We start from the raw sequence: 144,179 nt of genomic DNA, 5'->3' as shown, positions 1-144,179 counted from the left end.
AATGACTCAGAACCTCCAAGGGAGAATCGTTCAGTTTTCAATTAAAATACCGTATTTTCCGGCGTATAAGACGACTTTTTAACACATGAAAATCTTCTCAAAAGTCGGGGGTCGTCTTATACGCCGGGTGTCGTTCTCCTGTAACCAGGCAGACCAGCCCGAAAGGCTGCAACTGAGCTGGGATCGCCAGAACCATGGCTCTGACGGTCCCAGCTCTGACGGTCGATCCCAGCTCTGACGATCCCAGCTGAGTTCCCTGCAACTCAGCTGGGATCGCCAGAAACCATGTAAAAGGAAAAAAGTTTTTTCCCTTTTACTCTGACAATCCCAGCTCTGACGATCCCAGCTGAGTTCCCTGCAATTCAGCTGGGATCGCCAGAACCATGGCTCTGAAGGTCCCAGCTCTGACGGTCGATCCCATCCCAGCTGAGTTCCCTGCAACTCAGCTGGGATTGCCAGAAACCATGTAAAAGGAAAAAAGTCTTTTCCCTTTTACTCTGACGATCCCAGTTCTGACGATCCCAGCTGAGTTCCCTGCAACTCAGCTGGGATGGCCAGAGCCATGTAAAAGATAAAAAAGTTTTCCCCCTCCAGCTTGCTTACCTCAGCTGCTAGTCCCAACGCTTGCCTTGCTTCGCTTGCCTGAATCTATTCCATCAGCAATCAGCAATCAAGCAAGCAGGGAGTTGTGGACTTCAACTCCCAGAATTCCTCAGCCAGCAAAGCAAAGCTGGCTGAGGAATTCTGGGAGTTGAAGTCTACAAGTCTTAAAGTTGCCAAGGTTAGAGACCCCTGTTCTATTGGGTAAGTTTTTTTCCCCTTTGGGAGCTTTAAAAAAAATAGTCAATTGGGTTTTTTTTAGTTGTTCTTTTTTAGACCTAGCCATTTAAAGTTTAGGAAGTTTTAAATTTAGCTTTCATATAAAAATAAAAATAAAATAAAATAAAATAATATTTGTGCAGCTTTCTGAGATTTAGTGTGTTTCTGTAGTGTTTCACTGTAACTACACAAACACACAAAATCTCACAAAGCTGTATGTGGAATTTTGTGTGTGTAAAGTGTGAAAGTTGGTTTTTTGGACTTTTTGTGGCTGTGTGAGGTTCCTGCTTGTTGCAGGGGCCATTTTGGGTCTAGCACAGCTGCTTTTACATTGTGGGTGAGCCAGTTGTGTTGTGTGTGTGTGTTTAGAGTGTGAAAGTTTTTTTGGGGGGCTTTTTGTGGCTGTGTGAGGTTCCTGCTTGTTGCAGGGGCCATTTTGGGTCTAGCACAGCTGCTTTTACATTGTGGGTGAGCCAGTTGATGTTTTTTAATTTTTATTTGGTGTGCATTGGAAGAGGGGTAGTCTTATATGACGAGTATAGCCCAAACCCTATATTTTAACAGGAAAAGTTGGGGGTCGTCTTATACGCCCAGTCGTCTTATACGCCGGAAAATACGGTAATTCTATTCTTCATTTTAAACTAGTCTCAGTACATGGCACTTTAGAAAGTTAATAACTGAAAATGTCAGGGTACTTGTCTTTGCTAGATTACTAATCATCTGGTATTTAGTAAAATTGCTTTAATGAGTTCTAGATTAATTTTTACATTACTCCTTCTTTTCTGTCTTCTTCCTCTTACTGTACTAGAAAGCTATGATCTGTTCTGGATGCTCACCTGCATTTTTATAGAAGGAAAAAATCTTTAGTATTAACAACTGAAATATAAATGTTTGCTAGTTTGATATAATTTTCATCATTTAAGAAGCCCAAATAAAAATGAATAATTTTGATGTTTCACTGTAACAAATATTATTTCATATTTAATAATACAACCCATAAGCACACACTTTTGCAAAAGCACTGGCGTGCAAGGCTATGTGCATAACAGTCATTAGCTTTATTTTCAAATAAAGTTACAATACAAACATACTATTTTCTACAAGTGAAATTGAATCTTTCACTTGAAAAATATTTAACTACAAGAGCATATAAAAGGCAATATAATATTGAAAAAGGATAGGAGGAAAAAATAACCTATGATTAATCTACATCTATTTCTTCAAGATGCCATCAGCAGTATGCTCTTCTATTATTTAGTCAGTCTGCAATTTTAATAAATGCCTGGAAATTCAGATCTGCTTCTGTGTGCAGTTTTTCTAATGTACCGTTTTGATCCTGAAATTTCTTCTGTCAAAATACTTCTATACTCAGCTTTTCCTATGCACACATTTTGCATGCAAAATTTTGAGGATGAAAATTGTATTACAAAATTTGGAGAAAGGCACAGTAGAAAGGAGGACTCCCCATACACAAATTATACAATGCAAATTAATTACCAAAGAAAAATATAAATTAACTTGGTTAAATTAAAAATGAGGAGCAAATAAACAAATGCCATTTTTTTCTGGGTGTTCTGCCTGAGAACTATTACAAAACTATTAGAAAAGTGCAAGTTAGTAAACATTGCATAATGAGAAAGGAATAAAACCTGGATAGTTCTTTGGTATATTTCTTTAATAATAATTTACAAAGATGTAAAAAAAAAATAGAGAAACATTAAATAAGAAATAGAAAAAGATTATAAAAGTGTTAAGGAAATAGTGAACAAAAAAGCAAGCAAGAAAGTGATATATAAAGAAGTGACTTCCAATTTTCTTCACAGGAGACAGTTCTTGAGTATTGATTGCCACTCTTCACCCCAGCAAAAAACCAAAGCCTAACAAACTTTATAAAAATATTGGGGCGGGGACATCAATTGACTAAATTACTGAGTTTGATTGGAAATTTTGGATAACAACAAAACTCAGGATACAGAAGTTTAACCAAGTGGTGTCACATGCAGTTTGTATGTGACAATTTATTTTGTCTAATTTAAAATACTTCTATTATGCAGCCTAAGAACTGATTTGTTTACCCTACAGTAATTAACTAATAATAATATGCTGATTCATATTCTAAAATTCCATTTAGGCTAAGACACTAACATTATTGTTTTGCTTCTCAGCATGCATCAATAAGTTTTCAGTGACACATACATGAAGGTGACACAAATATCAATGAAGAATTACTTCATTTTGATAGCATCTCCGGCGCGGGCTCCTAATATTGAATGAAAACTGATGAGGGAGATATTACCACCAAAATCTTTATATCTAAAAACCTTCATATCAAAAAGAAGAGCATATTATTGGGGTAGGGAGTGCTCATAATCATTATCTGCAAATATTAATGCAACAATTAATGCAAATAATTCCATCAAATTGGATGATTTTTGGAAATGCAAATAGAAAATTGAAAGCTTCTTAGGTAGGATGATATAAATGATTTCAATATTCCCTATGATAAATGATGCCCTGAATTGGTGGTATAAAAATGTACATAAATAATATTCAACATTTTCTCCAAGAATGCAAAAGTCTGTAAGACTGCATATGACTTCAAAAGCCTTGACAACTACTGCCAGAAATAACCAGACATTATGCCTCAACTCTAGGTTTTAATGTGATCGAGAAGAAAACACCTGAAGTCTGAAGAGATTAAATGTTTAAATAACTTCAAATGGTTCCCCCCCCCACTTCCTTTATCCACTACTTTTTGTAGTATGGATTTAAGCATTTCATTCAGCTAAGTGTAACTCCAGGCTAGAAAAATGTTTTTTTCCCATCTTATTTATCCAGTTAAAAGTTAAAATAAGGTTGTTATGTACATGTCCACATAATTTCTTCTCAGTTACAATATTAAGAGTCATCTTGTAGCTTCATATCAATCAATATTTAGCTCAAATTGTTATCACACTGCTAGCACAAACAATGAAGGAAGTGAATTGTGGAACCCATCACACTAACTAAGGGGAATCTTTACAATGTATAGCTACGGTAGAACTGCCTACCTGTGACAAAATAGGGTGAAAATATGGCATTCCAGAGGAGTAATAGACTATGCAGACCATATTATGAGAGAAAGAGGGTAAAGACAGCCCTCTTTAACAGTTCACAGAAAATATTGTAGATGCAGATAGTAGAGTCCTCAGTCTGGCAAGATTTTGTCTGTAGGTGTGAAACAATAACGATCTCAGCTTGGAAGAGTTGTCATGTGTCATTCTTGGTTTTGGGCCTAACATCTCATTAACATTTGCAGTGAATCAGAAAAATGGAAGAATGACAAGCCTATAACTAGACACAGCCATTAAGGATTCTTTACTTCTTCTGTCAGTTCTGTTCCTTCTATCTCTGCCACTTTCTTTTTCTTCAACATCCCAACACACTATTTTTCCTGGTAGTGTAATACAGAGCATTAATTAAACTTGAAGATGAAGTATTACTCTGCACTGCTTGCTGGCTGGCAACTTACTGATTGTAGGGTAATACGTATCACACAGTGAAGCTGACGGTGCATAACAGCTCTGGAATCCTCATTTCTCAGGCTGCAGACTTATAAATACATACATTATGTATAAGAAATGGCACAATATTTGGGGCACAATAAACATTGTACTTTTAAATGTATCTAAATATAAACTGGCTAGTTATTCTCCACTTTTTGATTGATTTGCAAAAGTCAAATAAATATATTTACCATGGAAGCTGTTTCAGAATCAAACAACATGAATTTAACTGGAATTGTTATGTTCTATATACAAGTAACGAAACTCAAGGTAACTGACTCTGTCAGGGCTTTGTTTCCTTTGTCTGATCTTAGAATTGTTCAAAAATATAATTTTATTTTGTTATGCTGAGTATTTGTACATCAGGAGGGATCTTAGAGGCAGGGTCCCATCTTGGAAGAATGAGCAAAATAGGTTACCAAAAGAACACAAGCTAGCTTTCCATACTTTATTGCAAGTGAGCAAATGTCAAAGTCACTTTAGTCTGGGGGTGAAAGGATCAGGCTAGAAACTGGCTGATCATGAGTTATAGTCCTGCCTTAAGCATAAAAGCTAGCTGGTGGCTTTGGCCAGTTACTCTATCTCAACCAAGCCCACCTTATAGGGTTGTTGTTGTTGTGGGGAAAATAGGATCTCCATGTATAATATGTCAATACATTACAAGAACCTAGGTTCTTAGGAACAACTCAGTTAGAGAACAGCTTACATCCTGCAGGGGTAACTCTAATATCATCAAATATCCACATCTACCTGTCCTTGGAAAGGACTCGCTAGGTACACAAAAATGCCAAATCTAGTCTGAACATTTGATAGACTGTGCAACAAACAATAACAACAACAACAATAATAAACAACATAGGCACATACCACATAACACCCCAGACTTAAAATTATAGATAAGAAAGACAAAAAAAGTCCAGATGGTGGATGTGGCAGTACCTGGAGACAGCAGAATGGAAGAGGAAGAACTGGAGAAGATAAGAAAATACAAAAATCTACAAGTAGAAATAGAATGATTGTGGAAAAAGCAAGCAAAGGCTGTACCAATAGTATTTCCTTCCACCACTACCTTGGTGCAATCCCAAAACAGCTGAAGCACCACTTGTACACTATTACAGGAAAGGACTATCACAGGAGCAAAGTGAAGAATGTCTTTCCCATAAACAATATATAGAAACCTGTATCAAATTGGTCATCCCCAGAGCAACAAAGACCATGCTAGATGGAGTTTCTGGGCATCTGATGACAAGTGGGCTACTGGATTTAGGACTGTTGGTTGAAAGTCTATAGAGATTCTCAATCATCCAGGTCATGGTTGTCCCAAAGGTGCTTTTTCAGGAGGCAACTGAACTTTCTTGTTTTTTCTTTTGAAGATGTTTTGATTCTCATCTAATAAGCTTCTTCAGCTCTTCTATTTTCCACTATCCTGTCAGAGCTGAGCAACCAGGACCAGAGCAACCAGGGCCAGCTGGAAGAAAAGTTGTTTACCCATTGCAAATATAAAAAGACTGAAAACAAAGAAATCATGATTTGCTGTTACAAATAAAATCAAATAAAAATTTAAAAAAAAACTATTACTGTGGCAAAAGAAAGCAAAGATGATACCAATAGTAATTATGCTGCTGTCAGGTTTTCCCCCCCTTTTCTTCCTTGTCCTGAAGGAATCCTGAAATAGTTGCAATAAACAGATGCAATGGTTAGCTAACAAGACAAGATGGCAGCTGGGGGAAAAAAGAAGCAGAAGTATTTATAGTAAGGTGATCTTCTCTACTTAAGCGACCTTCTCCTTGCTTCCATCCAAAGCAGCTAGTTTCCCCTATCCCAAGACCAAGCCACAGAAGCAGTTATATACTCTACAAAACAAATGGACATCATAGGAAAACTTTGTCTTTCATTATAAGGTAGTAGGGAAGCACTTTCTATCTATCTCATCCCATCTTTGGATCTCTGAAGAAGCAATATTCAGGCATATCAATCACCCCACCAATGAATGAAATCATAACTTAAGCTTACTTTGGCTATTTCAAATCTGGCAAATAAGGCTTTATCCCTTCACCATCTGATTAAAGTGTACACATTTTCAAAAGCAGAATTAACAAAACAGTTTTAGACGATGCGGTACAGTACTTGGAAAGGCATGCAAACACTAAGTAAACATTTACTAAGAGCCCAGCTGTTAGGAAATTTAATGCTACTTTCCCCTCAATTTTTCATTCAGCCTACAAACTGCTCCGGTTGGGGCTAACCAGCCTCCTAGCATTCATGCCGTTCACACAGAGAGATTTATTTGTTCTTCCACCAAGATCATCGCCTTTATGCCCAGAGATACAGTATAATCCCTGCTTCCAAGGTGTGCACAGGCTGCTGTTTTTAGTGAGATTTCCCAGGAGTCAAAGAAAAATTATTGTCCGGAAGCATTGTCTTCAAATGACAAGATGGATAGAGTCTTCCTTATCATTTATTGCCACATTGTAGTACTACCACATAGGTTCACGCATAGGCATTTGTTATTAAATAATTCAGAGAGTTTCTCTGTAAACCTCAATGAGAACTCAGTTCCAACTTCAATTCAAACTGATACTTTCAGATTACATGCCAAGGAAACTTAAAACTTGAGAAGTTTGGAACCAGCCAAAGATAATTTTTTTTTTTAATTTGATTTATATGCCGCCCTTCTCCAGAGACTCAGAGCGGCTTACAATGTGCTAAGCAATAGCCTTCATCCTTTTGTATATTTATACAAAGTCAGCTTATTGCCCCCACAACTGGGTCCTCAATTTACCTACCTTAGAAAGGATGGAAGGCTGAGTCAATCTTGAGCCTGGCGAGATTCGAACCTGCAGTAATTGCAGGCAGCTGGTCTTAATAACAGGGTGCTTTAGACCACTGTCCTACCAAGGCTCCTAATTGATTATGATCTTCCTCTTTCAGGAGTATGCGATGTGCTCCCATCACACAAAACCTCCCTACTCAAGAAGCATCTCCTAAAGTTGCTGCGGTTTTCCTTACATTTAACCAGAAGGACCAATGTGAAAGTTGTTGGAGAATCTAGTTCAATAATTCCAGAGAAGCTTTATAAACCACAAAGAAGGGGAAAAAAACCATGATATTACAACAACTAAATTCAAAAGACTGATATTTTTAAACTTCTCCAAAACATAAACTAGCCCACGATTTTTTTCCCATCGATGCCAATAGTGTTTATGTCAGCATGAGTCTTATGATGCTGCAATTTGCTTGGACTTATCCTGTCAAGAGAATTCCATTTTCCTGCTAAGTCAATACAATTAGATTACTACCGAGACTTCATTACAGCCACAGGCAGGACAGTCACTGAGGTATACAATTTTCACCCTATGATGCCAGAATTGCTAGCACTTATTGGAACAATTGTCCATAAAAGGACAATAAATGCATCTCTCTTAAGTATTGTTTTCCAATACTTTTATAGCACTTAAAGGCAAAAGGAGTTAAATAGGAGAAACAACTGCAAATTAGATACTGCTATTAGTATTACCACTTAGTGAGAACATTTACTGAAGCCCTGTATTTAACATATTTAATTGTAATGCATTCCATATAATCACATTCATGGCATGCACTCAGGAGAAACATATTCTTAAAGTTTGAATCAGAACTAAAGTGCTGGTTATATAAATACTTCCTGTTGCAATAGAGCAAGGCAGTATCTGTGAAAATAAATTCAGTGCATCTTGCCTAGTACAAGTACTACTGTGGATACAACTATAATTTTTGTATAGGTTTTTGGTTTTAGAAATTTAATTAATCAATTGCATTTTGGCACATTGAAAATAACCAAGCAAGCTGTGTGTGTGTGTGTGTGTGTGTGTGTGTGTGTGTGTGTGTATTAAATACCACTTCTTGTAGGTACAAGCATTTATTTGTATTTATAAAATTAATAAACTGTACAAAATTAAATACAGAGAAAACACAGAGGAGGATACTATTAGGAATATTGAGACTCTTAATGTCATCATGCAATTGGAATAACAATGAAAACCAACAAAGAAAGCATACCATATAGAGTTGCTTAGACAACCACCAGATTTCTAATAAGGACTTATATTATTATTTAGAACGTTACGAAAAAGGCAGCTTAGCTTAGCTTTTCTTTTCTTTTTTTTCTTTACCAGTCGAGTGCTGTGGTGCAGTTGTACATGAGTTACTTACAACCACTCCTCCCACTTACAATTGTCACAGGATCCCCATGGTCATGTGACCAAAATTCAGTTGCTTGGCAACCAGGATGTATTTACAATGGTTGCAGCATCCTGGGGTTATGTGGTTGCCATTTGAGATCTTCCCAGGCAGCTTCTAACAAGCAAAGTCTATGGGGGAAGCTGCATTCACTTAATGACCAAATTATTCATTTAACAATTCCACTGATTCATTTATCAGCTGCGGCAAAAAAAAAAAGGTTATAAAATCAGGCACAATTCACTTCAATCATCTTGCTTAGCAACAGAAATTCTGATCCCAGTTGTGGTCATAAGTCGAAAACTACTTGTATAGAGTTCCTTACACAGCTGTTGTTTTAATATAAGGAGTGTGTGCTTCTATATTTCAGTTTCCAAAAGACAAATCTTTGTTACAAACCAAAATCCATGAGCATCACTATAAATAGATCCAGATTACATACCTTTAGAAAGAAATGTATAACAAAAAGGATGGACTTGTTTGGTTGTCCTTTGCTGTCCTTTCCTATTTTGGCCATTTGAATTCTAAAAAGAGTCAAGCTGTTTCTAAAACTAGCTTTTGAAAATCTGAAATGCATACTGCTCTTTGAGATTTGGAATTTCTGCATCAAAAACTATCATCTTATTCAAAGTTTGTGCAGATGACTTTGTCCAACATTCTATTTTAGAATGGAAATTATTAAACTAAACTCTTCATTCGCCTTCATTTTTTAAATCATGCAGAAGTTATAACTAGCCAATTTGGCCTTTACTTTATCCTTTCACTTGGCAACTGTGATTCTCTTCTGTTTGATGAATTCTTGCTCACTGGAATGATCCCCCACCCACCCATTGTAGTAAGTACAATTGTCTTTCCTTTATGGAACTAGCACCACAGAGTTAAAAGGAGTCACTTAGGTTACTGAACCCAATGCCCTGCTTGGAAGAGAAATCCATTTTAAAGCATCCACAACAGCCTTCATCTGTAGCCTTCATCTGAACATGTTAAATGAAGAAGAACCACCAACTGTCCAAGTAGTTAGTTCCACAATCAATTTATTAGGAAGTATGTCTGACATTCAGATGGAATCTGTCTTCCTGTAAGCTAACTCAATTGTTTATGCCTCGACTCAAGAATGAGTCCCAGGTTCTTCTGCACGACATCCTTTCAGATATGTCTATGGAGATTCTCAATCATCCAGGTCATGGCTGTCCCAAAGATACTTTTTCAAGAGGCAACTGGACATTCTGAAGAGCTGAAGAAGCTTCTCGGATAAGTAAAATGTCTTCAAAGAAAAAATAAGAAATTCCAGTTGCCTCTTTAAAAAAGCAACTTTGGGACATCTTTTTGGATATTTAACAAATACCATCATATTCCTTTTATGAGATATTTTTTCATGTGGTATAGTACATTTCTCAGTCATTCTTTATATAGCTTAGCTTTAATGGTCTGGTCATTTCATTATTTTTCCCTTTAACCTGTTACAAATTCTTTGAATATTTCTTTGGTGGAATCCCCTGAACTGAACACAATATTTAAGGAGGAGTCTGACAATACCAGAATAGAGTGCAGTGATTATTTCCTGTAATTTGGAAATCATATGCAACCTAAACATATTGTTCATATTTAGTTGGCAATCTACACTTATTCCAAGTTTTATCAAACCTGGTATCCCCCATGCTCTACCTATGTCTTTGATTTTCATTTCTTAAGTGAAAAATTTGGCCCTTGTTACATTTCATTCTGTTACTTGTGAACCATTGTTTCTATCTATCATGGTAACTTTAAATGTTTTAGGAATTCTGAGAGTTAATCCTCACAGGGTTCTAAAAAACAAAACAAAAACACCCTGATAACAGAGTTGGTCATTGCCAAAGTAGGAGACAAATAGAAACCTGCTCGAAACTGAGGTCAACCAGTCATTTGCACAGCTTGAGTGGAAGGAAGATGGATAAAAATATGAATGTTCATTTCACTATAACTATGACTTGCATTTGATCCTCAGCAGTTGCTAAAATTATTTTGTAATAGCTTTTTGGTTTTTCTAAATAAAATCTATTTATAATAAGTTGTTGGATGGATTCCTCTCTGCCTGTTTACTGTTTTATTTTGAATGTACAGTATCTAGAAAAGCTCTTTTTGTATTTTGTATCTGTCTCTAATCTGAATTTATTCTGTTTTTCCATTTCTATTTTTGTTTATTTTGTTTTCCAGCTCTATAGTTTCAGGCAGGGTATTCTCTTCCTCTCTGACTTGGTCCTCTTTCCATTTCCTGAAATTTTCTTCAGTTTGTTTTTCAGATATTTACTGGACACACTGGTGGCTTTTGCTGTTCCATTTTCATTTTTTCATTAGAATTATTTCTAACTGATGTTTATACGCTTCATTCTTTGTAAACTTTCACCTCTTGAGATACTTTTTCCATAAATGTATCTTGACATGGGTTCCTGACTTAATCTACATCTTCAAATTCCAAAATACTTTTCTAACTAAATTTCCTTTAAAATTAATTCCAGTATTACACTGACAGTTTCTATCATGAAACTTTCACTTTTTCATTTAAGGGCTTATTTGTACTGCCCAGATAACTTTGTTGCAACAGCAATAGTTTTTGAATAGCGGAAATGGGCATCACTCTCTATTAATTTCACATTAAAATGTTTTTCTGTTTCATTTCTGAAATACATTTTCTCACTTTCCTAGCATTTCTGTTTGTTTTGGATAGTATAATTCTTGCAGGGTAGCCCCGAGATCATTGTATATTCTTGTCCAAAGAATAGTAGACTATCAAGTCTCTTCAGCTAGACTGAGTGAAAAGACTGAAGAGCAGGGGGCGTGGCCAGACCAACAGAAAAATTTTGAACACTCAGTCTCTAGCAAAGAAGGAAGTGATTACCCATGCGTGGATTGTCGGAGCAGCGAGACTGGAAAAATTGTCTGCTTCTATCAAACATGCAGTTTTGAGACATATATACATGGAACAGTGAAGGAAGATAAGGATATTTTCCTAGACAGCAAAATCAATCTGGTGAAAAACGGAGTACAGAGGACACAGCTAGATTGTACTCACACCCGCAGGTCATTGTTTAATTGATACAACTGGGTAAATGTTTATCATAGGTTTTTTTAAAAAAAAAATTGCTGGAGCTATCTTTACATAAATATTGTAACAATGTTTATAGCAGAAGGTTGCTGGTCCAAACTGTCTGAAATATGTTTTTAAATTACTAGTTTTCTTCCCCTGAATTTCCTTCCGTTTCCATTTCCCTTTCCCTTTCCCTTTCCCTTCCTCTTCCCCTTCCCCTTCCCCAGCCTACCATATTCTACCCTACATAGGTACACAGCAGTGGTGGGTTGCTACCAGTTCACCCCGAATTGGGCGAACCGGTAGCAGTGGCGGCAGGCTCTGCAGAAGCGTCATCCATGCACACCCACAAGCGAAGCAGTAGTGACGGGTTTTGAACAGTTACTTACACGGAATGTAAGCCTGGAGCCATGTAAATGAATATTTCCCTTATTTGTAAGTATAACTTTGTGTGTGTGTGTGAGGGGGGAGGGAGAGGGGAAGGGAGGGGGAGGGAGGGAGGGAGAGAGACGGAGATGGAGATGGAGACGGAGATGGAGACAGACTGAGACTGATAGGGAGAATCTTAGAAAAATACTTATTTTAGATCTTACTGTACCTTCTCAACTGACAGTTCCAATTGAGAAAACAAATTCATTCCTATTCCTCTTCTCCTCACTGATTCTACCAAGTGGAATAACTTTCTATCCTTCAAGCAATTCCCCAACTGCCATTGCTAGACCATTTCATTGCAGAAGCTTAAAGAGTTTTCAAATGATTAAAACTTGGTGTTAAGGAAGACACCCCCTGTGTGTGCTATTAAATAAAAACATATTTATTTTTCTATTCCATTCATCCATTATGTTCTTTTCTAATAATATCTCTTTGATGGTTTACTTTCTGAGAATATATTAATTTAAACATGGATCACAAATCAAATATATCCAATCTGCGACTGTACGTGTGTGTATCTTGAAGTTGTACTTGTCTATGTCTATATGGAGGAAGGGGCTGTTACAAACTTGTAAGCATGTCCTCTGAAAAAGGAGACTGCCAATTGACAATGCTATATTATTTTTTAAGGATATTGACATTTCTGGAGGAGAAACGGCTCTCAGCCATATCTAAATCTTGATAAATTGCCTGTTGAAAGAAATAAATGAACACATTTCTGATGAAATGATTTCTCCATCAAAGAACTTGACAGTTTTACTGAGTTATGAGTAATATCTCTTCACATACTTTCATTGCTGACTGTGGTTATGTTGATTAAAATGTTCATCCAAAATATTTATTCAGAGTAGCCAATAATTCTACACATTGAAACATAAAATATTGATGCTTTAGCTTGTAATCTTAAATAACGTATGAGGTCTGCAGAAACCTAATTCATATCTGCATGTTTAAGGCATTTTCTATAGTTTACACTGGTATGCCTTATGTTCTTTCTATTGATTTTCAAGATAGTACATCTCTGTATGTCAATGCAATTGATTTAGTACGATTTGTGTATTAAAGATTTTGGTTTGTACAAATTATTACATAAATACCATGGTTACTCAATACGGTTAACTATAATAATAAATGCCATTATTAGCTCCAATACTATATTACTATATACCATATACTATATTACTATACTATATACAATACTATATAAATACTCCAAATAAAATAAATTTAATAAAAAAAATTAAATACAATGAAGATCATATGATTATTTACTTATCAACTTCTATGTGGTCAAATCAAACTGGATAAAATTTAAAAGCTGGTCATTTAAAAAAGATATTTACAATGCATATACATTTCTTATTTACCAAATTATGATTGTTTATGGATGTGAATTATTATTATGGTTTGTTGCACAATAAGCCAAATGCTTAGACTAGAGTTGGCATTTTTATCCATTTATTGAGTCTTTCCCAAGGACCTGGGATAGTCAGATGTTGTTTGATGGTGTTAAAAGTATCACCGCAGGATATATAAACTGTTCCAAGTAAAACTGCCTTTTGAAATTGACTGATGGTGGTTTTGTCAATGCTGATGGTTTTCAAGCGGTTTTATTAAGGTCACATGTTTGTACTGAATTTGGCCTTTTTATCCAGTTGTTGAGTATTTCCCATGGATTTGGATTTTGCCAGTAGAGAATTATACTAGCAGATTAACTTTAGCAGAAATATTTGCTAGTTGCTTATAGAAACTCTGTTTTGCTGCCCAAAAAATGTTTCAGAGAAGCCAATGAATCTGAATGTTACAATATATAAAAATGTAGCAACAATTCTAATCATAGGGAGCTAATCACAATTGCATGAATTATTCTTATCTTACATTCCTATCTCTTATTATTCACTTTCCCTTGCTTCTTTATTATATTAAAAATTACAGTATCAACTGAGTGAGCTGTAGAAACTGCATCCAAAGTTTGGAAAAGATATATAGACAGTCATGGACCAGTGATACCCTCCAGTCTTTACAGTTAGTCTCAAGCATTTTCCAAAATAGCTGATGAGACTAGCAGCTGAATCTACCCCCATATTTCACTGAACTTCCTTTCAGTTACACTATGCCTCCTCCCATCTCTCTCTTATACATCCTCCCTCCAATTTCTGTTCTTTTCAAGACTGCAATTGCCATTTCCTAATGGCATATATAGCCCTCAGAATATGAAATGGTGTATCATATGCATATTATCTGGACATTCTAGATTAATTTGACATTTGATGTCTCAGATTAGTTCACTACATGAAAAAAGAAATAAACATGTTGAAAGTAGAAATAAATAGTGACCAATTCCCTCTGCTGATATGAAGATGCAATTGGCTTGCTTTGCAGTAAACAAAGGATGCTGATCTCATTTTCTTTTAATGCTGTTACAATTTGCTAAACAAACTCTAACTAAAAGAAAAACAACAACAATACAGCTGTTCCAAAAAAAAACCACCTCCAGATATTTGCTCTCGCTGTTATCAGTTACTCCTTTTAGACTGTTATCCCTAAATCTTTCTGAATTCAATACAGCTTATTTCCATGTAGATGTTGTATAGGAGTACAGTGTTAGTCCCATAATTTTACATAACTGGAGTGAAAGTCAGAAGCAATAAACTGTTTCCACTGATGGTAAATTATCATTAGACATTTATTGTAAACTCCAACTCAAGTAATATTTCAGACTAAAATAATTTGAGAGTCAGTTTGCTATAGAGTTTAAGGTAGCTGGTTAGAAACCGGCAGTGTGAGTTCTAGTCTTGCCTTAGGCAAGAAGCCAATTGGGTGACCCAGGGCCAGTCACTCATGACAATTACTTTATGACAATCCACACCAGAAAATCTTATCAAGAAAAATGTAGGGACTCAAGGCAGTCCCCCAAAGGAACACATGCAAAAATAATTACCTCAGCATGCTGAGGTGTGCTAAATCACTTAGGTAATATTATTGCTTTCTGCCTTTATTGCAACAGTTGAAATGAAAGCAAAGCAATACAAAATGGCAGAACTAAATGGCTTTTTAAATTTGAATTTTATGATTTTAAATAGAATAGTAAAAACAAATACAAATTGTGCAAAAAAGAAAAAGAAAAAATAGAAAAAGTAAAGAAGTAGAATTAAAAGAAGACAGAAGTATGTAAATAAGTGACTTCCAGTCTTCATCACAAGAAATAAAAACAAATTTGATAATTTATCACCGCTATAAAGTTACAAACAATGCCTTCTCTTCTCATAACCCATTCTTTTTATATGCAGAACCATACATCATCAACTTTTCAGTCCTTCTGACAGCAAAAAAAAATCATAAAGGGTCACCAGGATTGCCTAAAACACATCTTGTTTTAAGTTTAATTTTTATTTTCATTAGAACAATACCTGTAAAAATTAAACCTCTCACTTAATTAAAAACTCATCAACCAATGTGTATAATTCACAACCCATCAACCAAAGTAAAAGCAAAGGAAATTAAGTCATTCATATTTAGCTAGTTCACATATCTATGCATTTTATTTATTTATTGAATATGCTGAAATACTTCTTATGCCCTTTTATGTTTCATTTGTGACAAGCAATATTTGTGAAATACAGTAAAACCACCTAATCTATGCATTCTGAACTAAAGTAAAAGATTAAATGTAGGTATCATTAGATTTTGTATATATAGGGTATATGTCACCAGAGAAATTATCTAGAAGGTGTAAAGGCATTTCAAATTTATATTGGAAATCTGAACATCAAGAAAGGACATTTTATTGTTTGGTAGATGTGTAAAAAAGCTATAAAATTCTGGACTCAAATACAAACTGATTCATACGATTAATATACAATTGAGACAAGAAGTTTTTATTTTGAGACTGATGGACAAATAGTTGGAACAAAGTCAGGGAACTTTGTACATGAGATCTGAAATGAGATTATTGCCTTCACAGAAAGAATCGACACTATCCAGAAATGGAGGAATGATTGGTGAAATGATGGAATTTGCTGAGGGGGCTAAACTGACTACTTGGATTAGAGAATACCTATGGTTATTCCTGACTGGAAACTCTAATGGGCTTTTTATATAAATCAGAAAAAAATGAACAAGATTTATGTTTTTGATAATTGAACAGGATAGATTGTAGAAATATGAAAATTATGCTGTAACCATAGAGTAAGAAATAAATTTAAAACTGTGCATTGGAAGTTACTACTTCTTTTTGCTTTCTTTTCTACTTTTACTTTCCCCTCCTTTTCATGCACTTTTAGCTTTCTTTTCTTTTTTTATTTCTTTTTCTTACTTTATATTAACTTGGATTAATTTTCCTTTTTAATTTTCCTTAATAAAATTATATTTATAAAATGATTTTGCACATCTATGAATATTGCAATATGTGCTTTGAGATTATGTTTGGGAACTGTGCTTGATAAAAGATTAAGCAAAGTGCATTATCATCAAATAGATATCACATATATTTATTTGAAAACAGATTTTTAGCAGTTGTTTAAATTAAGTATAAAGCAGAATCAAAGTAGATAGATTGTCCATTTCTACTCTTATGACATTATACTACATAGAAGAACAATATTACTATCAATGGAACTATTGAATACAAAGTCAGTGTAAGAGATGACCAAGCTGAGTCTGAAGGAGGGGACAAACGGGTCATCAGTTTTGAGTCGCTTCACACTCACAAGTGATTTAAGTCCAACCCACCTTGAATTCCACTGACTCTTATCTACTGTAAATTTGCTTTGACCATTAATAGTTCAAATTCTTGTAGAGAGCATTAGCATGCAATAAATCTATATTCATTTGAACTGCCTGGACTTCTGATTTCTTGTGCTTGACAGACACAATTTCAAGGTGCAAAATTTATTTCAACTCCTAGAACTACGAAATCCCATACCTCTACAGAGCTCAAATGTATCAGTGCCAATGTTTCAGTTTCTTTCTCCTCCGCTAATCCTTCTATTTTGTTTTCACATCCTCTTGAAGCTTTTTTATTCTCTTTACAAAAAAATTGCCAAATTATTAAAAGTGGTTAATGGAACAGACACATAAACAGAATGTTTTGGCATCTTCAAGCTGCTCTGCCTGAAATGTAGTGCAGCATTCAATATGGCAATCACAGATTTTTTTTCTTGGGCTGAATCTTCCATAGCGTTGCATTAGTTGAACATGGCAGCAAGTTGATCCTATTAAGGTATCTGATTTATATAACCAAACATTTTATCTTATTGGCATTATTATTAGCTCAGGTGGGAAAAATTCTTGAGACAATTTAAAAAGTCTCCCTCCATGCTAAATTTTGCTTCCTATTTCCATTTCCCCCAGTTTTCCCTTACATAATGCATGTTATACATCTTATACTACCATTGCTCCCTTCGTAAGTAGTTTTCTCTTTGAAGACCTGCACAACAAAATTATCAGACATAAAAATAACAACAATAATAATAATCAATTGTATTCTGCCTACATTTTTAGCAAAGCCATAGCACTTAGACTTACGTAACGCTTCATAGTGCATTAAAGCACTCTCTAAGAGTTTTATAAAGGTCAGCATATTTTCTCCAACAATCTGAGTCCTCATTTTACGAACCTTAGGAGGATGGAAGGCTGAGTCAAGCTTGAGACGATCTGGATCGAACTCCTGGAAGTGGGCAGAGTTAGCCTGCAATACTGCATTCCAACCACTGTGCCACCACTGCTTTTATTCAGATAGTTTAAGTTATTTTATCAATACTTATCCAAAATGAGAAAAATAAATAAATAAATAAATAAATACATACATACATACATACATACATACATACATATACATACATACATACATACCCTGCCATTCTGAGGGGCTTGGATAAAAATCAGCTGTTGCTTCTACTAGCAAGGAACAATACTTTCAACATCATATGGTGGATTTTTTCAGGGACCAATTTAAATGCATCTGAAGACACTCTTCTAAATCAAACATGCTATGAATTTACATAAAAGAAAGTTTTCTGTAGAGAGTCAGTTGCACTCATAGTTGGCACTAGTTAAGCAGTCAACTCCCACAAGTGCTCAATGTTTCATCTTTTATCTCAGGGCTTTTCACCAAGCAGAGTAAAGTTTGAATAAAAAGCTTCAAAGATAAAATTGGAAACCAGAACTAGCAGAAGCACTGCATTGGTATAAAGAGAAGTAGGCAAAGATAGTCAAAAATATTGCCATTTTTAAGCTCATGGAAAAAATTCTAAAGACATCTTTCATCTATTTAGATGATTTTTTTTTTGCTTCACAGAGTTTAGCTCACATCCTTAACTAAACTTTCCTTCATAAAGATTGTCTGCTTCTTAATGTTGCATAATTGATGGAGTCACTGAGAAAAGAAAGATAGTTGAAGATTGGAAGATAAGCAAGTGGAGTAAGGTTCTTATATTTTGATAGTGATTATGCTGGATCTGAAAGGTCCAGGTGAGAATAAAAATAAAATTATACTGTAGCACACAGTGGTGTCCACCTGGAAGTCAGAAATGACAAGCTGTTAGGCACACCATGTGAGGGTGAAATCAAGGGGAGGAGGCTTTCTATAATATTCATTTTTTCAAGCATAGGTTCATTTCATCTTGTTTCTGCAAGAAATTATGAATGATTTGCTTTAAAATCCATTTTGGTTTTTATGCATAGAATTTCTCAGTTCTAGACTTCTTCTTTTCTCTAATGTATGTCCTTCATGAAAATGTTTCTAATGAATGATAAAACTATTTCACAGAATTTGGAGAATTCCAAAATCCAAAGGATAAATTACATCCCAGGTCACATATAAATCTGAGTAACATCAACTGGCTCAGATCTATTACAATATCCCTTTTCCTTGGTAGGCAACCAAAGCAGCATTCAACTGAATCTGATATACAGAATTTTTAGAACAGGATTCCAAATCAATGTTACAGAAAATCTTAAGCAATAAAAATATATTCTTTGACAGCAAGTTCCAACAGATAAACAACTATGTAAAGCTTAAAATATATTAACCTTCTGGAAAGCTTAATATGCCTTTTTCTGTAAAATTCCATAACTCTCTACAATTAAAAAAAAGTAGAAAACCTCAGCTTTTCTCAGTCTAAGGTTATTACCTTGTCAGCAGCCATAATGTCTGTGGAAGTTGAATAAGACAGGGTGCTTTCCTAAGGAGGGGAAGGAATTCTGCATCCTTGTTACAAGATCATCAGTAGAAAAACATTAAAAAGGGCTATGAAATCTGGGCTGCAAAATTCCTAGTGACATTAGATGGTAGCAAAGACATTCAGGGAACTGTAAATCTAAACTGGTCTCTAGTTCAGTTTTGAAGAAAAACAGATATGAATTCCATGAATTAACAAATTATTCCTATTCTTTATAATTTTCTACAACTCTAGTGCTCAGGCTTTTTCTTTGTCTCTATTAGGTGTAATGCAGATTAAATGGATTTTGATCTTTGAATTTGATCTTTACTTAGGCTAAATTTTTAGTCCTCTTTAGCTCATTGGAGAGGGAACTATTGTTTCTATGCAAACCATAAATTCTGACTCCCTCTCCTTTTTGTGATCATGGTGAGAAACCAGCTCCAAAACCTATAGAGAATCATATCAGTTTACTTTGGTCAAAGAAAAAAAAATACCTTAGTATAATTGCATATTACAGAAGAAAGAATTTGTGTAGTTGCAATTCCCCTGACAATATTCTGTGCAGCACAGTTCAGAAAAAAAAATACTATACCTTAAATGCTAAAAATATTCTGGCATCAGCACTGAGAAAAGATGGGCTTTTTAATGTCATTCTATGGCTTCCTTTCTCATTCAACACAATCTTGCTGTTTTGAGATGGTACAGAAACAGGCTGTGCTACTAGTACAAAGCACAACTGTGCCTGCTACTCTTTTAAAATAATTCAGACTAATAGTCATTTATTATTGTCTTTCTAAGAATAGACAGGCAGATGCTAATAAACCTGATCGCAAGAATAGAAAGCCATTCTGGCAGTCTCTTTCTGCAAACGTCAAAATGCCTGAATCTGTAAATCAAATCTGCAAATATGATCTTCTTCCCAAAGGAGATTTTCAACATTTGTATTCAAGCCCTGCTGTGTTTTGTCCTCAGAGAAGCTTGATACCTCTCCTAAATAGGAATCAAAACTGATTTTCGTTGATGCTGTTTGAAGCTGTATGCCATCTACTCATTTTCTATGACTAGGCAACTCGCTACCCCCAAAATCAACCAGACTCTAATCTACCTTCCCATGCTTAAATGTTAACATGCTTACTGGCACTGGACTGAATCCATGGCTATAGCATAAATACTTCAGGGTTAGCTTCAGGAACTTGCAGGCAAAAGCCAAAAGAGAACCATCATTGCTGTTGTTTGGTGCATTGAGAATTGAATGAAATATTGAATAGCTATATTTGTCACATGGGCCAATGAACTTGTTCCAAATTGCTTTTTAAACCTGCCCTTATTCCAAAGCATTGTGAGGGACCGAAGAGATCTATTTTGCCCTGATATAACTGAAACTTCCTAACCATGGATATTTTGACAGATGTTTAAAACAAATAAAACCAAATCAAACTCATCTCTTGTGACTTCATGGACATATCCATGTAGTTCTTGGCTGCTTGCCACAACTTTCAACAAAGTAAAAGGAGTAAGTATGTCAGGTCCTGGTTTATTCCAAAATTCAGACAAGCATCCTGTTACTTGTGATATAAGCAAAAGCAGAAATATACACTCATTACTGTATACACAGAGATACACTCAAATAGGAAATGTTTAGTTATTTCTTTACTTACGGACCAGATGAAAATAATGCAGCCAGTTCTGTTCCTTTCTTAATCTAAATCATTGATGAGCATCCAGCAGCCTCATGTATGGTTGTGTGAGGTCCCTACAGAGTCCTTGTGGAATCTCACAAATCTCTCTTTGTTGCACTGGTGGATTTTTTTTTTTTTTTTTTTTATGAAAAGGAAAATTCCATTTTATGGCTTACAGACTAGTGTTTTTTATTTACTCCTGGATTCCCACACTACACTAAACCGTAACTGTGTTTGTTCTTATTTAAGATTTAACACATTATGTGAATTCCATATCACTGAGTAAAACATGATAAAACAAATCATGGATGGTGTGACGTGTAAACCCAAACACTGAATTCCCACTGAACCTTAAATGAAAATGAATTTGGGAAGTGACTAAAGAAGGAATGACTATTGGGAAGCACAAGAGTTTTTTACATAATAAAAAAGAAGTAAAAATAATTTATTTTTAATAAATAATGGAAAATAAATAAATAAATGGTTAAATAAATAGCAATGAAATAAAAAAAGAAAACTTAGAATAAACCTTGAGCTCCTTCTCTAGTTTTCTGGAAAGAAGAAACCACTGTACCATGTTCAAATGACATGGTAACATACTGTAGAAACAAAACCACAGAGAGAAACAATTTCCAGATGTGCTGCTCAAACAATGTGTTAGGGCAGGTTGGAGTTAAAACATAGTTGCTGTAAGTAATCTAAATGTACACATATGAAAAATTATTCAGCATGAACAACTTCTATAATTTATTTTCACATATTTAACAGAAAAGCTATTTGCTGAACTTGAAAGCCTCACTATAGACTGTAATATTTCTAGAATAATAGGCAAACCCTAATAAACAATAACATGGGAGCAAGGTAAATTTAAATCTCATTGTACAGCATAAGCTTTGGGCCATTTAGATTGTCCAGCAGAACAATAGTATGGAAACTTTTTGTGAGCCATCCAATCCAGTTCCCTTATCCAGGGAAATTCCAGGAAATAAATTATATTCAGGCAATGTCCTTAATTTCCACAATTCCTAAAGAGTAAAGTATCATTATGTATAGAAATCCATTCAATTCCACACATATTATAATTTGTGGTTATATTCTTATATTTGCTGTTCAATGAGCATTGCATATGGATTAGCAAAATGGATTAACATGGACCTTGCCAGGTGCAGAACACAGGAATCAAGTTGACTATATTATTAACCCAAGAAAGTGGAAGAACTCAGTTATAACAACAAAGATGTTATAAGAGATTATTGTAGAGCAACTTTAAAATCTAAAGAAGAAGAAAGCCAGTTCCCACAGTTCCCATATGATCTTTAGCATCTTTAGCTTACAATTTTCAAGGAGAGCATTAGCTATCCCTTAAAGCCCCAAATCTCATTGGTATGAACCCAGAAAAACTTAAATGAAATCAAAGCTGTTATTAAGGATGAATGTGAAAAGAGACTGATAAAGACCAAGAAACAGAAGAAAGCAAATTAGATTTCAGAAGAGATGGAGGATTTCCAAAAAAGAAAAGCCAAAACCAAGCAAACATCTCAGGAAAGAACTTCAGAGTGCTATTGGAATAGGCAAGAAATAATATTACAGTAGCATTTGTAAATATACTGCAGATTGAAACAGACATGGAAAAACAAAGAATGTCTTCCAAAACATCTCCAAATTTAGAAGAATGAAATTGGTATGCTAAAGCTTGCCAATTGACAGATAGTAACTGATTCAAAGATCCAATAAAGATAAAAGGAGTTACTGAAATAATACACTGGAGATGTCAACATCCAAAATTCCTCAGAAAATATTCTCTATTTATAAGATCCTCTGGTATTACTAGATAAAACTAAACCAGTCATTACTAAGTTGGAAAGCTAGAAGAATTGCTGGATCACCTACTGAAATATGGCAAGCAACGGAAAAAGAGTATATCATTCTAACCAAATTATGTCAGGAAATCTGGAGAACAACACAGTGGCTAACATTAGAAGATGTTAGTCTACATAAAAATACAAAGAAAGGGAATTTAAGATTGTACAAACTATTGCATAATTCTCTTAATTTCATATACAAGCAAAATACTCTTTAGGATTAAACGATATATATTTGAGTCCTGGATGGAAAAGGAGATGCCAGATGATCAAAGTGGCCTTAGGAAAAAAATATGTTATTGATGCATTCAGCATAATTGCAAAAAGCTAGAAAGAACATTGATACTCTTGAAGAATCCTTAGAATACCATAGATAGAAAGGAAGAAATGGGTCACTGAACAAATCAACCTAGAATTGTCAGTCGAGGCACAAATGCTTAAATTATCAAATGTTAAACATGTTATGCGAAGGCTATCTATCTGCAATGTCTATAATGCTAGAAAAAATGACAGGATAAAGAAGAGAGTGATCAGAAATAAAGTGGATGGATTTAGTAATGGCTTAAATTTGCAAATCAATTTATTAACAGAATACTGATTTATTCAATTCAGTTATACATCAAAACTCAGAAGAAAAAATAGAAGAAAAACCATGTTTTCTTCTTGTTGCTTTTGTTGTTGTTTAAGAGCCAACTAAAAGGAAAGGAGTAGACAGAAAGAGGATATTTTTAATTGAAGTGCAAAGTATTTCTCTTCTTGATCCTAAATAGAACCAAAGCAGAATTTGACAATTGCCAGATAGTACTGATCAGTAGAAATAAAACAGGTCCATACATCTTGGGAAGTCCACTAAGAGAAGTGCAATGTCCAAATAACTCAGTGGTGCAGCTGACTAGCCTCGGTGGTGCAGCGGACTAAGTGCTGTTGAGTGCTAGCACTTAGCTGCCAGCTGCCTGCAATTAGTGCGAGTTCAAATCTCACCAGGCTCAAGGTTTACTCAGCCTTCCATCCTTTCGAGGTAGGTAAATTGAGGACCTGGATTGTGGGGGCAATAAGCCAGCTTTGTATAGAACAACACCACTTGAGGGCGAAAGCCCTAATAAGCAGGTATATACATAAAAGTATGCAGGCTATTGCTATAATGCATTGTAAGCCACCCTGAGTCTACGGAGAAGGGCGGCATATAAATTGGACTAATAAATAAAATAAATAAAGAAATCTCTGTAGAAGAGGCAGTATAATGAGACTTGAGGTAGGGATTCAACTGAGTCTGATGCACTAGGACAAAATTGGACATTATAAGGGAGTCTTCTGAATTTTATTTCCAAGACATCAGTAAATAGAGAAATCCAACAGGCCATGGTGAGGTATGTGGAACCTTTTATATTTATGTACAGTTGTATAGTTCAGATAGCTCACTGTTTACACAAAAGGCAGAACTGGAAATGTGTTTCAGTAAGGAGGTGGAGCTAATTTGCCATTCTATACCAAGGTAAGTGAGTTATCATTTTGACTGCCTGATTATAGGTTAGCCTAAGGAGGACTTTCCAAAATAATCCCAATGAAAGGAGTTTGTTTTCCACCAATAGTCAGTGGTGGGATTCAAGTAGTTTAACAACCAGTTCTCTGCCCTAATGATTTCTTTCAATAACCAGTTTGCAAAACTGCTCAGAAAGTTAACAACCGATTCTCCTGAAGTGGTGCGAACTGGCTGAATCCCACCACTGCCAATACTCTCTAGAGTATGATGGGGTTACCACCTAGTCAGTGATGGGTTGCCCCCAGTTCGGACCAGTTTGCAAGAACTGGTAGTAAAACTGGCAGGAGGCCCCGCCCCGGATGTCATCATCCGTGATCTGCGCATGCACAGAAGCTTCTGAGTGTGAGTGAGCGAAGCGCGCACGCGCGCCCATTGCAAACCAGTGGTAAAGTAAGTAGAACCCACCCCTACACCTAGTTCATGTAGAATCAGGCCAGCTGAATAAAACATTTTTAGACAAAAAAAAAAAAAAACAGAAAAGCTTACTTCATAATTGAATTTATTTTGGTTTCCAAGACCTGGAATATCTTCTTTAGACTGAACTGTCTCTAAAGGGACATAGTTACAATATAGTTCAGCTTGGAAATTATACACTAACTGGAGTATTAGAATATAGATTTATGGCCCTGGGATGAAGAAAGTAAATTAGTTTGATTGAAAGTGTCTATAGCAGTGGCAGGTGCCATAATGTGTTTTGTACAATGAATTAGATTGAACTTTAACACAAGGGCTACATGGAAATAAGGATGTTAGAAGAATATATACATGCATACAATGTACTGTATGTACTGTATGTATATGAATGAATAGATCAGAGTTTCTCAACCTTGGAAGCTTGAAGATGGGTGGACTTCCCTCCCAGACTCCCCCAGCCAGCGCTGCTGGCTGGGGGACTCTGGGAATTGAAGTCCACCCATCTTCAAGCTACCAAGGTTGAGAAACACTGGAATAGATGGATAGTTGCCTAGATAGATGGATAGTATATAGATAGATAGATGAGTAGTGGGTTGCTACTGGTTCGCCCCAGATCGGGCGAACTGGTAGTGGCAGTGGCGGGAGGCTCTGCCTACCCGCCTGGACGTTTCTGCACACATGCAGAAATGTCGTGTGTGCACCCACGAGCAAACCGGTAGCAGCCGAAATTGAAACCCACTACTGAGATAGACACATACAGATGATACACATGTATATATAAATATCTGAATAACATGCAGCAAATATATGAAAACAGTAATGTATTGTGAAACTGCAGAAACAGATTTTCCTGTTGAAGCAGTGATTCCTAAAACATATATCCACAGCGGTCCTCATTTCCATAATTAACTGCTGGTACCTTTGTATTCACTGTTCATTTCCTTTACTTTCCTGCCTCATCCACTTTTTTCAGTGTGCATCATTAAAATGAAAATTTAGAGCTTATAAATTAATGACAATAATTCCAAAGTCTCTAATGATGCTCTTGATCACTAAGCCATCAGACCTTCCAGAGTACCAGAATTAAGGCGGATCAGTTCTACAGAAGGCTTACATAAAATGCTAGTGCTCTGTTTAGTGTCACTTAAACAAGAAGTTTAGATGACTTTCCATTTTCCTATTACACAATGCAGATTGTTTAGGATTAGTTACCTTATTTTGCCTTATGTTTAAATGGCGTAAACGGGTTGAGAACTGTTTTTATCATTTGTCCTTTATATACCTGCATTTTCCATTTTATTCATTTCTTTCATAAATGCCATTGTTTTCCTGAATAAAAAACTGCAATAAGGACCATGGATGAAGCCAAGCACATGTAAACTAGGCAAACTATAGAATGGAAGCAAAAGATGCTGTTTTCAAATGCACATGGCTATAAGAAAACATACATATTGCAATTCAAGCCAGTTATAGCAGCAAGGGAAAAATTGTAGCTTTTTATTTGAATTTCTGGATAATTTTTTATGTTTCTCCAGAGCAAGTTGGTTCACACTTTGGTTAAATTTTGTTGCACATCAACCATTATGTTTTTTTTCTTGGAAAGCAGCCCGAAATCCTTGCTTACTTGCAGTCTTTTTTTTTCAAAATTCGTAATCTGAATATCCCAGTTTGAGTATACACTTACATTCAATATTCCATATGTTTTCCTCCTGTTCTCTTGGTACATTATCAAAATTCTCTCCTCTATTTCATCATAATTCAATTCTTATTCACCTCAGGACAATTTTTCTTTTGTATCTGAGAATGTGCAAAGCCTTCCTTTGAACATATACTTTCTAAAAGATTACTTTTATAGATCAGAATATACTTGGATATTAATATGGTATCTCAACAACACACAGGTTTCTAGGATATTGTGTTGAATTTAATATGCATCTTCATTTATTTTTTTCCCAATTTCCTACAATTTAATGACAGGATTATTTCATGACCAGTTGATTATTGGCTGCACTAACTTAAACAAAGTAGAACACTGCAAATAATTGGTAGGTTTTATTTTGGGATCTGCTCCAGATCAAAAGAACCATCTCAATATTGGTCATTGCTTTTAGTAGGACAATTTTATTCAAACTATGCTCAGAATTAGAATCTAAATGTGTCAAATTTTGTACAATGACAACTACTTGCTTGAAATCAATTGCTAAGTAACAATCTCCTCATCCATCCAGCAATACTTAATTGTTCAGAATTTTGTAAAGAAAATAACCAAAGTCTGAAAATGTAGCTTAACTTTTAGCTGCTGAGTAAAATTGATTATTTCCGTGGAAGTCAGAAATCTTTATTTCTAACAAGTTAGAAGATAATGATGGTCTTAAAATACTATGTGCATTATACTGCAACATAGCATGCTATTTACTACTTATTTTGGATAAGTAATTCTATCTAAATTAGAATTCTGATGGCTCTGGTGTACAACTGCATATCCATTATAATAAAAACTGCTAACTACTGCCTATGGCTACTGCTTGTGCCATCTGTCTCTCTTAATGAATAGAATGAGTTCATCCTAATGTCACATACACTAATATTAATTGTGCAAGCATGTCAACAAAGATTATGAAGAAATCAGTTATCCTTTATATTATTTTAAGAAATGTTAATTATGTTTCTGAAGTTTAATAGATATTTCAAAAACAAATCATTATTTTCTTTTGCTTAATAATTATCTACTATTGATTATGTGCCATCAAGTCAGTGTTGACTCTTAGCAACTGCATAGATTTTTTTCTAGGATGAATAGTCCCTCACAATCTTTGAACTTTTTAACAGTACACTCATCACCATTAAACTACTGATCATCTTCTTCTCTTGCCCTCCACCTTTCCCAACATTAGAACCTTCTTTAAGAGAACTGGGTCTTCAAACAACGTATCCGAAATAATTTAAACCTGGTCATCTATGATTTGAGAGACATCCTTGGATTGATGATCCATTTTTTTCATGACTGTCCATGGTATTCCAGGGTGTTCACATTTCTACTGTACACTATTTCAGTACACTCCTTCCTTCTTCGTTTTATCTAATTTAAATAAATTGTAACTCATTGGCATCCCTTAACATATCACAACTAGCCTCATGGTGTGACCAGAACAATCTGGAACTGAACACACTCAAAACCGTAGAAATTGTGGTGGACTTTAGGAGAAACCCTTCCATCCTATCACCTCTTACAATACTAGACAACACAGTATCAACAGTACAGACCTTCAAATTTCTAGGTTCTACCATATCTCAAGACCTAAAATGGACACCTAACATCAAAAACATCATCAAGAAAAGCACAACAAAGAATGTTCTTTCTGCGCCAACTCAGAAAGCTCAAACTGCCCAAGGAGCTGCTGATCCAGTTCTACAGAGGAATTATTTAGTCTGTCATCTGCACCTCTATAACTGTCTGGTTTGGTTCTGCAACCCAACAAGACAGACACAGACTTCAGAGGATAATTAGAACTGCAGAAAAAACAATTACTACCAACCTGCCTTCCATGGAGGACCTGTATACTGTGTTAGGATATGGTTTGAGCCTAACAAGTTGTCCAGGCAATATATGTGTTCTGTAACTTTAATATGAATATGTATTGTGTGACTTTAAGGTTTTACTGCTGATTCATTGTAATGCTGAGTCATACTGTAATTAGATAATCACTGGTTGTGAATGTATTTAAGAAAGGTACTGTAATGTATTCAGTTGATGATAAGCTACCATAGTGTGTGGAGTTGCAATCATTGTGCTATCATCGGTTGGATGGATCTGCTACCATCGTGGTTTGTGAACCAGAGTGAGTTTTTATTCTAACCAACTACAGTTTCTGTGGTAAGAAGATTTTTGTATCACTGGACTGATTTAACTGGCAAAGACTTGGATTGGTTTAAAGACTATGAGATTGTTTTTTCACTATAAAGTAAATAAACCAGTTTGCACATCTCTTATTCATTGCTCTCAGCAACGTTTCTCTGTGCTCTACACTCTGCTGGTTGGTAACACAACAACAATATCCCTAACATACTGCACAAGTCAAAAAGAGGGCTATGAAAATATTTACAGACCCCTTGCATCCTGGATAATAAACTGTTTCAACTCCTATCCTCAAAACAATGCTATAAAGCACTGCATACCAGAACAACTAAAAAGAAGAACAGTTTTTTCCCAAATGCCATAACGTTTTGCCAAATGCCATCTGCTAAATGACTAATTCCCTCAACGCTGTCAAACTAGTTACTAAGTCTGCATTATTATTAATCTTCTCATCGTCCCTATCACCCATCTCCTCCCACTTATGACTGTATGACCATAACCTTGTTGCTGGTATCCTTAAGATTTATATTGACTGTTTCCTAGTACAATTTGATTGCTTATTTGTTATCATACTTCTTACTTTCATGTTCTCACTGTAATCCTCTCTTTTCCAAATTTGATTCTTTTTGGCATAGCAACATCAGTAATTAGATATTCCAAAGGCTTTAACCTAGACATATAAACACCAAAAGTTTTTAGTACTCCAAAAGTTCAATAGCTGTTCCTAAATAGCATGTTGAGTGCCATCTGACCTGAAGGTCCCATTATCTGCCACTACATCATCAGTCATTTTATGTTTTCTATTCTCATGTTTTTTTTTTAAATGAAAATACATAAGTTTACTATTGCCTGCTCCTTTCCCTCTCTTCAAGTTTAATTCACAGTTTTATCAATTTGTTAGAGAAAGAGTTTAAAATATTGATAATTGAGATCATTGCCTTTGGAAAGGTAATCAGGGTACCAGGTTTCCTTATAGAGAAGGGATGTCAAACTCACGTTGTCATGGAGGTGTCATGTGATATATAGGGACTTTCCCCCCTTCCCTACTGGGTGTGGGCGTGGTTAGTGCGTGATGCAGGTTGGGAGTTTGACAGCCCTGTCATAATCACATGAAATACACATGTCCCTTAGCTGCTATTTTAGAACATAAATATTTGACTTCCAGGATCACCTGATCTCCACAATCAGAACCTCAATTGCAGCACTAATGGGCTGAGCTTGAAGTGCTGTCAACTTTCTCATCAAAGTTGTCTTTCTTTCTGAATTTCCAGTAATTGAGAGAAAGAAAAAAAGCCTAATATGTCAGAAAACATGCTACAATATTAGTACTAAGGTTTAGAAAGCAGTTATTAGTGAAGGGGACAGGAAGGTGCAACAGCCAAATCTATTACTTTCTTCTAAATAAATAAATAACTTTATTGTCATTGTACGTGTATACACAGTATACCCATACAACAAAATTCACTTAACACCCAAAGACCAGGTCCAACACACATAACAATCCCCAAACTCACTCCCACCCACCACAATTCTCCACCCCTAAACTACCCAAACATCCACACAACAGACCAAGTAATACTGTCTAACAGCTCACTGTTGGACAGTGAGCTTGTTGAGTGCAATTATAGCTCTGGGATAAAAACTATCCAGAAAATGTGTGGTCCGAGTTTTAATTTGTGTGTATCTTCTGCCAGAAGGCAACAGTCCAAAAAGATTGTAAGCAGGATGGGAAGAGTCTCTGAGAATGTTATGCAACTTGCTCAAACAGTGAGATTTGAAGATGTCATCCAGGGCTGGTAGCTGGAATCCGATGATATTCTCGGCAGTTTTAGTGATTCTCTGTAAAGCTTTTTTTGTCCCCTACAGAGCTGCTCCCATATCATGCAAGAATGCCATATGTCAGGACACTCTCAATGGTGCTGCGATAGTAGGACAGAAGTAGATGCTGAGATAGATTTATCTTCGTGAGCATTCTCAGGAATTACAGCCTCTTCTGTGCCTTCTTCACAAGCATGTTAGCATTCAAAGCCCATGAGAGGTCCTCCGAGATATAAATGCCCAGAAATTTAAAACTACCAACCCTCTCCACCTCCTCACCATTTATGTACAATGGTAGATGTACATCTCTCTTCCTCCTGAAGTCTATTATAAATTCTTTAGTTTTTGTGGTGTTAAGTGTGAGATTATTTTCATTAAACCACAATGTCAGGCCTCGTACTTCCTTCCTGTAAACAGACTCATTGTTCCTATTAATGAGCCCCACCACTGTTGTGTCATCCGCAAATTTAATAATTGCGTTGGTGTTATACAATGGGGTGCAGTCATGTATGTACAACGAATAAAAGAAAGGGCTTAGCACACAACCCTGGGGGACTCCTGTGCTTAGTATCAGAGTAGAGGAATGGTGAGATCCCATCCTTACTGACTGTGGCCTACCTGTCAGAAAATCCCTTATCCACAAGCAAATCCTCTGATTTATACCCAAATTGGACATTTTAAAAAACAACCTGTTGGGTAAAATGGTGTTAAAGGCAGAGCTATAATCCACAAATAACAGCCTCGCATGTCCCCTGTTGTTCCAAGTGATTCAATACAGTATGGACAACAAGAGACATAGCATCATCAGTTGATCTATTACCCCTATATGCAAATTAGAATTGGTCCAAAGTAGATGGAAGACTAGCCTTAATATAGTTCAACACCAGCCTACTATATTTGAATACTGTACTCTGTATTTTTCAATTTCTTCCTGTATCAAAAAATTGGAAAGTTCATTGAGTCCAAGCCTTTCCAAAATTCTCAAAAAAAAAAAAACCCAAAAACCCATCAACAACCCAAAAGACAAAGAAGACAGAAATACGTCCATGTTCCAGAAATCTAGCAAAAGAGTTGTGAACTTTTTTTTAAAGTCTCATCTCTACAAGCAATGAAGTTTATTACTCTATACCATAGGAAAATGGCATGCAATGCCAGCCTATAAAAGATTTATTTTCAAAACAAATCAAATTAAAATAATCACTGCTTGTTCCATCCTATTTTTTATGCTTAGTATTTCAAATCATCCAACTAAGGAGTGAATTCCAAGTCTTCAAAGCCTTATGTTTTATTGAATAAATATGCTATTACACAGTGGTGGGATTCAAATAATTTAACAACCAATTCTCTGCCCTAATGATTTCTTCCAACAACCAGTTCACCAAACTGCTCAGAAAGTTAACAACCGGTTCTCCCAAAGTGGTACGAACTGGCTGAATCCCACCAGTGCTATTACTGCTACTTCCAGATATAAATCCATCACAGCAAAATCTTCTGATTTAACAATGTACCAAAAGGGGAAAAGAAGTTTGGAAGACCTGTCAATATCACTTTGAGACCGAAAACATACCTGATACATCCTACAGCACGTATGTTCCAATTCAACTTTTCTAATCAGTCTAATAAACTCAACTAAGCATATTGAGCATAATTCACTACATCTTTCCTTTTGCAATCTAACCAATACTTCAAGAAACACCTGTCAAATTTAACAGAAGTCTTTCAAAGCAATTAGAGGCAGATTCACCTGTCCATTAGTCTATCTACTAAATCCTGCAGTTGACTTTTCTCCATGAAACAAATGAATCTTACCATGCCTTGCCCCACTCCCATATTCCACAGAATAAAATGACTCCTGTGTTGTTAGGAGGACTTGCCAAGGCAATCAAGAAAATTTCAAAGAGCACTCACTTGAATCACAGTCCAGTTGTTTGCTGCAGAATGGATCCAATGCATACCAAACACAATGCATTTGGTATTTAGCCCAGTGCTGCTTTAAAGAAATAGGCTTTTGGTATGCCAGCTTGCAATGCTTGTAATGATTATTTACTGCAGCTGTTGCTGAAGGATAACAAAAGTGTTGTGTGAGCTAGAAAGGGCAGTCAATGCCATTTCTAGCCCCTGTATTGAAATGAATAATCAGACCAGCACCAACATCCTCCCATATACAACAAGGGCTACTGAGTGTAGCTGCAAGAGCAATAACTTTTCTCCCTTGGCAACAGATGGCATACTTGGCTTTGATCCTTCTTGCAAGTGTAAAATAAATCAGAATCTTGTTACAGTAAGAATGTGTTCTATCCCTCACAGCTTTCATGTATTCTCTTTATTAATTTTAATGCAATCATGATTAGATAAGGACATATGCTACCTTTCTAATGCTAAAAGGCACAATTCTGGCATACAAAAGAACCTTGATTCTGGATATATATATCTTGTAAATACTATCATTATTCAAGGCTTTTAATAGTAGTTAACAAGTCACAGGTGAAAGAAGCAAAAGCATAGAAAGAAACCAGCGTTTTCCATCAAGGTGGCAGTGTTTAGGGATGAAAATGGCATCCAAGCTTTTTTCAACAAATCAGCATCCTTTCATTGTAAAGTTTACACCTAAATTCCTGGAAAACCAGCAATGCCAAAACTCTGTAAAATCAATGAACTTAAGTGCACTTAATCATTCACCGGATCAGAGATTAGCAAAAGCAATAGGAGGTAGATGTAGAGTTCTTCATCACAACAATCGCTATCCTGCCAAATCAAGTGCTATCATTATTTATAGCATACAGGAGACATTAAGCAAAGAGATTAGTGGATTCTCCTGGCTTTGTTTCCCTCCTGCCCATTGAACTTTCTCAGCTGGAAGGAAAGCATTCATCAGTCACACCCTTTAATGTGGGCTGGAGCTGGGGAAATTTTTTTTTATAGATGGCTAGAATAACAAGTCTAGTCATTTATATCTACTTTCGCCCAGATGCATACAAAGTCATCTGACTATCCACTAACATTCCTTTAGACATGGGATTAGCCCTAGTACAGGGCTGTCAAACTCGCAGCCCATGGGCCGGATGCATCATGTGTTGGCCATGCCCACATGCAGTTTAGGAAAGGGGGGAAAAAGTCATGATATGTCATGTGATGCCACTGTGACGACACAAGTTTGACATTCCTACCCTAATATATACCAGAGAAGAGTGGTTGCGGAGCATGCTCATGCTGTGAGCACAAGATAAAAATAGAAGATAGAAGAAATTTTTGGAAGAAGAAGAAGAAAAAGAACTGAGGAAGATAACATCGAGATGTCATAGGGAAGGGATGACTAATATATTAAATGTTTGTTTATCTTAAAAAAAATTAAAAAATTCTTAAAAAAAAAAGAAAAGATAAAAAGGAAGCATGCTTTAGTGGGGAAGGAAGGAGGAAGGAAGGAAGGAAGGAAGGAAGGAAGGAAGGAAGGAAGGAAGGAAGGAAGGAAGGAGGCAGGCAAGCAAACAAGCAAGCAATGCTGCTAAAATTTGTGGCCTGACAAATAGGACATTAGGAGACATGGGTGCTCAACTGTCGGATATAGATTGTTTTGTAAAATAAGAGCTCTGCATCTGATTAAGTGAGCTGCAGCTCATGAAAGGTTGTGTCTCTTAATAAAATTAGTTAGAAGGAGGGCTACCAAGCTTCTTCTGTGATCTATAGAGTACCCAGTGTGAATGGTGTCCAATTCTATGTTCTGTTTGGATAAATAAATGTTAAATGTTTCTTTTTTAAAGGGAAAGGAAAAGAAAGGAAAGGAATAATGAAAATAGGTCTGGATTCTTGTTAAGTAAAATTAATGCCCCCTGGTTATATGTTTTGTACATAACTCTTAGGAGATTGGGTAGTATTTCATTTAAAAAAGCCTACATACTTTAAAGGATGCAGTTACATTCCTTTCCATAAACCTCTACAGAAGACACACACATGCAGGATGTCCTTGGTTGTTCTTGTTTTTGCAACCCATAAGTTTGAAAGTAACTCAGGTGTTGGCAAAGATGGTAGAACTTTGCAATGGTTGATCTGGTTATTTAGAGAAAATACCTATGTTTATTACTGACTAGAAACCCTTTATAGATTTTCTGTATAAAACAGAAAAAATGCACTTATGATTTGTGGTTTGAATTATTTTTTTTTTAAAAAAACCTGGATAATGAGAATAAGCTTTCTTTTGTAATCATAGAGTAGGTGATAATTTGTAACTATACTTATATTTGCTGCAAAGAAAATCAAAAGCTTTTTATTTTTTCTTCACTTCTTTCCTTTTCTTCTTGCTTTCTTTGCTACTTTTATTCTTTATTACTTTCTTAGTTTTTCTGCTCTTTGTAAAACTTTCACTACAAAAGTTTATTTATTGGTTCGATTTATATGCTGCCCTTCTCTGGAGATTCAGGGCGGCTTACAATGCATTAAGCAATAGCCTTCATACTTTTGTATATACCTGCTTAGTAGGGCTTTCGGCCCCCCCCAAGCAGTGTTCTTTTTTATACAAAGTCAGCTTATTACCCCCACAATCCGGGTCCTCATTTTACCTACCTCGAAAGGATGGAAGGCTGAGTCAACCTTGAACCTGGTGAGATTTGAACTTGCAGTAATTGCAGGCAGCTGGTGTTACTTAACAGCACTTTAGTCTGCTGCGCCACCAAGGCTCTTCAAAGTTAACATTTAAAAAGAAGTAACTCAAATTACTAATATCTAACTAAACTTAAGTGATCTTGATCAGCTAGGCAAGGATTTTGACTGTTTTCATATACAATTAGGGTATGGGGAGGGAGCCCTCATAAGAGTTCTGTAATTGTATAAAACACTGGGTTCAGAAATGCAGAATCAAAATAGATATGTAAAATTCATGTTATGGTGTCTCAAAATTCATGACATAAATTTAAAAAATGCTTTACGGTCAGGTAAGCATGTTAGCTGTTGCAGCGTTAAGCGTTACAATCTTTTTCCTGATCTTTTTGTAGTTTACCTTCTTCACCTTATAAATGTATTTAACTCCCTTTGTATCAATGGAATATTAAGAAAGAAATCTGTACAGATATGTGAGAAAGACTGATCTTTTTTTTAAAAAAAAATAATAACAACATGGGAACTTTAGAAAATAATTAGGCTTCCCCAAACAATGCAGGGCAATTCTGTTCTTGGAAACCAGAGAGTGCTTTTAATTAATTTTTGATGCTAGTAGTATGAAAAAAAAATTACAATTTAGTGACACCTTTAAAAAGTCATTGACAAATTCTCCATGGCTCTGGTCTTCAAATTGTTTAAAGACTGTTTGAAAGGCAAGAAAATAAATAATAAATAAATGCTTAAGGAATCAGTAACATGAAGCAAAATATGAAAGGTAAAAGAAGATAATTGTCAACTACTCCTTTGCCAACTTTATTTCAAAACTATGTAAAAGAAAATATCAATTTGATGTTATTTTTCAATACCTTAGGATTGTGCAGAGTTTCAGTTCAGTCTCTAAAAACTGTTTTGGAGAATACAGGGGTGAAAATTTAAGACTTGAATGCTTTAAAGTAACTACATCTTTATCTAGAACTGTGTGGTTGCCCTTTGCTGTTGCCATACAAACCCAGAAAAACATCAAAGTATTGCAGATGGATGCTGTAGCTGTGGCTGAAAGTACTGCAGACTAATGCTGTGAAACAGTTTGGAAAAGGAAACTGTGTTGGCTTTTAATGTTTCTCTGCTTCAATTTCAGCCACAGCTAGATGTCAAACCATAAAAAGGGGTAAGAGGAGGAAAAAAAAACCTACCTAGAAATAAGGAATTAAACTGTATGAGAAATCCTGATGATTTTTAGAGGCCAATACATTATATTGCATTAAGAAATTTTAGGTAAGATGAAGAAATCATTGCAAGATCTATGCAGGTATCAGTGGACCAAATAATCAACAAATATGCTGCCAACCTGCACTTGATGGAGCAGCCCTGAAGGCCTTGGAAAAGATATTCAAATTCCACAATGTGTCTATATGTACAAAGATCAGAATCATGTTGAAGAAGACTCCTGAGAATACTGTGGGTAGCCAAGAAATCAAACACATGGATCACTCAACAAATCAACATAGAGTTCTCTTTCAGGACACAAATGACCAGGTCAACTTCAAACACATTTCTAAAACTCAGTCCTCTGGAAAAGGCTGTAATGCTAGGAAAGATAGAAAGAAAGAGATGAAGAAGATGATCAGCAGAAGGTGGACAAACCCAGTTACAGGGATAATGAGTACACCATTGGGAGACTTAAAAGAATAGGCTAGAGATGGGTCGTTATGGAGCAAATTGTGGCCCCAAAGAGTTGAAAATGACTTGATGGCACACAATCAACAACCAACCAACTCATCTTTGGAAACTAATTTCTTTCTTGATGTATGGTCAGACTTTTATAGGAATGTGCATTATAGGCTAACAATAGCAAGCGTTTTCTTTTATTAGAAAATTATTTTTCTTAATATGTGTACAACTATGCAGGGCAGAAGTAAATTAGTGAGTGGATTGGAGTGTGCTACAGCATGTCTCTGTGTAAAATGGTGAATTATGGTAAATGGTGGTTCTAGAGATATCTATTTCAGTATACAGTGGCACTGAAAACATAATTACACACAAGATTTAATAGCCATACCAGATGTAATTGGTGTATTGACATGTGAAATTAATCAAGATTTACATTTGTTTAAAGCAGCTTCAAGCTTTCTCCTTTTAAACAATTAAACTTACTGAGAGAGATTGCTTAATAGTCCTTTGCTGAATTATTTGATTATGCTAAAAATAATGGCAATGATGCTCTACTATACTTTTAATGAAGTTTTCTATCTCTCCCCACTGCAGTTTTTCTAAGAAAAAAAACACAAAATACATACACATGTTAAAAAGTACTATCAAAACTGAGGGTCATTTAATCATTGCTTTTAACCAGTTTCAAGTAAAATGTGACTTTCACCTATTGCTAATTTTATTTTCTCTCATGGCATCAAGGCTTCAGTGATTTATAGGAGGCTGCTCTAGAAGTTACTAAATCAGTATTAATGAGGAGAATAAGAAAGGGCAATTAGTTTAATTAAAACCAGGACATGAAACAGTTTTTTTGAAAAATTGATATTTTTCCAATGTGCTTGATCTATTTATAAATGGTACAGTCTGTCTTACTATGATTGCATTACCATTTATGTTCCTAATGAAAACATATTTGGCTCAAATCCACCAGAGGTTCTATCTATATGAACTTCATTGGCATCAGTAAAGAACTTGTTCCAATTATCTTTTCTTCTTTTAAATTTGTAAAAATATGGAGTTATTTTGTAAAACTGTATGCCATAAACTGTCATCTGAAAAGAAGAAAAAAATTGTCCTTCTGATCTTGAACAACTGAGATGTTGAGGATAATCTGTTCATTACAGAAAACTTATTTATTTTTCACAAAGGATGAAATGTTTTTTCAAGAGTAAGAATTACAGGTGCTGCATTTAATGTAAGAAAAATGAGACAGCGGATAGGGGGTAATTTTGTAACTACTGTTTACTCTATCAGTAAACATTTGCAATATTTAATCTGGAGTAATGATATAATAAATAGTTAATACCCTTTGTATGTCACAAAAGCAAAATAATGATAAAATCTTTTTAGACAATTGTAACAATTGTATATGGATAAATCAGTATTTTAGAGATATTTATGGATAAATCAGTATTTTAGAGATTTATTTATGGATAAATCACTATTTAGAGAATTGCAGTAAATCCCCATCAAGAAGCAACCTACCTATAGAGATAGTCCTCAAATTATAACTGTTCACTTAATGAACTTACAATGGACCTCTCCAAAGCTACTTAGAATCATGGTCACATGACTGCATTTTGGATGCTTGGCAACCAGCTCACTTTTATTTCACAATTATGGTTATAAGTCAAGGACCACCTGTAACTGATTTCACAGGAAACAGATCAGTTTGTATGGAGATCACCACTGTCTTCATTATAGAGGACAGGAGCTGATATAAATCATAAGTTCTTTGATAAGCTAGCTACAGTCAGTCCTCAAGACCAATTGCCAAGGCTCAGGGGATAAATAAAATGCCAGAAGATGCCAATTTTCTGTGGGAAAAAATTTAATAACTATGAAAAGAATTTTAATTCAAATTTAGATTTATTCTTAGACTATCTTTGACCTTCTTTTTAATCATTAACACAACCCACAACTAACTGAAAGTAGAAAACAGTGTTGCAAAGTTCACTAATCCACGTCTTCCTCTAGCAATTAATGACCTGGTTATTTTAATTAACCTGCACAAATAATAGACAGCGAAAATCCTTTCATTATACAAAGTTTCCTGAGTACACAGAAGTGGCATCAAAGCCCCCCACATAGAAACACATCAAAGGGAAAAGATCTACACACTTAGCAAAGTAAGATAAGAACATTTCCACTAGAGTTGCACATCTACCAAATTAAATATTACAGAGAAGACATTCACACATGCATCCGTACCCCACAAAAGAACTACTACTCCTATATATAATTTCAGTCTCTGAATCTCCACCTGTAGCTACCTTCAATTCTATTTCTATGTTCTCGAATAAACATGCCTGACTCCTCTTCAAAAAGCATACCCAGTATCATTCTTACACAACCTGGCTTGAAACCACCAGATCATAAGATTCTTCTGACATCTCTCCTGGCAATCCCTTCTAAATTCAAACCAATGACATGGTATTCACCATAGTTACTATAATCCTGGAGATGCTTGGTTACATGGTCAAGAAGAACAGCAGTATGTACCCCTCCCCCTTCAGGAAATGAGGTTAAAGGCTAATATCAAAGCAACTTGGAGAGAGATTAATCACTGATGGAATTTCAGAGGGGTGTAAAGATTACGGATAAGCCTTGGCTACTGAAGAAATACAAAGGTCTGACTCCATCCGAAGCTCTAAAGACTGCTTAAGAAAGGATCACAGCACTCGCTACAGGTTAAGGAGATACACTAGGGCAGGGGTCTCCAACCTTGGCAACTTTAAGTCTGGTGGACTTCAACTCCCAGAATTCCACAGCCAGCTTTGCACTACAACCCTGCACTAGAGAAACAGAGGCCAAGAAAATAAACGTCCTATTCTCCTAAGGACCATACTCCCAACTGCAGTGTCACAACACAGTAACAGCAAAGACACCAACAGTAGAAACTAGTAGAACATGTGGAAGAAAGAGAAGACACATAATGTCTTAAAAGTTAATGTCCCAGAATAGGAACCAGTCACAGTAGAAGACAATATAAAACAAGAATTAAAGTAACTACGTGACATTAAAACCAAAAATAAGAGTATCAATGATAATTACATCAGCTCCCCACATAGAAAAGTAAAAACACAAACATCACAAAAAGCAAAAACTAAGAAACAATAAAAATGAGGTTCATATATAATAACTTATATCAAAATAATTCTTATTTATTTTCTAAATGATTGCTACTATAGCAGAAATTGTAAGGCTTCTATTCAGATCTTTCTATGTTAAAGAGATATCTTCTGTGCATTTTGTTTTTGCCAAGGTAACTATTAAAACGAGGGAAGGTGATAAAAAATCAATCTGATTTCAGTTAAAATTTCACATTAACTATGGGGTGAAATATCCTCCAAATTCTTCACTGAATTCAGCTCAAGATTTTAATGGCAAGGGCACCTCTCTGTTCAGTCTATCATTTGGATTAACTACAAGGCAATGAACACCATACTGCAAAATCACCAATATTTACAGTGTAAAAGCCAGAATATCCCTGCCAGATTATCTCATTGTTCTGCTGATGATTTCACTTATCTCTGTTGGTCCTGGCTATGAAATTTGGATTTGGCATTGTCTAAATCAGCAAATATAATGGCTGGAAATATGTAGTGCTATTTTCATTCAAAGTAACATTATTCAATGTTGTACAATGCCTTATTCACTGTAGCTCAACTCCATAGGAAATAGAGAAGCTATGGACATTACTGGATTTTGAGGAAAGAGGAGCAGATTGGAACTGTGCATTCTACTTTCTCTACTGCTGTTCAAACAGAACTTTTAATTACTATGATTGGACCCATAATGCTCACCATGAGTACTCAGGATATTTCCAAAAACAAAGAACAAAAAGTCTGGGCTACTTATTTTCCTATCTGTTTGCTATCTGTTAACTCATAAAATGTTGTTAGGTGTCCTGTCATCAGATCATTTGGGCTTTGAGAAGCTTGACACTATTTTTGTCAAAAGCAAAACAAAGCAGACCCTTAGCCAAACAACAAGACAGAGGGTTCATACCAAAGATGGCTCCTTTCTATCTTCCAGAGGATAGAAATCCTTGACATACTGTCTCTGCTGATCCAAAGCAAGTAGATAGATTCTACTTGAAGTAGATCGTTTTAGAAATATCTAGGACCCAAGCCATGTAGGGCTTTATAGGTAATAATCAGCAACTTGATTTCCACTGGAAAGCAAATATGTAGCCAATGCAACTCACACAACAAAGGTATGACATGGTTATACTGACTTACCCTTATCAGCAGGAAGGCAGCTATATTCTTTATCAAATGTAGTTTCCCAGTGATTTTCAGTAGTGTCATGTAGTCTGAGTCACACTGGTTCAAGCAGAAGCTCCCTTTTCCATGAGCAACTGCATTTGGAACACAAGTCAAAGCTGACCAGTGCTTCCATATGTGCTACAAAATGATCCTTGAGCCCAATCTGAATGCTTAGAATGCAAATATAATCCTTCAGAAAGAGTGATATCTAGAGTCAGTTATGGAACTGTACTGACATTGGATGATTTCTAGATGAATAGAGATTCCATCTTATTTAGAATGAGATTAAGCCTCTATCTATCTATCTATCTATCTATCTATCTATCTATCTATCTATCTATCTATCTATCTAGTATTCACATCAGCAGAAGATTTACAACATCTCCTACTTAGTCCAAGGTAAAAACCTACAAATATCTTTATACTGAAGATACTGCACCCTGTGCTTATGGATGACTTCTCTTAGTAGCTTCATATAGATGTTTAATATAATGGGGGAAGATGGTCTGGATTACCCCAAGATGAAGAAGCTGAAGCTTTGACCTATCTTTGCCCACCACTACTGACAGAAAACATATACTCAGAAAGAACTGGAATCACTGCAAGCCAGTGCTTCCATTGATGTCATGGTCAATGGTATTGAAGATCACCAAGACCAGGAGAGAAAGCCATACTCTCCCTATTCATGTTCCACTAAAAGGCATTCATATATTATCTCTGGGCAGTGGGAAGGGAACAGAAGGATAATGGCCAAATATTCTGTCCCAATAAATGCATTATCTATAAAGGGGAAATATTTAATATTACAATGATTGTTACTGTTATTTAGAGTGCTATGAAATAATGCCATCATATGAAGAAAAATTAATAGATGCATTTGAAGGGTCACTTTATTTAGAAATCAGTGAATTCAATCACCAATTAGTCCCTTCATGAAAACTTTTTTTTAATTAGGAGCAGGCAAGTGGTTGTTGGAAATAAATTAAAAAAGCATCCATGAGTTTATTATTTAATCCATGAAGAGCCCAGGTGGAGCAGCGGTCGTAATGCAATATTGCAGGCTAGCTCTGTCCATAGTCTGGCATTCAATCCTAACCAGCTCAAGGTTGACTCAACCTCCCATCATTCTGAGGTTGGTAAAATGAGGACCAGATTGTTGGGGGCAATAAGCTGACTCTATAAATTGCTTAGACAATGTTGGCAACTTTAAGACTTGTGGACTTCAACTCCTCTGGGAGTTGAAGTCCACAAGTCTTAAAGTTGCCAAGGTTGGAGACCCCTGGCTTAGACAGTGCTGTAAAGCACTTTGAAGCAGCATATAAGTCTAAGTGGTATTGCTATTGCAATTTTTATGGTCAATTTTTTTCCCTAAGTGGAAAATATTGAATTAAGTTCAGTAGGTCAGCGAAGGTACTCTTGCAATAGTAGCCTAGAGTCTCATTTTAAAAAGAAAAAGAAATTTCCCCAATCAATTTTTAGGAAGCAGCAGAAAAGAAAGTATAATGAAGAGGCATTGGAAAAACTGACCCCCCAATTTCAAGTCTACTTCTTCCCATGGGATTTTAATAAATATTACAGTTTTCTTTCGCATGCTGACCTAGCTTTTTCTGCTTGGTTTAATTATGAGGGTAATGTGTTTGGAGGTTCTTGAGGTTTTTTTAAAAAATGTTTTGCCTTATTTCATTTATTTGAAAATAGATAACAAAAAAGATTTTAAAAAACCAGAAATAATTCTCAAGAATAATTATGTAATTGCAAAGAAAGACAGGCTGCCCCATCTTGTTTTATGTGGATCTGGAAAGTTTCCTGATTTTTTTCCTCTTTCTTTCTTAGTTTATAAACTATTTCCTGGTTTATCTTTCTTTTCCTTACCTTACCTTAACACATTTTGTATTTTTTTTAACAATCAACCTGGAAAATTGTCATTGTAAACTTTTATTTGTTTCAAACTACTTTTATTTCCCAGCTCTTTTTAAGTTAATTTTCTTTCCTTTGTATCTCAGCTAATATCTTTTGCATCTTTTCCTCTCTTTGTTTTTTTATCCTTGTTTCTGTTGGATAAATTGTTCCCTGGACTGAGATTATTCCAAATAAGTGATTCAGGATCAAAGTTCTTAGGAACTGGAAATTTGCTGTTTGGTGATAAATAAGGCCAAGTGATTATATATATATTTAAAAAAATAACAGCTTTCTAAGAATAAATGGACAAATTCTGGTTAGAGTAAATAAAATGTTGCATTAACACAGAAAGAACCATACTAAATTGGGCAGCAAACCCCTCTAGTCCAGCATAGTCTTCCTTAGTGGCAACTGGATACTTATGAGAAGTTAATATAGCATCCTCCTGCAGTTGTTACTTAGTGACTCCTAGTGAGAGCCCTACTGCCAGGGACAGTATTAGCTCCATGCTTAGTAGACACTAATTGCTTTACTACTTAGCCAGTTTAATTGATTTCCCTTGTTCAGTCTTTTTTTCTGGGGTACAGATCAATTTATCCAGAGTGTATCTTCAAATTGAATGATTTCCCATGAAGTCCTTCAGGAACATTTTAAACAATAATTTACTTGTTTCATTGTACTTGTTTTAATAGAGATGGAATAGGTGCAATGAATTTTGTCATATTTGGCACAGGAAATATCTTTGTTATTGCTAACATGATTATATTCTAGGTTTACGAAATTAATATAATAATAAAAGGTAACTACACCTCCTTAACAGTGGGAATAATTTGCCCTTCAGAAACCTGTTATATCATTTAAATAAAATTGCTAATCAGGGACTATTTACAACTGCACCTGCTCTCATTTGTTACATTAGACTTCGCAATCACTGACAGTTCTTGCAAATTCAGCCCACTTATACAACAGAAGAATAATTAAAATAGAATCCCACCTGCTGAATTATCCAAAAATTCCAAGGAGAAATAAGATCAGGTTTGCAAATGGCAGCCAGAAAGGTGTTTTTGATTTTTCAGCTCAAAAATAATCATGCACATAAGCCTTATCAAAGCAAGATTACCCCTTCACACTGCCTGCAGTCATAAATTACACTTAGGTCAAACTATGGCAGATCAAACCGGTACAAAACATAATCCAATTGGACAACTGATTCATTAAAGGAGAAAAATACCACAAATATGCCCAGGCAGCTTTATCTCAATGCATTTGAAAAACACAGGTGCAATCTTACATGGCAATAGCTCTGCAAACTCATTGATCTATTAAGGAGTCAGCTCCACTAGGAGACCAGAACAGAACAGGTATTCCTCAAGAAGAGCAGAACTACAGTTCGTTGAAATAGCAGAATGTTGCAAGTGTGTATGTGCTATCCTTCCCTTCCTTCTTATAATCCAGTGAATCTGGGATATAAAATGCCCATTCTTCCATATTCTGTCAAAGTCAAGCCCCTTATTTTCTATGTATGGGGAAAAGAATTTCAGAACATCAACATCCACCTAATATTGTTCAACCAATCAGGTTGTCACAAGTATCCAAAAATATAGCTCCAGGAGATTGCTATGACATGTTTCAATCTTTTTAAACAGAGGTATGGAAATCAACAAGGTGTTTCAACTTAGCGGATCTAAAACTGCCATGTTTGCCCGCTTCTAGAAATGTTCATTTTCATCTTAATGTGGATGAAATCCGGTCCTCATTTAATAATCTGCTTCAGGCTTGTGTGTTTAGCTACAGGGCCACCACTAACTATTTTTTTAATCAAATAAATGTAATAAAAGACATTAAACATACATTTTTAAATGTGGCATTAAAAAAAGACAAGTTAAATATTATATCTTTCCTTTCTACTAAAAATAATGGCACAATTATAGTGAAGCAACTGTTCTGGATGAGTAGATTGGGAGAACCTCACTGGGAGATGGCAACAATTTGCCACGTTTCCCCAACTTAGCTGCTTCAGTATGAAAAGTGGTAGCGATGACACTATTGAAATATGGCTCTCCTGAGTCTCTTTGCAATGTCGGGCAATAAAAAGACAATGTAAGTCCTCCATAAATGTGTAATGGCCTGTGCTTACATTGTGCTTACCTGCTGGATTTTAATAGTTTGACTACGTTTGCAGAATGAATTCTCTTCTGTTTCCATTACTCATTAATCCCTCTAGGAATGTATATTTGATGGCCTTTCTTATACATTTTTCATATTGCTGAACCTCCCCTCTCCCATTCACACCAAATATGCAACAGTATGGTTGTTAAAAGAACTGTACAATTTATCCTTATGAGGAAGGTAGGCATAAAACAGAGAATATAGCCAGCTGACAAAGTAAAAATAACAATGTATTCTACAATCAATAGGATTTTATGAGCATTATCTATCTCACTGCTAGTGATGGTAGGCAGTTTTATTGCATCACTAGTTCTCAGATCTCAAAAGTGAATGATACAACTCAGTTTTATAATGTATAATCAATCCTAGTCAGGCAGCATTAGAGAAGGTAGCTTTTTTCTTAATTTTGTTAAACAGAAAGAAAACAAAAGTTTAATTTGATAACATTTGATTTGTTTTACAACTTTTTTTATGATTAATTTTTTTTGTTAAAGGTAAGTGAATGAAATACATGCACACATCTGTGACTATTTAATTCTGTTTAACAGAAATAAAAGAAAATGAAATTTGTATTGATAATGTTTGATTTCTTTTACAACTTTTTTATGATTGAATGTTTTTGTAAATTATAGTGAATGAAATAAATGTGCACATCTCTAAATATAAACTGAAGGATAAAATTAATCAGGTTCATGAATTTGTGAAGCTGATTAACCAGTCTGCAATTTGTATTTCACATATTATTCATATTATTCATGTATTCATGTGGCCTTACCTATATGGAAGCACAATAATTTCACTCATATATCTACAGAAGTATATCCAGAATTATACATACATACAATTGATGATGAAATGTTGGTATTAAAGGTAAGTAACTGAATAATACATATTACTCACCACTGAATGAAATAATTATGCAGGACTGTGCCTTCTTGTTAATTAGAGACATGAAAATTGATGTGCAAAGGAGAACTTGCTCATTTCTTTACAAATTGCCAACCAATAATCTTGCAATAACAATAGCAATAGCACTTAGACTTACAGTATGTCACAGAAGTGAGTACAACCCCTCACATTTTGTAAATATTTAAGTATATCTTTTCATGTGACAACACTGAAGAAATGACACTTGGCTACAATGTAAAGTAGTGAGTATACAGCTTGTATAACAGTGTAAATGTTCTGTCCCTTCAAAATAACACAACGCACAGCCATTAATGTCTAAACTGCTGGCAACAAAAGTGAGTACACCCCTAAGTGATAATGTCCAAATGTGTCACATTACACCAGGGAGAGAAAACGGCTACTAGGGCCCAGTGGTGAAATGTAAAATTTGTTACTACAGGTTCTGTGGGCGTGGTTTGGTGGTGGTGGGGTAATATGACTGAGTGGGTGTGGCCAACTTTTTTTTTTTTTACTTTTAAAACCATTTTTTCTACAACCTCTTCGGCTGAAGAAGTTGTAAAAAAAATGCTTTTAAAGCCTCTGACGATCCCAGCTGACTTGCCTGATTGGCAGAGGCTTTCTTTTTTTTTAAAGCCTCTGACGATCCCAGCTGACTTGCCTGATCGGCAGAAGCTTAAAAACATTTTTTTCAGCCAAAGAGGTTGTAGAAAAAATGCTTTTAAAAATAAAAAAAAAAGCCTCTGATGATTGCGCTGCTCAGTTAGGCAATCGGGGGGGGGGGGAGGGATTTTTGCTACCGGTTCTCCGAACCATCCGCTTCCATTGCTACCGGATCGGGTGATCCGGTCCGAACCAGGAGCATTTCACCCCTGCTTGGGGCCTATTTGGACATTATCATTTAAATATTTACAAAATGTGAGGGGGTGTACTCACTTCTGTGACATACTGTATATACTGCTTCACAGTTCTTTACAGCACTCTCTAAGCAGTTTACAGAGTCAGCATATTGCCTCCAACAATCTGGGTCCTCATTTTACTGAGCTCGGAAGGATGGAAGGCTCAGCCTTGAGCTGGTGAGAATTGCACAGCTGGCAGTTGGCAGTTGGCAGTATTATAGTGATCTTGCAAGACCCGGCCACAAATTGGAGTGTATGTGTTTTAACGTTTTAATGTTTTAATGTCTTCTTTTAACTTTTGTATGGGATATTGTTGCATTGTTTTATTCTCTGTTGTAAGCCGCCCAGAGTCCCTTGGGAGTTGGGCAGCATAGAAATGCGACAAAATAATAAATAAATAAATAAATAAATAAATAAATAAATAAATAAATAACCTACAATACTGCATTCTACCGATTGCACCACCATGGCTCTTAGTTTTGTTATATGTTCCTATCTTATATCTTTAAAGTTTCCCCATTAAAAATATTCTATCCATACTTAAAACAATGAAGCCTAAAGAATGGAGAGTAACTGGTAATGCATTCACTACCACATATTCAGAAATTATTGTAAGAAGACGGTGCCATTCCAAAGACAGGACATTCATTAATTTCACTTTTAAAGTAACACAGTTTAGATAGCATAGCTATCCATCAAAAAAACTAAATATTGAAAATTTGGAAATAAGAATTGTTTGCTGGAAGGCAGCATCAGTTAAATCAGCAACTCTACTCATAACAACAGAAAACAACACAACATGTTCAACTTTAACCAACATGCCAGATGAACAGTGTTGTATAACAATAATACAACATTATATTTTTAAAAAATATAACAAGACTCCAATTTATTCAGTGCTAAGCATATCTTTTTCATGGATTTCAAGAATTTGCATGTCTTGTAAATTCTCAAATATGCACTCAGTTGAGATAAAATGTTGTAATTTTTATAAATCAAGAGTGCTTTATAATTTATTTTATAGACATGTATGTGCTATTGAATATAACTGCAAACAAGAGCTACAGATAAATTATGATTTTCTACGACCTCAGTAATAACTTGAGTTACAATATAAAAAAAACAAAAAAAAACAAATGAATTGTAAATCAGTCACCACTTTTGCACCAGATTCTGTGTTTCAGACATAAATTGAAATCTGACTTTTATTTCTTGGCAGAGCTGGGGTGGTGGTGTTGGTAGAGATAAATGCCTTGTTGTAATTTAACGTTTTTGCAGGAATAGTCTTGAGTTAAACTTTTTGATTATTTTATTCAGAAGTTTCAGAATCTTCTACTTCTGAACTTATATGCACTTTAGATAAGAATCATTACATTTTGTGGAAAGAGAAATTTACAGGATTTTTGAAGATTTAATTATAGGGTTTGGGATGTATGCCAGAATGAAAGCTGATGAAATGAATAGGAAAGAAGGTAGCATATGATTATTTTAAGGAAGGAAGGAAGGAAGGAAGGAAGGAAGGGCCATGCTTGGAAATTCATTATTATTAACAGAGACCAAGATATTTTGGAAACAAGACCATTTATAGATATCTTAATATGTCATCTCTGTAACATTATATTTCAAAATGTTATAGAAAACAATACAAAAACTATTTTGTAGAGGACTACTATTTTTTTTCCCTGCAGATCACTGTTTCATGTTTTTGCACATCAGTTTCTTTCAATGTTTCTGCCTTGCTTTTTTGTGTTTTTTAAATAGCATGAAAAAGTATTTTAAATATAGACTTACATATTCTTACATTTATTTCCTCCTACAATATCTATTTTTAAACATAATGTATTTGAAAATTGTACCTGAACATCTGGTTAGTGTGAAAGTTCTGAAATACTAACTCTATTCCACACATATGTCTGGGAAGTATAGATCACTTCTGCTTGTACTGAAGTACACAAATACTAAATTTATTGATGATTTCTATCTTTATGTTGTTCATGGAAGCAGGTTGCTTTGAGAACCAACAGATGCTACAAAGGATGGCAAGTGTTTTGATTGCAAAATGTAGAACTAAATTTACAGGATAGCATAAAATAAAAAAATGAATCAAACCATGCCATTCTGTGATTATCATTTTCTAACACATCACAATGAATTTAGTCAGATGTACTTTCAACTAAGCATGGAAGGGACTGCATTTTTTCCTTAACCAACTCCCTGTCATGTATTTCTTTGTTGTCCGTCAATGCATATCTCTATACATTTACTCAGACATGATAGAACTGGTATGCAAGGAATTTCTTTTTTTCCATGCGGAGTTTCTGTTGCAAATGTAAAATGAAATAGGAAATGTAATAATCCAAAAGAGGACAATTACAGGAATTTAAAACATATTCTTCAGCACTGTTTCCCCAACACACTATGTTGTTTGAGGACTAAAAAGACTTCAGCTGATCAACCAAATCCCATGTTTACCCCAAGACTGAAAACATAACCTCTCTAAGCACTCTATCATTATAAATATTTCAGTTTGCACACATTTCCATGAATCATGATGAAAAATGTACAGACATGGGATAAAAATGGGTAAAACTCTCTGCTCAACACCTGCTTCCTGTGGGTTTGATGCCAATGAAACCATTGATTGTTTTCTTAATTCCTTTAGATACAATATAAACATAAAAATGGGCATGGAGCAGGAAGTGACAACTTCCTTTGCCAGTGCTTGAAATCGGAAACCAACAATATGGCTCCATTAGCTTAATAAGCTTTAGGAAACCCTGCCCATTTCCCCCGCACTATTTGATGGTGTACAGCAGCGATGTCCAACCATGACAACTTTAAGACTTGTGGACTTCAACTCCCATGTTGACTGGGGAATTCTGGGAGTTGAAGCCCACAGGTCTTAAAGGGGCCAACATTGCTAACCCCTGACATAGAGTCAGAAAGGAGTCAGTCTAAGTTTCTTTTTGTACTATTTCTTTTTCAGGACTTTAGAAATAGTTCTGTCCTTTTTCTTCCTATAACTGTTTCTGAATATCTGTTTCAAGGCCTATCTACAGATGGTCAGCCATATATATAGGATAGTGAAAAAATATTTCTCTCCCTATTTTGCTCATCATTATTGGAACTGAGTACTTTGGTACACAGGCAGGCTGCAGAGGAGAGAAGAGAGAGTGTCAAGGTTCCAAGTAGCATCCCCAACGAAAGAAGACTCCGAGGCCAGAAGTTCCATTTTATTAGAGATGTCATATTGGCACATCTGGGAAAACCCAGATTTCAGGTTTTTCCCACCCAAAAGAAAGTCCAAGTCCCTTCCTCCTGCACTCACATATCCATCACATGACCTAATCAATGCACCCTCCCAACTGGAGATGCCTCCCAGTCACACCACTCCAGGTGCAGGGCAGGATGTCCTTGACTCTCAGAAAAAAGAATGTTATTATGGATAGATATCCCTGCAACTCCATACAATCCCCCCCTCCCAATTTCCCACAGCTCTAAGTGTGGCAGCCCTGAAGATCCAATGAAAAAGATGGCCTCCAGGGCTGACAGAGAGGAGATCAAAACATTGACTTTTAAGAGAATCTCTTAGTCATTACCACATGTAGCCTTCAAAGCCAAAGTTCACTAATCAATGACAAATTGCTCTTTAAAATGTAGTGACCCTGCTTTATATCTGCCTTTCAGCAAACTTTATTAGAGCAATTATTTCACACATAAAACTTCTGTATGGTGCAAATGAGAGTTAGTCCAATAATAAAAGCCTATAAGACTTCATAATAACTTTCTGCCAATAGCAGGTTCATACCCAAGTACACACACACATACACACATTGCTGTCATGGTCTTCAAGTTGCATAAAAAGACTAGTTGGTATGGGCCTACTATTTTTTAGAAGAATTTGTCCATACTTTATGTTATCCAGAATTCTGTTTAAATTAAAGACTGAATTTCTCAGCAGTGAAATCAGATAAAATAATTTGGATAACTCATTATCCAAATTCCAATGGAAATAAAACTCTACGGAGCTCACAGGAAGGGAGACATGCTCAGAAGATATTATTTTATTACTATATGGATGTGCTATTGGACTGTCAATTGTGATCAGGATAACCAAAGACGCTTCTGAGAATCTTTGTATGCATACTTAGCAACTTCTGTTTTCACATTGGGATTGGTTTAATTGGTTCTCACATTGGTTTTGCTTGACCTAGATTGTGTTTTTCTAAACAACTTTTATAAAACAAGAATTCATGTTTAATCTAAGAAATCTCTAAACTGAACAATTTCATTAACAGATAATTAAAGTCCAGAGAAAGGATACATAAGGGAATCACATGTTACTGAAATAGCAGAATTTTAAAAGACTTTATGAAAAAGATGGTCTTGTTAAAGAAAGTTGGAAAGAAGGGAAAAAAGGCATGCAGATGCTAGAAATGCTGGACAAAGCAACTATATCACAACAAATTACTTTTCTGAGACAACAATAGCATTCAATTTTGCAGTAGAAATGTCTGGGCAAGGAAAGGATATGCCTTTCCTTAGCTATATGTTTCTAGTACAGCATTTCTTATACATGCACCAATAATATATTTTTACTATAATGCTTCTTAGCACAGAAGTAAGCTAAGGAACTTTTAGTTTTTCAATTTCTGTTAACCCTAGACCAGGAAGTTGATAATAGCAAATAACTTCTGCAGCATTTCCAAAACAAAAAACAAAAAACCCCAGTGTCTGTCTGTGAAACCGTAAGGCATTGAGTGAGCTTGACTCACTCTCTCACCCACCCACCCCCAAAACAGTAACAATAGGTAGTTTAGAAAATTCTCAAGGTTTAGATTCACTTTGGAATAATAAGGGTTTTATATTCATTATTATTAGTCAGACTTCTTCAGTGCCCCTTGGTAGGTTCTAGAAAATGTGTCTTCTCCATCTATTCCCATTGTCTGAGATATGGTCAGCCTCAACCTTCAGACTGTGGAGACCTGACTATTTTTATAGGCATGAAATCAGGCAGTTAGTTTGGGAGTGCTGATTTGGATGTATTGCTTAGACTGCAGAGGAAAGGGCCTTGAGGGACACAAAGAAGAGCTGCTACCAAGATAACAAAGAGATAAGAAAGGACTGAGTCAGGAGCAGGAATGTAACCTGAGTAAATGTCTGAGACAAGATCCTCCTTATTTCTTGAGAAAATAAAGGGACAGAGTAGAGAACTGCATTCACACTTGCAATATTCTGTTATTGTAACTCTATAATAAACATACTAATCACCTACATGACATTGGATTCCTGATGTACTTTGTAGGGCTGACAGTGATGTTTTGTGTTTTAAAGGAGTGGGCTTCAGTTCAGGTTTTTATTTGTTTCTTTCATTATTGCTGATGTTTTATATGGAACGTTTGCCATCCAGAATTTTATCAGATAACTCGGCAATCTTACAAATTAATAAATTAATAAATGGTTAATAAATGGACAAATAAATAAATAATAAAATGTTCCTCTTCATACAGATATATATATTTACTTTCATTTATCATACTGGTGCTCAGCACTTCATTACATTTTACCCTTCTGAATAATGTCATATCATTATCTAAGTTAGACAATGTATTGCTTACTTCAGACCCAAAAAAGCAGATCTGGCCCTATAATTAGCTTTTAGACAACCACAAGAATAATTTATCTTTAAATTAAGAAGAATAAATAAAGACCCATCCAACTGGGTTGGATCTTTCAACACAAATTTGTACTTTAAAAAAAAATGATACAAAGGTTGCTAAACACAGATGCAAAGATTGTTCCTGGGGTGGATTTCAAATAAGATCTTAAGGTGATCTTATTTTAGCCTTGAATTGTATTAGAACAACATGTTTAGGAACATGGTAGAAGCAATATTGCTGCCTTGCTTGGAGCCTACAGAGAAGCTTGCAGTCATGAGGGTTGGTTAAGAACCCCCTCTTCCCTTTTAATTAACTGTTAACATTGAATTTTAACCATCCTTGCCTCTTTTTAAATTTTATATGCTGTTTTTATGTTTTAATATTTTATTTGCACATCCAGAGTCTCTCTGTGAGGGAGATGCATGTTTAAAACTTTGATAAATAAAATAAAAGTAAATATTAATAATTTGATATACATTTGAACAACCCTCTTGCTAAAAGACAATGGAAGAGCCTTGATACTCGGCAATCAGAGCTACTACCAATTAACAATCACTATTAAACTGTCTCATAGGTGCCACTTGATTGGACACATGTTAATATATACATTTACACAGAGAGACAGAGTACAAACGGAGGAAAGTTCTGCTGGAAGTAAAGCCTCATTATTATTATGCTGGAAAGCTTCACTATAAATGCAGTGATTCTATGAAAATATTTACTGCTCCTTCTACACAAATCACTGTGAAGAGTAGAGACAGTAATTGGAATAGCATATCCTGACCTTTCCATGGCTTCCTTCATTAAACGATTTAGAGATGCAGGAAGTCAAGTTCTTTGGCAAGTCAGCATGATGACAGTGGTAGGACCAATTATTTTTCATCACCCTCGGCTGATTTGTCTGTGTGTGCCTGTTATGATTTGCCTGCTACTTACTTAAAGCTACTTAGACCAATGCTATTTTGGCTTAAAACTGGTATTGTCTTTTATCCAGATATTTCCCCTCTGCCTCCCTGAAACAAAATTTTGGGTGGAACTAAAGCTGATTCTCCAGTTTGTTTGTTATGTACTTTCAATGTAGTCTTGATTCCTTAAGACTATGTGGCCACGGCCACCCAGTTTACTTGGCAACATTGACTTGACATTGCTTTCTTATTAGGACTGAGAGACAGGGGCTGAACCAAAGTTATCCATCTCCTTTTGTATCAAAAAGGCAGAACCAATCTCCCACTTTTACACATATTTTAAAAAGATGTTATTAATTCTCTCCCAGTTGACAATTTTAGTTGATGGCCAGTATTAGATAAAAATAAAGATATGGAATGTGACAAGTAGATTCTTAATATCATCACCTGGAAAGGGACCAAATTGTTTTAAAAGTGGTGTTATTCATTCAAATTTTTAAATAAAATTCAATTCAAATTTTGTACTTAATTTTGTTTGTTTTTTATCATGCAATTTAATATTTAGGATTTTTACCAGTTCTTTATAGGGTGATTATCTTAATAATCAAAATAATTGGCGTTTGAGAGTTCCTGAACAGCAATGTAAAATAAGCAGCAAAGAGACTTTTTGATGGAATTATTCTTTGTATAACATGTATATCTGTTCCAATATTTGAGGGGCTGCCACAAACGAGAGGGTGTTAACCATTTTCTAAAGCACCAGAAGGCAAGACAAGAAGCAATGGGTGGAAACCGAAAAGGGAGAGAAGCAACCTACAACTAAGGAGAAATTTCCTGATCGTACGAACAATCAACCAGTGGAGCAGCTTGCTTCAGAAGTTGTGGGTGCTCCAACGCTGGAAGCTTTTAAGAGACTGGACAGCCATTTGTCTAAAATGTTATCGGGTCTCCTGTTTGAGCAAGAAGTTGGACTAGAAGACCTCCAAACTCGGTTATTCTATTATCTGAAATTCTGTTATCTGCTTTTTAAAGTGATTGCTTTAAAATGTCATCGAAGGTTGCCTGAAGGCAAAAGGGATAAACTGGCAGTTAAATACAATCGACCACCAAGCAAGTTAGAAGTATATATCTATATCTATATAATGTATGTATTCAGAAGTCAAATCAACTACAATAATTTGGGCATTCTCTCAAGCAATTCTATAATTAAGAATTAGTTAAGAACACTCTGAATAAGGCTTTCAGTAGCAGACATGTCATATGTCATTTAATCATGTTAGATTAAAACATCAGTTTCATTGGTAGCAAAAGCTCTTTCCACTCTTAAGAGCTAACATTCACTAACATTATTATTATTATTTTTTTTACATATCCTTGCTCCTACTGAATAACCTTGGTTTTGGAGAAGACTCTTGAAATACCATGGACAATCTATAAAACAAATAAGTGGATCACCATTCAAATCAATCCGGAATTCTCACTTAAGGCAAAAATGACAGATGTAATTATATAGTGATGGGTGCACCATTGGAAAACCTCAAAGACCAGCTTAGAGGCAAATCACCATGAGAAAATCTAATCTATAGGATCACTAAGAGTCAAAAGCCAATTGGTGGCACATTATTAATCAATCAGTCTTGAACAGTCAATCGAAAAAGCTTCTTCTGTGAAGAGTTATAGTACATGTCAAACTCAGCACATGTAATAGTTTACCATTTGTGCCAGAGCATCATAATCAGCAACATTTGCCAATTTATAAATATCTGTCAATTTTTTACTTGCTGACTCAAAATAAAGTTTCAATTTTAGTATTAAATTTAGTATATATTAAAATGATTTCTGTGGATCAAATCATCTTCCATTTCTCCTGACAAAAGAGTTATCTGCCACTTTCTGAAAAGTATGATGTTACCACTATATGACATTAGTATTGTGATAACATACGTTGATATTGGATGAAGCATCTCATGTACTTTCAAAACAGCAATTATCCAAACATTTTGGATTTCAAATATTTATCAATAATTAAAGAAAAGTTGTTTCTTATTCAGGAATCAAGAGGACCCTTGAGATATCAAGTTGTGCTCTGATTTTTCAAGGGATAAGAATAAGTTAAGAACTTTAGACAGCGACCAGAAATTCTGAGGCCACAACTAGCTATATTTCACAATAGTAAATCAAGATGACAAAATTATTTTGTATAGACTCATTCAACTCCCAAGTTGCTCATTTTTACTTCCAGAAAAGAAGAACGTAATTAACTAAGAACATTATAATAATACTTTACTCTAATAATCTATTTTCATATGAATCTAAATAAATTAACCATAATTAGAAATAATGAAATCTCAGCATGTGCCTATTTTGGTAGCTCAATCTTTGCTTTCCCGAGTTAAACTAGTATTGAAAATCAAAGCTATATATATATATTTCTGAAATAAATTCCAGGATTTTCACTCAGGGGCACTTTAGAAATCAATTTTCAAGAAACACTCCTAAAACATAGACAAACTAGAAAAAATGTACCACTCTATGATAATTAGTCCAGATATATTCTAGCTATTTTCCATACCAATCAGAATTCCTCGTGTGATGTCTGCCAGGACTCACTGCATAAATGGGGCATAGTATCCTCTGTTCAGTGTGACTGCAGGATCCCCTGTCAAATTATAGATCACATCATGACCAGCTGTAAGCTGAAGGCATATAGTATATCGGTCCAATATCTAGTTTCCCCCCATCCCATATAAACGATGCTATGCTTCAATGGCTGGCTGGCCTAGACATTTACAGTATATCTGAATATAGGCCTTTTTAGTGTGTGTGTGTGTGTGTGTGTGTGTGTGCATGTGTGTGTGTCCATGTATGATATGCCATATGCTAAATACATAAATCCACAAAACAGGCATGTATTTGGATCAGCAAAACCTATTAGAAAGAGCAAGCTTTGCAAGTAACCCAGATTTCACTGTATATGAGCTGCTCTTCCCAGAATTTATTCACTATAATCTAGCATGAACTACTCTAAACTCTGAATCTAGGATTATCTAAAGAGCTACAAAAATTGCATTGATCATACCTTGAAAGAAAGAGCTCCCTTTAAAGAGCTGTCTTTTCCCAATATCATTTTATCCCTGTTCTTCTGTTAGGCAAAGTTGCAAAGTAGCATTTTCTCTGCTCACAGTAGATTTAATTCAACTTCCTTTATCCCAATGCTGTGCTGTGATAAGAAAGGTTCTATGCTGTTGCCTGATTTCCATTCATTGCTAACTCTGCTGCTTTCCTGTCTCCTCTTTCGCAGGACGATTGTAAATGAACACTTTTATTATGGTATATTAATATTTGTCAGTTCTTTGAGGTAGACCAGACTTGTAAACCAAAGTTATGAAACCAAGGTATACTATAACTACTTTTATTATAGGTTCAGTAATAGAACCCAGCAAGTCCAAAAGGGCCACCCCCACTCCTCACCTTTATATACAAGAAAACTAGGGAGAGATCTGAGAATCTAAGAAATCTGAGAAAAAGATCATCTGAGATTTTCCTCAAATTACATTTCTGCTTTGGATTCAGTTTTCTGTTATTTGACTGTTGTCTTCATTCTGGCCCTTCCCACTGTTCATCAATGTTATTATTCTCATAGTCCATTACAATATGATATATTATCTTGTGTATAAATCAACTTCATTCTTTCAATATGAGAAAAGATATGCTTCCAGAAGAACTGCATATTCCAGAACTATGAGTCTATTTTATCAACCACCACCTACCAAAAATCATCCGTAAGAGAAACCTAACTATGTGAATTCCTGATGGAACTTTTCTTAGACAAACTAAACAATTTTACATGAGTAAATGAAACAAAACACAGAGCAGCTGATAGCTACTAAAAAAAAAACCTTCCAAGGAAATGTATTCAGTACTTCATCAAGGGCAACTTAGAGAAAAAGGAGATAGTTAACAAATGATCTACAAAATTATAATGTTGAATAAAAAGAATAAAAAAAGATTTGGCAATTCTAATTCTAAAGGATTGGAACTCTTTAATCATCTTTGTATTCTAAATAATTGTTCAAATAACTAGTCATAAGAGTAGTAGTTTTAAAATGACTAAGGTCTATTGGGTGTTTCTAGAGTTAAGAAAACAAAATGGCTTTCATCATCATTTTTAACTAGTTGTCTATAAATCTATGAGATAATCCATAAATTGTATAGTGTACTGGACTGGGAAGGTAAAACACGCACCTTAATCCAGACTTATGAAGCTGTCAGTTTACTTCCATGGCAAAGATATATTGCACTATATTTAATGCAGCATAGAAACTCTACTTAAAATGGAGTTCTCAGTACTAAAAAATTCTAAAATATGTTTGACAACACACAAAAGAAAGAAGGAAGGAAGGAAGGAAGGAAGGAAGGAAGGAAGGAAGGAAGGAAGGAATTTATTTATTTATTTATTTATTTATTTATTTATTTGTTTATTTGTTTATTTATTTATTTATTTAATTTTATTAGATTTTTATACCACCCTTCTCCTACTGGACTCAGGGCGGTGAACAGCCAAGACTAAAAACATCACATACAAAATTTAAGATTAATTTTAAAAGAATTAAACAAGTTTTGGCCCAATATAAAATTTAAAACACCCAACTAAAATCAATTAATAATTAAAAATGTCTAAGGGGGGGGGGGGGCAAGCCAGCCCAGCTTGATGAAATAAAGTTTTAAGGGCACGGTGAAAAGAACAGAGATCTCTGGGGGCAGGTTGTTCCAAAGGACAGGTGCTGCCACAGAGAAGGCCCTCCCCCGGGGGTCGCTAGCCGACATTGCCTGGCTGATGGCACCCTGAGGAGTCCCTCTCTGTGGGAGCGTACTGGCCGGTGGGAGGCTATCGGTGGCAGAAGGCGGTCCCGTAAGTACCCAGGCCCTAAGCCATGGAGCACTTTCAAGGTGGTAACCAACACCTTGAAGCACACCCGGAAGACCACTGGGAGCCAATGCAGCTCGCGCAGGAGAGGTGTCACATGGGAGTGCCCCATCGCTCCCATAATCCCCCACGCGGCCGCATTCTGCACCAGTTGGAGCCTCCGGATGCTCCTCAAGGGGAGCCCCATGTAGAGAGCATTACAGTAGTCCAGGCAAGAAGTGACGAGTGCCTGAGTGACCATGCATAAGGAGTCCCGATCCAGAAAGGGACGCAACTGGCGAATCAGGCGAACCTGATAAAAAGCCGCCCTGGCCACGGCCGTCATATGCTCTTCTAAAGACAGCCGTGCGTCCAGGAGGATGCCCAAGTTGTGAGCCCTCTCTGTGGGGGCCAGTAACTCACCAGCGATGGCACCAGCTGGCTATATTGGGACGCCGGAAGCCACAGCCACTGAGTCTTGGAAGGCTTGAGTTGGAGCCTATTTCTCCTCATCCAGACCTGCACAGCCTCCAGGCACCGGGACATCACTTCAAGGGCATCATTGGGATGGCCTGGGGTGGGGCTATACAGCTGAGTATCATCAACGTACTGATGGAACTCCACCCCAAAACCATGGATGATCTCACCCAGCGGCTTCACATAAATGTTGAACAGAAGAGGTGAGAGGACTGATCCCTGCGGCACCCCACAAACAAGGTGCCTCAGGGTCGACCTCTGCCCTCCTGCCAACACCGACTGCGACCGGTCCGAGAGATAGGAGGAGAACCACCCCCAACCCCTCCAACCAGCGCAGCATGATACCATGGTCGATGGTATCAAAAGCCACTGAGAGAACTAACAGGACTAGGATAGAGGAACAATCCCTATCCTAAGCCCTCCAGAGATCATCCACCAATGTGACCAATGCCATTTCCATGCTGTGTCCAGGCCTGAAGCCGGACTGGAGCGGATCTAGATAGACAGCTTCATCCAGGTACCACAGAAGCTGTCGCGCCACCACGCTCTCAGCAAACTTCGCCACAAAGCGAAGGTTGGAGACTGGACGGTAGTTAGCCAAAACAGCCGGATCCAGGGAGGGCTTCTTGAGGAGGGGCCTCACCACCGCCTTTTTCAAGGCAGAAGGCAAGACACCCTCACTCAGAGAAGCATTAATAATCCCCTGGAGCCAGCCTCGCGTAACCTCCTGGGAGGCCAGCACCAATCAGGAGGGACACGGGTCCAATAAGCATGTGGTCACATTCAGCCATCCCAGAATCCTGTCCATGTCCTCGGGAGCCACAGGTCGAACTCCTCCCAAATGACATTCTCAAGACCTGCCTCCATCATCCCACCTGTACCTACCCAGTCAGAGACCAAGCCTTCCCGAATCTGAGTGATTTTATCATGCAGATATTACACAAAATCCTCAGCCCTACCCTGCAAGGGATCCTTCCGCTCTCCCGAATGGAGAAGGGAGCGGGTCATTCTAAACAGGGTGGCTGGGCGGTTATCTGCAGATGCGATAAGAGCGGAAAAATAGTTACATTTTGCCACTTTTATCGCCACTAGGTAGCTCTTAATATGAGCCCTCACCAGTGTTCGGTCAGATTTGGAACGGCTGGTCCTCCAACTGCTCTCCAGGCGTCTTTTCTGGCGCTTCATCTCTCTCAGCTCCTTGGAGAACCAAGGAGCCAGGTAAACTTGGAGATGGGTCAGAGGCCGCAAAGGCACAACTTGGTCCAAAGCGCCAGTGGCTTCTCTGTCCCAGGCGGCCACCAGCTCTTCAGTTGAGCCATGAGTCAGAGCCTCAGGAAATGGCCCAAGCTCCATCTGGAACCAATCAGGATCCATCAGGCACCTGGGGCAGAACCACCTAGTCTGTTCCGCCTCCCTACGGCAGGGTGTGGCGGTTAGAAAGTCAAGCCTAAGAAGGGAATGATCTGACCATGACAAGGGCTCAGTCACTAGGAAGGAAGGATAGATTAAAAACTCCCCATGCCTTTGGAGAGTTAATTTGTCATCAAGATTAAGCATCAATAATAATTTTATATAATACCAAAAAGTATCAAATACATCTTTTATCAGTATTTTAATATTTAGAAATATATTTCTTTCTACATTTTAAAAATTATTGCAGTGAAGGCATCATTTCCCCACTGAAATTACTTCCTTCAGACTCAGATGTTAAATAGTGTAATAGCAACAAAGTCAACACAAACAGTATTAAGGAGAAATGATAATTCTATTTGTCTGAGTGGACATTTTCTAGGTTGTGAAGGGGCTTTTGGGGGAGGGGGCAATTATTGCTGTGTCTGAGGGCCAAAGTTGATGACTCTATCATTGAAAATAGCAGACCTGAAATTTTCAGATCCATAGACGTTTTTGCTTTGAGTGCAGGGCAAAGTGATCTCTTAATCTTTTAGTCTCCCCAAATGTAAAATAATCTTTGGAGACTTAAGAAATAAACTAAACTTGTACTTTTTGCAAGTCTTAAGGTATTCATTCTGTCCTTTTAAAGGAGGTGAAACAGGCAAGAAGACTGTGGTTTTTGCAATTTGTTTCAGCAGTGGTCATAAGAGACATTGATATCTTCTGCATTATAAAGAGGCACACAAGTATAAGTGATGGGTAGTATAGAAATTAATTAAATGAATGAATGAATAAATAATAAAGTAACATGTTTTTCTCTCATTGCGTGGGCTTTCTGCTCTCCTTTGTCATATTTCTGAGATATATTGAAAATTCTAGATAAAGATGCTGTGTGATATCAGTCCTTGTTCCCAGATCTCGCATTTTGAAGGTGATGAATCTGCTCTTTTCTTGCACATTTCTTGCAATGTGCAAGTATTTCAGTAGATTTTGCTCAGCCTTACACCTGTCCTGCTGTTTTCTTCCAAAGTGGAAAAAGAAAATCTTATTCAAATGGTAAACATAATTACGCATTTTCATGTTACTTTTTAAAAAGACTAAACAAGAAAATGGATATATTTTTCATGTAATCCTATTTCCCTCTATCCAGTTCCAAAGTTGGATATTTTAATTTCTATCCTCATAGTTAAGCAAGTCTTTTACATTCCTGAAATTATTTAAGGGTGTCAAAATTCTTGTGATCTTTTTTAATAAATGCTTCTTCAGCTTCAAATAAAATATATAAGCCTATTTGAAAACCAGTACATTAAAGTATTTAAAGTCAGTATTCGATATGCAGTAATACTTTGATAGAAGAGCGAGTGAAAGAATGTATCAAACTCCTACCAAGAATAGGATATCAGAATCACGGATGAGAAACAAACTCTAATGGATAACATTAAGATGGTAAGGTAGTTTCACACAGACTTCATTTCAAATTCTATCTGCTTGACTTTCCTCAGTCTTCCTACTTGGAATTTGATGTGCCGAGTTTCAACCAAAAGTAACACAGAAGTTGAATAAAGATGTTTCATCTTCAATTTATAATGTAGCTCAATATACTGTATTCGCCTGTGCTGCAATTTTATTCAATTCTTTGTAAATGTTAGTCTACTTTTAAGCAAAACATCATGCCTATTATAAGAATTGTACTTCTATATTCACCTTCACAAAGGAATTGCAAATATGTTAACAAAAAAAAAAAATCTGCACACAGCAAGAAAGTGACAAAAATATCAATATTCTGGAAGAAACTTCAATAAAATATATTACAATGCTCCACTTATACTTTTTTGATACATATGAATGTCTATAATATAATAGTGAGCTCGCATTCCAGGTTTTTTTTTCCCCTTTTTTCTCCCCTGGGTTTTAGATGAATCACACATTATCAGGGTAATGATTGACAAGTTTCTATTCAAATGTTAATGCACTATATTGCAGCTTATGACAGAGAAACAAGAAAGAGAAATGATGCCTCTGAGTACTCTTTCCTCTGAAATTGCTTCAGCATTCTGATAGGATAGAATCAGAATGAAAGATCCTAAGATCATTACATTCAATACCTGCAGTATTTCTTTTCTTTCTTGATGAAGTGTTATAGAAAATCTTAAGCTTTCAAAGGCTGTATTAGCGTCAAAACCACCACTTTTGGGAAGCCATAATCAATTCCAGAGAACAGATAAATTAATAAAAAAATTCTCCCTCTAAAAAGAGAGGAGAGGGGAAAGAGATTGGATGGGGATGTGTGTCTCTTTGAGTGAATTGACCCTTATGTGTTGATATAATTAATATAAATAATTGCATTAATTCATTCTATTAAAAGAGAAATAGCTTAGAAGTTACTTTTTCTAAAACTGCAAAAAATAGATTTTATTATGAAATGAACATTTCTGAACATTTTTGGCAAATTGAATGGTGCTGATAGACTTGAAATATTTATTATACAACTGTAGCACAACTTTGCAACAGTTCTAAAACACTGATTCTAATGAAACTCTTAGCTTTCTAGCTGTTTGGGGAATATGACACCATCTATTTACAACACAGTCCTTTTAGCAGTTCCAAAAAGATTCCACAGCCAATTGCATTGCTCATGTGACCCTGAGGGTAGAGAATAATCTCCAAGTGGCATCAATGACTCTCAGAAAGAGTGCTAATGACCAGATGACTGCAAGGAATCATATAAGGATGATTTATGCTATAATTATTATTACCTTTATTTTTGTGTTACTTATATGCACTATACAAAAATTACAACAAATCTTAGACAGTGGTGAAATCCTCCACCGTTTGCCACCAGTTCGCTGTCCACTCATGTGCAGTAGTGCCAAATGCACACTGTGTGCACATGCGCAGTGTAGACCAAATACGTGCTTCGTGCAGAAAAAAGAAACTTAAGAAGGTAAGTAGAACAGCGAGAGGGGGATCAGCTGTGCTGCACGATTTATATTCACTAGAAAGCAGGATTTCCTGCTTCCTGCTTGGCACAGCTGATTGTCGGAAATACCAGTTCGGACAAGCCAGTAGCATTTTTTTTACTACCGGTTTGCCTGAACCAGTAGCTTTTATTATTACCGGTTCGCCCAAACCAGTGCAAACTGGTAGCATTTCACCCCTGATCTAAGAGCATTTGATGATACTTAGTTATAGATTGCTGATGAAGTACAGTATGATTCAGAACTCAATCAGGTCAAAGACTGTATTATTAAATGAAATTGATGGTAGCAAAAAAAGCAAAAATGATAGAATAACATTAAATTCACCCAGAACTTAATGCTCCAAGATGTGTTATGTTTTATTAATTATATATTTCCAGTTTTTACGCCTGAAATAGAAAATTATTTGTTTTTTTAAAAAAAACTGTTTTAAAAGTTATGAGTAGATTCTATCGATATATATATGGATATATGCATAACCAGCATAACCTGTGGATTTTTCAGCCTTTACTTTTTCTTCTTCCTAGCATTGAACCAGAGATTTTTGGTGATGAACCTTTGTGCCCTCTTCAGGTAGGCTGAACATTTTGGCCTTCTTTTTGAGGTATGGCAAATCAAATGAAATCACATTTGACATAAGGCCAGCAATTAGATCTTAGATAAAATAAGAAAAGAAAACAAGAAATTCCAATTTCAAGTTTCCAGGCCACAAGGAAAGATGAATGGTACATATAGAAGTACCAAATTAGGCAACTGGGATAGATATATATGAACAGCAGCTTGATGGGAGAAGTAACAAATATAAGGAATGCCAGGATGTCTGTCAAAGAATTCCTTCAGGTTAGGTGGATAAATCAGGCTGGGGATTCTCTGCAGATGGAACAATAAAGAAATATATAGGTCAAGGACTCTATTGTACCTTTCCACCAGGTCTGTAAATACTGATGAGTGAATACCAGCCTAACAAAACAGAAGAAGGCAAATCATCACTACAAACAGTGTAAATGTAAAATTTCAGGATTGTGATAAAAGTAGGAAGCTGATACATGCTGGATGTATTTGAAAAGACTCCATGTCCTGAAGGACTGGGGAGCATACTTAAATTGATTTGAAGATCAGTATGTCAGATATGATTCTTATGGATACTTATGAGCAAAGATTCTGCAATGAGTGTCCTACAGAGTGAGGACACAGAGTGAAGCTTGGCAATAATATTTTTTAACTAAGTTTACTTAAAGTGATCCCTAAGGATCAATAGGAATAAGTTAACTTTAGCCAAAGTTAAAATGTATACCAAGATCTAGCATCCATTGAGACCAAGTCCTTTTCAAAGTATAGAGTAGTGTTCTTAAGGTATCTTGGGATTGCAAAAATAGCAATAATAAAGTTAGAACAAATGGTCTCAAGAATGTTAAAGCTTCTAAAAGTACAGTTTTGGAAACCACCAAGAAACTGGAAGAGGACCTCAGCTGTGAAGACCTTGCAAGCTTCAGGGATGAAGTGAATTCCCTTTAAATGGCTAAATCTCAGGACAGTTGAAGAGCTATGCTCAGTAATACGTGTCAGATAGATACAAAATGTTCTCTCCAGTATAGAGGGACTTGGAAGAGTCCCCCAAGGTAATTATAAGTGTGTACTTGCTTTGCAGAATTCCCATTAATTTGCCATTTATGAATTTTATAGTTTTGGGCAAATATTATGACTTTAGTTGCTTGATAGTTTATTACTAGCTTTTCTCCTCAGCAGAAAGAGGTCAAAGTCCTTAAAACTCTTTCCATGATCACAATGTCATCTGTCTGTAAAAGACACAGAATTGCTCGACTGCCAATCCTGCTAAAGTGGGGCAGAGAGGCATGGATTACTGAGTTGATATACACATTAAAAAGTAGAGGAAATGCAAGATACCTCTTCATGGTTCTTGCATAAGATGTTAAATAGGTCTGATTGCATAAAGCAGGTCTAGATCCTCAGTATCAGGATCCAATGCAAAGGAACCAGGAAGAAATGATTTAAGGAGAGATGGAAGGCGAAAGCAGTCTAGGGTAAAGTCATACATAGTGGGCAAGCTAAATTTGCATTCAAGACCAGGTTGCAAATCTGAAGGCTTCTGAAGGAGATTTTCACATAGCTTGGATCCTGAACGCTGCCTAGTGCAGTGTCAGTAGAATGGCAAAGGAAGCCTGTCTTGGAATGGAAGTGAATGTAACCTTCTCCTGTCCTTAAATTTGCTCATGAGTCTTCTCCCAATGTCTGGACCCACATCATGTATAATTGATGTAACTTCCTTGAATGGAGGTATGTGATAAAACAGAAGTGTGTTATTTAATAAAAGAGGAAAGGGGATGAAAAGGGGAAGGAAGACTCTAGAGTTTTGTTGATGTACCACTAAATAGAAACAACTTCCATCTGATTCATTCTTCCTACTTTGCCAGTTAAACAATATTGTTAAACAATTAAAATTTTATAAACATCTGGCTCCCTGAATAAATTAGAATACTGTAATCACTTCCAGCCCAGGATACCACACTACCAAATAAAGAACCAGTAGGAGAAGAAATCTCAAGGTAAATAAGTTGATTTGTTTGGTGGCAGAGAGATTTGGAGATATGTGTACTTATCCCCAAAATGAATGTAGGAAAGATTATGTCACTTCTGGGTAAATAACCATGATTTGACCTCGGAGGATAATGTAAAGCAAGATCAAACAAGAGGATAGGACAACTTGCCAGCTGAAAGAACACGCTTGAGGAAGCTGAAATCCAAATGCATGACAAAATAAATTGTGTTACTTTAAGATCTCTTTTTAGATATGCTGTTGCTATCTAAGGTTTATTTGTAGTGGTTTCTCTTCTTGATGGAGGGAGTAAAAGAGGTACTAAAGGGAAATAGACAAGAAATTTATGTTGGGGGAAAAAGGCTTTGCTGGGAGAATATAAAACACAAGTTAAAAGTTACATGAAATTAAAGAATACTAGGGTTGCCAGGTCTGCTTCCAAAAAATAGCAGACAAGCGGGGGGGGGGGGGGTTAAGTAGTAAAAATTTAAAAAAAAAATACAATTAAATTATATATTTTCTTACAAACATTTTAACAGGTATTAAAATAATCACTTCAAAACTTTACTTAAAATTCAAAACATCAAATATATTATAATAATATGTAAAATATTAAATTACATTTTACTTTGCTGTCGTGTGTATTTTTTATTTGACTGCGCAGTTTTGATCAATTCTTTGTGTTTAAGGAATAATTCTTTAATTTCAGTACAACGTTGAGAAATATTAAAAAATATACAAAATTCACTTCGAACTGATGGTACAAGCAGTCGGTTACGTTCGTCAGTCCACAAATTTCCCATGACGCTGAAAATTCGTTCAACATTTGCATTTGATACCGGAATTGATGCACAATACTGGAACAGTTTCAGTAAACTCGGAGCTGGCTCTTTCTTGAAAACGTACGTCCACTTATCAAGGGATGAATCGCCCTGCAGATGAACATAAACTTCTTCTAAGGCAGAAATTTCATCAAAGAGAGTGTTGGGTGGAAGTTCTTCTCGCCATGGTGATAATAACCAGATGTTCGTCATTTCTTCTAAAGTTGGAGGATTATTGCGATCAATTAGATTGAAACAACTTAGCGTCTCATATACTGAATCGGTGTATTATACCACTTTTCTAGGTACGCAATGGCTCTTTGATACACATTGATGGCTTCTTTCTTGAACTTTTGCACGGCATTCTCAGGCAAATGTTTTTTACGTAAGGCAAATAATATTTTCATTCCAAAAAACTGCTCATCGTATTTTTTTGTCTCATTCTAACTTATGAAAAAAAAGACAAAACGCGATTCTCCTATCCTTATTCTCTTAGACTGTACAGCTTTAGATTATGTACCATTTCATCATAAAAGCTTTTGAATAAAAAAAATGTCCACTATTTTGTGAAAAAAAATAGTGAACATAATGTGAAAAAAGCGGACTGTCTGCTCAAATAGTGGACACCTCGCAAGCCTAAAGAATACATCTGTGTTATGTTTGACCACTTAGTTCTTACTTTTTTCATGGAGTTTTCCTCAATGATTGATGCATTTGTTGCTTTTGTATCTAACTTCTGCTACCACACAGAATCTGCTCCCAATCTCTCCAGAAATTTTCCAAGGATGGTCTCTAATAACTCTTGGTTTAAACAGCTTTGCTGCCAACTCTATCTGCAAGAAGTCTCCAAAGCTAGTTCCTCTCTTTCTTGTGGTACAGGGAAATATTAAACAAAATCCCAGTCAATCTGTGAACTTTTTACATCATTTCTTATATCAGTAAGGAAGCAGAATGCTGTAATACAATATAGTACAGTTCCAATAGTAATATCAAACTACTTCAAGCTACTGAACTTCTTCTTAGCTATTCCATCCATCATGAAATAGACTGAGCACTATTAATGGCATATTTCTAAAGTACAGTACTTACGTAGACCAATCTCGTCTCTCCGTCATCAACCATTATCAATGCCAAGAGTTGTGTCTCTACAAAGCCTATAGTCATTATCCTCATTCTTTTTCTTCTTGGCTGCTAAATCCTTTGTTTTAAGTTAAACAACCTCTTATCTGGCAAGCCTAAATCCAATCCATTTGCCTCCTTTCAGATATTCAAGTCAGGAGCCTTCCTAGCCAAATCACTGAGCAATTTCCTTTCAGTTTCTCTCTCTGTCTACACTGTGTATGGTTTGTATGGAATGAAAGAGCAAGACCATTGTCATGATGTTATTACAGCAGGGTATCTAGCAATGCAAGCCGCTTCTTGTTTTTATTCCCTTATTTCTGCATCCTGAAATTTTAGCTATTTAGCTTAACAAATGTATCTTTCCTTTTTTTTTTTTTTTTTATTGAAAAAGTTTTCAAATACAAATTTTTCCCCCTTTTTCCCCCCCCTCCCCCCCCCTCCCTAACCCCCCCTCCCCACCCTTCCCCCCCTGTGACTTCTTCGTAAAAAAAAAAAAAAAAACCCTAATTCATAACAGATTACTTACTCCCTCCTCAAAATACTGACCTTTACTTACTAAAAGTATTATAAATCCCCCTTTATCCATACATTTCAGAAAAGAAGAAGAGAAAAAAACAAAACAAAAAACAAACACATTATACTATAACTATTATAAAATAACTTCTAATTTAGCATAATAGTATTTTATATCTATACATTATTGCAACAATTCAAAACCACCTTCCACTTTAAAACTATGCGATAAGTCCTACTTTAATAACATTTCAAAGCGGGCTCCCCATAAAATCTAATTTAACATTTATTCCATTCTATCCATTTCCTCCACTCCCCTAAATGTATCACTTAAAAATCCCTTTTCTTAAACTAATCAATCTGTAGCTAGCTTATTCACCCACTGTCTTACAAATTTACCATACACAACAATTCTTGATATCTTTAATTCACTGCCCACACTACTTAAAAATATATATATATATATATTCCATTATATCTAAATAAAAAAAGAAAAGACAATAACTTTAAATTTATAGTCCATATAATATCTTCTTGAAGTCTTTCCACTGGATTGTTAGAACCAACATCCATAATAGGGTAACATAGCTTGCTGATGCAACAGTTTATTCAAGGTCTCCAATCATATCTGCCCCCATCAGTAGTAAACATCTTCTTATATATATAAAAGTAAAAACAACCACCCGAGTGACATTATAATTATATTCCATATAATAATAATTGTGGGTTTCATCAGGATTATTAATTTCCATCATCGTATTGGGTAACAACCCGATCTTCTGCATGTCCCAATGTGATTCTCTTGCCTTATAATTCAAGATAATTATAATATATTTATCAACACAAAAAGAAGTTTCAAAGTAGATAATTCAAAACCATCAATTTGAGGCTCTTTCCATGTCCCAAAATTACGGCAATGCAGAGATCTGCCACTATCCTCAGGATGATATTGACCAATGTGTCGCCTCCTCTATGTTTTCACATAATCATTCATATTTTAATATCACTGGCTTCACTGTTGCTTGGGTTAGAAATTTCTATTTTTGTACAACCTATTTCTTTTTTGTTTTCTTTTTGTGGGTTTGACTTCCATCCTAATTTTTTGTGTCTCGCGTTTCTTTTTTATCCCTTGTATATCCTCTAATTGGTTTCCATGCTTGTCCTTGCCTTGATAAGTCATCACATTAAAATCAGATGGCACTTCTCTCGAATTTGTAGATAATCCAGCTGGGGTATCCGATAAATCCAAAGGCAATTTATCTGGTACAGTCTCTGTCTTTAGTTCCAGCTCCTTCTGCTTATCCTGTATTATATCTGAAGACGTTAAATTCATTTTCAACCTATTTTGATAAAATTCTTCCGCTCTTTCAACAGTATTTAACTGGTATCTTTCTCCTTGATATCTCAATATAATACCAACTGGGACATCCCACCGGAATTGAATATTTCTCCTTTTTAACTCAGACACCAGAAAACCAAATTTCTTCCTTTCCATTAATATCTTAGGTGGGAGTTCCTTGTAAATCCAAATCTTTCTTCCATACAATTGCAAATTAGAATTGAAGGAATTTTGCACAATTTTATTCCTAATTTCTTTATCTGAAAAATAGATTACCACATCTCTAGGCAATTGCCTTTGCTTGGCAGTCCAGGAGTTTATTCGATAAGCTCTGTCAATCCTACAAAACACTTCCTCAGGTTGAATCTTTAAAATCCCAGCTAGAAATTCAGAAGATATTTTCCTTAAGTCATCTCTGTTATTTTCCTGCAAACCTCTAAGTCTTATTGCATATTCTGTAAAATTATATTGTATCTTTAGAACCTCTTTTTCAATCCTCTGTTGCAGAGTTTCTACATTACCAGACTTTTGATCAGCATCCATTTTGAATTTTTCTTCTGAACTATAATCCTGAATATTTAACAAATCATTTTCAGTTTTTTGAATTCTATTGTCCAATTTGTCTTGAATTTCATCCATTTTTGACTCTAGTAAATTAGCATTTATTTCCAACCGAATCATGAATTCTGACATTTTTAAAATTTTTTGCTGCAAAAAGTCAAACTTGGATTTCACCAATTCCTTAGTTTCCTGCTTAAATTTTTCAAGTTGCTGATTCACAATCTCATCCCTTCTTTCAATCTCCTCTAAGAGAAATTCTATTATATTAAAATCAGGTTTCTGGGACTGAAAAGTTAAAACTTGTTCCTTTAAATTCTTAGTGGGGGAATCCCCCCCACCTATTTTTTTGTCTGACTTCACAAGCCTCAGTGCCATGTTTCCGCCTAAGCAGGCTTTGTTAGAAGAAAAAAAAAACAAGACAAAAGACTTCCAGCCAGCAACAATCAGGCCTCCAGGGGAAAAAGAGAAAAGCAAAAACAGGAGCGGAGTTTTGTCTACAAATGTAGCCAGTGGTATTTATTCCGCTACATTGTAATAATAAAAAACGGAAGAACTTTCCCTCTCAAACTCTTCTCCAGCCGCGGCAGACGCCATTTTAAAAAAAACCTTTTTTCCTCTTTCTCTTCCTCTATTCTCTTAAGTAATTTTTAAAAGATAAGTAAAATACTTGCGCTTCAGTATTACAGGTCCAGCTCACATTTTCTTTGAGTAATCTGTCAAGTTCGCAGGCTTGCTTTTGACGCCTAGCTCTGCATTAGCAGAGGTCTCCCAAAGCCCGGAGCAGCGGCTGGGGATATGGGGCATCTCATCCGCTCCATCCCAAAAGTAAAAGAAAAACTTCTGGGACTCTGCAGAGAGTTCTACCCACCCCTGCCGGCTCTATCTCCGTTTCCTCATGGGAACGGAGTTTTTTCGAGCCGCCGTTCCGTTGTGAAGGCGGCTCTGACAGGCTATGGAAGCTGACGATCCCAAAGGAACGTCTGGCGGCGGCCAGCAGCAAACAGGAAGTCTCTACAAATGTATCTTTCCTAGCCAGCATCAACTTCACTGCAGTTAGTGGGTTGCATTTGTTTTACACCTAAGTTAATTTCCCTTATGTGAATCTCTTATAAAAGGAAAGCAAGCACTGGAAAAGGTCTTCCCCTCCCACCACCATTTCTGTATTATCTATTCTATAAACTGCATCAAAATATATGTCAGAAAACTATTGGAATGCTATTATGTGAGCAATATATATTAAGACAATGTTTTTCCTTGGAGTAGGTGCTACAGGAAATGAAATTAACAGAGATTTTAGCTCAGTGGTAGAACATAGGATTTTCATACAGTAAAGTTCAAAATATTATTCCTGAAAATTCTAACTGTATTTGATAAAATATAAGGTATTCCAGATACTTTTGAATTCAAATTGACTGTTGTGGACAGTTGTGATGGATTAAGAAAGTTGTAATGTATTAACTTGTAATATATTAACTTGTAATGAGCTACACATTACCTGCTGAGTTTAAAAGGTTTACCAAAACCTTAGAATAAGGAAAGGCAGCTTTCTGGCCAGTAGTCCCCAAATCTTGGGTGACCATTTGGGTGACCATTAAGTATCCTAAATTAAGACAGTAGGTGTATTAGTCCCACTACACTGTAATCCTTTATTCTCTCACCTCCAAAGAGCAAAAAGAAGTCAAAATCATAAGTTATAATCCTTTGGCTGTGGAGGAAAAAAGAATTTGCTCTAAACTAACAATCAGACAGTATAACACCACGACAAATCATCTGGGATGGCGTAAGGCTTGTCATATTATCTTCTAAAACCAGTCTTTGCCAATTAATATTTATTCTGCAATATAAACTGACACAATTAGAGCTCAGAAACTTACTTATTAAATGCAAGGGTGAAGAATCATTTACACATGAACAGATAATTTCTGGGGTGTCTTTCTACCCACTCACTTTCCGAAGCACAGCCAAATTCTTCATCTGCAGAGTAGCAGCAGTTAATGTGTGGAGAACATCTCAAGAAATAAACACTTGAAAGTGTGTTCTGAAAAGCTTTATTTGGATTAAAAAAAACACAAAGTAATAAATAATAAATCAAAAACACTAATTATCTTTATATAGCAGTGTTTCTCAACCTTAGTAGCTTGATTCTGGGAGTTGAAGTCCATCCATCTTCAAGCTACCAAGGTTGAGAAACACTACTATATAGGATTATTGCCATATAAATTTACGCTCTCTAGAAAAAAGCATTCTAAATTTATCTGTAAAAATTCAACCTTAAATATGTACTGCTGACTTTATGTCACTTGTAGAATCTATTTCTGGAGAAACTTAAAACTATCAAAAAAAATTCATTCCATCATAAAAAAGTGATTTTGAAAATCCACTGTGTCAAGATACACCTCTTTAAAATATAAATAAATCTAAGAATCCCAAATTGTTATATTTAGCTGGACCAGCTAACCAACTCTCTATATTATTCAAAAGTGGCAAACTGAGACCATCATTTTGTTGGGCTGCTATTTCAATCTCAAAGAGTCTTTATTTTTCTTCCTCCTTTCTTCACATTCTGTAAAAAAATAATAACAGAATGATAGCTGAATAACAGCTGATTCTCTAATTTGTGGACAACAATTTTGCGGTTATTACATACAAGTTTCAATATTCTGAAACTATTGATATAAATATTGAACAGTGTTCCTGAATCTTATGAGATCACAGATCAATAATTTCAGGGGTAAGATATTTAGTTTTTTCAAAGAGAATTATGGGACATACAAATGAATATTTAAGCTATTCTCTACCTGCTATTCTTCACATCCAGGAAAGGTGAAAAGAGAAGACAAAGTTCACTCATTTTTCATTTCCTACTGTTATATCTGGACACAGTATTTCAAGTATTAAGGTGCTGTAGTAATAAGAACAGTTCTGGGGATAGGGAAAAGTTTGCCAATTTCTTACCTACTTTATGGGATTGATAGATTTTGCATCTAGAAGGGATGCCTAACATGAAACATTTCTTTCCTTTACTGCTTTCACTAGCCTCTTTCCAATAGCTTGTTGGCACTTTTAGAATTAATTACTATTAAGACTATTTTACTTACCAATGTTTCTGCCAGTTTATCTCTATTACACACTAATTACACACTTTCTTTATAGTTTCCTTTTAATATAATGTTTCAGATACATTTTGTTCTTCCAAAGTAAACTCAGCGGGATGTGCTTCCCAGGATATAAGTTACCTTTGAAAAAAGGTAAGCTGTTTTTTTTTCATCTGTTTGCACTATTATTAACATTACAAAGCTGTTAAAAAATTGCCTTGCTTCCACAATTGATTTTATTTTAGCACCCTTTCTAGTGCTAATCTTCAAACACTGTGGTAATTTTATGTAATTCTTGATGTAAAGTGTGCTTAATTTCAAACTATAATTATATTTCCTATAAAATATTATAAATGCCACTAGGATCTCTCTCTCTCTCTCTCTACTCACCCAACACAAAATCATCTTCTTTCCATTGGATACCATAATTCTAACTGCCTGTAATGGCTGGTGGGAATGACTTTGGGAGGAAAGGCTACAGGGTAGATAACCATTGTACAAAAGGTACCTCAGCATATAGAATAGAAATGAACCTTTCCTAGTTTCTGGGAAAGTGAAAGTACAGGTAGACTTTTACTTACAACCATTTGTTGACTAACTGTTCAAAGTTAGAACAGCACTGAAAAAAGTGACTTATGATTGCTTTTCACACTTACAATCATGACCAAGATTCAGATCCTTGGCAACTGGTTCGTATTTATGATGGTTGCAGTGTCCTGGAATCATGTGATCACTTTTTGTGACCTTCTGACCAGCAATGTCAATGGGAAGCCAGATTCATTTAACCATGTTATTAAATTAACAACTGCAGTGATTCACTTAACAACTGCAGCAAGAAAGGTCATAAAATGGGACAAAATTCAAGGTAACTGTGTCACTTAACAACAAATTTTGGACTCAGTTGTGGTCATAGGGTGATAACTACCTGTAAAGAAGGGGAAAATGCTTTCACACTTTAGACAAGATTCTGCTACTTTAACCTTGCAATAAAGGTAGTGTTGGAACTCATGGTTAATGCTTCATATCTAGATTATCAAAGATACCTCAAAGGACTGACATTGGCTCACTGACAGAGTCTGAATATAGTTTGGATGCTTCACATCCAAAATCGGTACTTTATAAGTTATTCTAGAGTACTGATTATAATATTAGATAAGTAAGATTAAGCTTCAAATATTCATGTGATAATTGAGTTGGTCACTGTCACTACCTCCCTGGCTTGAGACAAAAATGATATATAAATGCAACATAAATACATCTATTTTTCACTACCATTCTTCCTATCTTTCCATTATTTCACCCAGCATTGCTTCTGCTAAAGATAGAGGTGGTTCTTGACTATATCTTTAGTCTAGCCCTTTCCACGGCCCAAATTTTATTCTATGCAGTCATAGAATAAATAGAAAAACAATTTGGGCTTTGAGGTTTAAATATCCAGCAAGAGAACCAAGATAAGAATTTGATAGGTCATTCCGAAATAACAGATTAAAAAGTGACAATCCCTCCCTCATCAGTTTGCCTGTCTATCTACCTACTTGGGTCATCCACACAGAGAGTTGGGAAGAGGCCATCGAGCTTCAGTTTGAAATATTTTTTTAAAAATGTTATTTCCTCTGTTCTTTGAGTAAAAATTCCATTCAGTATTCAGTTCAAATCAGATGTATTTTTACGTATTATTTATAATTTCATTGAGTTTCTCATTTTTACCCTAAATCAAATTTCATTCCATCCCACTTCCACATTAGTATGATTTTTTTAAAAAATAGGCATCAACATTTTTATGTAGACTGGTTCAATTTTAAACATCTTTCTATACATTTTTCTCTGCGTGCTAATATGCATAATTTTGAAGGCAATTCCCCAGTATAATTAATTGCTGTATGTTACTTTAATAAAGAGTTTATGTTCTGAATGTTTCTTCCCAATGTGTGCATTTTGGTAAGTATTTTTTTCTCTAATGTATACATTTTATATACATTTTTAAAAACATGTCACATTGACCAAAGCATTGAAAGGAATATGTCTCTAAAAGAAATCAAGTTATATTAATGGAGAGAGTAAAGAAAGAAAAGATAAATTTTAGGTGGGATTATTTCTAACACTAGTTCCAATGAAATTTAAGTATGTGTGAATACTTATGTTTCTTTCCTTCTTGGTATTGTATTTGCTTCCTTCATTGTCCTCTACGCATTGAATTTATAGGCAAAACCAGGGGTATTCAATCTTGCCAACTTTAAGACCTATGGACTTGGCTGGCTGGGGATTTCTGGGAATTGAAGTCCACAGGTCTTAAAGTTGCCAAGGTTTAAACTATGTATGGCAGAAAACCCCAAGACACATTTCTGCATACTTCAGAGTTCCCATCTTCATTCTTCCCTCACTTGCTGCTTTTTGATTTGGTAGGAAAGCTCCCATTGGCAGCTTTCCCTTCCACTTATAGTAGCAGCTGTAAAAGAGGTAACCTAAGAGAATTACTCTGTAATAAACAAGAAGAAAAGTTCATTGTCTCCGGTTTGGTTGCTTGGCAAGATTCTGAAGAAGCAAAATATATTTATTAAAAGTTTCTTGTACTTGTAAAGCAAGATGCATATTAATTATGCAACCATAACTCATTCATCTATATTTTTCTTGAAGTGCAATTTGAGCACAGGTACATAAGCTTTTAAAAGTACCTATCATCTTTTAAAATGGTTTCTCTAATTGCTCCTGAGATTCAATTGAACATTGTCCTTGAAGAAAAAAATACATTATTTTATTTGTTTTGCTACTTATTTACTGCTAGAGTATCCTAAAAATTGTCTCTATGATGCACCATACCACACCCAGGTTTTCCTTTTTCCCAGCCTAATCCATTGTGGTGACATTTATAATGCACAAAGGCTACTGATTCAAGTTCTCATTGGTTGACGGCTGGCTTCCCCTGCTGAACCTGTATATCCTGTTTAGGATCTGAGGACACATGCCATCAAATGCAAAGCCATGTGGTGAGTGGTAAATTATAACCTGTCTGAATATGAGTTGTGGCCAATTCATCTCTCTCATTCTGTCAGATTTCAGTAATGTGCATGAAGTCAAAGTTCTCTTTCATTTCCAGGCTTTCAAACCTCATACTATCCTGGATTGGATTGCTGGTATTTTAAAAATGCTGCTACAATAGGGCAGAGGAGGTAGAAACTATTCCATATAACTTTTATATTAATCATGGGAGGTAGAGCACTCAAGGCTTCCTTAAAAATACATATACCATGTCAAAAGATAAATAATTTATGGCATTCCTCCCAGGGGTGCTATTCAGCAGGTTCTGACAGGTTCTGGAGAACCAGTAGCAGAAATTTTGAGTAGTTTGGAGAACCAGCAAATACCACCTCTGGCTGGCCCCAGATTGGGGTGGGAATGGAGATTTTGCAATATCCTTCCCCCAGGAGTAGGGAGGGAATGGGGATTTTGCAGTATCCTTCCCCTGCCACACCCACCAAGCCATGCCCACCAAGCCACACCATGTCCACCAAGCCACGCCCACAGAACCGGTAGTAAAAAAAATTGAATTCCACCACTGATTCCTCCCCATGGCAAGCACTGATCACTGGTTCCTCAATTAAAATTGCTAAGAGCCTGGCGGCTCAGCAGACTGATAGCATTGTGATTAACACCAGCTGTCTGCAATTACTGTAAGTTCGAATCTCACCAGGCTCAAGGTTGACTCAGCCTTCCATCCTTTCTAAGGTAGGTAAATTGAGGACCCAGTTTGTGGGGGCAATAAGCTGACTTTGTACAAATATACAAAAGTATGAAGGCTATTGCTTAACACATTGTAAGCCGCCCTGAGTCTCCGGAGAAGGACGGCATATAAATCAAATTAAAAAAATAAATTAAAAAAATACATTTTTAAAAAGTAAAAAAAAACCAACAACCAAAAACCACTCATGAGATAATTAACTTTGTGTCCAATTTGGTCCTGCTAATTAACTAATTGTGTCCAATTTGGTCCTGGTAATTAACTTTGTGTCCAATTTGGTCCTGCTATAAACAAATAGGCCTATTTAATTTCATACTCAAAACAAAATTTTCCCAGGGGGGCAATAACAGTAACAGGAGCAACTGATTTCCAGCTTTTTTCTCTTGATCCTGTCACCATGGCCCAGTTTGGAGGATGAAATCTGGAAAGAAGAACCTAACTTTCACATACACATCAGCTCTTGGGTAAAAGACTTCACATGGAGAGTGAACTAAAAATGATTCTGTTGCGGTGATGATCTCTTTCTCTTTGTTGTTCTTTGTCCTACTGTTTCTCATAGCTCCAAGAGGGCAGGATCTGGGATCACCAGCATCTGACTTATTCTCAATGTAGGATATCAAGGATAAACTGTAATGGTTAACTGCAGTCCTTAGGGACACAGATGGGCCTTTGACCTCATTCCAGAATGCAATTCGGTTGGAGGGGTTAGGAGTGGGGGGGCACCATGTTGCGGTGGTTCTCTCCCTTCCTCTCTGACCGTACGCAGTCTGTGTTGGCAGGGGGACAGAGATTGACTTCGAGGCGCCTTGTTTGTGGGGTGCAACAAGGGTCGGTCCTCTCGCCCCTCCTGTTCAACATTTATGTGAAGCCGCTGGGTGAGATCATCCATGGTTTTGGAGTGAAGTTCCATCAGTACGCTGATGATACTCAGCTGTACATCTCCACCCCGGACCACCCCAATGATGCCCTTGACATGATGTCCCGGTGCCTGGAGGCCGTGCAGATCTGGATGGGGAGAAACAAGCTCAGACTCAACCCCTCCAAGACCGAGTGGCTGTGGTTTTCGGCATCCCAGTATAGCCAGCTGGCTCCATCGCTGACTATTGGGAATGAGACCTTGGCCCCCTCAGAGTGGGCTCGCAACTTGGGTGTCCTCCTGGATGCACAGCTGTCTTTAGAAGATCATATGACGGCTGTGGCCAGGGGGGGCTTTTTATCAGGTTCGCCTGATTCACCAGTTGCGTCCCTTTCTGAACCGGGACGCCTTGCGCACGGTCACTCATGTCCTCGTCACCTCCCGTCTGGACTACTGTAATACTCTCTACATGGGGCTCCCCTTGAAGAGTACTTGGAGGCTCTAACTGGTCCAGAATGCGGCCGTGCGGGTGATTATGGGAGCGACACGGTGCACCCATGTAACACCTCTCCTGCGCAAGCTGCACTGGCTCCCAATGGTCTTCCGGGTGCGATTCAAGGTGCTGGTTACCACTTTAAAGCACTCCATGGCTTAGGACCTGGGTATGTACGAGATCGCCTTCTGCCACCGATAGCCTCCCACCGGCCAATACGCTCCCACAGAGAGGGACTCCTCATTGGCCAAACAATGTTGACTGGCGACACCCAGAGGAAGAGCCTTCTCTGTGGGGTCATCTGCCCTCTGGAATGAATTGCCCCCGGAGATTGGCATGATTCCCGACCTACGTACCTTTCGCCATGCCCTTAAGTCTCTATTGTTTCAACAGGCTGGGCTGGCTTAGAAAATGAATTTTAATTGGGTGTTTATAGTTTTTTAATATAAGGGCCAAATTGTTAATATATTTTAAACTGTTTTTAAATTTTATCGGTATATGTTGTTTTAGTATGGCTGTACACCGCCCTGAGTCCTTCGGGAGAAGGGCGGTATAAAAATTCAAATAAATAAATAAATAAATAAATAAATAAATAAATAAATAAATAAATAAATATCAAACAGCAGTGACACCGAAACAACCCAAATATCACAGAATCATCACTATGAACAACTAATAGCCAAGGATGTTTTGCATATACACTAAAGCTATAATCACAGTGAGTTTGTTGTAATATTAACCCCAATCACTAATTTGGTCTCGATTCATGTTGGCATTAAATTTTGTTTCTAGTTTCCATGGATGTATTTAGAAAGGTATTTATAAAACATATAGATAGCATTTACAACCTAAAAAGAGAGAAAAAGAATTCCCTTTCTACAAAAAAAACAAAAAACAAAAAACCTAAAGGCATAATCTTTCATAGGGCATATGATCACTACCACCTCTACCCATCCCAAATGTTCTAATCATGTCATAAGAAGGCAGTGGTGGGTTTTTACCGATTCGCCCCGGTTCAGGCGAACCGGTAGTGGTGGTGGCAGGAAGCTCTGCCCACCCACCCAGACGTCATCACGGACACTCTGTGCATCCACAGAAGTGCCACATGCGTGCGCTCACAGTTCTGAACCAGTAGTGAAGGTAAGTGGAACCCACTACATAAGAAGGGGCTTTAAATTCATGAAATATCAGTATATCTTGACTATTTTCATAGATGTAGAATTTTCTTTTCAAAACTGTGGCTCTGTCTTAAACTGGCAAGATTATTTTTTCCTCAATCTACAGGGAAGAAAATAGACATTTCCAGCTGGTCTATGGCTAATTACTTCTGGTTCATTACATCTGTGCTCATTTTCTCTGGGTTATTTTATGCCTAGGAAAAGTTGCAGGGAAGGGAAGTCAAAGAATATATCACAAACAATCAGAACAATTCAGATCATTATCAGGTACATTTTATACTGGAATAGAAAAGACTGAAGTGTCTAAAGAAGTGTTGTAGGAAGATGGATCTTACAATGCACATGAGAATTATCTAAAACGATCAAAATGTTTATAGCTTTCCATGAAATATTGCAACAAAATATTGCAAATCTAACTGAAAGATCAATTAAAAGGTATGTTTAAAATGCTGGGAAAAAGGCAGTAATCTTGTAACCAAAGAGAGGATTTAAAGAGCTTCATTTTCTATTTATTATGACTCTTTTTTCCTCCTTTGGATAGTCATTACTCTGTACACATCCAAAGTTTTCACATACCCACATACACACTGAAGTATTACTGTATATACCATAGAGCCTTGGTGGCGCTGTGGACTAAACTGCTGTTAAGTAGCACTTAACTGCCAGCTGCCTGCAATTGCTGCAAGTTCAAATCTCACAAGGTTGACTCAGCCTTCCATCCTTCCGAGGTAGGTAAAATGAGGACCCGGATTGTGGGGGCAATAAGCTGATTTTGTATAAAAAAAAGAACACCGCTTGGGGGGGGGAAACAAAAGCCCTACTAAGCAGGTATATACAAAAAGTATGAAAGCTATTGCTTAATGCATTGTTACAGTAAGCCGCCCTGAGTCTCCGGAGAAGGGCGGCATATAAATCAAACCAATAAATAAATAAATAAATAAATAAATAAATAAATAAATAAATAAATAAATAAATAAATAAATAAATAAATAAATAAATAAATAAATATTTACTGTATTATTTACATTATTTACTTCACTGTTATATCTTGTTAATTATCCATCACTAGGCAGCTGTTTACATATTTTACACTCTCACTTATTATACAGTGCATAATTTGTTTCAAGTGCATGCCAAATGGCTATTTCCCCAGCTTTTTTACACTTTTGATTATATACAATCTATCGACTTGGTCTCTTTTTTAATGTTACTGCATTTAGTTTGCTTATTTTATCTAACAAAGAGAACAGTGAATTTAGTATTAAGATAGGCAGTTCTTCAATGCATTTCAGTGTTTCTTTTCCATTTTCCCCATTTTGAATCAAAACATGTAACATGCAATACTACAGGAATAACATGCATCAGTGAACATACATATGTACAAAAGGATACAAAGATTTCTAGGATAAAATGTTTAAAAGTCAATGTAATAAGAGAAAATAGCAGACAGAGTATCAAGACACATGGAAGGAGAGGCTAAATCTGCTCACAGATATATTCCCATCTCCTTCTTGAAAGTTTTTCAGAGCATGCAACAATCATAAACCTCATTTGTGAAAAGCAGGAACTGAGTATAAAACTGTGTATACAAACCCTGCTGGTTTGACAATTTGGGCAATGCCCCCACATAGAAGTATTCACTGTGCTGCATAGTTACTTCCTCTTTCAAGAGTTAGTTCTAGCAATCGGTGCATCTGAGAAAGTACTGTCCAATCATTATTCTTTCAGATGCTTATACAGCAGAAAAACACTAAATGTGTGACACCATGAGGCTTCTACGGTAGTGACATAATTTCTATACCAATGCTGAATTTTGACCATTCACTATTGATATGCTTGTAACACTAATCATTTCAAAAACTATACTATACTACACCATTCATAGATCCTAAAACTCCAGATGGAGCACAAATGGGTACATAAAGAGATGGAGACTTTTAATAATTTTGGAATACTACAGAGCTATGGTTAAAATGTTGGACTGGAGTGGAATCTTCAGACCCATTTTTCAGCTCATCTATGGAGCTCACTGGATTACTTAGGGCCAATTCCTTTTCCTCATCTGGAACATGATAAATTGAATGAAACCAACCTCAATAATTTAGATCATTCCTACTGGGAGACAGGTAGAACAGGGATATAAATCCCTGCCACACTCTTCTTGGATATTTAGAAAATATTCTCCCATACCAATCCTCACAATGAGCAGTTCAAAGTAGGAACATTAGATTGCACTCATAGAATGTAATTTTTTTTTTTGTGTGAACATGGATCCTCCACTAATGAATATTTATAGAAAAATTTCAGGCAGGTAGAACATTTGGAATAGAGGTGGTAGTGATTATATGCCCTAAGAAAGATGTTTCTGAATAACAGAAATGATAACGACAAAGAATAATAGTATTCTTACATGAAGAGATTAGAATCACTTGTTTGAGATAGCATTCAAACAAAAGTATAAGAACTTAATCCATCATTATCTGTTGTATATTATATTTGTGAACGTATATTTTAAGGCAGCCAACTAGATATCACAATCACAACTCTTCCTGATAACCTCTAAGGATTAAAAACAGGAAACAGTGAAATAAGTATTGAATATTGAAGCATTTTCTGCGTATAGATGAGCATTCCTGGAGTGCAAGTCTAATATGATTAATAATTATGGGGAAATCATCAGATTTGCAGATGACACCAAGCTGGCAGGAATAGTCAAAACTCCAGAAGATAGGCTTAAGATATAGAAGGATCTTGACAGACTTGAACATTGGTCACTATCTAAAAAAATAAAATTCAATGGTGAAAAAAATAAGGCTCTACATTTAGGAAAGAAAAACCAATTGCACAGGTATAGTATAGATCATCTGGCTCAATAGTAGTAGCCGTGAAAGGGATCTTGGAGTCCTAGTGGACAATCTCTTACATATGAGCCAGTAGTGTGTTGCAGCTGCCGAAAAAGCCAACTCAGTCCTAGGCTGCATTAACAGAGGGATAGAATCAAGATCACATGAAATGTTAGTACGACTTTACTATATAGAGTAAGAACACACTTGGAATACTACATATAGCTTTGGTCACCACACCATAAAAAAATGTTGAGACTCTAGAAAGAGTGCAGAGAAGAACAGCAAGATGCTTAGGGGACTGGAGCCTAAAACATTTAATGAACAGTTGCTGGAGTTGGGTATGTCAAGTTTAATGAAAAGGACTAGGGGTGACATGATAGCACTTTTTCAATATCTAAGGGGTTGCCACAAAGAAGAGGGAGTCAACTTATTGTCCAAAGCACCTGAAGGCAGGACAAGAAGCAGAGGATGGAATTAATTAAGGAGAGAAACAATCTAGAACTAAGGAGAAATTTCCTGACAGTTAAACAAATAATCAGTGGAACAACTTGATTCCAGAAGTTATGAATGCTCAAGCACTGGAAGTTTTTAAGATGAGATTGAACAACCATTTGTCTGAAGTGGTATAATGTTTCCTGCCTGAGCAGGGTGTTGGATTAGAAGACCTGCAAGGTCCCTTCCAATCAGTGGTGGGATGCTACCGGTTCGGGCAAACTGATAGTTGTGATCTGCGGGTGATCTGCCCACCCACCCGCCCCAGTGCTATGCTGTCCTATTTGTATTTTTTAAGCCATGCACATGCGTGCAAGCCAACCGCAAGAGCAAAGTGTTAATTCATGTACAGAGCACCTTTGCTTCCAACTCTGTTATTCTGTTCTGTTATTCTGCACATACCTATTAATCAAAAGAGAAATGTTGCAGACCAAAACCAACTGGAAAAAGACAAGTGGAAGGGGAGAAGAGTGGGAGAAGCAAGCATTACCAAAATGGAAAGATTCTTCTATATATTAATAATATTGGTTGGATAAAAATGCCAAATCCAGTCTAAATTTCTGGCTGCCTGTGCGACCAACCAGAATATAATAAAATTGTATGCCATCCAACTCCCAGCAACTCTGGAAGTCTTGCTAAATTCCATATAACTAGTAGATACTGGTTTAATCCAATGGTCGAAAGGCTTGACTAGGATTGAAAATCCAGGATTCCCTGATGTCTTGGAAATCTATTGGAGAGTCTACATCTGAATTCATACAGCACCCTTATTCTACTGCAGAGCTCACTGTCTGCATTTCAGCAGTACATTCAATTATAAGGAATTGGATCTTCTAAGTCTCCAACCCACTCATGGTCCATCTCTCCCTATCTTCCTCCTCTCCTCTCCCCTTCCCTCCCTTTCCACTCCCATTCCTTCACTCTCCACTTTCTCCTCTCCCTTTTCCAATTCCCTTCTCTGTCACTCTCCCCCCTTCTCACATCCCTCTCCCCTTCCCCTCCTTTCCCCTTCTTTTCTTCCTGCACTCCCCTTCCACCGCCCCTCTCCCCCTCCTTTCTTTTCCCTCATCAACCTGACCCCCTCATGGTCTCTCTCCTTCATCCCCCTCTCCCCTTCTCTCCAGTTCCCACTCCCTCCCACTCCCCCCACATCCTCCTACCCCTTCTCTCTTTCCCTGTCCCCTCTCCTACTTGCTTTCTCTCTCCCTCCCCTCTCTGATCCCATTCCCTTTCCCTTTTCCTCTCCCTTTGCCCAGCCTCCCTTCCCCCTTCCTTCCTCTCCCTCTCCTCCCCCAACTCCTTCATGATCTATCTCTCCCTTCCTATCCTCTTCTCTCCCTTTCCTCTTCTTTCTCCCTTACTCTCACTTTCCTCTTCCCCACTTCTCTTTTCCTCCCCCTCCTTCCCTTCTATTCCTAATCTTTCCTCTGCCTTTTGCTCCCCCTTTTCTCCCTTCTTCCCCCTTGCTCTCCCTTTCCCTTTTCACTTCCCTGACTCTTCCTTTTATCCTGATCTTGATCCTCAACCTAACCCTCATCCTAACTCTCACACTAATCATAATCCCAACCCAAATTCTCATTCTCACTTACCCCTCTGATAGCTGATTACAAAAAAAGGGAAGATTCCCCAGAATCCAGGAGCCCTTCTGAAGACCAACCTGCCTATTGGGAAGTATCTTCACTCTGATAACTGATAACTTACAGTAACTGACAGTTTAGTCTGCAGGTGTGAAGTCATAAAGCCATCAGAATTCCCAAGGAGATGATCTCCCTCCCTTTATCCTCCTATCAAAGGTCACTTGCTCCCCCTTTTCTACATAACCAATGCCAGGCAAATGTCTCTAGGAAGCTAACAAACCAATAATTAAGGATGCCTGTTTCTCATTTTTGGCTCTGAAGGCATAGCTCTTTGGGGGTAAACTGCCTCTTCCTATAGAAGCTTTGCTGGGTTAGTTTCCTGAGCAGGACTCATTGGGGGAGCTGTTGGTCAACTTCTCATTTGATTCCCTTTCTGTTGCTGTGCTGATTTTTTGTTTTGTTCCAGCATCTTTTTGTCGTGGGTAAGCTCCCATTTTAGTTTTAAGGTTTAGCATCTTGGGGAACCCAGTTTGCTGTTGGAAAACATAGTTTGGCTGGCAGAAGAAATGGAACACAATTTGATCTTAAGACATTGGAGAAGGAGATTCCTGCATGTCTTTCTCTACTATTTAGACTTTGGTGTGCAGAACAGAAAGGAGGTTGCCTTCTAATGAAGTCTCATCTAATGAAAATTAAGACAGAGGTGATATTGCAGCAGTGTTCCAATATTTGAGGGGCTGACACAAAGAAGAGGGGGACAACCTATTCTCCAAAGCACCTGAAGGCAAAACAAGAAGCAATGGATGGAAACTAATCAAGGAGCGAACTAACCTAGAAATAGAAATTTCCTAACTATGAGAACAATTAACCAGTAGAACAGCTTGCCTTCAGAAGTTATGGATGCTCCGTAACTGGAAGTTTTTAAGAAAAGTTTGGACAGCCATTTGTCTGGAATGATATAGGGTCTCCTGCTTGAAAAGGGGTTTGGACTAGAAGATCTCCAAGGTCCCTTCTCACCCTATGATTTTATATTTTATTAGTGACACAGGTTTTATAACTTATACTGGAAATAATTATTTACAGAAAATACATACTAGAGATAAATGAAGACTAGTAGTAGGCTACAAATTAACATGAAGAGAGTCAAAGGAATGTGTTCTCACTGTGTGTGAATCTCTGAGAACAAAGAAGGATGTGATCTCCGTTTAGACATCTCTTAGACAAAAAGTAGGCAGAGTGATAGAGAAAAGACAGCACAGAACCAATTCTTAACTAACTACACCCTATTGCCCCTTGTGATCAACAACAGGTCATGAAGTGCTGAAGAGTCCTTGCCCCAGATTGGCACCTTCAACCATGAGCAAGTGTTTAACATCTTTTATATTCCTTCCACTACCATTCACTCTAAAAAAGATATGGTAGACAGTCAATGACAATCTGATTGCAAAGGCCATGCCATTCTTGATTAATGGTTAGACAATCCATCATTAGGACCAATACTGCTGTCTTCCACCAAAGCATTTTGAAAACAAGGAAGTACCAAAAGCTAAAATCAAAACCTGTTTCAATTTTGGCAAACTGAACCTTCTTTTCAAATTGCCATGGTCAGCTCCCAAACTATACCATGGAAACCATGGACCAGTCTTAAACAGGAACAAATTCTACTGCTACCATCACAAAACACTCAAGTTTCACAACATGTTGAGGGGATTCAATAAAAATATTTTCTAAAGCAGTCTTCTCAGAAACACGCTTTGAATTGGTCTACTTTGTTTTGGATTCAGGGTTAATACTAAGGAACAATTTTTAAATGAAAAATACTGTTTCAAAAACATCAGAAGTAAAGAAATGTGATAATATGTTTATCTAAATTCATTTAAGTAAACCTGTTAGGACTCTACAAACCTAGCACTTCAATTCTTCAATGAATGTATATTGCATTAAACAAACTGCTTATCACAGAATATATCTGGAGGGAACAAGATAATATTAAAGTAAATGTGCACATGGAAAAAGGAAAACAGATTCACAGCAGTAGGTGGAAATAAATTAAACGTTTAAAAATAAGGGAGTAATTGAATCCTATAGCTATTTTCATACATTAAAAACACAGTACCGTGTAATCCTAGAAAATCAATACAGAGCCCTGAAGCTTTAAGGCAGCATAAACTTGCACTTATTTTTACATAATAATGGCTAAGCTGACTTATACTTGGGCACATTAGTTTTTGGCTAATAATTAAACACAGTTCTGTGAAAAAGAGTTTTAAATTTTCTGAATTTTTGCATATCTTTGCCACTAAAAGTTTGCTTATGGAGTAAATGAGACAAGCACTAAACATTGGTGCTATTTGCTCACTCTGAATCCATTTATACCTTAGATGCACCCATATGAAATTTTGATAACAGTGTCAAAGATATTCAGAAAAAAACTGAAAAGGGGAGGAAAATACCATTTCATAGAACTGGCATCTCTTCAAAGAGTTTCATCTCTGAAATCATTCATGAAGTGGTCTGCTTCAACAGTATCTGCTGGAAGAGAAGGAATGTATTGATCTATTGGGGGCTGAACTGCCACTCATGAATTAGATTTTTTATTCATATACAGAATAATATGCATATTGAATTATATGTCTATAGATGTAGGAAATCTAAAATCTATGAGCCTCTTACTTCTGCTTGCCTCTCCCATTCTAATGTTTAAAGATTCTTTTAATTAAAAAAAATGAAAGAACCTGGGATACTGCTAGGCAGCAGTTTTTGGCATTATTCTTAGTTATAAATCTATTTACAAGCTGTATAAATATTTATTAGCATTATTACAAAACAAAACAAAAAGTGAATGATTGAAACCTATCTTTTTGTTGGAGCTTGCTCACATGTGCCGGAGAAAAAACTTTGAAGAACGACAATGGTCCAGAGCATCTTCTGATGTTAGAGAGGATGCTGGGGGATCCACAACATTTCATCAACCAATCCATCCAAAATTTTACCTTTAATCCCAGGTGTCAATCCGGTAAAACAAAGCCAGATATAGTAATGTATGACAATGAAAAGTGTCATGGCTTGGTTTGCTGAGTCAATCAGAACCAAAAATTATTTAATCAAGGCAGGGATTTTCTGCATTTTTTTCTCATAGCCTTATGGCTAGCAATAAAGAATAATTTTAACTCAGGGTTGAAATGAGGGGTTTCTGGGGGGGGGGCTTTCTGAGCTTGGAAGTTTTCTTGATCAAGATGTTTCATTACTCAAATTAGGTTAACATCTTCAGTGGTAGTAAGAAGTGGGCCCACAGAAAGGCCTCAAGAAAACAACCAAGCTCAGAGAGCACTGAAGACTCCTTATGGATAGCTTGAAAGAATCTGCATTTATAAGTTAATGCAACAATTTATTGCGAATTTATCAGCAATCCAATTCTTAGAAGTGGCATGTTTGAATTATGTATTTTTATGATGGAATTTTTAACCAATGTTAATTTATTTGAATTGGCAGAAATAATAGAAAAATATTATAGAAGTAGATTCACCAGAAAAAAATAGGTGTGGCTGTTGAGACTATGAACTTCAACATTTCTTCCCTAGTCATCAAGCGATTGGGAAAAATCACCATATGAACCAGAAAGGTTCACCTTCAAGAAATTAAAATATAGTTCTTGTGCACTACAAACAGGTGACCCTTTCATTCTTTAATAAAAGCTAGGCACAAGTCAATTTTTCATTAAAGGGCCTTTATAGTAATGAGCCATTTTTAATTCAGGGCTAATTTCAGCCATTCTTCTCTTGATTAGAGGAAGCTTGGCCTTACTTATGTGTCGCTCAGTAAACTTGTAAATTGGATTTATTGAATTTTGCCTATTATTTGTATAATGAGATACAAAGTGTATTTTAATGATAAAATACAATTTTAAAAACTGAAATACTATCTGGGAATAAAGGTATCATTCATATCTGAATATGAGTATAAATACATAGTGCATGTTTGTTCTCCCTGCCTTCTATTCACTGTCAGATCCCACTTGCTTCGCTAACAACATTCTATCAAAGATCCATTTATGCAGCATCACAAACAGCATAGAGCACATACAGTTTATGAGAGTAAATTGACAGCTTTGACAGCTCTAAATGCACTAAGGGCACTATCATTGCAAATTAGTCCACATTCCCAATTCAAACAAAGCGCTTTAGATGTGGGGCTGCTGCAGAGCTTTTAATTCAGTATAAGAAATAACAAATACCAGTTTACCAGCATGCACAAATTATAAATACTGAGGTTTTGTTTTTTTTATTGCTTTCACCTTTCTGATAGTCTGATTCTTCTGGGTAATTATTCCACTTCCCTCAGTACATTATACAGTCCTCTCTATAAAAAAAGACCAATCATCTAATAATGAACAGCAAAACATAAACAGTCCTGCAGGATGGTGAGTGCATAATAGCAAAATGCATTATCCAAGTATACTTTTTACTAATTTTCCTGCAACTAATAATCAAGGTAAGATTATTACAGGGAATGAATTGTGCAGGTGGGTTTCAAAATTTGTGTGCACAGTCTAAAATTTCCTGGCTCAAGATGAAAGGCAGAAAATACAGCTTTCACTGATAAATATAAAATTACAGCAATAGATGCCAACTTTAATAATTCCTCCCCTCACCCTCCTTCTCTTCCCTTTTAGATAAACCTGAATATGATTTTTGGCATGCAAAACACTTTTTTCTCCCAACCAGTTGTTCAACATAGCATATTTTTCCATGCAGTCTTATCATGGCAAGGAAATGTTCCTACAAAGGATAAGTGAAAAGTGCTGGGAGTGTTTGCTAAGAGCATATAGTATATACTACCAGTAGGCTCACCCAAGACAGGAAGGTCATCCAAGCTGCCCAGCTAAAGTAAGAAAATCCAAATCTGCCAAGATAATTACAGGGAGAACATAGAATGTAAAATATTTATATGGAAAGCTCAACACAATGAAGGATAAAATTAATCAACTACATGTTGATATCTTAGGAATCAATGAATAGAAATGGACTGGAATTGGAGATTTTAAGTTGGATGATCATACAGTTTTCTATTCAAGACTTGAAAACCCCCCAAAAAAGAACAGCCCTGTTTTCAGAGTCATGAAGGACATAGCAAATATAGCATTTGTGTTCAATGAGGTCAATAACCAAATAATATCAGTCAGACCCCCTGGACAAGTTTTTAATATGACAGTTACCCAAGTTTATGCTCCCAACACTGATGCAAAAGAAGAGGAAAATGATATGTTTTATGGTCAAGTCCAATCTGTAACCAACATAACATAGAAATAAGAGGAGCTGCTAGTGGACAGAGGACTGGGATATCAAGGTTGGAAAGAGAAGAACAATTTAACTGATTTTTAGTAATATAATTCTTTCTTCTTTGTTAACATAGTTTCCAACAAGCACAAATAGCATCTATATACGAGGGCATCAGCAGATGGAGAACTCAGGTATCAGCAGTAATATAGTTGACTATTTTGGTACAAGGACATGCTCTGCTCTGCAGCAAAGATTTAGCCAGAGGCTGACTGTGGAACAGATCACAAACTGCTCGTGTGCAAGTTCTACATCAAGTAAAGTAGTGAAAAAAGCTAATCAATTTTCATGAAATGATCTTGAGCATATACATAGCATTTTGAAGGAGAATACTAGGATTCATTCTGAACTTCTGAACCCCATTGATAGACAACCAGAGGAAGTGTGGAATGAAATCAAAGACATTGCTAAGGATGAAAGAGAAAAGAGGCTGCTAAAGATCAAGAAGCAGAAGAAAGCAAACTGGATGTCAGAACAAATGGTGGAAATTGCCAAAAGGAGGAGAGAAGCCAAAGTAAGAAAGACTAAGATCTCAGAAAGGAACAAAGAATTTCAGAGAACTATTAGAAGATATGGAAAGCAGTATTACAACAATATAATCAATCCCAATATCAAAATAAACACTGACCCTTACATATGTGATTGATTCAACAATGGTAGAAAGTAGGACTGACTGTCATCTCCAACTATAAATTAATGTCAAAATCACATCAAGAGTTACAAAAATATTCTCAGATGACCTGAGATTAAAGCAGAAAAGTAACAGCCTTTTTTGTAGGGGAAAAAGTATCTAAGAAAATGTGAAGCAGCATTCAGTATAAAATATCTCTGATCTGAATGCAGTTTGGAGCAAATTGGGAATGACAAGCATGTGATTTTGGAAAAGTTAAAATTCTTTGATGATAATAAAAGAGTGAAGTACTGTGAATAAACCAATCTCAGTCAAATTCATAAGTGTATCAAAAGAATATCAAGTAATTTCTTCTTAAATTATTTGTCGCTTTCAATCTTGGCATTAAACATGAACATGCAAAAGTGTCTTCTATCAAGCTGCACAACTATACACTTTCCCAAATGTTATGGCACAGTTTCTTTTCAAAATTGTCAGAAAAATGTGTAAATTAAGGAAATTTGCATATAAACAATGTTATGTTAGAAGTGAAAAGAAAAAAGTATACACAGTTTGTGCAAATGTTAAGAGTGCAAATAGATGTGAAAATATGAGGCTACAAATAGAATAGAATAGAACAGAAATAGAAATAGAAATAGACTAGAATAACAGAGTTGAAAGGGCACTTGGAGGTCTTCTAGTCCAATGCCCGGCTCAGGCAGGAAACCCTATACCAGGGGTGTCAAACTGGTGGCCCATGGGCCGGATGCGTCATGCGCAAGCCACGTCCACCCTAGCTCCATGAAAATATAATGATATGCCATGTGATGGCAATGTGATGCAGCGAGTTCGCTGGATCAATAAGTAAGCAGACCTAGTTCTTGGGTTTAACATTGAGAAAAATTTTTAAAATTGTAATCAATTTAAATTTGACTTTGCTTAATCATGAATTTCTGACTTTTAATCTTGCAAGATTAAAAATCAGAAATTCATGATTAAGCAAAGTCAAAGTTAGAAAGAAAAAAGCAGAGGTAATGTACTATGCATGGACCCAGTCAGGAATGTAAGTTGCTGAGAGCTGCTTCATGTCACTTACAAGAGTTTCATCTGGATATCATAATGTAAAATTGTATAATCTCCTGTAATTGAAATGACCAGGAAAGGAATGACTTCAAAAATGTCAGTTCTGAAAGATAGGATATTTTTGGTGCAAGAGTTCAAAGTTGAATAGAATAGAATAGAATAGAATAGAATAGAATAGAATAGAATAGAATAGAATAGAATAGAATAGAATAACAGAGTTGGAAGGAACCTTGGAGGTCTTCTAGTCCAACCCCCTACCCAGGCAGAAACCCTACACCACTTCAGACAAATGGTTATCCAACATCTTTTTAAAAACTTCCAATGTTGGAACATTCACAACTTCTGGAGGCAAATTGTTCCACTGATTAATTGTTCTAACTGTCAGAAAATTTTTCCTTAGTTCTAGGTTGCTTCTCTCCTTGATTAGTTTCCACCCATTGCTTCTTGTTCTACCCTCAGGTGCTTTGAAGAATAGTTTGACTCCTCCTTCTTTGTGGCAACCCCTGAGATATTGGAACACTGCTATCATGTCTCCTCTAGTCCTTCTCTTCATCAAACTAGACACACCCAGTTCCTGCAACCGTTCTTCATATGTTTTAGCCTCCAGTCCCCTAATCATCTTTGTTGCTCTTCTCTGCACTCTTTCTAGAGTCTCCATATCTTTTTTACATTGTGGTGACCACAATGAATGCAATATTCCAAGTGTGGCCTTTCCAAGGCATTATAAAGTGGTATTAACACTTCAGTGATCTTGATTCTATCCCTCTGTTTATGCAGCCCTTAACTTGTTGGTTTTTTTGGCAGCTAATTATCCCAGCATCATTTGCAAGGGAAATAAAAAGAAAAAGAAGAGATCATTGTGTCTTTGCTTTTGTGATCACACAAGTTATCTAAAAGCTGCTTAGAAGTTTCTGGAATCCTTCAGAAACAATGGTTAATATCTTCCGTAATATTATTAAACCTGTGCATATAGCATACATTTAAAGGCTACACTATTGCCCAGAAAGTTCATTATACTATGTAAAAACTGTACATTGTTGATCATATGAATTCTTGTGCAATGAGATTTGTGAGTCTCACTGAGACAGATCCAATCTCCATAACCTGTCTCAATGTCCACCAAATTAGCCATTCATTGAACTTCATATTTATTTATCTAAATGATACTCTGGCTATTTATCTAAATTAGTTATATACCGCCCTCCTCCCAAATGATACTCTGGTTCAAGAGCATAATAATGGGAAAGAACATATTAAAAACATAGGTTTAGAAGTAGGTTATTTTGAGACGTTATGTATTGAAATATATATTTCAATCATTGGCAATTCAAAGCAAAGCCAAACCACACAGCTCAAGGATGAATGGATCTGAAAATGACACATATAATTAGAATGACTTATCATTCTAATCCTAATAAAAACCTTTTTTTTCAAAAGGTGCACAATTTTATTTGATCTGATACACTTTAGTATGTTTTTGTTGCTTCCTTAAGGGATGATTTATCAATAAAAATAGGAAACCCTAATCTGCATATATATTGATACAAGCACCAATAAATTTTCACATTCACTATTTTTTCACATAACTAAACAGAAAAAAGATGTCTCATTTAGGGGGAAATCTTCTCTCTTTTAAATCTTGGTAAGTTTTATGCATAACTGAGTAAGGCAAGTTTGGGATGATTACTCACAAATAAAAGAAACACATTCTGTTATTCTAGAACAGGGGTGTCAAACTCAGTTTCATTGAGGGGCACATCAGAGCTGTGGTTGACTTTGGGGGGCCAGGTGGGTGTGGCCGACTGGGTAGGTGTGGCCAACTTGACGCCACTCTCCAAACTGCTGGCATGTTTCCTCTTCGTATTGGGTAGACCGGGCCGAAGCCAGGCTGGCCCCATCTTTCCTCTTTGTATTGGGTAGACTGGGCCAAAGCCACACTGGTCTGATCTGACAACATCTGGCCCGGATCTGGCCCGCGGGCCTGGAGTTTGACATCCCTGTTCTAGAACGTACTTGTATCCAGCTGCAAACTTAAGAAGAGTCAGCTGATTCTTTAGCTTCATCCATGCTTGCTGCTGATTCTGAACTTTGAGCTTTTGGTTTGTTCTATGTAAAATCTCAGATAGTTTGTGAAAATCCAGAAACTCTGGCAGAGTCATCCTTTCATTGATAGATCACAGATAATAGCCTATATCTGCAAGCTGAACGTTCAGTTAAGAATGCTGAAAGCTTCCTTTGAATTACTGAGACCTTGTGTTCCTATATGCTGTGACTAGTTAAGGACCTTGTTGGGCTCCTCACTAGCAACATGACAACACGACCTTGAAAATTATTTGTCAAAAATGTATGTTTTTTTTCCCGTGAATGCAGATAAACTGAGGGATGAAGTCAGCAACTGTGAAAATGTTCTTCAATCTATTCACAGTCTGCAACCAATATATGTAGAGGTATTTTGCTATTTTAGTGTCATGTTGCAGAACGCCTATCATAAACTCGTGCAGAGCATTTGAAACAAATTTCTTTAGCACTATCTTCTTAAGCAGCAAATAACTACTAGACAATCTGTTTTTGCAGTCAGCAGAGTTCTTTAATTTTATGTTGGAAATCTTTTTTCATTTTATTGGGACTCATGCAGGAGATTCCAGAAGGTTTATAGAACATTTTTTTGTTCCTTCATGTATCTGTAGTCAGTTTTAGAAGCCATGCTGAGCTTTAAAACAGACTGTTTCATTATACTGTACTTCTGCAGCTGTATGTGTTCCTCAATGGCAGCTTGCCTAGAAAAGAGATATTTTGTGATTATTAGAGCTAAGAGAACGATATAATAAAATTATAATATTACAACTGTTATTTGATAATATCCTTTGTGTGCTAGCTTACTGTTTAATAGTCCCAGTTGGTAAATGAATGTTTCTTCATTTCACTAGGAGATCGTTCCTAGACGATACTAGTCTAGGAATTCCTTCGTGTGTAAAGTATCTGTCCCTTGGGATGTGGTGTAACAGAATATTTGTTTCTAGTGTGTGTCTATGTACATACATAGATACATACACATACATACATATACAGTGGGTGTGGGTGCATATAGATATAGATATATACAGTATATGTTTGTTTTCGAGAAAAGACCCTAATACATCAAAACTTGCATACAGTAGATTACACACACACACACACACACACACACAAATATATATATATATATATATATATATATATATATATATATATGTATGTATGTATGTATGTATGTATGTATGTAAAAAGTTAAAATCTCGGGTGTTTTCCCGCATCATTAAAAGTCTGTTAGTTGAAATGCTTAAAATCCTGGCTAAAATCCCAGTTTAAGCTGTGGGTAGGGGCCTGATGATGACAAGTTAGAGAGTTTGTCGAAATGTTGCCAAAAAGAAAACTTTTAAAGTGTTGGTTAGGATTTTAGCCAGAGTTTCAAAAGACCTTACAAAGTGTTTTGTTGGAATTTTGGAGGATCTTAAACTGGGATTTTAGCCAGGATTTTAAGCATTTCAACTAACAGACTTTTAATGATGAGGGAAAACACCAGAGATTTTAACTATTTATTTATTTATTTATTTATTTATTTATTTATTTATTTATTTATTATTTAAATTTATATACCGCCCTTCTCCCGAAGGACTCAGGGCAGTGTACAGCCAAAAATAAAAACATAAAAATATAAAATTTAAAACAATTTAAAAGTATATTAAACAAATTTCACCCATATTGATTAAAACCCCTCCCTTTTTAAAAAAATGAATTAAAAACAATTAAAAGAGCTACGCGAGCCCAGCCTGCTGGAATAGAAAAGTTTTGAGGGCACAGCGGAAGGTGCGTAGATCCGGGATCCTTCGGATCTCCGGAGGCAGTTCGTTCCAAAGGGCAGGTGCTCCCACATACACACACCTGCAAAAACTTGAGAAGAGATAGATAGATAGATAGATAGATAGATAGATAGATAGATAGATAAATAGATAGATACACACATACACACTTATATACATATATATCTATAACATATAATTTTAAAACAGTACAGTTACTCAACGAACTGAGGCATATTAATCCTTTAATGACTTGCCTTTATGTGTCTGATTTAATGACATATGAATTGATCTGATTTGAAACCAAGTTTGAATTTTATAATTCCCTTATATGACCCCAAAGAGGATGCTTTTTACCTCTTAACCTCTTGCTATTTACCTCAATACCTCTTGCTATTCACCTACATTCTGCAAAAATTGACTTCTCAGCATTGTAGCTCATAAAAATGCACATGGTGATCCATAGTAGATCATGGCCACTCATCAATCCACAGCATTATGGTCAGAAAACATTATATGAAGATAATATCAAGATAAAAGAAATGCGAGTGTTTTTTCTCTAGTCTATGCTATGCAGTTTTAATTGGATGTAATGACCAACAATAAAGCTACAAAAATAAACCACACAAAAAAGAAAACAAGCTGCTAGATGATTTTGCTGGATGAAATGCATCACCTCATTAACCTTAGGTTATTCTGCTGACTTGTAATCTATCAGTGCAGAAATAGCCTCCCGGGAAGGAGAATCAGGCCCAGAATAATGACAAAATATCCAGCTGAATTCCCCAGGCAACTATCCTTAGAACCCCCTTCTGCCATTCTTTCTCTATTTCTCTATTATTATTTTTTACAGCTATTGAATAAAGCAAAATTGTTCCCTGTTGATGCTTGAAAGAGTAATTATATATCACTCTTCATTTTTGTGTCATTTGGCTAGCATTCACAAGCAAAAGCAGAGATTATGTGGATTTAGTAATGAGGTTAACATTTTCTACATAAATTATAAATGACTGCAAAAGATCTAAGCTGCTACACATTTTCGATAGCATACAAGGAAACAAAAAGAACATCTCAAGGCTTTTCAAATTGTTTGATATCTACAAAATGTCCATCTCTCATAAAGTAGAAACTAGATATTTCCATTATTTACAACTCTATCTAGTAGTTTACTTCTATTGCTAATATAGAGAATATTCTCCTCTAGATAGAAATGTTTAAATGTAATTACTAGATGACCTCACAAAATACAGACCATTACATAATGTTTATCTCTGCCAATTATATACCTTGGATATTCCCATATATATTATATAATTATATAATATACCTACTAATATACTAATATACCTCTGCACTTTCCATAAGGTCCTGAAGACGTTTTTATTTCAGCAAGCCGGCCTAGCCTAATTAGGTTTTTTATGGGTTAGTTTTAATTGTATAGCTTGGGGTTTTAAATTGGGGGCCGATTGATTTAGCTATCTTAACTTTTATATTGTATGTATTTATATTGTATGTATTTTAATTTCAGCTATTCACCGCCCTGAGTCCCTAGGGGGAGAAGGGAGGTATATAAATTCAAATATAAATAAATAAATAAATATATCTAGGGGTTTTTGTTAAAATCAATTTCTATGATATGAATAGGAATCATTCTGACTGACCAAACGATCCTGAGTAAGAAATCTCCATATAAATGTTTAATAAAGAAGCATAGATATAAATACAGCAATTTACTAAGAGGTATGCTCATTTAATGTCATTTACAACCCAATTAATAGTGGCTATATCTGTTATATCTAGAAAAATATGCCATCAGCTGCTCCTTTTAAAAGTGAAATACCTTTTACCCAAATTACCAATAGTTTATTTCACTCATGTAATAAAATTGCATCATTATAGTTCTGTATATTTTATTTGGTATACCATGTGTTCCACCTAGTCAAAGGTTCATATAATTAAAATGGAGTCTTTTGGAAGGTCTCTTCTCTTTCATCCTCCAATGAAAGACAAGCAGATGTTCCTAAATTGCCTTATCACCATGGCATCAAAATCGCTTTCACTGGCTTTCTTCTGTTTTTCTTCCACGAAAATGTAAACCAGTTTGCCCTTGACCATGGCATAGAACTATGCTGGCCTCTGATAATAAAATATGCTGGCCTGTGATAATAGAAAGTACCAAAGAATTGATATTTGAACTAAATAAACCCTGTGAATTTTTGTATCTTTCCAAATAATGGTTTTGACTTATGAGCAGTTGATAAACCTCTACCTTACTTCAATTGTTTGGATATTTATACATTTCTGTGATCTATAGTCATTGTTTTCTATAAACCTGGAAAAGTTTCCATGCTAATATTTTCTAAGGAAGAGCCAACAGAAATCTATTGACTTCCTAGTAGATGGAAGCAACCTGTAACATTCAACATGAAGTTGAGAATAACAATTATCTGCCATTTATTTTTATTTTTTATTTTTTATTTGATTTATATGCCGCCCTTCTCCGGAGACTCAGGGTGGCTTACAATGCATTAAGCAATAGCCTTCATACTTTTGTATATTTATACAAAGTCAGCTTACTGCCCCCACAAACTGGGTCCTCATTTTACCTACCTTAGAAAGGATGGAAGGCTGAGTCAACCTTGAGCCTGGTGAGATTCAAACTTACAGTAATTGCAGACAGCTGGTGTTAATCACAATGCTTTTAGTCTGCTGAGCCACCAGGCTCCATTCTTGGAGGTTATAGTGAAGCAAAGTAAGATGGAATCTGAGCAACAACACTTATGGAAATAAGATATATCCATGACGTATGGCCTCACCATCCTCAACAAATAGATTATTAGTTAACTAAGTATCTAAATACAGATAGTCCTTGACTTATGACCACAATTAAGCCCCAAATTTCTGTTGCTAAATTAGACATTTATTAAGTGAATTTTGACTCATTTTTTGACCTCTCTTGACATAGTTGTTAAGTGAATCACTGAACTGTTAAGTTAGTAACACAGTTCTGGCTCTGGCTTCCCCATTGACTTTGCTTGTCAGAAGGTCACAAAAGGTGATTACATGACTTTGGGACATTGCAACCATCATAAATATGAATCAGTTGCCAAGTATCCAAATTTTGATCATTTGACCAAGGGCCATAAGTGTGAAAGGTAAGAAACATTAGAAAGGTATATTAATTACAAACTTGAATGTTTTGTTACTATTATGATTTAAACTTATTGACTGCCCAACTTTTTTATTATTTGCACTGGGCAAATTATATAATTGGAAATCCAGCTCAATTCCATTAAACTTAAGTGGTGACCTTTGATTCTTACTCTGTACCTTTCAAAGACTCCAGTCTCTTTAGCAAAACACATCCTGAGTATTCTGTCCCTTTCTTTGCTTCTGCTTTTTGTAAAGTACTAGCATTGTGCATTGTTATCTTTTTCACTCTTTCTCAAAGTGTGCTGGGAATACTGAACAGGCCACAATTTAAATTTTACAAGTAAACCCGAATAAAACATATTTTGGGAGCTCCAAAGACTGTTGTATAACTGCATGGCTTTCTAGTACATTGAAATAAAAGCAAAAAGATATTGTATTCTATCAGTGACTAGAGGAAAGCATTAGTGGAAAGATAAGAAGCAATTCTGAAGGAAAATGGATACATGTAGCTTGACTATAACTTCACTTTTACTAACCCTATCTGTAAAATGGTTCTCCAATGTAGTATTTCTCATCTTCCAAACCAGGTTCACTGAGTGATTATGATTAATTAAGTCAGTATTAACTTAGATGACTTTCAGGCCTGGAAAAACATGAGGACTTTGAGATATTGCTCAGTTTAACTTTGACTATCTTGATACCATTAGGTAGCATGGTGAAGATGTAAGATATTGCAGTTTAGTAACAACTATAAGATCACAGATATGTACTTCTCATAGCGTAAAAATATTGGTTTGAATGCTTAGAGTGGATTCATTGAAAGTACAATTCAGGTTCATAACTAATTGTTAGGCATGAAAGACAAGGTCTACACGTAAAGATCCAATTAAGTTGATTATTGCTAAACTGCCTATGCACAGGAATCTTCTCAACTAGTGGTTGGCATCTGCTTAGAGTTAGATAAGAGTCCATGTATTTCAAGGGAGGGTTGGATTTAGTTCACTTGCGGCTACATAGAGTTTCTAGGCTGATTTCTCTTTTAACTCCACCAGATTCTGCCACCCCCGCCTCTTACATAATAAAAATATATTTTTAATAAATAAATCAATTTTTGACTGAAATGATCCAGAAATTTATAGAATGAACAAAGAAAAGACATAATTTTAAGTCTTTCCATTCTTCCTAGTAGTCCCATTATGAATCTGTTAAATGAACAAAATTTAGTAGACATACAACTGCTCAAGAACCAGTTTCATAGTGGACTTAGCAGGAGAAATGACTTTAATCAAGTTAGAAGTATTTCAGTAAATGGAGGAAATCAGTGTCATTGAAATCTAACATAACTTTACAAGATATATTTTCTCTAAGTGCCTATTCAAATCTCTGATTTGCCAACAAAAATAGTCCCCACCCCTTTCCTCTCTTCTCCTCAGCACATGAATAGGACACATTATGCTTAATTGAAAACTGCAGTCAGGAAAGCAATCAGGCTGACATGCCTAATAACAGGCATGCTTATTAAAGTATCATTATAAGCTAAATTAAAATTGCATTCCTTTTCTAAATATGAAAGCTGCTATTGTTGTAGGATGTGAGTCGCTTCGTAATGGAAATTCATGCAGGGGAAAAAGGAATCAAAGCTTTTGTATATCCTTCATTGCGAGCCTCACATTTAATGGAAATATTTCAGAGACATCCCTGTTTCTTATAATTTGTATTTCCCTTTCAGCCAGGAGAATAACGTTAAGACAAAACTATCATTTTAGCTCTTTCCCTCTCACTTCAGTCTTAGCATGAGATGATAGTCATTTTTCTCATAGCACTGGATGCCCCAGAAGACGTGACTCGGTGGCATAATATACTGTATATGCCTGAACAAGTCCCAGAATGGTTAATGTAAAGTTAAATAAATAAATAACAACAGCAAAATTGGGGCATCTCCTGCCAAAAGGAGCAGAGCCACTTTTTTATTTTATTTTATATAACTGGTTTTCAATGGGTAACACTTGTATTCCCAAGGGTGACTATTAAAGAAAATACAAAGTGCTAATTAGTTTTGTAATCAAATTTTATTGCATTTATTTAATTTGTTTTTCACCTTAATTCTAGCCACACAAGGAAGGGCACAATTGCCTCCCCATCTTGGGAGGCTAAGCTGATATAGGGAATAATCCATAGTTGCCAAGTGAGCTATCACCAGTGCTGGGATTCACCTGGTTTCGGCTGGTTTGAGAGAATTGGTAGTTAAATTGATGGCTGGCTCTGCCCTGCCCCTTCCAGGAGTCCCCATGCACCCCAGTTTGGCTCTCAGGTAAGTGCAGGGAGATCTTCTAGACCCGAAACAAGGCGTAGGGGGCAGCACGCTTCCCCGCAGCCTGTTTTCGCTCCCAGGAGGCTTCAGGGAGACCCCCCCCCAGGCCCAAAATAGGGTGTGGGGTATGGCACACCCCCTGTGGCCCATTTTCACTCCCAGGAGGCTGCAGAGCAGCTTGCTAGGCCCAAAACAGGGCACAGGGGGTGGCGCATCCCCCCATGGCCCATTTTTGCTCCCAGGGGGATGCAGGAGACTGAGTGCTGCCTGTCACACCCCTGGCCACACCCACCCAGCTGGTCATTAGGGCAGAGAACCGATTGTTAAATTATTTGAATCCCATCACTGGCTACCACCTATAAATCCGATACCCAATGCCCTGCACTTTTTCCTCATATCAAGAATGGAGAACCTATAGTCCTTTTAGGTATTACTGGAAGGTACAGCTTCCAATGCCCCTTACTGGCCATGCTGGCTGGAGCATATGGGATGGAGATGCTGCAACATTGAAAGAATTGCATATCCTACAGTCCTTCATCCTCAACAGGAATGGCAGATACTTTTCCTAAAATCTCTGATTCTTTCTAAACTAGGGAACATCTATAAAAGATTCATAAATCCATTTCATTTGATCAATTAGAAAAAGGTAATCAGATTCAGTGACATAGGGCAAAATTGAAAAACAGTTATTTTGAGAAGGATTCTTAAATGAATTTTTAGAAGTACTTAAATAATACAAATTGACATCAGTTCTTCTTATCACACAATTACTAGCTTATGGGGAGGAATGTTAGAAGAAGCCCATTAGTCCAATCCAGGAGTGGGTGTCACTTACCTTTGCTACCGGTTTGCTCGCGTATGTGTCACTTCTGCACAAGCACAGAAGCTTCTGCGCATGCACAGATCATATTTGATGATGTCCGGGCCTGAACCGGGACAAACCGGTAGCAACCCACCACTGGCCCAATCCCTTCTGCTGCTCAGTGCTCCAGCTGTCTTTTCACTCTCTGTTCTATCACCTTGTCTTGTTCCTGGAATGCTAAATGGTTGGGTTTATAATAGACAGACAATTACTAAAAATGTAGAAAGTGTGTATTGTTGTTAGGCAGCATAGATTTCCACTTCACTTTATTAACAACATAACAAACATGACTAAATGACTGCAGGCAGTATTAAAGCACTAATTTGAAAAGCTATCAGAAATTAGATACTTCTCCTATCAGTTGCCCGCTCAATTTATTAAATTTCAACTACAATAAACTTGCATATGTAAGAATGGATCTTCTGTCCATAAGTCCGGATTGATCTTGCCATTATGAAGAATGGTTTTTGTTTTCATTAGTTTCCTTGCAAAAAAAAAAAAAAAGTATTATGTCCATTATAGGTTAAACTTTAAACAATGTGAGGGCAGATAACAAAAGCATTCACCCCAACCCTGATCCTGGCACAGTGCTTTTGAAAGAAGTTTAAAGGAAAGAAAATAGTGTTAGATCAAACAGTCAATATTAAAAGGAATACTTTGCTATAATAAGGAAAAGGAACACAGATGTCAAAAGGGCATTATACTCTTTGAAGCAAATTGGAATGCAATGTTCCTTTAAACACTAACAAATAGTAACATCAATCTTCTGCTCTGTAGAGATTCTTATACTACCTGGAAAAATAAGACAATACAATATACTGTGTTTCCCTGAAAATAAGACCCTGTCTTATATTTTTCTGAACCCTGAAATAAGTGCTTGGCCTTATTGCCATGTGCTCAAAAGCCCGATTGGGCTTATTATCAGGGGATGTCTTATTTTGGGGAAAACAGGATATACATAGGCACTCAATTATACTAAGTTTCTCTTATCAAAAAACAATGGCAATTGCAGCTGTTTCAAGCACAAACAATAACAATCCTATACACCAGAAGAAACTTCTGACCAGTTCTGTGGTGAGTAGAACTTCAGCTATCCTTTTCTTTATGTTCTACAGAATTATAGCAGTCCCTTAATAAATTTTAATTACTGCATCTTTCTATCTTTCTATCCATCTATTTTTTTTTCATATCCTACTAAACAAAATGGAAGAAAATGGAAGAAAAATCAAAAAGCATGCTTAACTTAGCTGCACCTTTGAATTAATTATAATCTGTATTTTAATTTAAACTCAAAGACCACAAGAAAATGCAGATGGAACATCAAATGATAAAGAGAGTAAAATAATCACATTAGTGAGATGGAGATGTTGACAAACATGAAAAATTACTGATTGTTTAGGCCTGATTTTGGTAACCCAACCATCCAAGCATAAAATTGACTCAACCCAGCACATTCTGACTGCAAGCAAAATTGAATAAAATTTAGCAACCTTGTAGAAATGTTGCTAGACTGATCTACTTGTAAAAACTGTGTAACCTCTATTTCAGGCCAACTCATACATTTACAAAAGGTAGACAATCTTACTTTAAGTAATCTACAAGGGATAGCACAGCCAGATCTTAATGGTTTCATCCAAGCAGAATACACAGAAGTGTCCTGAATATGGAATGTTACTGACAACATCTTTGAGGGTAATGCATTAAATCTTGCCAGTATATGTGTACTTTTACCCAGAATAATGTATGCAAGAACTGCAAGAGGTCTGCTACATAAATGCCCTGTCCATGCCTATTCAAAATAATATGCTAGCTATTGGTATAGAGCTAAACATCACGGAGACAAAATATTTTGTTAATGATTATCTTCTTGCTCAAAGGTTGCTATAAGCAATCAGTATTTCTTGGGATTTTCTTGAGGATTATTGGAAGCCAATTCCCAAATTTCAAAACTGATTTTATGGGTCTGATGATGCATCTCCTTATTTGCATTTTAACATTGTACAATCCTGAAAGAACCACCCTTCTAAAAACAAAGAAATTAAAAATGAAGTTAAATTTAGCCCAATAGGACATTCAATTCAAGCTACTGATTTTAAATGGTTCATTTTTTGGTATTTTGGAGGGAAAATTCACAAAATATATGAACTTCAACTCCCAGAATTTGCCAGCCAGCAAGCCCATGCACACCACAAGATTGAGAGAAACTGTACTGAGCTATCCCACCTTAAAAACAAATCTCAGGGAAAGCAAAAGTATTTTGAAAGCTCTAAACATTGTAATCTATAAGAATCTATAAGCTGATGTTTTGGTTTTTGTAGATGTGAAGAATCAATTATACCACTTTTTATATCACTTGAGCTATTGAAAGTAGGCACTGGATAAGCATTTATCTTTAAACAAATAACATACTGCTGTGTTTATGAGCATCAGTGTAACAGCTTTTTCTCCCTAAAAGGTGACAAAATATTTTCCTACTTTCCTGCCCTTGACTAGTGAGAGTTGACAACCCTAATTTTCTTGGGATTCCTTTTTATCAAATTGTAACTAGAGAAGTAAAAGGGAAGAATCACTCACTTTAACACCAGCAATAGGCCAGTTTTCTGAAACAGACCTATTTTATCCCAGGGATTGATAGCACAGAATTGCATTTGCTAACATTCATCATTTCTTGCCCAATTTATTTTGTATCTCATGTCTGTGAAAGTTTTTTTTTTTTTTTAAATTTACAGAAAGTTGCAAATAAAGGACATACACGTGCTTTTTCTTCTTCTTGAGAATCCAAGAAATATCTCTTTTTCTTTTCTTAAATCACAGAAATATGGATAAAATTGAGTAATGCATGAAAATCTACAACACTGTAATTTGAAAAGCAGCACAGTATGCTCCAGACATCCCTAATTCTGACTAAGCGGCAATGCTAAGAAGAACCAATGCAGTATAGTGGTTGGAATATTTTGTTAAAAATTTGGAGAGATTCTGGTTAAATTTGCCCTCAGTGCATAATTCATTGAATGATTTGAAGCTGATTCTAAAAGGTATAGATTGCATCTTACTCATATATGTGAAATATCACCCAGCACTTTGGGCAGATAATCCATTAAATTGGTGGATTTAATGTATAGTATGGTATCTAGTGTAATAATTCACAGAAAACCTGAAAGTATTTTGATGATTACAAAAACACGGGCCTGTATAGTATATGTATAGTTTGTTTAAATGTCTACGTCTGTATATGTATGTTTGTTTATAAAAAAATAAAATTATATATACATATATTATATATATATATAAACCCATGGGCCTGGTGGCTCAGCAGACTAAAAGCATTGTAATTAATACCAGCTGTCTGCAATTACTGTAAGTTCGAATCTCACCAGGCTCAAGGTTGACTCAGCCTTCCATCCTTTCTAAGGTAGGTAAAATGAGGTAGGTAAAATGCTCCCAGTTTGTGGGGGCAATAAGCTGACTTTGTAAAAATATACAAAAGTATGAAGGCTATTGCTTAACACATTGTAAGCCGCCCTGAGTCTCCGGAGAAGGGCGGCATATAAAAATCAAATTAAAAACAGACAAACAAACAAACAAACACACTCACACAAGGTATAAGGATAGAGATATATACCACTGTGTGTGTGTCTGTGTGTCTGTGTGTGTCCATGTATCTGTGTGTGGGTGTGTTAATGATTAATATGATGACACACACACACCAAACAGCTTAAAAACATGTTGTCTGTGAGGGATGGGAATATATATGAACAGCGTCAGAGTAAAAAAGTTGGTTTAAAATTTAAAAACCATAAAAACATAACCAGCAGCATTTACAATTTATCCTTCCATTCTTCCATTGAAAGCTGTAGAAATATTATGAGGCTTCACCTAAGCATAATGACAAAACCAATTCCTCAGAACTTTCTAAAACTTGAGGAGGAATGGGGCCAATCTAACCTTGGGGAGGAAGAATGATGTTCCCAAAGGTGAATGTCATGGCAGAAAAAGTTCTCTTCCTAAGTTCCATCAAGCAAAAATATTTAATTGGGACCTCTAACATGCCTCTTCTCCTGCATGACCTGATGAGATGCATAGATGTGACCAGGAACAGAGGATCCCTCAAATATACGTACACTATAATTCAGGAGTCTCCAATCTTGGCAACTTTAAGATTTGTGCATTTCAATTCCCAGAATTCCCTGCCAATTCCCCCTGACTGGGAAATTCTGAGGTCCACAAGTCTCAAAGTTGCCACAGTTGAACACTCCTACACTATACATTATATACCATATTAGGGCTGAAATAAAAAGGATTAGTTTTCTTTTTGTTTTGATTTCACCGGAAATGTTGAAAGAATAGAGAAAATTCAGTTCTTATGAAGAGCAAGGTAGACCATCTGTCTAACTAGCTCTGTAGAAATACGATAGTATATCAAAGATCCTCTTTGAGACTTTAGATGAGGATCCCTTTAAGAATAAAAATGTTATCCATGTGGCTGGTGAAAACAGAACATTAGCCAAAGCTTCATGAGCTCACCTTACTAATTAATTTTTTCCCCAATATTCATTTGTCTAATTTTTCATAAGAGCCAAAGGTAACTAGATTTTCTTCCATTCACCTCTTCTAATAAAATATGGATCATTGTTTAGATTATTGGGTTCACTTTCATATAGAAGTTCTCAGTTTACAAAAGGGGAAGCTGAACTCGCTTAACAACTGCACAACTCACTTAACAACTGTAGATTTGCATTTTGTCACAAAATGTGACAAAAAAGGTCATAAAATTGGGTATGACTTACTTAACAACTGCCTGGCTTAGAAAGAGAAATTCTGGTCCCAACTGTGGTCTTAATTCGAGGGCTACCTGTAAAACATATTTGGTATTTGTTTGCCATTTATAAAAGTTTAATATTCGTTTTGCCACAAAAGAGTGTCAGGCTCATATCAATTACTCTGTCATTAAAATATTGCCCCTTTCATTTCCCACTTAAATTATTTTCTGCAGCAATCTTTTCCTATATTCCTTTTATAGTTTTATATTTATAATCTATATTTATAAAATATAGTTTGAACATAATCAATAGTCACTTTTTGGGACATACTCAGGGGTGAAACGTTACCGGTTCGGACCGGTTTGGTTGAGCGGTAAGTCAGAATCAAGCCAAAGAAAGAGACACCGCCTCTAGAACAGTGCCTTTCCTTGAATTTGTAGATGATTAATATACAATCTTATATTTATTTAGTCACAAGTTAAATTTGACCAAATTTTGTTACGGTTTATTCCCAGACGAACTGAAGCATAAACATGAAATCCTACTTCCATTTCCTGATAAATTAGCCCCTTCTAAATTTAGTTGAAATCAGTAAACATATACACTAAAGGTAGAAATATGTTCTTCAGTTTGTAGACAATGACTTGGTGGCCCATAGCCAAAAGGTGGGAATATTATCTACTCTCTGATTATCTTAATTCAATCTTTCTACCCAAAAAGGCAGCAGGCAGTTTGGAAGCAGTCACAAGTGTCTTCAAAAATGGCTAAATGAATCACCCAAAGAGAGCTCTAGAAATTAGTTTGAGAATCTCATCGAAATGGATCCCCGGGGCCACAAGCTGCCATTCTTGACAGGTCTGCACTGTAGTAAATTGTGCAGCCTTATCAGTGTGAATGTGTATAAACTTGCCAATATCCATAAATATAAATAAACCCATAATTATTTCTATCTATATTATAATAAATGCAACGTCCGTTCCATTCGTTTGTAATTACATTTGGACTTTTTTTTTTTTAACAAAAGAAGAAATTAAAAATAAGAGGCATAGACCCTGCTTTTGCTAGTATATATGTTTACCACATTGTGTTCATTTTTTGGGGGGGGGCTGGATTTTCCAAGCTTTTTCCACGCATAGAGGGGCTATTATGTGACTTGATTATCTTATGTATCAAAGTGACAGATCTACAGCCTTGGTGACAGCATTACAGCTCACCAGTACTAAGGGGCAATTAATCCCCTATGAATCAGAGCAGAGTTACCAGATCATGACAGCTCTTGGAAGTCTGTCAACTCCCCTTGAATGAGGCCACCAGACTGTTAAGGGAAGTACTGGTATGCATTATAAGTGGTGACAAACTATAAATCAAGAAATGGTTTGAGGGGAATGAAAATAAAATAGCCAAAAGGAATATATCACAATGATTAACTTCACACTTTGCAATGTCTCCAGGACATAGCCGATTTCTGTCCCTTTCATTATTGGAGCCTTTCTTGCTTCCTCAAGATTGCAATTCATAAATTAATATAGGGCATTTCCTACGTGCCTCTTTGTGGGCCGAGTAACTTTGGGCATGTTAATGTATCTTACTTATGAGTTCCAATTATAAAGTGAATGTTACAGTGCCCTTTATCAGAGGGTCATAGTGAACTTATCAAATTCTAGAAAGCAATTCTATAATACACAAGCAGTTGGAATGGGAATTAATCAGAGATTACAAAGGCTCATAATAGTGAAAATAGGCATACCGTGCATGCTTCCACACTGAGATTTTTCATTACCTTTTAGAAAATAAAGTTTTCCTGGCATATACATGCACTTTTGGGAAGGAGCACATAAGTCACTATGTAGCCCATGCCCCTCTATAATTTTATTGTTGTTGTTGTTGAACTCAGATATGCTTTCTTAGTGGTAATAATATTAAGTGAGTTCTATTCTTCACAATAAATACTACTGAATAAATGAAAACTGTAGAAGAGATCGTCTGCCACTGTACAAAATATGGAGTCTATTATAAGAAAATAGAAAAGTTGTTAATACATCTCAGTTGTTTTATTTTCATCTTGGAATATTAGCGTTCTTTAAACAGCATCCCCTCACCCACCAAGTGAGTTGACCCCAACATCTGCTTTTTAATGTCAGAGCAGTGGTGGGTTGCCCCCAGTTCCCACCGGTTCTATAGAACTGGTAGTAAAACCAGTGGGAGGCTCCGCCCAGTGACCCTGACATCATCAAAATGCTTCTGCGCATGCACACAATTGTGAACAAGTAGTAAAAGTAAGTAGAACCCACCCCTGTGTCAGAGGAGGCAACTAAGAGGCCAGTGGATTTTCTGTTTAGATACTTAACAATAGCTCTAACTCATAGCCAAAATGTAAAGAAAATAATCATTTTCTCATTTACTTCTTTACTTTAACCACTTTACTTTATGTTACCCAGAGACATTTGTGAAAAAAGGCACATATATATATGTGTGTGTTGCTTTTTTCACAAGTGTCTCTGGGTAACATAAAGTGGTTAAAGTAAAGAAATCAACGGCTACTGCATAGCCCTAATAAGATCAAATACAATTAAAGGTAATAGTTTGGACTGTAGGAAACTATTTACATAGACATAGACACATAGACACATAGACATATAGACATACACATACACATACATACACATCAGTAGTGGGTTCCTCTTACTTTCGCTACCTTCTGTGCATGCGCAGAGCGTCCATGATGATGTCCAGGCGGGTGGGTGGAGCCTCCCGCCCCCGCCACTACCAGTTCACGGGAACCAGTGTGAACTGGTAGAAACCCACCACTGATACACATACTCATACATATAGGCTATGCAGTATCATAGACTATAAAAAATAGACAATCAGTTACCTTACTAATATTTTAGCTCCATGATAACTGGTCATATTTGGTTACAATTTGTAGAGAAAAAAATCACACTAACTGGAGATGATTCTATATGTATATATATAGAATATCTTACCAAAAAAAAAAAAAGAAGAAGAATATCCTACCTAGCATTTAAAAAAAGTCAAACCAGCATACAACAAAACAAAACAGAATAACAGATATATTTAATCAGAATTTTTAATTCTATCTGCAATATCACATGGGGGTAACATATAGACTTAATTCTAAGGAGTCATTAGATAGTTACTCTACAAAACAACAGAAATTATTTCTGAATAGATATACATTAAAAGTCATCAAGGTTTTAAAAGTTAATTTCTTTCCTTTTTTATGGCTTTGCTCTTTCAAATGTATTACTATTAAATGATAAATAAAATATTACATCCTTAGTGAACCAAATAACATCTCTGGCTTTAGAAGAAAATTCTTTTTTTTTTAAAAAAATTGATTTATATGCCACCCTTCTCTGGAGACTCAGGGCGGCTTACAATACATTAAGCAATAGCCTTCATACTTTTGTATATTTATACAAAGTCAGCTTATTGCCCCCACAAACTGGGTCCTCATTTTACCTACCTTAGAAAGGGTGGAAGGCTGAGTCAACCTTGAGCTGGTGAGATTCGAACTTACAGTAATTGCAGACAGCTGGTGTTAATCAAAATGCTTTTAGTCTGCTGAGCCACTAGGCCCTTTCTTTGAAGAAAGAGCTTCTGTAGTAGACAATGGTACATCTGGCTACATTTTCTTACAGATGTAAGAAAATTTTAATATTCTTACAGAATATTAAAATTCTACTTGCAGTCCTCACATATAGAATCTCCCATAAACAGAATATGAAAGGTACAAGCTGTTGCCAATGATATTTTAATAAGCTGAGTACACAGCAAACTAAGTTTGACTATCCGTGTTCTTTAGGTATTAGGTTGTTAAATTATTGATTTTTTCCCCTCTGTTCAGCAACCGTTGTCCACTTTCATGCAGTAATTATTGTCATTACATCTAATCTCATAATCAGTGTGAATTCAAGTAACCGCAAAATTAGAAAGCATAATTATATGATTTTTGCTTGGCTGGAAAGCATGAGAGGTTAATCAAACTTCAGTAGGAAATGAAGCTACTTCAAAGTAGTTGACAATGTTATGTTAAAACCAGCAAAATTCATATATAATAGATATATAATATGTGTTACATAGACAAACAGGCTAAAATTAAGAAGTTCCAAACACCATATTTTATAGAAGTTTATTCACTAGAGACTCTTAAACTTTCTTTGAGAGACAGTGATGTAGAAGGAAACTAAATGGAAAAATAAATAAAAACTATAACTAAGGTTGATATCATTGGGTTCACACATACCACATACTTACAGCCTACTGCTTGCCATGAACACATAGTCCTGAAGATACGTCTCCTTGTTTGTTTACACCTCAAAGTATGGGGTCTCTAGAAAACTCTGCTAGCCTCTTTTATACTACAGCACATGCTCTAGTGCAGCACATATTGAAGGCTCACTCTAAGCAATCACTGTTCAGAATGCAATCTTATGGCTGAAGTAGCCATTACATTTACAATATTTCACTGAGTTTGTATGGCTAAACAATTTATTCCGCTCACACTTCCTGAATACATATACAATTCCAAAAAATGTTTGCATGCTGAAATCCATAGTGATATACTCCTTGACTCAAAATGAATTATGCATAATCATGTGAATATTATGATAATTTTATTTGCACTCAAAAATTTATTAGGTTAGAAGTAAAGATAAATACTTAAAAGCATAGTTTGGATGCTATGTACAAGAAAAGGTAATCTTTGCTATGTACAAGAAAAGGTAATCTTTTATGAGATGTTAACAGATGACAACATGAATATATAGATGGAAAAGAAATAAAACTAAAAAAAAAGTTTGATAGTTTCGCCTATCTCTAAATCTAAGGCACTTTAAAAACAGGATAGAAGTGGGCGAGATTCCCTGGTAACCCTTCCCAAAATATGAACATCAGGAACAGATAGTGATATTAACAATTATTCACTGGACATATTACACCAGCCTTGTAGGCAAAGAGCAAAAAAGAAGGGATCTTTCAAGACAATTGACCATAATTTTACACCAGCTGAAGTAAATGTTCTTTGCACATATTTAATCTAGGGATTTTAAACACTTTATGTTGGTGTAAATGGCCTAATTTAATGGGGGGGTTTTCCTAGTTCATATCAGACCATCGCCATATGACTACCACCGACATAAGCTAAAATATATATATTGATAAAAACATTTGTGGCATGAAAAAAGTCATTCAGAAAAATATTCTATTTATATCATATATATACCATATATAAACCAAGAATTTTAGGTGCCAGAACACACGCAAAAATTAGGATTGACTTATCTACATAGACATATCTGCAACTATACGGTATATGGTAATTCGTTCTTCAAATACACACACAGAGAAACACACACAGAAGCAGATAAATCCAACATTGAATTTTTAACCCAAATACTATGAAAAATGTACCAGTTATGACAATTAACACATACACAATGTCCAGGGCTGGCTTATCTTGAGTGGCACATTTTTCATACAGTATATGGCAATTTGATGGTATTTTCTATTTTATTGTTAATTGCCTAGAATAATGTATAGGAAATGGGTGGCAATATAAATTTACTAAATAAATAAAAATATTTAATAATTTTAAAAAATATTTAAACATTTAATATTTAAAATTCTTTCATTTCTCTCTCTTTCTTCATTGGCATACTGGCTTTTTCTTACTACCCAATAATCACAAATTATTGCAGTACCAGGTTTTTAGTTTTTTGGATTCAATTTTCAAAAGGAGGTTCAGTGCTTAATTGTTCAATAGTTCTCTCTGGCACACTCCAAAACATCTTTGGGTAATTGAGTCTGAAGTGCCCCATAGCTTTAATTGCTGTCATTGAAATTATCATCACTTTCTTTCTTCTGGATACTTGATCTAACTAGTTAGGGATCACAAAACTAGCATCATAGCAAGTGTTATTAAAACAGAAATCATTTCATGGTTTCATTCACATGATATGATTTCTATTTTAATAATGCTTGTTATCATGCTCCTCTTTCCTAACTAAAATTGGAACAAATTAATCATTTATATCTTATACCTTGAAACTGCAAGAAAGCTTTTTTCCATATTTCCAAACCAGTATGTTTTGTTGAATTAGTAATAATTGTCCCATTTTATTTATGGTGCATTTTTCCTCAGAATATGTTTCATTGAGAATCATTGACTCATCCCAATCATTATTTCCAAGTCTTTCCTTTCCTTCTAACATCCTTTTTTTAAGCATCTTCTATTTTAGTTTTTAGTTTATATTTATCACAAATGTATTATTTACCATTTTCATTGTTTGTTTGTATCCCTCATGCATACAGGTAATCCATGATATACATTTTCCTCCCCACCAATGAGGTCTGCAATCAATATATGAACAATTATTTTTCCTTTCACTATTTCCATGGATGAAGGCTCTTCAAGTGATTTCTCATCTATACTCTTATTAGTTCCATTTATCTACTTTTTGTGTGTATTCAATAAAGATAGCTTCCATAACTCTCCCACCAAAAGTATATTCTTGGATCTAATAATTAGATATTGGCTTTTTTTAAAAAAGAGAAAGGACTAATATTTTTGAGGCAATAAATTGTGCAATAAAGTTCCACTATTGAATTCACACAGAACTTTGTAATTTCTTAACTTCATTTTTCCTTCAAGAACAGAAATATTACCAAGAGCTTTAAGATACACATTACAAAAACAATGTGTCCATTGGGAGACTGCCTTTATGTTAGAGAAAGAATGAGGAAAGACTGTGACAATAAAGGCTAAACTTCATTTATTATTACATTTATACTCCATTCCTTTATAAAAGCACTCCAGGTAGTTTATAAACAAGAAAGCAAACTGTAAAATACAAAAAAAGTCAATGCAATTAAAACAAAACAAAATCAATGCAATTAAAATCAAATCAAAATTAATATTATCCTCATTTGGTCAATATTGCCAAAATGGTTGTGTTTTTGCCATTTTTTAAATGCTGGGAAGGTTGGGACTAAATGCCTCTCTATCACCTTCAGAGACTATTTCAAAATCTAGGAATCAATCCTAAAGAAGGCTTTCTTCTGTATATCAGATACCAAAATCTTCTCTATATCATATGTGACCTTCCCCCATGTTGCTAAAGTGTTTTCAGTATGTGTGTTTTTGTGTGTTATGCACACCTGCACTCACATATATATCCCTTAGAGTCAATGTTGACTTCTGATAACTGCTTGAACGAGTCCCTGCAGTTTTCTTGGAAAGCTTTTAGAATGATATGTCCTTGCCTCTTTCTAGAGCTAAGAGAGAGAATGATTGGCCCATGGTCATAGCTGACTTTGTGCCTAAGGTGAGACTGGAACTGATGGACTTGTGATTTGTAGCCTGATGCCTTAACCACTACACCATACTATTTCTCTTTCTCAGCATCTTGGGGTATGTGTTCATTGGGATTGTTGGAAGTTGTATTTTAGTAACTTTTAGATCCCCATGCTGGACTATATTATCACTCCTAAAGTGTATCATCATAGTGACTAGCTGAAATCACCCCCTTAAAAAAATGGGTCAATCACTCTTTTTCTTTTTCACCTTGTCTTCTATTAAATGAACTTCACAGGAAATTTCTTCATTAACTTTTTTTCTGGTAATGTGGTAGCAACTACTGTAACATGCTCCCTAGGCACAGTTCATTAACATGTCAATTACTGCCACATATTGTGAGTTCACTGACACTATGCAGACTACTATGTTGTGCCAAAGATTGGCAAAGAATATCAAATTAAACTCACATAAAGGCAGAAAGGGGACAAAAGAAAGAAGAAACTTCAGACAGCTTACAGTCATAGTGTGGTCACTCCTTTAGCTTCAACAAAGTATACAATAATAGTCTTCCAGATATTGCTGATAAACTCCCCACAATTTTATTAGCTGTATTACTCTTAGCTATGGGCATCATAACATAAGACACTTGCAAATATTTGCTTATCATTATAGTCTCATAGAAATACAGCATCTAGAAACCATAGCACTCCCACACATACAATCAAGTATGGACCCAGTATGTAGATGATACCATCATAACAACAAAAAGGAACTAGAGAAGATACAATCAACATCTTTAAAGGACAATTCATAAGCAAAAAGGAAAACAACAACACACTCCCCTTCCTGGATATCCTCATCAACAGAGAAGAGGACTGCAAGTCAATCAAAAAATAACCCACACTAAACAAGTGCTCCCTTGCCAAAGTAACAAAGCAACAGGGTCCAGAAGAAAAGCTGTGTAAAACATTACTCAGATGAACATAAATGCATTGTAACATTCCCAAAACATCAGACCAACATAAGGTATGAAAAAGATAACACTACTGTGGCCTCAAAAAAAAAAAAAAAAAATCTCAGAAATAATCAACAGGCTATCCCGGATCTGCGCACCTTCCGCCGCGCTGTGAAGACCTTTTTATTCCACCAGGCGGGTTTGGCCTAATCTTTTCCCTCTTTTTAATATGTAAATTTTAATCTGTTTTTAAATTATTGGGGTGTTTTAATTTGACTGGGCCAAAATGGTTTAATTCGATTTTATCTGGTTTTTTAAATTTTTTGTATCTATGTATTTTATTGTTTGGCTGTTCACTGCCCTGAGTCCTTCAGGAGTAGGGCGGTATACAAATCAACTAAACTAAACTAAACTAAACTAAACAGGCTATTATACCCACACACCTTCACCATTGCAACACATGTCAAGTAAGCCCTCCAACACATCTTAAGTAAACCGAAAGACTCAGTAGCCTCAGAAGAAAAAGTAGTAGTCATCTACAATATACAATACAATGTAGAGTCATTGAAACAGCCACTATGTAGGACCATGTAGGACATGAGAGTAAAAAGACTAGATTCATGAACATCAACTAGCAATCTGAAAACATGATGAAAATTCTTTAACCTCATAACACATGGACAGACTCAAGCATAGTTTCAACTGGAAAACTGTAAGCATCCTAGACCAAGCCAAATCCAAAAATGTTAGGTATTTTCTGGAAGCTTGTCATTCAGAGAAATCAGCCATTAATAGACCTATAAAATTAAACCACATTTTCAAAGCATTCAAAAGAGACAATAAAAATGCTAAGAAAGGGGGAGGGGAAGACCAGAATACATCCTCTCCAGAAGCCAACACCCAACTAAGCAGGGATTAATACCAGTCAAACAGTCAAACAGAAAACTATCAAGGAAATTGCCCAGGACAAATCCACACACCATCAAAAATGGAAGAGAATTTACAAGGAACAGACCTCTCCACACTTACTTGTACTGTAGAGATGATGTCACTTAGTTGGGTGTTGAAATGTCTGCAAACAAACAACCAAGCCCAGAGAGCACCAAGGACTCCACAGTACACAATTTGTTTTAAGTAGATAATAGTCAAGCATTAGCATTTTCCATTTCAAGTTAAAGAGGGATGATTTGAAATCCCAGCAGCAGCTGAGTTCATATCTAGAGCTTGCCCCACAATATAGTTTAAGCAGCTGGGCTGCATTTTAAAGATGTTCTCCTTTTTAATAAGATATTAAATCTGAAGTTGGTGCCAGAAACATCAGACCTTTAGAGTGGATTGCCATTTTGGTTTCCCAAAAAATACCACTGTATGTTAAAGTCAATGTGTCTCATAACCTAGAATAAACCATTCAAAGCAGTTGTAATATCCTATTGCTCACCCACTAATATGAATAAAACTGTTCATTCACTGACTTCCTTCATTACAATATCAGCCTCTCAAACAAAAATCCATAAACCCTGGCAGTTTATGATTTAGCCTGGCTATACCTAGCAGAAGACAAGCTCAGCTAGAAAAGAATTTTAATTGCACATAAAAATGAAGTCTTACAACACAGGTGATTACCTATTATCAATGACAAGTTGCAAATTACTCAAATGATATAAATTGTGGTTTAAACTCATAGCTTCTTTCATCTGCTTTTCCATGAATTAATAGATGTTGGAATATCACATGATAGCCTTGAAGATCAATAGTTGTTACATGTTTATATCTTCTGCCTGACAGCTGCTCTCTTTCACCTTAATCTTCACATAAAGCTTTCAGCCCATAGCTACTAATAAACTATTGCTATTGTCTGACATACAGAAGCAATTACACCTATTATTTGAAAGCAACATCATTTTATTCACATTTTAGGGTAACATTATCCAAGTAGATTTCTTGAAATAACTATGTGAATTGGCTTCCAGAGGAAGATGACCAAGACAGCTCTGCAGACAAGTGGAGCTGATGATTTGCAGCCTTTGATCATCTCTGGATTAAAAAAGAAGGACATGAGAGTTGTTTCTCCTTATAGGTCATTCCTTTTCCTGTCACAAGACCGTGATCTCAGGTGACGAAGGGAAGGAAGAGGAGGAACTAGGGTGATGTGGGAATTCACAATTTTGTTCCAGCTGTATATGTACCTTAATGTACCTAAAGTCCATGCATTTCCCTTGCTAACTATTTTAGGATATTGCCTATTATTGCATTCTAGAAATAGAGTGGGTTGGAGAGGATATTTAAATTAATCTTTTTTGCTTGTGCCTATTAAAATTTTAAAAGGATTCTGTATAGATTTGATTAGATTTTATACTCTTTTAATCTAACACACTTTTGTGACAGGTATATAAATCTATAGACATTTTTGACCACAAGCAAACAACAAGAAATTATATTATAAAATCAGCCTTTGCAATATTTGTGGAAGTGGTAAAGACTTATTGGTCCAAAATTAGGAATGCATGGGAAGTTCACTTGATTTTCTTTCTTAAATGCTCATCAAAAGTTGAATTTTTCCTCATAAATGGGATGGGAAAATGAAATAGATTTATTTTAAAAAATTAAATGCCAAAAGTTTCTGACCTAAAAAAAAAAAAAAGACTGATTTCTTTACTAAGAGATAGCACAAATCTATCCGTACCTTGTCAGCCTGCAAAGTTAAGAATAAAAGGCACAAAAGTGAACTGACACTTGAATACATCTGGGAAAAGCGAACAATCTGCTATATTGGCATGATTTAAAAGACAAAAAGATGGACAGTTCACTTGTTCTTCACCCGGGGGAAAAATAAAAATGATTAAGCGGCTGTCTGTATTCCTCAGTCAGGAGGATGTAGTGTATAGCTTTACTAAACTATTCTACACAAAGTGTTTTGTGGGTTTATTGCTTTTTCTCATGTTTTTATAATCTCCCTCATGTGACCGGTTATATGATGGTGGAGAAACATGAGACTAGAATATGAAGAATCCAATTTATGAAAGAAGTTTAGGTAAATAACATTTCAGTAACTTTACAAAACTTCATAACCAGAAAAATTGGCTGTATAATTTTTGAAGCAGGCTGCAAGCATTCCAAACACTATGAGGTTTTGTTTTAAGGAACTCCACCTATGTGTTTGCTCAATTCTACTTGTCTTAGTTTTCCAGTGTATGTACGTTGGCCAAAACGACTTATGATTAAATACCAAATCCCCACCAATAATTATGCAAAGATGTTAATGTCTTCCCAGAATCACTTGTTAGAGGACTGAAAAGCAAATCAGATGCAATTTTAATCCCATCGAGACATTTCCATATGTATCTACAGTAGTATTTCTCAACCTTGGCAACTTAAAGATGTGTGGAATTCAACTCTCAGAATTCCCCAGCCACCCATGTCCACACAGCTTAGAGTGCCAAGGTTGAGAGCTTCGCCATCACTTTCCATTCTATTCATGGGCAAAAGACAAAGCATAACCTGTCCTTCTGTTGTCAGTTGAACAGAAATCTTGGAATAAAGTTGCTAAAATCTTGGTAAAACAAAAGTAGACAAATTATTTTAGGATAAAGTTATTCATGGCTAATAGTCGTAATGCCTATACTGTAACTTTTGTATAATGGGCATTAGATTTCTTGGTGCCAGATGCTGAGAAGATGAGTAGGAGGTTGCTGATATCTCATTTGTGAGTCTGATCCAACATAGGTTTTCTCATATCACTTGCAGTATAGAAGGGTCACTTCTCTATGTAACACCAATTAGTGTTCTAACACACAACAATCTAATGTGTTCATCACAGCAGAGATTTAGGGCAACTGTTCTCTAATACACAATCAAATTAATTGAAAATGCATGGAATGGCTTACAAAAATATGTAAATTTAGAGTTAGAGGTGTAAGGAGAAAAGCTATATGCTTGAGTTTCTTATATCTGCTTACAGCTCAGTTCCATTGTGTAATCTCACGTCCATAGGAACATATTGCAAACTGCAATAGTTTATAGTGAGCTATAACAGCACATCACAAAGACACCACTGCCACACCATGCAGCCATATACCTTATTTCTCAGCACAGAATATCCAGAGTAAAACAGATAAATTTCACTTTAATTGCATGGTGGAATGCATTTCAGATCTGTGCTTTAATTGAGTAAAGTACTAAATGCAAGCAAAGGTCATGGAATATCTTTAATACTATTAAAGAGTCATGATGTACTTAATGGAACAGGCCAGCAGATTGCACTACAGTCAATAAAGCCATGGGAATTAGCCAACAAAACTCACCAAGACGGATTAACTGCTTTTGATGAACCTAGTTCATGAATCAATCAAGTACACTTTACAAAATGTGGCCTACACTGAAAGGGAAGAGGGATTTCCCCCAAGCGGTTGAAGTGTACTCAACTGTTACCAAAAGTTCAAATTCATTTTGGAATTTTAGAAAAAAGAGTAGGGGGAATCTAAGACCATGATTGCTATTTTTTTGGTAAGGCCTTTGGTGTGACAATAAATTGATAGGACTTTGTGAAGACACCGAGGCTTCTTTTGGGCTTTATAACGAAGATATCTCAAATTTAGTTCTCAATATAGCATTTACATTGGTTTCTCAACTCAAAATGGTATGAAATTACATTCTGCTGTAGAGGAGCAGAACTCTAACAATAAAATAGGCATATTCTTTCCCTTCCAAATTCATCCTAAAAAGATACATGCAAAACAAAAAGAGCAGTTCTGTGAAGACCTGAAATTGTGTCTAATGAAAGATTGACTTAATAGGGCTCTTCCGCAACACAATAATATTGGGAGGCAGATTGAAAACTTTATTAATACTTTACCAATTCTTGTCTCCTTAAAGATAATAAGTTTTGCTGAGTTGACATTTATGTTTCTTAATTACAAAATGCCTCTCTGACTTTTTGAAATCCTTGCTGTTATTTTTTCTTTGTTCCATTATGCCAAAATATTAATAATATTTAGGCAAGGCTTTTTTTCTTCAGTCTGTTTCTCTCCACAATTATACCTCTGATTAGCTATCATTGAGTTCAAGTCTAGTGTCATTTGTGTCAAATTAGTTCTTTGTGATGCTAAAAAGGTTTTGCAATACTCACACAATGTTATAACAGACACAATCCACAGTCAATTGTAGCAAAAATTGTCAAGGAACAAAAATATCATGGTGGTGAAATATTAAAGTGTAGTTACACCACACCAAAATTAGACAAGATTGCTACTGATGGGAGGCTTTTGATATCCATTCCCATAAAAAAGGCATACTAGCCTGCCAATCTATAAAATAAGCTATGAGGAAGCATTGAAGAGATATTACGTGGCTTAGCTGGATTTACAGCTCTGAGCCTAGCAATTACGAGGATTCATCTTCTAAGAGGTAAAAGTGATGGATTAAATAGTATACCACAGCAGATGCCAGAATTGCACAAAATCATTGACACCTAGCATTCAGACTCAGAATCTGAGGAGACAAGGAAGGGAGGGAAACATACAGTAAGAATTTCTATAACATTATCTGATGTATATTCTTATGGTTTATCATTACCCAAGTTACAAGGATACAAGAGACATGCCATATGAACGATGAAGGATCCAGAACAGCTGGTAATATTGGTATAATCCCAAGAAGGCACTTGTAATCTGGTTTTAAGAGATAAATGGAAACATGAAGCCTGGCACATAGAAATGGAGATTTATATCACCACCCAACATAAGCAACACATTCATTTTATGCATTTCAATAACTGGGAGGCAAATTCTGTGACTGAAATAACTACCCGTAATGTATGCAAACTGAAACAACAATCTACCAAGAGGCGCATTACCCTCACTTGTGTTTAAACCATCTGCAGTATACATTTCTTATCTCATTTCTTTCGTTCAACTGATTCCTGAATGAATTGATTGCTTTTGGGAGGGGAAAAAAAATCAGTTGTTATAAAGGAAAGACTTTTAAGGAAGATAGGGGGAAATGCTGCCAATAACTAAATATAATACTTGCCTTTATATATCTATATCAGACCCTCATGTTTTTTTAAAACTGTGTTGCTTTTCCTGATAAAGAATATACTCTAATAATTACTTCTGGTTTTCCTTTTCTGATTTGTTTGTCAGATAGCAGCCTGAATCAAATATTTTACTGTATTTTAAATCCAGCTATGATATAAATTAGTACAACCTAAATATTTATTTTCAACTCACTTCCAAATAATTTCTAACCTGGAGCGTGCTTTATGTGGTTATTGTTGTTCATTTTGTTGGTGGTGGTTTCTGTCTTTCTTTTTTTAATATTCAGCAAAGTGATGGGATATTTTTAGAGATCTAGCATGTTTTTTTTTTTTTTAACACCAAAGCTTTCAACTGCTTGTTTATCATGAATGTACCAGCTGGAAATGAAGCTACCTTAATACACCCCTTTCTGTATTTCAGTTCCTTCTTCCACCTCAGCCACAGTGACGGCCAGGCTTTCTGTCCTGGTTGCAGTTAACATGGCCTCTGATTGGTGGATCTCCCTCAAGGGTGAAATGCTCCCATTCGGACCGAATTGCTCGATCTGGTAGCGATGGTGGAGGGTGGTTTGGAGAACCAGTAGCAAAAATCCCTGCACCTCCCCCCATGCCCAGCTGAGCCACGCGTTCATCAGAGGCTTTTAAAAAAACTTTTAAAAGCATTTTTTCTACAACCTTTTCAGCCAAAAAAATGCTTTTAAAAGTAAATAAAAAGCTTCTGATGATTGCGCGGCTCAGCTGGAATCGTCAGAGGCTTTTAAAAGCATTTTTTTTCTGTACTCTCTTTGGCCAAAGAGGTTGTAGAAAAAAATGTTTTTAAAAGTAAAAAAAAAAAAAAAAGTTGGCCACGCCCACCCAGTCACATTACCCCTCCCCCCCCACCAAGTCACACCCACAGAACTGGTAGTAACAAATTTTACATTTCACCACTGATCTCCCTGCTTTTCTTCGCTCATCCATAAACCAATTCCTTTTCATCCAAAAAAAAAGACTCAGCTAATCTCCATGGAAATTACTTCTATGTAGACATGCATAGGATGTTGTAGTTAATGCTAAAAACATAAAAACAAAAAAACTACAGTGATATATATGTACATGTTGTAGATATACCGTATATAAAGGTCTACAACAAGGTATAGCATGTCCACATGAGATTCATCGCCCAACTTTTCTAGTTCTAGTTTCACTATCCACCACTGCCTTTGAGAAAGTTCTAAATATCATAAAGGATTTATGTATACCAAGGGAAAAGTACTGGTGGCCCATGTGACTCCTTCTTGTGGTCCTCAAAATCTTTTTAAATGTGATTTCCAAAAGATGATTATGCCAATTGCTACCAGCTAGAAATCAGAAAACGATGAAAACCAAAACTCTTAACTAGGCAAATAGGCCTATCAGAGTTTGAACAACAACCACAAAAAACCACCCTTCTCCTTAAAAAACCAATGTAGCATTGCCCAGGGATCATATGCTTCACTTACTTTGGGCTTCTTAAAGCCACCAGAAGATTGACTAGTTTTAGTGCATATTTTTGTGCAAATCATTATTTACTTGAAAGCCTACGACCCAAATATTGAAATGCTAACCTTTTTAGCCAATCTAGCTTTTGAAACAAAAACAGAGTTGGAGAGGAACATTTACACCATCAGGTACAGCCCTCTGCTCAATGCTAGAATCCAAATTGAAGCTCCCAGACAGAATTTTACATAAGAACATGTCCGGGGGAGTCCACCATCATGTTTGGTGATTGATTATACTGTTGTATTGTTCTTACTCAGAGCTGAAGAAGCTTCTTGATGAGAAGCAAAACGTCTTCAAAGAAAAACCAGGAAGTCCCAGAGGTGTCTTGAAAAAACACCTTTGGGAAAACCGTGACCTGGATGACTGAGAATCTCCATAGACATATTGCTCTTACTATTTTCCAAGTTTTAGTAGAATCTTTCATCTTATGATTTAAATCCAATATTATATAAATCCTGCACTCTGCAACAATAGAAAACAGATTTTGTCTTCACCTTATGAGACATCCTTTCAGGTACTTGAAAAACATTTCTCCCCAACCACTTTGTTGACTAGGAAGGTTAAAATAGGAATTAGTAATTCCCCACCCAGACTATTGCAACAACTTCTTGACTTCAAGGCTATTAATTGCCATGTCAAACACCATTAAGAACAGCAGGAGAAAGAAGCCATGCATTTAAATACTGGAAGATATAAACATTATTTATATTTATTTATTATGTCTGCATAAATAGTCTAATCAAGTCAAGCGGTGACTGTGAATCTTCTGCCAAGGAGTTAATGCAACTACAACCAGTGATATGAAAATAGACAGAATCTACATAGGCATCTTAATATTGAACATATCCAAAGGACCTCTTCTGGTTGCTTTTATCTCACAATGTAGCACTCATGGAGCTGTGGTGGTACAATGGTTAGAATGCAGCATTTCAAGCCAACTCTGCCCACAGCCTGGAGTTCGATCCTGACCGACTCAAAGTTGATTCAGCCTTCCATCCTTCTGAGGTTGATAAAATGAGGATCCAGTTTGTTTGGGGGCAATTTGTTGACATTGTAAGCTGCTCGGATAGTGCTGTAAAGCACTATGGAGTGGTATATAAATCTAAGTGCTATTGCTATTGCTCATGACACCAGCTCTACAGTTCCAGGCCACCTGTCTGTACTCTTCCTTTGTGATTTGGCATCTTACCATTTCCTCCTTGTGTTCTTTTATGTGTTTTGATTTTCGCAAAGCTTTTCTGTAGTCACAATGACTTCTTTCGCTGTATTCAGTCCTTCTCTTTTTTAAAGTTGTTTGCAAATGTGCTTTTGAAATCCTTCTTTAAAAACTTCAACCCATCCCAAGCACAAATCACATTATGTTTGTGATATATATATAGTAGTAGAAAGATAATCACAATGCTCCTAGAGCATAACAATTGTCTAATATATTGTAGGTAGTAATGATATTATTCTAGGGAGAGCACATTATGTTTGCAGATAATATAAAATCTTGCCTTCACTAACAGAAGGTAAACACTTTCACTCACATTTTTATGTTTCAATAAAAAAGCAAGCTTTGTGGCATTTAAAATAATCAAATTATTATAGCGTGAACTTCCATAGCTTATACTCCAATAAACTAGATCAGTTTTTCTCAATCTCAGCTACTTTTAAGATGCATGGGTCTTCTGGCTGGGGAATTCTGGGAGTTGAAGTCCATACATCTTAAAGTGGCCGAGACTGAGAAACACTGAACTAGATTAATGGAGTATCCTGAGAGAAAACAGTCTTGGAATATATGGGTAGGAAAGTTATATAATGAATGATAAATTACACAAGAAAGAAATGTAGAGGATATCCATTCATAAACAATTGTTGTATGATATAAATGATATGGGGATTGCATTGACAATGTATGTAGAAAAAAGGATTAACAGCAGATTAAGGGCATCACGAAATGTAATGGATTAAGTACTGTTTTAAACATTTTCAGTTGTGAATTTTAAACTCATCACATAAGTCCATGTAATACCTATATATGCACTTGCATACAAACATCTTTCTGATTTAGAAAATATTTCCCCAAACTATTACAGTTAACAATTTGAAGTTTTGATGTTTGTATATATCATATAGGCATTTACCTCACTCTGCTTCATAACAAAATAGGATTAGCCAGTAAAATAAATAGGATTTTTTAAATGCCCGATGCATATTGATCTGTCCTCTTTGGAAACGGCAAACAGCCATATGGCAAATTCTTCTGTTTCAGAGGTGGGTTTCAGCAGGTTCTGACCAGTTCTGGAGAACCAGTAGTAAAAATTCTGATCGGCCTCACCCCCATCTATTTTCTGCCTCCCAAGTCCCAGATGATTGGGAGGAAATGGGGATTTTGCAGTATCCTTTCCCTGCCACGCCCACCAAGCCACGGCCACAGAACTGGTAGTAAAATTTTTTGAAACCCACCACTGTTCTGTTTGCATATAGTCGCATAATATGTCTCTCTAAATATCTACCTAAAATCGTGTGACTTACCTTAGTTTATTCATTTAAAAAAATTTTATCTGGTTTTTGTCTATGGTCATGATACCATCATATCACTGCAGCTAAATGCATTTGCACTGAAAGTTTCTTCAATCCGATCCAAAATAATTTGTTTGTTGTTTATTTGTGTGTTTCCAAAGGAGAAGGGAAAACTGATAAAATTCTGATGGTATAAAGAAATGTAGTTCTGGCCATGGGAAAGGGGAAAATGTTTTTCTGGAGATTTTTTTTTAGAAAAGGTTATTCATTCTTGAGATGGAAGAATGTATAAAAAGAAACTCAAAATAACTGCATTGATTTTGTTTGATATCAGATGGGAAGGACAGAAAGTCCAACAACCTTTCAAGAATCTGTTATTCTTCCCTACCACCATAAATAGCAATCCTGAAATGGCCTCCTCAAAGGTCTAAAAGACAGGTATAATGCCATGTTCTTATGCATATATGAATTACAAGATGGCTGAGTGGTGGTATATGATTATCTTGACTTCAATTTTCTTTTCTTTTTTTTAGCATTCAATAGCCTCCTTGCCTTCCTCCATGTTGATTAAAATCCAAAGGTGTATCAGAAGAGAATTCCTCCTATATTTCAGATTAAGAAACACAGGATTCAAGAAACTATATAAAACATTGTGCATCCCCTCAATATTATGTGCCATTTTATATGAAAGTAAGCTCAACAATGCTGCAAAATAAATTCCAGTGGAAAAATCTAAGCCCTTTGACAATGAAGTAGAAAAGCAGAAGCTTTGGGAAAGTGGAAGATATATTTTGGCATAGTCTTTTAAGTACTTTGTTGATAAATGGAGTCTGGGGACTTCCGGCGGTGACGTAGAGTCGTGGCGGCACAGAAGAGAAGAGCTCTCTCTCTGTTGCCGATTTTCCGAGCTTTGGCGCCTGCTTTTGGCGGAGACCGGTCCCGAAGAGACCGGGAATAAAGAGGGGAAGCTTTGGGGGAGGCGAGGAGAGGTGCGATCTCCCGCCGTACCGTAAAGAGCCCTCAATCCAGGTTCGGGAAGAAGTCGGCTGGCGCGGTGAGCACAGTCGGCCCAGAGACCCGAACGAGCCGATTGAGACCATCGGGAGCAAAGGAGGGAGCACAGTGCAAAATTGCGGAGGTTGAACAGAAACGGAACTAATTTGGATTACTAATTTTAGCGCAAAACAGAGGAGAAAGTTTCTTTTCTTTCCGGAGGGACAGCGTGAAGAAGGAAGATCTCAAAGTGTAACCGGGCGGCAACTGAAAAGGCGAGCAAAAAGGAAGGGGCAAAATACGGAGCAGTGAAGAAAGTCTAAAAAACTTTACAATAGACAAAACGAAGGTGAGGAGAAATAACTTAAATAGAGGAGATTAAAAGAAGAATGGACTCTCTTTTACCCCCGTCTTTAGCTGCCTGAGTGGAAGGAGTGAGAAAGTCTTGGCAAAGTAAGGATTATATACAGTGACTGTGCAGAATAGAGGCCGCCATACTGTAACTGGAAAAGACTTCAAGAGTTGTAAAAGAACTGGTTTTTTTTCTTTTTTCTTTATTGAAAACATAACGAGCCCAACAAAAACATTGAAAAGCACTGCTCTAGCTTATCATCATTTTCTTTACTTAAGTATAGATGAATTATTATTAATGCTATTTATTGGAATTAATTAATTAAGAAATATAGAGTGTATTTAATCAATTTAGAAAATATTTACAATACATAGAGACTTAGAAGTACTATTATTAGAATATCATATTACTATTAATTAATTAATTATTATATATTAACCAGTAGATATTATTAGAATATTTTCTGTTTGTGGATTTTATTGAATAATTAATTATTAGATATTAAGATACTAAGAATTGATCAATTGTATAGTTTTTAACTAGATAAGATATTTATTTATATATATATTTATATTTGTAGCTATATTTATATTCATATTTATATTTAGATTTATATTTATATTCTCATCACATTCTTAATTGATTTATATATAATTTCATATAGAGAGAATTAATTATTTAAAAGAATTTATTCATTTAAAGAAGGGTTAGTGGATTGATCTTTTATAAGGAGGGGGGAAAAAGAGAAAAGAAAAGAAAAGAATTATAGAAATTATAGAATTTGGATGGTGATTTGGGAGAAAGTTGATAAAATACTGGGAGAACAATACAAGATTTTGAAAGAAATGACTAGCACCACCACAACCACGTTGAAAACAGCTAAGAAGCCAACACCATTTTTAACAGGAACAGGGGCCTCCCCAGTGACACAGAAAACTTTGGAGGGAATGTTTGCATCAGACAAGCAACCCAGTACACCTAATATGCCAACAATGCAGGCCACGCTTATAACAATTCAGGAAACTATGGTCAAAATGCAAGAGTGTATGACAAGAAACCATGAACAATCTAGAAAAGACATGGACGAGGTAAAGAGAGAAGTTAAGAATGACATTCAAAAGATTGATGGAAAAATGGACTTAATACAAGAAATCATCCAAAAAAATGACCAAAGGATAAAAGAAATAGAACAAAAAACTGAATTGACGGAAGAAAAATTAGAAGCATTAGATACAAAAATGACAGGATTAAATAAGGAACTTGAGAACACTGTGGCCCAATTAGAAATGGAGAAGGCAGCATTCTATTTGCGTTTCCAGAACGTAGCGGAAGACCGGGAGGAAGATTTGACGATGGTAATGGCTGAGATGATAGCAGAGGCACTCCAGAGAGAAAAAGACGAGATAATTAATGAACTAGATGAAGTCTACCGAGTCCACACTAACTACGCCCGACAAAACAAACTCCCTCGGGAGGTACACATAAGATTTGTAAGAAGGAAGGTGAGGGATATTGTATATAAGATAACAAAGGACGAACCGATGTATTATAGAAATAAAGAAATAATCACTCTAAAGCAAGTACCTAAAAGAATACGAGATTTGCGAAGAGATTATTGGTTCCTGGCCACGTTACTAAACAGAAGATATATACCATTCAAATGGATAACCCCGGAAGGAATGTTAGTATCGTGGCAGGGAAAGAAAATCAAGGTGGATTCGCACAGCAAAGCAAAAGAATTATATGACCAAATGATGGGGGCTGAAGTAACAAATGGTAATAAAGAAGAGGAAGGACGATATATCAAAGGAAAACAGAAGAGAGATCGGGAAAGAACACCACAACAAGGAGGGAAAGCAGATGAAGGAGAGACCCAGGAAGAGGAAGGAGTACAGACAAGAGGCAAAAAAAAGGAACAGGAAGAAATAAAGAAGAAACAACAGGAAAGTTAATAAAAAAAAAAAAATGGAACGGACTTTAAAAATACTATCTGTAAATGTTAATGGACTCAATTCACCATCCAAACGACACCAAATTTACAAAAAAATTTTGAAACAAAAATCAGACATTGTGTGCCTCCAGGAGGTACATATAAGAAAACAGGATATCAAATATATACAATATAAAAAATTAGGTAAAGAATACGTTTCATTGGCAGAAGAAAAAAAAAGAGGAGTGGTGGTATATATCAAAGAAGGAATAGACAGTAATATGAGGTATGTAGATACAGAAGGTAGGATAGTCATGGTAGAACTAAATCTTGAGCTCAAAAAGATATTATTGGTAGTAATATACGCCCCAAATAGTCAACAATTAGAATTTTACAAAAAAGTGCATGAGAAAATTATAGAACAAAAAATGGAGAATGTCTGTTTGATTGGGGATTTTAATGCTATATTAGATGTAAGAAAAGATTATGAATGTGGTCAACAAAACAAAAATAAAAAAAATGTATTACCTAAAACCTTTATGGATATGGTGGAAGAGTTAGATATGGTAGATAGCTGGAGATATCTTAATCCCGAAGCAAGAAATTATACATATTATTCGAATCCGCATAAATCATGGTCAAGGTTGGATATGATTTGGGTAACTAAGATGTTAATAATGGAGATAGAAGAAGTAGAGATTTTACCAAATAATTGGGCTGACCACAACCCGATAATGATGAAGTGGAGAGGTCAGCAGAGAAAGAAGAATAGATGGACTATGAACACACAGATTCTGCAAGAAAAAGAATATAAGAATTATATAGAAAAGGAGTTAGAATGGTTTTATAAGGAAAACACAAAGCAACACACTTCCCTACAAAACCTATGGGATACAACCAAAGCATATATAAGAGGCCTCACGATATCATATAATGTAAAACGGAGAAAAGAGAGAGAGAAAGAATATAACAAATTATTAGAAGAAATTCAAAATTGGGAATGTAAATTGCAAAGAAACCCAGGGGATGAAAAAATAAGGTTAAATTGGTTAACAGCAAAACATAACCTGAACATATTAGAGCAGGGGAAATATGTAACAGCATTGAAATATACAAGACAAAATTACTTTGAAAACGCAAACAAACCAGGGAGATGGCTGGCGTATAGGCTGAGGAAGGAAAGAGAAAAAAGAACAATTCAGAAATTACGAGATGATGAGGGAAGGATTCAATGGGTCCTAGAGGAAAAAAAGGACATAATAGTCCAATATTATCAAAAACTGTATGAAAAGGATATAGTAACAGAGGAGGAAATTGAATACTATTTAAAAGGGGAGGGATTGCAAATACTAACAGAGGAAGAAAGAGAATTATTAGATAAGGAGATTACGATGGGGGAGCTAAAAGAGGCACTGAAGAGGCAAAAAAATAATAAAACCCCGGGGACAGACGGTTTACCAATAGAATTCTATAAGACATTTGGAGACTCATTAAATGGAATACTGTTAGAAATATACAATGAGGCCCTAATGGAGGCAAAGCTACCCAACACATGGAAAGAAGCATACATTTCCTTAATATCTAAAGAGGGGACAGATACCACACTAATAAAAAATTATAGGCCGATTTCTTTGTTGAACACTGATTATAAAGCTTTCATGAGTATAATTGCCAATAGGATGAAAATAATATTACAAAATAAAATACACCAGGATCAAAATGGTTTTCTGCCTACAAGGCAGATAAAAAACAATTTAAGAATAGTATTGGATGTTCTAGAATATTATGAGGTGCATCCAGAGAGACAGGTAGCACTGATCTTTCTGGATGCACAAAAAGCCTTTGATCAAGTTAACTGGCAATTTATGAAGCAACAAATTAAAAGTATGAATTTTGGAGAAAAATTCACTAAAATGATAACATCGATATATCAGAATCAGAAAGCATGTGTTTTGGTGAATGGTGACCCAACAAAATTCTTTGGAATAGATAAAGGAGTAAGGCAGGGATGTCCACTTTCCCCTTTACTATTCATTTTAACATTGGAAAATTTATTAATCAGAATTAGAGCAAATAAAGAAATTCAAGGATTAAAGATCAAGAGAGAGGATTATAAGGTCCAAGCATTTGCAGACGACCTTGTTTTTTTCGTAGAAAACCCATTAGAAACAACCCCAAAATTAATAAAAGAGATTGAAAAATTTGGAAAGGTAGCAGGTTTAAAAATTAATAAAGAAAAGACAAAAATGATAACAAAAAACATGACAATAAAACAAGTAGAGAAATTAGTAAAAGAATCCGGTCTGCAGACAGTAAAAAAAATTAAATACCTAGGGATAAATTTGACGGCCAAAACGACAACAATAAAAGAAGACAATTATGATACTTTAGTCCAGAAAATAAAGGAAGATTTAGAAAAATGGGGGAAACTAAAACTGTCTTTATTGGGGAAAATAGCAGCAATAAAATCAAACATACTGCCAAGACTCCTTTATCTATTCCAAACAATTCCAATAAAATTAGATAAGAAATTCTTTGATAATTTGGATAAAATAACTAAAAAATTTGTGTGGGAAGGGAAGAAATCAAGAATAAAATTGAATATACTACAAGATGATAAAAGTAGAGGTGGATTTGGACTCCCGGCATGGGATAAATATTACAAGGCTGCCAGTTTATTATGGATTAAAGATTGGATAACCTTAGATAATCAAAGATTGCTAAATTTAGAAGGGCATGATTTAATGAAAGGATGGCACGCCTTTATATGGAGTTCAGGAAATAAAATATATAAACATTTTAATAACCATACAATCAGGAGATCCTTAATTAACACATGGCTACAAATTAAACAAAAACACTACATGAAAATTCCTGGCTGGCTATCGTCTATAGAAGCAATAACTCACCCCAACATATTATCAAAACAAAAGATTCTAAAATATAGGGAAATAGTAGATGTTCAGGGGAATTTGAAAACTAGGGAAGAGCTCAAAGAACAAGGAATGGAAATAGACTGGTGGCCCTACTCGCAAATAAAAGTAAGATACAGAAAAGACCAAGAGAAAGAAGGAATAGATTTAAAACAAAATCAATTAGACAAATTATTAGAATCAAAAGAAGGGAAGCTAATCTCAAAAATTTACAAATATTTACTCGAATTCGATCTGGCAGAAGAGTTGGTCAAAGGGCAGATGGTAGCCTGGGCGAGGAACATAGGGCATAATATACAATTAGAAGATTGGGAAAGAGCTTGGGAAGATAATTATAGAATGACAAAATCGGTACCATACAAAGAAAATCATTATAAAATGTGGTACCGATGGTATCTGCCACCCGCAAGGTTAGCAAAAATGTATCCAAATGTGAACCCGGTTTGCTGGAAATGTAAAAAAGCACAGGGAACTTTTTACCATGCTTGGTGGCTTTGCCCAAAAATCAAAAAATATTGGAACAAAATAAAAACATGGATAATAGAAATAACAAATCACGAAATTGAATTAACACCTGAAGTCTTTTTACTCGGCATGATCAATAAAAATATTAGGAAGGACATAAAATATCTAATACTCCATATTATAACAGCGGCAAGATTAGCATTGGCACAACTCTGGAAAATTGACCGTTTGCCAACTGATCAGGAAGTTATACAGAAAATCTATGTATGCGCAGAGATGGATAAATTAACCCTAAAATTACAGGATAAGGAAGATTCAAATTATTTTAAAATATGGAATAGCTGGTACCAGTGGATAAGTCAGAGAGAGGGAATGCTTAGAGATGAAAGTTAGGAGAAATCAATGTAAATAAACAACTGCACTGTCAGAGAGATATAGAAGGAAATATAGTCACTGTGTGTATATATATATATGTATATATAACATTAGAAAGTAGTTGATAGATGAAATTGAGCACTATATATGTATAGTATATGTACTTGTAATTTGTGTGTTTGATTAAGAAAAACTTGTTCAGTTTTTCTTATAATTGTTTTAAATGTCTTTTTTTTTTAAATATGAATAAAGTTTGTTTAAAAAAAAAAAAAAAAAAAAAAAAAAAAGATAAATGGAGTCTGGCAAGGTTAATCAAGAAAATTAAGTTATTAATTAAACATAAGGTACTGCCAATGTAAGACAACAAGGCAAGAATGAATCTGTCTCCTGTCCTGACTGTTTCATAAGTAGAACATGCTTATCAGTGAAAGAGAAAAATTGAAGGGTGTCTGAGAAAAATGCTTGTCCATAATTCAACTATGACATTAAAAACAATGAATAAAAGACTTAATAAAATTTAATAACTTTCCAGAGATCTACAAGACTGACTATAGGCTTATTTCATAAAACATGACAATATATTTTATTAACTTTATCTCATCTATTTAAAAAAATGCTTAATGGATTCTTGCTGAGCTGCTATCTGCACAAGTAGCTTTAGCTAAAGAAATTTTAGCTCAGATCTTTTTATATATAGGAAAAAATATATACCCAGTAAAATGAAATCCTTATTCTAGTAGAGATAGAGTGTTAAACATTAATGGAAAGAGGGAAAATGTGACAAATGGTAAATTGGTATCCAATATGAAATGTACTTTCCACTTACTTGACAGTTGTCCCAGACTGTTCTATTGATTTCTATTAAAAGTACTTTAAGTAAGTGGAACAGGATTATAATACAGAAAAGGGTTGATTTAACAGACCTTAGTAGACTTCTGAAAAAGTGGATAAAATATTTTATATATAATATGTTTCTGTTCATGTCAATCATTCCCATTCACTATTTCACTTATGGATAAAAAATGTAAAATATCCATGCTTACAATTCTATTTTCCATTTTAAACATGTATAAAATATATAAAATATTTAACATCTCTTTCTACCATTAGTCTGTTAAATTGAGGGTTTTACTATGTGCATTCTTGTCTTGTCGTCCATTTCCGTAAATCAGTGTTACCTTACTCCAAAGAGGGAATAGAAATGGAATATTTGTAGTAAAGCACTTATTTGTAGTAAACCCCTGATACCACAGGGGAAAAACCCATTCTTTTTTTTTTTTTATTGCAAAAGTTTTACAATTACATTTTCACCCCTTTTTTTCACCCCCCCACCTCCCTCCCCAAACTTCCCGTCCTCCCTAACCCTCCCTAATCCTCCCCCCCCAGACTTCCCTATTATGTACTCATAACTAATAACACTGATATATAAACCTGAACCCATCCCTCCCCCTATATAATTTTTCCTCTTTTTCTCTTTACATTAAGATATTTCTAATACATTATTTTCAAATAAAAGCTATTTGATACTTTCTAGTTTGGTATTTGTTCTGAACATATTCTATCCACCTTTTCCATTCCCATTCATAAGTCTCTTGTGAACAATCCTTTAAGTATGCTGAAATCTTCGCCATCTCTGCAAAACTAGCCATCTTCAAAGTCAAAACCCATTCTTGAGAATCATGAATAGCAAGGTTTCCTCATCATCTTCTACCTGATCCCTTAAACAACAAAGGTCAATGCATGAACCAAATGTTTTGGTTCATGCACTGTACATGTTTCTAAAAAAGTTCTGGCATTTCCAAGAGTAATCAAATAATATATTAAACAATTATTGAAACTTACATAACTTTCAGCTTCCAACATGGACTTCATAACATAATGGTAGCAACAGAAAGAATTTTATTGTTAGTATGTGTTAGATGGTTCAATACATGTTAAAACCATCTATTCACTTAATTAAATCAGCTTTAATAGCGATTAACTTTGTAGTGATTGCATGGAATGCACTGTGGATTATGCTACCTTCAAAGTATGGGCAAGAATTTATGGTTTATTTATTTATAGTACAAACTTTGTGACTCTTCTCAGATAGAACTGAAATGAAACTGGGCATGAAAGGCAAGAGACTTTGTTTAGTGAAAAAGAAAATCCCCATGAAAAAGGTCATCACAATTCAGCAGATTTTCAGAAAAGCAAAGGATATGGAAGAGCTTAGGCCACTGGCTCTCTTTACATGTCTAGTTTTGTTTTATGTTTTTAAAATATATCAGTTTAGCTCAAAATAGTCAGCTGGCCAAAGTGACACTTAGCATGCATAATGATTTTTATTTTTTTTTTGCTTTTTTTTGCATAGGAACTTCTACAATATGGTACTATTCAAGCAGGTTTAATTCATTGGTAAATTTTTCACAGACTTACTGAGCAGAGTCTTTCTGAATTTCAGTAAATCCCATCTGGTTTATTGTTATTAGATGCAGGCAGATGCATATTTTAAAGCTTCATAAACATACATTTTCTTATGTTTTTCTGAGAGAATTATATTCTGCTCTATAGGGAGGAAATGGAAGTAAGTTGCTCATTGAAAAAATGCAGCTACTTCCTAAAACACATACAGTGATAATCAGATCACTATACAGATTACTTGGATGATGGTGTGAGATACTGTATATACAAAGCCAGTGAATTGAAAGCCATTAGTAGATTATTTACACACACATACTGAAAAAAGGCCACATGAAGTAAAGCAAATTTTATTAGATATCTGTAGGGCAAGTTCTGGATATCATATCAGTAGCTAATTTGAAAGTAAAGACAATAAAATTCAGGTTGAAAAAAGAGAAGCAAGGAAGAATTTCTTGACAGATGATAGATGATAGATAGATGACAGGTGATACAGATAGATAGATAGATAGATAGATAGATAGATAGATAGATAGATAGATAGACAGACAGACAGACAGACAGACAGACAGACAGACAGATGCTCTGCCTACAAGGTACAATCTAAGCTAGAAAAGTATTACATATAAAGAGTAAGTCACAAGCTAGCTCTGAGCACTTTATTAAAAGAATTAGTTTATTCTGTTCTGCCTTGAGCTCCTGATGGAAAGATGGAATCTAAATCCGATCAATAAATTGCCAGAATGCTGGATTAAAATTTAAGAGATATGGTGTCATGATAGAGCTTCTATGCCCTCTTAACAATCTATGTTTCATAATCTATTTTAAAGTACAAACATCAAGCTAATTTTTAGTAAAATCTCATACATTAGTACTGTATCTTAGAATTTCAGACATGCCATTATTTCACTTTTCCATTAAAGTTTAAGAACCTAATATTATATTCCTGTGCATCCCAGTTTGCATCCCAGAAGACAATTCATTAGAGTTCCCTGTTATTTTTTCCCCTTCAGTTAGTCACCAGCTTTAATATTTATAGAAGTCATCAGTCTTTTCTGGCAACGGAGACCATTCCATAATTTCTAATGACATGGCAGGTATGCCCCATCCAAAATCTCACAATATGTCATGGAAAAAAATCCCCAGAATTAAAGATTTACAAAAAATGTAAGTTGTGTTTTTTGTTGATGGCTGCTCCAGGAGATGGAAAGAGATGTACGTGGTCTTATTTCTATCTAGTTACAAGACTGTCACATCATGTGATGAATACAAAGATAGGGGAGGATCAATGGCCCTAGAGAGCGGTATATACCATTAATTGCTGATTTTAGACGAAACAGTCTGTTATAAAAGTGAACAAAGGAACTCTGACTCAGTTTAATTTATCTAAATTACAACTGCAAAGGAAAGGGCTCTGAACAGTTGGCTTCCCCTGAATATAATACATCACTAACATTTTGCTGTTGATAAATTGCTCCAGATTCTAATTCCTGCTGGCACATTTCCTATTCGAAGACAGCAATATATATACCAGCTTGAAAATGGGGGCACTTATCCCTTTTATTGCTCTACAAAATAATCCTTTACCATTCTTCTCCTCAAGAAATTGCATAAATCTTATGACACTATATATTTATAGTGGGAATTTGAAAAAGGAAGAAAGAAAGAAAAAGAAAAAGAAGTGTAATTTTAGCTTTGGTATCCGTGTACTGTATCTCTTCACTTTGTCATATGCAACTGCTTCTCTAAGAGTCACTTTCCTTTCCTTTTAATGTTCCTGGAATAAAGAAATAGTATACCCAGTGGTGAAATGCTACTGGTTCGCACTGGTTCGGGTGAACCGGTAGCGGTGGCAACGTGTGGTTCAGTGAACCAGTAGTGGAGGCAGCGTAAGGCTCCACCCACCCGCCCGGACGTCATTACTTCCTGTTTTAAACCAGAAAGTAACCTGTTTTTGACCCTCTACACATGTGCAGAAGGCTTTGCGCATGCGCAGAGGGTCCAAAATCACACATGATGCGCACACTTCCGAATTGGTAGGGAAGGTAAGTAGATTTCAGCCCTGGGTACACCGCATTTAACTGCATAAAGGAATGAGTTCCTTCCTTCCTTTGTATATGAAGGCATCAGTGTATCTGTGATAAATATCTAGTGTAAGGCAGCCTCCAGTCAAAGATTTAGCAATTGGTATATCAAAAAACAACTATGACCATTTAAGAAATACATTCTGCAAACTCATGTTTTCATTGTCCAACACTACTAATATCTTGTTCCTTTCTCTACAATCAATAGCAAAGTTGTTCCAGAAAAAGGCTATTTTTTTCAAGTTTCTTGAAGCGATTAGACTTTTCCCTCCACTTATAACTAAAGTAATATCCTTCTGTCACTTTCTGACACCCACACCATTTATGTACCTAGAAATTCTTTCAGTTAATTTATTCCCCCTTACAGAAATATCCTACCTACAAATAATCCCAAATCAATTTCCTTTTCATTCAAAGTGACACCAATTCAGATCCTTGAACTTTAAATCATTTCCTATTTCTTCTCTTTCTACCATTCTCAACTTCACAGATGCAAGTAACAGCTAACATCCAATTTTTTTTCCTCACAGGATTTTTTTCCCCATCCGAATTTGGCTGTGAAGAGTTTTGAGTCAACAGAATCTCAGTCAATACTTTAATTGCTTTCATCGCTGTCCTCCCTGTCTATGTATATATGCATATAAATTGTTATTAAAATATGGCACAGATATGGAATGAAAGAAAAATGATAAAGTAGATGCAAAACTTCAGAGAAATAACTACAGTACAAGAGTGTGAATAAGTATTGGAAAAATGAATAAAATTTACTCTGTTATAACTTTAGGTACAAAATGTTTTACAGATGGTATATAACTCCATCAATAATTAGCAAGAAAAACAAATCAGATAACACTAAATCTGGAAATGTCATAATAGAACATTTTATCATGTGTGGTGGTTATGCAACACAAAATCTCAGAAGTCCTGGAAATAAGTATATCAAAACATTTAAAAATAAATAAATCATTATGTATCAGATTGGGAAATCAAATTTGGAGAACATGCAGTAATGACAAAATGGTCAGTATATTGTAGACTGAAGACTTCAATATCCATATTGAAGACTAGCCAAATGTAAGCAAAAATTGTTCCATTATATACTACTTATTATACAACAGGGCAAATTTAGACATTTGGATTTTGGTTTCTAGGAAAAAGATTATGAAACCAGTGAAAATAATATATGAAGGAGCTTAAATACATACTAATAATAATTTTAGTACCTGCCACACTCAAGGAGGTGGTGGTCCGTCCCCTCCTCAAGAAGCCCACCCTTGATCCAGACTCCCTTAATAACTATCGCTTTATAGCGAAGGTTGTTGAGTCTGTGGTAGCACAGCAGCTCCCCCCATTCTTGGAGGAAACTGACTACCTAGACCTGTACCAATCGGGTTTCAGGCACGGTTACAGCACAGAAACAGCATTGGTTGCCTTAGTAAATGATCTCCGGTGGGCCAGTGATGGGGGTTGTTCCTCCATCCTGGTCCTTCTTGACCTCTCAGTGGCTTTCGATACCATCGACCATGGTATCTTACTGCAGCGACTCGGGGGCTTGGGGGTGGGAGGCACCGTTTTACGGTGGTTCTCCTCCTACCTCTCGGGCCGCTCACAGTTTGTGTGGATGGGGATAGAGATCCACCCTGAGGCCCCTCACTTGTGTGGTGCCTCAGGGGTCGGTTCTCTCGCCTTTGCTCTTTAACATCTAAATGAAGCCACTGGGTGAGATCATTTGTAGTTTCGGGGTGAGCTATCATCAATATGCTGATGATACTCAGCTTTACATCTCCACCCCGGACCACCCTGGGGATGCCCTTTCTGTGATGTCCTGCTGCCTGGAAGCGGTTCGGGCCTGGATGGGAAGAAACAGACTCAGACTCAACCCATCCAAGACTGAGTGGCTGTGGATACCGGCATCCTTGGATCTAGTGGCCCCATCACTAGTGATGGGAGGGGAGGTCCTTACTCCCTCAGAAAGGGTCCACAATCTGGGGGTCTTCCTGGACTCACGGCTATCCTTAGAAGATCATCTGATGGCTGTGACCAGGGGGGCCTTCGCACAGATGATCTGTCCCCGTACCCACACACACACCCACACAGCCAGTCGAGGGTTAAGGAAACACTTTGGAACGCACCCAGGTCTTATCTCCGACTTGACAGCGATAGACACACCGTCTGCCAAGTGACTTTATTTTCAAAGTAAAACAGAAAGATAAATACTCAAGAGTCCAAATGTCTAACACTTTAAATCTTTCTCTCAGCAGCTCCGGACGAGGCTTTAGTGACTATCCAAGGTTTGCTTTGTTCGTCACAAGGATCCTTTGACCACTACCCTCTATTATATAGTCTCTGGGGTGTGGTCCAGTGACTCAGTTCTAATCCCTAGCACGCCTCCTAAGCTGCTGCAAACATTTATCACGCCTTCGGAGGCGTGCGTCCAGGAATGATGTTTCCTCATCACTCTGATTTGAATCAGCTGTCTCTTCTCCCTCGGCCGGCACTTGAGACAATGCCAGAGGGGAGGGGCCTGGAGAGGGAGGCCTGGCTGACTCCTCTTCCTCATGCTCGGAGCTTTCTTCCTCCGATGGGACAGGCTCAGAGGGCGGGGCCACAACACTATCCCCCACCGCAGGGCCCTTCCCCCGGGTCTGACGGTCGGGATGGGGTCGGGACGGGAACTGTTCATGGAAAGCCCGCACCAGGTCAGGGGCCTGAACGGCAGACGCGTCCACCCAGGTGAAATCCTCGGGCCCGTACGCCTTCCAGGCGATGAGGTATTGGAAGCGTCCCTTCAGCCAACGGGAGTCCCGGATACTGTCCACCTCGTATGTCGAGGCGTCGTCCTCGTCGGCTGCGGCTGGGGGGGCAGGCGTTGGTGGGCGGCGGAGATGGCTCGCGGGGGCCTCAGGGACCAGGAGGGACCGATGAAAAACAGGGTGGAGCTGCATGGAGCGGGGTAGAGTCAATCGGTAGGCCACCGGATTGATGACTGCCTCGATAGGGAAGGGACCGATAAAGCGGTGGGCCAGTTTCCTCACCGGCCGGTCCGTGGGGAGGTGTTTCGTGGACAACCACACCCGATCTCCTACTTCCAGCAGTGGCGTCGCCCGGCGGGCGCGATCGGCGAACCTTTTATAATCCTCTTTCGCCCGGATCAGCTGCCGCCGCACCAGTTGCTGCACCGCCTGCAGCTCTGAGAGGACGTCCCGGGTCTCGGGAACAGGGGAGTCCATGATGGTCAACGGGAAAAGCCGTGGATGGTATCTGACGTTGGCATGGAACGGGGTCATCTGGGTGGAGGTGTGTTGGGTGTTATTAAAAGCGAACTCCGCCAGGGGAAGGTACTCGGCCCAGTTGTCCTGCTGCTGGTTGACAAAACAGCGGAGGTACTGCTCCAGTATGCCAATGACCTTCTCCGTGCCCCCGTCAGTCTCCGGATGGTGCGACGACGACAGGCACACCTGCACCTCCAGCGCGGCCATCAGGCTTTTCCAGAAGCGGGCCGTGAACTGGGCCCCGCGGTCCGAAACCACCCGGTCCGGCAGGCCGTGGAGGCGGAAGATATGTTGCAGGAACAAGCGAGCCGTGGTGCGGGCCGAGGGCAGGCCGCGGCACGGGATGAAATGTGCCATCTTCGTGAGCGCATCCACCACCACGAGGACGGTCGTGTACGTAGCGGACAGGGGCAGGTCTGTCAGGAAGTCCATGGAGATGGCTCCCCACGGTCTCTCTGGTGTTGGCAGCGGCTGGAGGAGTCCAGGAGGGGGGCCGGACGCGGCTTTGGCCTGTCGGCACATCACACAGGACATCACGTAGGCGTGCACGTCGTGCCGTACCCGAGGCCACCAAAAAGTCCGCGTCACCAAGTTCAAAGTCTTAAAGAAGCCGAAGTGCCCCGCCGCGGGGTTGTCATGGCACTGGTTCATGACGAGGGCTCGGAGCGGACTCGTGGGCACGTACAGCCGACCCCGGTGTCTGAGCAAGCCCTCCTCCATGGTCCATGGGGACATGGGGCCGACGTCCGCTCTCCGCTGCTGCGACCAGTCATCCTGTCGCTGCGCTTCCAGCACCTGAGCCCGCAGGTCCACTGGTTCCTGGACCGCGGCCAAGGAGTCCGCTGGCAGCACCGTCCGGGGGGGAAGGGAGTCCTTGGGGCAAAAGTATTCCGGCTTACAGGATAGCGCGTCCGCCCTCTGGTTGAGGTTGGTCGGAATGTAGGTGACGTGGAAGTTGAACCGGGCGAAAAACAACGACCACCGGATCTGCCGCTGGTTCAACTTCCTGGCCGTGGTGAGGTGCTCCAGGTTCTGATGGTCCGTCCGCACCTCCACCTGGTGTCGGGCCCCCTCGATGTGATGTCGCCAAGCCTCGAACGCGGCCTTGATGGCCAGCAACTCCTTTTCCCAGATGGTGTAGTTGCGCTCGGAAGGGTTGAGTTTCCGGGAGTAGTATGCGCAGGGAAAAAGAGTGCCGCCATCCACCGGAGCCTGTAGCAGCACCGCCCCAATCGCCACGTTGGACGCGTCCGTCTCAACCACGAACGGACGGTGTGGATTGGGGTGCCTCAGGACTGGCTCCGTGAGGAAGGCCTGCTTGAGGACCTCGAAGGCCTGCTGCTGCGGGGGCCCCCACTGGAACGGGACCTTCTTCCGAAGGAGCTGGGTCAACGGCAAGGTCAGCGTGGCGAAGCCCGGGATGAAGGTCCGATAGTAGTTGGCGAATCCCAACAGACGCTGGACGTCCTTCACCCGACGCGGGGGTTCCCAACTGCGCAAGGCCTCCACCTTGCGCGGGTCCATCGCGATGCCCTCGGGGGTGATGATGTGCCCGAGGAACTCTATGGAAGTCTGGAAGAAGTAGCATTTCTCCAACTTCGCATAGAGTTGGTGCTCCCGCAGGCGCTGCAGGACCTGGCGGACATGCTGGAGGTGACTTTCCTGGGTCCGGGAATAGATCAAAATGTCATCCAAGTAGATCACCACGAACCGATCCAGCATGTCCCGGAACACATCGTTCATCAAGTGCTGGAAGACCGCGGGGGCGTTGGTCAATCCGAACGGCATGACGGTATACTCGAAGTGTCCATACCGAGTGCCGAACGCCGTCTTCCACTCGTCCCCCTCTCTCACGCGCACCAGGTTGTAGGCCCCTCGGAGATCGAGCTTAGTGAAGATCGAGGCCTCCCGCAACCTCTCCATCAGCTCTGAGATCAGCGGCAGGGGGTAGCGATTTCGCACTGTGATGGCGTTCAAGCGCCGGTAGTCGCAACACAGGCACAAGTCCCCCGTCTTCTTTTTAACGAAGAGGACCAGGGCCGAGAGCGGGGAGGTCGAAGGCCGGATGAACCCACGGGCCAGGTTCTTTTCCAGAAAGTCCCGTAAGGCGGCCAGCTTGGGCTCCGACATGGAGTACAGGCGTCCCGAGGGCAGGGGCGCGTTGGGCATTAGGTCCACCGCACAGTCGTAGGGTCGGTGCCGGGGGCAAGCGGTCCGCCTCCTTCTCGCTGAACACGTCGGCGAAGGGCGTCAGCTCCGGAGGCAAGGAGACGTTTGGGGCAGAGACGTCCTGGCCGGCGCAGGTGTGGTGAAGGTGGTCGACACACTGCAGGCTCGGGAACGAGATGGCGTTTCTCGACCACGCCACCTGAGGGTCGGGCGCCCGAAGCCAGGCCATCCCCAGGACCAAGGGAAAGTGCAGATCCGCCGTTACGTAAAACTGGATCGCCTCCTCGTGGTTCCCAATGGCGAGGCGCAAGGGCTGGGTAGCGGTTTTGATGGGTCCCGCCACGAGTTCCCGCCCATCTATAGTTTCGACCCTCAACGGAGGGTCCACTGGAACCAAGGGGACTTTGTAATGGGCCACAAAGGCCTGGTCCATAAAGTTCGCCTGGAGCCCCTCCGACCGGTTAGCCAACAACACCCGGGTGTTCAAAATCAGGTGCCGAGGGGGCTCACAGTCCACAGCCGCCGACTCCGGTGGGGCATGGTCACGTGCCTGACCCAGAGTTTCCCCTAGGCCAGGCCTGGCCCGTTTCCCGGCTGGTCACGTCGAGACTCCGGAACAGGCTTGAGCGGTCCACTCCGCTTCCGGGGACACAAGGCGGCAAAATGTCCCGCCTCGCCGCAATAGAGGCACAACCCCCCTTGACGTCTCCGCATCCGCTCCTGGGCCGTCAGTTGTGGTCTGGCTGCTCCGAGCTCCATGGGCTCCTCAGCCGTCGCCACAAAACGCTGTGCGGTCCGGAGCGCTGTCGGTGCGAAACGCGGGGGTGCCGATGCTGTCAGTGGTTCCGGAAGAGCCCGACGGGGCCGTCGCCGTTGCAGGCGGGCGTCGATGCGCAGGCATTGGGTCACCAGCGCGTCGAGGGTTGGTGGCGCCTCCACACGAACCAGCTCGTCCTGCATCTCGTCGGAAAGGCCGTCCTGGAAGGCGTCCATCAGCGCCACCTCATTCCAAGCCGAATCCTGGCCTAGCAGTCAGAACTCTGCAATATAGTCCCGCAGGGGGCGCTTGCCTTGGCGGAGGTCCTTGATGCGCCTCACTGCCGTCTGCACCCGGAGGGGGTCCTCAAACATGGTGCGCAGGTGTTGTAAAAAGCCCTGAAAGTCCAGGAGCAAGGGGCTATCTTGCAACAACAGGGGCGTGGCCCATTGGGCGGCAGTGCCAGAGAGGGAGCTGATAACAAATGCCACCCGAGCCCGGTCATCCGGAAAATCCTCCGGCCTCATCGCCATAAACAGTTGGCATTGTCCCAAGAAGGCCGGAAACATCTCCTGCTGCCCAGAAAACCGATCTGGCACGTTCACTGGGCATCTCGGACGGGGAGGGGGAGGAGGTGGAGCTGCAGGAGCATTTCCCAAAGCAAGTTGGGCAGTTAGCTGTTCTACTTGCTGTTGCAGAAGCTGATTGGCCTCCAGCATCTGCTGTATCTGCTGCTGCAGCTGTTGGTCCATCGTGGGTTAACGATGGAGTATGGGGTGACGAACAAGATGATCTGTCCCCGTACCCACACACACACACACACACAGTCAGTCGAGGGTTAAGGAAACACTTTGGAACGCACCCAGGTCTTATCTCCGACTTGGCAGCGATAGACACACCGTCTGCCAAGTGACTTTATTTTCAAAGTAAAACAGAAAGATAAATACTCAAGAGTCCAAATGTCCAACACTTTAAATCTTTCTCTCAGCAGCTCCGGACGAGGCTTTAGTGACTATCCAAGGTTTGCTTTGTTCGTCACAAGGATCCTTTGACCACTACCCTCTATTATATAGTCTCTGGGGTGTGGTCCAGTGACTCAGTTCTAATCCCTAGCACGCCTCCTAAACTGCTGCAAACGTTTATCACACCTTCGGAGGCGTGCGTCCAGGAATGATGTTTCCTCATCACTCTGATTTGAATCAGCTGTCTCTTCTCCCTCGGCCGGCACTTGAGACAATGCCAGAGGGGAGGGGCCTGGAGAGGGAGGCCTGGCTGACTCCTCTTCCTCATGCTCGGAGCTTTCTTCCTCTGATGGGACAGGCTCAGAGGGCGGGGCCACAACAACAGGTACGTCTTGCATTGCGCCCTTTCCTAGACCGGGATGCCCTTGCCACGGTCACTCATGCCCTTGTCACGTCTCGGTTAGACTACTACAATGCCCTCTACATGTGGCTACCCTTGAGATGCACCCAGAGACTACAGTTAATACAGAATGCAGCCGCGCGGGTTGTTACGGGGGCTTCTCGATACTCCCGTGAGACACCTCTCCTGCACAAGCTGCACTGGCTGCCTGTGGCTCTCCGGGTTCGTTTCAAGGTGCTGGTGCTAACCTATAAAGCCCTACATGGCTTAGGCCCGGGATATCTGCAGGATCATCTCCTGCCTTCTTCCCACCGTCCGGTGCGCTCGCACAGAGCGGGCCTCCTCAGGGTGGGAGGGCTTTCTCTGTTGGAGTGCCGATCCTCTGGATTGAGCTGCCCACCGGCCTCAGGATAGCCCCGGATCTCCTCTCCTTCTACTGCAA

The sequence above is a fragment of the Pituophis catenifer genome, unplaced genomic scaffold (genome assembly GCF_029215685.1).
Source record: "Pituophis catenifer annectens isolate HBS135680 unplaced genomic scaffold, rPitCat1.0.hap2 SCAF_8, whole genome shotgun sequence".
Lineage (NCBI taxonomy): Eukaryota > Metazoa > Chordata > Lepidosauria > Squamata > Colubridae > Pituophis > Pituophis catenifer.
Note: the sequence above shows the minus strand (reverse complement) of the source record.